We start from the raw sequence: 144179 nt of genomic DNA on the forward strand, positions 1-144179 counted from the left end.
CAGCAAGGCTTTTGACACTGTCTCCTGTGGATAAGCTCGGGAAGTGTGGGTTACATGGCTGGACCATGAGGTGGATTGAGAGCTGGCTGAATGGCAGAGCTCAGAGGGTTGTGATCAGCGATGCAGGGTCGGGCTGGAGCCCTGTAGCCAGGGTGTTTCCCGGGGGTCAGTGCTGGTCCAGTCTTGTTTGACTTATTTGTCAGTGACCTGGATGAAGGCACAGAGTGCACCCTCATCAACTTTGCTGATAGTACAGAACTGAGAGGAGCGGCTGATACCCCAGAAGGCTGCGCTGCCATTCAGCCAGACCTGGGCAGGCTGGAGAGTAAGGTCCTGAGTCAGTCATGGTGATCCTATCGGTGTTTTACTAGAAACGAAATGCTTCCCTGTGCTAAGGACAACCATGAGGCCGGTTTTTAACATGCCTTCATGCCCATTCTTCAGGATTACACTGACTTTTAGCAGTGTGTTGCTATTTTCCTTGGTGCTTTTAGGTTATACTCTTTGTAACTCATATTAATCCATTACAGCATTCCCATATTTGGTTTCACCATCTGTAAAATGAGGGAAATAGTACCTATTTTTCTATTTAAACATTTTGTTTCTAGTGTGTGGGATCAAGAAACAGTTATTTAATAGTAGCTGACTACTGTTTGCTTAAATTTATGAAACCACAAGGTGGCTAGGCACCTGAAACCAAAGCAGATTTTTCCTTAAGTATTAATTCCTCATACAGCTTTTTGTAGCAGCTTAAGCAGAATGCAGGCATTTCTCTGGCTCAAGGGTCTCTTGGGTTTTCTAAATCCTTGTCACTAGTATAGAAACCCCAATCAAATTAAAAAAAGAGATTAATCAGGCCAAGACTTCTCCCATTGTTTAGTGCTGTTTACTGTGAGTCTTCCCAAATATTGTATCTTGTAAAAAACCTGCAGAAACTTGCTTGCACCAGAAATGGGATGTCAAAATGTCATGTAGTGTCACAAGAAGAAGTCTTTCTTGGATGCATTTACCCTTGAAAAACATTAATTCTGATGTACAATTTTGCCCATGCCTGGTGTTTGGAGTGTTTACTGACAACCTGCCCTGTTGCTGAAGCCATAAGTTTTTTATTTCAAATTTATGAGTGTTACAGATTTCCAATGTGCACAATAATCATGGCTCGCCTCTTTTCTTCTCCTCCTGCAATTTTTTTGGAGTGGAAATGCAGTGATTTGGTTCTGCTGATTTATGTGCTACTTTGTTCTTTATCTGTTTGCACCTCACCAGTAAAATAACATCATGCTATCATTTCTAGGGTTCACAGGACCCTGTCAGCACTTAGCAGTCAAAGGTCAACCAGCTTCACAACTCATAGTTAAATAGGTTGAAAAATCTCACCTACAATTAATGGCCAATACATCAAATGAAGAAAAATGGTACTGGCATCACTAATAAAATGGCATTACCATACAGCAGGTTATTTTTGATATAGCACACTGGTGATATAGCTGTTGAGACATGACTGTCCCTGAGATGCCCAGTTCTAGGAGAGGACAATGAAACTTGTGTTCCTGATTGCCGCTGATTTATGTTTTGCTTTGTTCTTTATCTGTTTATAAGCATCCAGGAGAGCTGTCCACATGTTGCTATCTTTCTTTCATCTTCTGAGCTGTCTGTGACCAGTTCGTCTTTCCCTGACGCTATCTCTCTGCCCTGTAAGCCTTTCAGCATATGCTTCCTACACTCATTTGGAAATTCACAGAACCCTGGCAGCACTTCACAGCCAAGCAGCAGCAAACTTGCCTGAAAAAGTAAAAATAAATTAACCTGATATCCCTTAGCAAATTGTCTTATTTTTGTGTAATAGACCTAAATAGACATGACAAATATATTGCTGCATCAAAAACAATATTTAATTGGGATTTAATTTTCAAGTATTTGTGCCATTTCTATTTCAAAGTTTCATGGCTCCTACAAAGAGAAGTTGCTATGCTGAAAAAGTTATTTTGAATGTAAAATGATTTATGTGGAAGTATAGATATGTTATCCAGAGCACCTTTTCCTCTCATTCTGATCACTAAAGGAATGTTGAAGTTTTTAATCTAACCGGTACATATCTGTCAGTTTTTAATTTTTACTCCTGCCTTTCCATTCATCTGTCTTTTAATCTGGAAAATTTTGGGAAGGGAGAGACAGAGGAAAAGAGTGGAAAAGAAAGCAAAACATTACTCTAAATAATGAAATGTTTTAAAATTCTGAATTAGTATGTAACAAAAAAATAAAAAAGTATCAGAAAATAGAACATGGGAAAAAAGTCAGACATTTTCAATAAAAAGTACATTTTGATACAAGCATTTAAAACAGTCCAGGCTCTATTCAGCTGTCCTGAGAAATAATTTTAATATCCACTATTGACTGAGGCTCATCTCTTCCACACATAGGCATTTTTAAGCAAAGGCCTAGAGAACTGGCCTCAGGCTGTTGCTGAATAAGACAGGGAGGGAAAGGATCAGTGGGCTGAACAGAAGCCAGCCAGCTGACAGTTGACTAGCAGCTTTGAAGTGCTCTCTGAAATCAATAATCTTTGGATAACCAACAGTACGTGAACTTGGTGGATAACTCTGCGTGGCTGCAGTGCTGCTGGTAGCTGAAGGCTCTCCATGTAGACATCCTACAATAATATTCAGAGCATAGGTCACTAGGTCATGATAATTCACCATGAAAAGGGAATAGTACTTTTCATAAAGGAAAGAGAAATATTTGAAGAAGAGCTTTCCAACACTAAAATTTCTTGACAATCCAAGATTAAACATGGCAAAGCAAGCAGCTTTAGGTATTCTTTCTGACAAGTCTCTCCACTGATTAAAAACTACAGAATGAAAATCCCTCTCAAGTAACTCACAACTATAAAATCATACTTGATCCTTTAAAATGTCTTCATTACCAGAATAAGGCACTTGGTTCTGAATGACTTATTTATTCTGCATTTCCTCATCGCACACTGGACTACAATGACCTGTCTTGTAATTTCTGTTTTGATTGTGCTGACAGTTCTTCCCCACACTCTCCCATTTGTATGCCTACCAACCTGCAAACAGCAATATTTGAATTCTAAGGCTTTGGAATATTAAGGATATGCAAAAATGCAGTGAATCTGTCTCTTCGGATTTGCATGCATGGGTTGAGAAGGCCAATAAGCCAATAAGTCATTCTTTAAAACTCCCACAGTGTGGGAAATTCGTTGGTGACAAACGTCAGCATGATATTTGAGACACATTCAGACTCTGTTATGAAACTCCCATTCCTCTAAGAACTGTTTGAGACTTCTTAGCATTGCTAATGCTGTATAGCCTTCATTATCTGCCCAGCCGTTCCCTCTATGAAAATCCTTCTGTTGCTTCTGTCTTTCCTTACATAAAGTTAAATACAAATACTACAAAATAAAATAATCGCCAGTCAGACTGGCACAGCAGTTTATCTGTAAGAGACAGAGGTAGGTATTATAATAATTTAGTCTGTGATGTCCTTCACATTTCATTGCATTTACACACTCATTCTTGCATGACATTTTCAATGAATCAAGAGGGTTATTTTGCCAATTGGATTAGGCAATAGCTATGTACATATAAGGACTTATGGGGACCTATTTCAGCACTGTGAATTCCTATACAGGGTAAACCCAATGGTTTGACACTGCTATATTGGCCTTGATTTCAGCAACAAATGCTAAACAACTACTCAGTGTCATTAGCATTTCATATAGACACAGGCAATATTTGGGTTATCTGTGCTCACTCCTTCTTCTCATCTGAATGAGCAACCTATGTTTAAATTTTAATATTTGTTAACTGGCCTAGTCCTATAATTCTTGTCCTTATTGAAACCTATGCTTATATTTCCTTTGTGCAATGTGTCAGGATTTCAACTGGGGAATTTTGCACTGGTGCAACTGTGAATCTGATCATAACTTGTTGCAGCTGATAGCAATACACAATGTACATGAGACCTAAATAGACACGGGACTAAAAGAAGGCATGGAGTGTATTACATTGGAAATTCTGAGAACAGGTAATATCTATCTGGTGAGGCAGGTTAATACTACACTGACAGCAATTATGGAATCCTCATTATGAAAAAAAATCATTAATATCCCATAAAACTGTATTTCAATTACATTTAGAGTATGATCTTAAAGTAGGAAGTCTATGTTTAGTATCCATATTAATGAATATTTAGAGCTTGTTGCAGTGATTTGTTTATATCAAGAACTTTATTTGGCAGTAAAATCATAAAAAGTCACTTGATATTCTAGCAAAACAACTTTCTGTAGCCTAAATCTACTAACCAAGTAATAAAGCTGTGCCATGTGCTTTACATAACCGCCATGTAGGATGAATTTCAGTACTTACACTGATAGCTTGCAAACAATGTGTATAGCAGATTTGTTTGCATAACAGAATCATTAAACAATTCTCAACTTTGAGTGAATTTACATGAATCAATCTGTTCATAAACAAGATCGTAGCCTTTAGATAATTTTTTTGTTCTCAAACTGACCTCCTCCCTCTGCCCTGTTTATGCAGCTACCCCATTATACAACTATGTCATTAATTGGTGGCCAAGCACACATATGGTGTGCTTGGTTATGTGCTTGGTTCTCTGAAAAACAGAGGTCATTTTTGCTTGAATACTGTCAAAAATAGTAATTAAAAAATAATAGGAGAATTTTCCATAAAGTGGGAGGCAGAATCATTAAACCCAACATTCTGTATCTAGACAGCCCTCTAATGCTTGGTACAAAGGCTCCTCAGTTGCCTTTTGAACTGCAATCCTTAACCCCTTGGAGGCTCTGAATTTGAGAGAAACTCAAGATATGAAATCATATGCAGTTCAGAGTCCCATGCAATGCAGCTCAGAGGTCAGATAAGTGCTTATGTTTGCATGTGCATTTTCTGTTCTCTAGTTCTACCAAGTGAGCAGTGGCAAATGGCAATTTAAAAAGAAAATATACTTTTTCAAGGCAGTAAAATCAAATTACATGCATCATTAAAAAGCCGACAATTACTATTCCAGAAACACACTGGTCCTTTTCTGGATGTTTTATCCTTATTGTTTGCAGAAAAAGCAAAGAGCAACTCCAACTTATTAGCAACATCTCTGAGAAATACTTCTGTGACCTCTTGGTTCGTTCTAGTTTTATGATTTTCAGCATCCTAAGGCTAGTGATGGCAACACACTTTTTTTCTTATTGTTCTACAATGTTAAGCTGCAGATTACTTTTGGCCAAATGCACAGATGCAGTTTTCGTATAGTTCTAGATCTCCAGACCAGAAAAAGACGTTAGGCAAATCTGAGTTATGCCAGGCTTATGTGTGACAGTTAATACTTTTTAAAAAGACGCTGACTTCCTCAGTTTTCAGAAAAGAGGAAGGTCTTGATACAAATGTATACATCACCTTGATATGCAGAACTTGCACTGTAGAGCTATTACTCCTAAGCTATTAATCCTGTTGCTTATTGAGAAAAGACATCTCCTATGGGAAAGCTGTTTGCGACATTACTTTTATCAAGTTTTATCAATAAACTACATAGTTTCTTGATGGGCAATATATATTCCTGCTAGCTCAAGATCACTTGAAAAGAGTTAGAACAAGATCCATTATACAAGTAAGATGAAACAATCATGACTAAGTAATTTATGAAGAGTTTGAGGAAATTTGTGGGAAATGCTGTGTAGTTGCAATAGATGAAAGAGCAAGATCAACAAAACTTTAGTGAGTGCTGAGTCCCATGATACGGAAATTATGGTGTGCAGACTCATGAAGTGCTCATTGTGCAGTGTAAACTGAATATTGGCAGAGGAAATTAAAATTAGATGGGTACCTCAAAATCTGGTGATCAACAAGGGTTACAAACAAAGCTCTGATGGAATCACAAGTAAGATGGAACTTAAGTCAAGTACAATAAGCTGAGCAACTGTGACGTGCATTTGTCTCTCCAGACTATAGTTAAAGTAATATTTTTTTCTACTACAATCCCTTAGACTCATGTAAGAACTAAATCAATAATCTAATAAAAATTACAATTTTTTTTTAAATAAATGTTTTAATACACACTTTCTAGGCATAAGCATGTACTTTCATCACTACTTTTCAGTATTTTCTACCTGGAGGACTGCAGAAGATAAAGTGAACTTTCCTTAAATGAAAGCCTGTTCAGTGGCCTAGCAGGAGAACAGAAATATTTTGCTGCTTCCATGGAAGTGAAGTAGTCCAAACATGGGAAAGATCACAACAGATTGTTCTCTAGGGAAGAAAATTAAAATGATTTTATTTGCTTCTCTCTATTCAATTATAGAAAGCTAACATCTCTTGATGAATAAATACCAAATTTAATCAGAATATCTTAATTTCCAAGAAAAATCCCACCTGGGACCAGTTACATCATATATGCAACAAAGTCAACACTGATATTTTTAAAATCCATTTATTTCAAAACCAAAAGAATTAAGTGGCCAGCTTCACATTGTTACGTGAATAGAAAAGCTAGAAAATTATTCACATCATGAAAACTTCTGTTACAATTCCAAGCAGAAATGTTACATGTGGTTTGGGTATACAGTACCCATTTCAGCCATGAACAGTGAATACACAGCCTCATCTGTTACAAACTCGTTGTCAGCTCGTTGATGTCAGATCAGGAGTATTGTGGTTCATTTTGCCAAAAGAAATGTCAGCTGTTTGCTGAAGCAAGAAAGTTGATACAAATTATTTTGGTGACATTAACAGCAAGGCTGCAAGTGAGCATAGCTTCAGCATCATGCATTTTTGCAAAACATGGCTTCGGTCCACAATAGAACAATCAAGACTGAACTGGAGTATGATTTGACATGTACACAAGGACAAAACAGATGCCTAACAGCTTACACATGGTGCAGAATTCTTTCAAGAAAATCAAAGTGAGGGTGTTGTTTGCAACTTTTCAGATTTAGAAAGCTAGTGTTTTAAATGAATTAGAAAAAAAAATAGTGCTTTCAGAATACTTTGTGACTGTGATTTAATTTTCCACTTTAAAAAGAAGACAAGTGAAATAGGCACTTGTTCATTTGATAGTGTCACCACTCATGCTTTGAGAAGCAGGGAACTAAAACCCTGATAAATTCCACATAGTTTATTCCTATGTCCTCTCCCCTATAGTGAAAGATACTTATATCACCCTATAGCTGCCACATCTGAAAATGGTAATTTCAGTAATAAATTTATTTTTAGAAAGTATCATAGTGTTAAGATGTCACTTCTCTATTTGATAGCTGGCAAACACTGGTATAAAATGAGTTTAAGAGCTTACTTTCAGCCTCCTAAATGATGCCCACAAAGGGAACAAGAGCTGAACATAAATTTCCAGAATCCCAGTTCTGTTCACTCCACAAGACCAAAGCTACTCTCAAGTCCTTAGCCTTCATATTCTTTATTATTCAAAATTTTACTGACATGCAAAAATGTTTGCTGAGCTCCCCTGTCTAATTTTACACAGTCTGCATGAAGTATATGGTGTTCCAGATTTGTTGCAGCCGTCATTCCTCTCCTGTGTGGTAACTGTTGTGGTCCCCCAGCAACAGGACCATCTCCCACACCTACACAGCCCATTCTATGTCCATCCCTTTTGCATGAGACAAGAGTAATTTTTTCCAAGTCCAACCTTGATGACAGACACCATTTGAGTCCTGTGCACCATCAGCCTTCCTGTAATAAAAGGCACTTCTGTTTGTGCTTTTCCCAGGAGATACTAATTTCAAAGCTGTGTCACAAATGAGTGGCAGTAAGGTGACTGGTCATGTCAACTTCTGAAAATCACAGTGAAAAGACCATCAGGTACAACAGACACATGTGAAGTCAAAATAAACTTGGAACAAAGTCACACATTGGGATTGGATGCTCAAGAAGAGCAAATCAGGAATTATAACAGTGGATGAATAATGATTTTACTAACAGAAAACAGATTTACTAGGCCTAATTTCAGTTTGGCATTATTGAGCCACTGTTAATAGGGATAATCCCTTTTCCTAAACAATCTTTATACTACACCAACTAACAAATCACTTACTCATCAATACTGAAAGCATTATTTCCTTAGAAGTGATTTGTGTACATACATGGCACACACATTTTTGTTTGCTTAACTAAATCTCTGTGGCTTGAGAATTCCCGACATATGATTTACCTCTTCATTGATCATTGGTTTATTAAAATGTAGAGCTGTCTAAAGTGTGATTTATACAGAACAATCCTGGTATACCTTCTTTCTGGACACACCAGGGTAGGCCAAAATTAAATTTATTCTTACAGCCATGTGAGTGGCCTTTCCCAAGGCACACATCACACCGATGTATGTCAGAACAAACCGCAGGGAGGAGCTGATTTAGGACATATTCAGAGAATCAGTTCAGTTCTTGAACATCAGAATGGGGCTTGGGGCTTTATTTATAAGAAGTTAGAAGGTTTTTCATAAACCTAGCTACATAATCTTAATATCCTACACTATAGTTCCCAGAATGTGTGCAACTATGAATGAGATGGAAGGAGCTGGGTAGGCAAGGCAATAACTTTAGGCTAGGTGCATATTCCGGTTAAAACCTATGAATCATTTTTTAAGTAACTGCTATTGATACTATGTGTTATTTATCACTGACCCCTTTGAAACTGTCTCTCCAGAGAATTATGCCATGTTAAATTGTTTCCCTTTTTCAGATTCATCTAATAAGACATTAAAGGTATCTGGCTGGAAGCAAGAGCATGGAAAAGAGAATGGCACATATTTTCTGTTTCTTATTTAAACACCAAGGCTCTTTCTCATTTCAGTGCTTATAGGAAGCACAAAGCACACCTATCTTCCCTAATTTTGATAACAATTGAGCTCTTACAGACTATTTACCTTATAAATTCATGTTTCTACGCATGCCTGTGGGAAAAGTCCTAACTCCACCCTTCTGCGGGCAAGCTTTCTGGCATCTATATTATTATGTTATTCCTCTCAGGAAATTCTCATTTCATACTGCACAATCCATGAGAATGAAAGCACGCCAGTGCAAAACCAGGGAACACAGCATAAGCATTACCTTTACTCTCAATGGAGGTAAAGGAGGAGGAGCAAAACCCTGAGATACATCAGTCATCACTTTCTTGTTTACTGATGTATTTACTTCTTGTATATCTAGCTCATTTTTATGGACATTTGCTCAAATATCAGGCCTCACCACTTCCTCTACTCACCCACATTTAATTTTAAAGAAATGTTATTTCTTTTCCTAAATACTTTAATTTGAAATCTGTGGTTTAAATTAATAGACTTTAAGATTAGCAATCACTGGAACTTTTACTAATAGGGTGCTCTAGTCAAGTGAGAAATTTAACACATTTCTCAGTAAATATCCTAATCGTTAATTAATCTTATGGTTAAAAAAGCCCAAAACCTCTTGCTTGTTTCTAGTTTGAATCTGCTTTGTCTTGCTTTTATCTGGATCTTGTCAGATTTTATCAGATCCTCCTAGTTCTGTACAGTGTTCTTGTCACCACTACCTCTACCTGCCATTTTCCTCTCTTTCAGTCATAAAACACAGGTAACTACTGAATGAAGCTGGTAGCCATAACTATATGTGCCGGTGTGTGACCTGCTATTTTTAGATTTCTACATGTATGCATGAATTTGTGCGTGCCCATACACATAGACAGGGAAAACTACACTTATGTGCTCAAAAGTATCACTGAAGGGAAGAGGCTGACCTCATGGCAATGTCAGCAGATTCAGTGGTTAGGGAAAGAGGCACAAGACCAATGCATGTGGCCTCCAGGACTAAAAATGTACTAGGTGGGGATATTATTAAAACAAGTACCCTAATGATTGTAAAGTGAGTGACTACCTGAATATCACATTTTTTTCATTATATAGATATGGAATATGATATATTTCCTGGAGTCTCTTGGTCTGTTTAGTGCTGACACTTCTCTGTATGCATTGGTTTCACACCACTGGAGCTTTAGTTGTTTCGTTATTATGGAGAGGACATGAAGAAAGCTCAGTAACGTAAAAAATGCAGAACATATTGTCCTAAAATCTCCCTCATTATTAAAACTACAGAAATATAGGAAATCAGAGCCTCAAAACACAGCTGAAAGAATTGAGAGCTGAATTCAACCACCAGTGAATTGCACTCCCACACACGTACAGCCCCAGACAATAAGCTGATTCAAGACAATGAATGTACAAGAAAAAAAGTCACTATTCTCCCTTTTCTCTCTGCAATGCTAATTCTTTTCCTCAAACTGAATGCCTGAGAAACAGATCCACTGTTGAAATCCTTTCTTTCATAGTTGATAACATGAACTATACTATGATATCACTTTGACTTCATCTTGACTCTGAACATAAACTTTTTCCTAAGAAACATGTACATTATCAAAATTCATCTGCTGTGTGAATTAGTGTTTTGAATGTATCACCATATCAAGACGGAACCTGCTGAGATATGAGAAATACAACTTCCTGATGATACCGCTATCTTATATTAACGAATATATTAAAGATCTGTTATAAAGGATGGGTGTAGCAAGACGCTAGCATTTTTCATAAAAGGATACGAAAGTTTTTATAAAAAAAGCTTTATACAAGATATAAGAGTAAGCTATTAGTCTATTATTTTTAAAATCTTACATACATAACAACCGAGGCCAGGCAGTGCTATATTGTCAGCTACCAAAACCAGGTTTGCCATGCATTCTGATCTTTACCTAGCACCCTTTAGTGTGTGGTGTCCTACGTAACAGACAATTTAAGCTGTATGTATACCTGCCAGACTGATACCTCTAGCTTTTATCTTTGTTTCTAACTGACTAGGATTAATTTTTCTTCCTTCAACCTAAGAGTGTGCCCAAGACAACCATCAAGGTTCCTTCTTGAGGCAATGAGGATAGATGAGCACCCAAGAGGATGGATGGCTCATCTCCTCTCACCACATTAGGTGTGTAAAATATGTAGAACAGTTTGCCTTTGGAGATACTTATCTCTTCCCACTGACTAGAAAAGGAACTTTGCTTCTATGAAGCAGCTCTTTTATCTGACAGAAGTTAGATGAAAGGAATCTCAAACATACGGACCTAATTGGCCTCTCTCTGTGTATTATAATGTGTCACACTGGCCAGGTCTCAGTCGATGGCTCATTGTGTGAAGCTCACCATGAACACAGAGGCCTCTGTCCTGCAAAACTTGCATTAGGACATCCCATCATGTATGTGCAGTCTTGGTATACATAAAGTGATATAAGCCTAGCTAGGTAGAATCTTCCTATTTCCCCCTTTGGGATGCTTAATTTATTATTGGTTTTCTTGGCTTCCTGACATAAAGGGGACTCAAGGAAGATGGCAACACCTCTCAAGTAATTAAGCAAGGATTGGCTCCAATCTGGTGAAGTGACAGCCTATTCTTCACTTCAGTTTCTCAGTTTAGGCATAAAAAATGGGTACAATTTAACAGCAGGGAGGCAAACAGCCATAAATGAGAGAAGTGAAGGATAAATATGTAAGAATGTATGTATTTTACACATGCTTACATGCATGTTTACTTACTGGTTATTATTTTGAGATTTCTAATGGGAACAAATTCAGCAATTGCTCAAAGTAATAATGCAAGAGTATCATTTTAGCCTAGAAGCGAAGGATGCTACAGTTTTAGTGGAAATTTAATATTGGGTGAACAATAAAAACCCCAAATTAAAATCAGCTATAAATCAATGCATTGTCATGTTCACACCCACACCCACCCCCCAAGTCAAAGAACAGATTCACCATATGGTCTTTTTATAAATATTTCGGAAGTAAAGTGACTTCTGGAAGGGATTGGAGTCTGAGATATGCACAGTTATCAGCATTTTAGAAGATCCAATTTGAAACATCTGCTAACTCTTGAAAGAGTTATGTTGAAACAAAAACCAGTCCTTATTTAGGAGGACTGTTTGTTCAGAGTTTTATATTCTTCCTTCTTTTCTGCAAGGATAGCGGGAAGAGGAGAGAGCTGCACAAGCATTTTGTTTCCACCTTTTCCAGGTCCAAGATTTAAAGCTTTATGGTGAGGAAAATCAAGATGACAGATGCAAAGAGACAGTAAATTACTGACACACTCCTCTTCAATCATGCTTTGAAGTGCTAAAGAATTCAGACCAAATCTCAACCATGAAAGATTTGTAAGAGGCAAGCTGCAATTTAGTAGGCCAGTGGAATGTACCAGATATGTTTTTAAAGAATGTATTTTTTCAAATCTTGGGATCTGGGACAAGGCAAAAAATTTTGAAAACAGTAAGTGTTTTTGACCTGTGCAATGTTTATGTTCTTGGTTATACTGTTGTTACCAGTAAGTAGTTACAATCCCTATAACTTGCCCTTCTTCTAACCTTCCAGACAGATTATAAATATTTAACAGATCTTGCAAGTTGATTTACATAGTACTTACTGGGTAAATAATACCTCGCTTCTTAAAAATGTATGCACACATATAGTGCAGTGTAAATAATTAATCAAATATAATAACAGCAAAATAATAGCAGAGAAAATACCAGTTTTCAGAAGACATACAGTCATCTTTTGATAGACTTTTTTGAACACTTGTCTTTTCCTTTCTATCATTATTTCTTTATCTCTTCCCTCCTTTATCATTCCTCTAATGAGTTTATTACTGTTATCATCATAAAATAAATTTCAATCTGAATGATTTTTTTTTCTGAAGTGTTTTGCATACTATAGGTAGAAAGTAGAGCCATTCAGCATATTTGCTGATGTTTCATGTATAATTCTGAAATATTAATTCTAATATGGACTCAGATCTTGCAATAGGATCACAGGTGGAAGCAGCTTTTATCCTGTTTAGAGTGGCACTGAACTCAGTGTAGATCTTTGCTAGTTCGTGGGTCTGTACAATCTGATCTGGTTAGTGAAGCCTCCAGCAAATTCTCTAGCAGAGTGGTCTAGCTCCAAAGCAAACATGAAAATGCAAAATTAATTATTTACTTTGCCACACAATATTAACACATAAACAGATAGCTGGAAATATCTGGGGCAGTGCATGTCCCAAAAGCTGTCACATTCCTCTGCCTCCCAACTATCCATCTTTGAGTGCGATGCTTGTGAACTTCTTGTTTCAAAAGCTAGCAGGTGATGGTTGAGATCATCGTCTGATCTGAAAAGAATCACACACCTTTTGATAGGTAAGAGGAAAAAGGGTAGCCATGAAAGGAAGATAGCCAACAGAAAAGGGAGAGTCATTCTGACTCTGTCAGAGTTCCGACATGGCCAAAGCAATAGTCTGTGTAAAATACCTTTCTAACAACCTTCTAAGGGAATAGATGAGAGAGAGAACTGCGTTGATCAAATATGAAGAATGGACACAGTAGCAAGCAAGACAGTAGCAAGGGAGTCCAGAAACAGCTTTAGCTATGTGGCTGGATTAGAGTGGACAAATTTTGAAAATGTTATACAGCTGCTTCTGGAGAAGAAGACACACTTTTGTGTACCTTTGTACTCTCAAAGGGTTAATCTTTTCCACCTGTTGTTGACCACAGAGCAAGTTCTCCTGGCAGGTCTCCTACCAGGAGAATGTGGCCCCTGACCTTTGTAGGAGTGGGATGTTGCAGTAAAGGTGCTCCCTGACAACTTAAATACAAATTGAAAAGGGAACTGAATATAGCTCAGCCAATGAATATGACTTTCTCTGTATTTCAGCTTATAGTTTTTATGCTTGTTAGTAATTTTTTTACAGTTAGTTAATTCTTTTATTTTGCCCTTAGAAACTGATTTAGTCTCTTTCCTATGAAACTTGCTGATAACATGGATGAAGAAAAATATTTTTAAAATAGGATACTAACCTACACAACTTGATAGAAGCTACTAAAAGTTGATAATAACTTTTCTAAAGGAAATTTCCAGGAATGTGTAAAATTCAAGGATAGCTTCCTCCTTTGCCTCGTTCACATCAGGAAATTGACCCTCATCTAAGTCAGTTGCACAGACTCTTCTTGAGGAGGTGCTTCAATTCCTGTGCCGTTCTTGAGCAGATCTTATGCCACTTTGTTGTTTTCTTCTTTCATGAAAAATAATCAATACATCTTTTCTTTCTTTTTTTCTTTTCTTTTTTCTTTTTTTTTTTTTTTTTCCTCCTGGTGCAAAACAGAAGCAATTTGAGAAATCACATAAGATTTTCTTTGTGAGCTTGATACCTTCTTTCCCATCTGAGTATTATGTTATTCTTAGTAATGATCATGTGAAAGTCAAAACCTCAGTTACCTCATGTGGAAGGTGGCATCTTCAAGGCAAGACAGATCTATTTGTGATGGTATCATGATTCACTACTAACCTCCTATTTCTATTAATTTCCCTGCGTAATTGTTCTGAATAACGCATCTATCCCTTTAAGAATATCCTCTAACATTTGATGAAACTTTGCATTATTTTTATTATAACAGAGGAAACAGTGTTTGAACAACACTCAAAAGATGTGATTTGGATCCACAGTTTGCAGTCAGAGTTAAAACACCCTTTCCTTCAGGAGCTACTATGGCCACAGATGAACTCTCTACCACTCTCCTAGAAACATATATTCAATAACGGAACAGTGTGCTGGATCTGCCATAGACCCATAAAAATTCCAGACACAGAAAATTTTCTGTGGAATGGTGTCGGACAGCAGAGATCTTAGAGACTAGTGCGCTACTAGTAAATTATATCATGGCAGGTGACATTCCTAGGCAGAAACATTGAATCACCTGAACTAATAAATTGTTAAGAAAATCACCATTTTTATTCAGGTCAGTTGGAAATCTCTCAAAAAAACTTTGGGCATGGTTAAGGAGAGCTTGAGGACATTCGCAGAAGATGATAATGGCAGAGGCAAGTGCAATTCCTTGACAGCTGGGTTCAGAGTCAGAGGATAAACCCATCTACCCTTAATTTATGTGTAGGTGCAATCAGGAAGCACATCCCAGAAATGCATGGGGCTATTTCCAGGATTTCCTACACAGCACAGAAATCTCTGTCATATTTTCAAGCCTGCTTGAACATCTTAAAGGGTTTATTTCTTTGTTTTTTAAAGAAAATATAGTTTGGTATAATCACATGCCTCCTGGAGCTAATGAATTGGCATATATTTATAAACTCTGTACTTTATCCTCATCTTCTTGGCTAGACGTCTAGCTTTGTGTCCTAAAAAACCTCAGAGACAGCCATGCCCAAATTTTGTACTTACAATTTACCTCCATGACATGTCTCGCCATTTGGGTTTGAACTAATTATCTGTAGTATCAGCAGAAGGGAAGAAGAAAGTATGTTTACAGTTAACAATTAAAAGGGAGTGTTTCAAATGTCATTGCATTATGATGTCTAAGAGCAATACCTGTATTCCACTAGAAAGTGCTAAAGGCCAAGCCTAAATAATTTCATTGTATGGTTAGTGAATCTGAATTTTTCTGCTTGGAAGAAGGAAATCATATGGATACAGCCATAATCTGAAATCACACTGTTCGTATCTGGATTTATATCAAAACCCTTTGCTTATTTTTCATAATATTTTCCTCTACATTGTTGCTATATAAAAGATCTAAACAAACAATAATGAAACTAAGCAATAGTTGTAACTATCTATGTACACAGTACTGTAATATGAACAAAGTGATGACAGCTGGAAAAATGCTTTCCCATCATTTTGTTTTTCATTTCTAGTAACATGGCACTTCTGCTCTTTAAAAAGAAGCATAGAAATCTGGCACAGACAGCTATTGTCCTGGATGCCTGCTTTCTAACCAATGGTTTAAAGTATACATATTAGGTTTTTTCTGTTTTAATGAAAGATTTTCCCAAACACTACTAATTTCATATGCTTTAGTTATGGTTTTGTAAAACACATCATTGCAAATGACTATAGAAACATAGTGTTAAAAGCCTCAGCAAAGACACTCCATTTAGTCCTCAAAGACTTGAGATTCAAAAAGTTGCATACTGACATCTCAGAGAATAATGCTTAAGGCCCCTAAACACACTGGTTTTGTATTGTTTTCACACCTGTAATTTCTAACATGTTAGAAAAGTATTATCAAATGAGAGATGTTCATCTTCTGTATAGCCTGAACTGAGCTCTTCTGAGCAGCACAAGCTTCATCCCTATGTTTCCTGCGTGAAATCCTAGCATTTCTGAACGCAGCTTTTAGTCAAGAATTTTGTCCTTGTTTTCAACAGAGCTTGAGCTTGAATCACCCATTTTTTACTCCCTGTAAAAAAGAAAGAAAAGTAAAAGAATATGATGAGGAAGAGAAAATTAGCTTTCTTAGCAAGGCAAAAGAAATTCTCTTCCCACGCAGGAGAGGGTTATTGCAGGGTAGGGAAGAAAGCCAGCGTGGAAGGTAGCAGTGTGGTTTTGAAAGATCTCCCATAAGAATGGTAATGTAGCCCTGCACTGAATTTTGTGATATTTCAGATGAACCATGCTGCAGCTCCCAATGGGAAGGACTGAAATTACAAGGTCACACTGCAAAGCTAAGCCATGAAAAATGGCGCCAAACTTCATTGCTCCCGGCCAATCTTTAGAAATCAGAAAGGAAGCAGAATTGTGCCTGATGTTCCAAAGATCATGATCTGGATCAATACCTGAATGAATTTATAACACAGTAAAATATTCTCAGTGAGCTGCTTTAATTCAGCTAGTTCATTCCACTTGATTACTGGAGTTTCAAAAAAGTAAAGACAATTTACAATCAGGAGAGCACAGACAATTCAATAAAAAAAGGCATATAAATTTAGCCCTGGTAAATAAATAAAAACTGGGCTTTCAGTCACTAATCAGTTTAGCTGCACTTTTCTAACTCATTTGGCTGGATCAGCTCTACAGAATTACCAAACAAAGACAGAGAGAGGAAAATATTATTTCATAGAGTGCCTTGTGATGTACCTAATAAACCTAGTACTGGAGCTTGACTGCTCACTGATAACAACAGACCATGTCTTCGATGTCATGACCCCTGGTGGGATAAGGGGCATGAGTCTCAAAGGGTTAATCTTTTCCACCTGTTGTTGACCACAGAGCAAGTTCTCCTGGCAGGTCTCCTACCAGGAGAATGTGGCCCCTGACCTTTGTGGGAGTGGGATGATGCAGTAAAGGCGCTCCCTAACAAGCACTGCAATCTGGCACACTTGCCCCAACTGTCTGGTGGTCGAACCCAGTAGCAAAGCGAGCTGTGAATAACCAGCAAAATGTGTATTTGAAAGGCAGGGGTAAAGATGGGGTACAACCCTCCAAAAATATCAGTCAACTCTCTGTCAGGGTTAATATAAGCTGCATATGCTATGTTGCTAGTTTGGACTTTTCCTTATAAAAATACTAGAATTAACTCTACTGAAACAGCAAAAATAATTAGCAGAAAAGTCAAAACTATTGAAATTGAGACACAATTTCAACCGAAACCAAGGAGTTAAAAGCCAAAGCTGTTGCTCTCCTGTTCTGATCTATTAGTTACCAGCACATATAAAAAGCTAAGGTAAAAGAACATTTCATCCAGTTAACCTCTACAAATATAGATAACATGGTTGGAAGATTCAAGATATCTTCATGAAACCCAAACTTTTTCTTCTTTTGTGACTAGTTTGGTATCTGAGTCATACCCATCGGGGAAGGAGGTTTCTGAGATATTAGAAGTATTTTATCCATAGAGTAATTGATGCAGGAGCCTTTCTGACATCTGCTAAGTTTTTCTACTGATGCCCTGTGCTGCTTTGCTACCTAACTATGTTGCCTCTTTGAGCTTTTCTGTACCTGTGAAGCAGCCTTTGTCAAGTTTTCTTGTGGATCACAAGATATATCAGCAGAAAAAAATATCTGTAGAGGTTCTTCACCGAGCTGCCTACCTAGAGAAAGGTTGGACTGGTAATTAGGGCACAAGCCTAGGACTTCATAGGTTTTCCAGGCACTGCTGTGCCCCATAGTTTGCAAGTGACCTTGAATAAAACCCTCTAACTACACCTTTAAAAGTACTTCAGTGTTTTAATGCCTCCTCTTATCCTGTCACGTGGTAGAAGACTCAGCCCTGAGGCAGAGCAGTATGTATATGAATTCTGATACTAATGCCAAGACAGTTGGGGAATTAAGGGAGGTATTATCCTGCATTATGAAGTTGTGAAATGCACAGGAAAGGGTGTGCATTCTGGTGTCTAAAAAAACCTGTCTGATCAGATACAGGCCACCGTCTCTAGGGTGAGAGGGGTCCAGCTGTTGCAACCTGGCCCATGAATCTGCCTTCAGAGGCAGCTGCTTGATTCCTGCATGGAGAAAACAACAGTAGTATCACAGAACAATACATTCCCCGGGCAAGCTAGGTCTGAGCTGACAATATTTGAATCACATTTAAAAGACTGAATTTAGTTTTAAAAAACACATATTTGAAGGTGAATACTCTCACTACAGATCTTCAAACTTACTGTAGTAAGGGTTAGAATGTCCATCTGTTGCTTCTCACCGTACTGATCAAGCCATGGTTGGAAGCTTAGAAGCTGGCTTCCTCTGCAGCCTAAGTGTAGGAAGACACTTGAATTCACTGAATGCTATAGCCCAGTCTATATTACCCTTCTGACAGAGGCAAAAAGAGGGGAGAAACAAATAGAATTCGTAACCCACACACTTGTTTATCTACCCTGCATTTTTCTCCCTTGGTAGTTTTTATGCATAAATGGGACACCCTCAAATTGCTATAGGAAACCCCAAATCACTGAGGGAATTTAGAAAGGAAGATGCAGATGAAGGAAGATCTAGAAAGGAAGACGATGAACCAGTGGAGTTTTGTCATTCACTGCCCACTTGGTGTCCTTATGCTATACTTTGCTTTCTTGCATGCACAGAACTGCTTTGATACTGGCAGCTCAGCTGCACGTGCAGGCAGCCCAGGTCTCCCTCAGTGGAGTTTTGCCAGGGAACTTGATGGAAGCAAGATCAGGATCAGAGAAGGAAAAATGTGGGCATTGAGATTCAAGTGAGGAAATTAACCGATAACATTCAATTAGTATGTTAATATGGCAAAATTTGTTTGTCAAAGTATGGTTTGTTCACAATAGCATTCTGTGATTCCTGTTCTTCATCTGGCCTTTCAAAGAGACAGTTAGATGTATTTCCTTTTGTGTTTTGTTGGGCTTTAATATCTGAGGCTGACTCAAATTCCAAAGCTGACCAATCAGAAGTGACACGTTAGAAATAAGGTCTTGGAGAATATTATTTACCATTTATTTTATGAAAGGATTATGAGAAGTTCAGTCCGCATTCCTTTAGAAACCTTCGAAGTATTTCTGGCTGCAGAGAGCATTTTACATCGGTTGAGTGCCCTGTAAAACCTGCCTGTGTGCGTTTTCTTGGAGAGATCAAGTGACCATGTTTTGCACATATCTGAGGTTCCAAGAAACACAGAAAGCTTTATTTTTGGTAACAGGTTGAGCTTTTCTTCTTTAGGTTGGTGATCAACTGTGTCAACCTCTCTGTGAGCGGAGCTGGTGTTAAATACGAGACTGGTCACCTATAAGTTATCTGGAGCCCCAGGAGACCTCCTGAAAGGCACGTGAAGAAGCTATTGGGTCTTATGTCATCCTGTGTGACTTCTGGGCATTCATCACCAATGCAAGTGGGTTAAGGCTGTGGTTTCCTTAAACTCACTTCGGAAAAAATATTGGAGGCTGTATGGGAGAACTAGAGAGAGAGCAGAGGGCAGAATAATGTGGAAGGGATTTGTTTCATTTCTGTTAAAGCCTGAATATTCTGCAGGGTACCTATTCTGCGGAGAAGACTAGAATATTGAAGTGCATTGGTGGATGTAGGGAGAAAGAAGTCAGTATTTCCAATCATAAATGTTGGGGATTTTGCCATGATGTTGTAATCTAACAGAAAACATTAAAATGACAGAGGGACAGAGAAGTTTGCTTCTTCTATAAAAGACAAATGGTATCTTATTTACCTTTAAATATGCTAAGATTTTCAACCCTTCACATTCAGATATATGTGTTAATACATTTAAGCCTGCAAATCTACACCACAGCTTTCTTACTCATGCTATAACCATTCCAGAAAAAAATAACTGGACCATTGAATGCAATTGCAGAGATTTCCCAGCTAGAATTAGTGCATGCTGGGAAAGAAAGTATTAGGTATAGTCACCAGCTCAAATTTAAAACCAGTGTAGCCATGTACCTGCAACAGCTCCCAGCTTTAGCTGTCTTTAAATATAAACATTTCCTGCTTCCACATATGAGGTGTTTCATAGTAGGATGGATGGCTTTGTGCTTTATGAATCACAATTTGGGGGTTGTCTGTATGGAGACTTTTCAGGTAACCCCTGAACCCATAGTCGATTTATATCTACCAAAAGCTCTAAAGTAGCTGCCCACAACAATTTTTAACACAATGTTAATTAGAGTAATTCTAAACCAAGTTTCTGTGACAGTATTTAAACCTCACCATAGCATATGGTAATCAAGGGCTCCCAACACATACTATAGACAGTATCCAGCTCTCACAAAGATAGGGCATTTGATTCAGGAAAACAAGGCCTTTCTGCATTATTTGCACAATGTAAATTTCAGGAATGGCTCTGAAATATAGAAATTTGTTGGTGTTAAAAAAAAAAAAAGGAAGAATGTTTCTATATCTCTCCAAAACCTTTTAAAATTTTACATTCAAAGGAGAAAAAATATTCTATTATGCCTTAGAAAATGAAGCCTTTATTCCAAACAATATTTGGAATATTTATTTATAATGGATACTTTCTCACACATACACACTAAATCCCTACGTTCCAGCTCAGGTTTCTGGAAAATGCTTGTTAGCCTGGGGTGGGGAAGTGTGAAATCAGGACACTCATGATAGCAAATACAAGACATGGATTAGTTACTAGCCTCACACTCAGATTTGCAGATAATTAGCAGTTTGGTATGAAAGGATTAAACTTCCCTCTGGAGGTTTCTAGATTATATAGATTTATGACATATGGATCTCCATTCAGTCCAATGGCTTTGAAATGTTCTGTGTGCAGAAAGTATGCATGTGAGATGAAAAAGCAAAGTGTTAAGTAAAATAATCTTGGTTTCATGTTAAAAATCTGGCAAACAGGAAAATATGTATTTTACTATTATTTTATTATATAAAGCTTCCAGATTGCCTTATAATATTAATACATTCTGAGCCTTTCCTTTAAAAAAAATCTAAGCAACTAATTTTAATTGAAAATAATTTGATCTCATGTCAGCCTTCTGACATATCCTAATTCCACATATTTTTTTATATTATTGCAGAGAATAAATAGGATTCACTGCAACTCTCTACAGTAGCGTACCTCTTCTTTTATTTACCTGACAATAAGACTTTATGCAAAGCATTATATATATTCTTGTTGCTGATAGGAAGCATTTTATTGTTACCACTATTGTTATTGCATTATTCAGATAATGTTGTGTGAGCTATATCCAATAAAGTTATGCATACAAAAAGCTAGTTCTGAAACTGTGCTATAATTACACCATTTTTATGACCTTCCAGTTCTATGTCCAGCTAGAAGTAATTTTGTTCCCCACCAACCCAGTTCAGAGCCGCTTCAAGACTACTGATTTCAGGTATGCTTTGAGGTATGCTGCAGCTTGTAGGCTACTGGGTTTGTTCCCTCTTTTCTGCAATCAGCAGCCAATATTCATGCAGGGTGACAAAGATACAAGATGAATCTTTCATCTTTTTAATCTTGTCTTCTGTTTTCTTGCCTTATAGAACTGGATGAGAACATATCAACAAATGCTTGTATAATTTTTCTGTACTGAATTATCAATTAATCTCATAAAAACAGAGCGTATCTAGACACTGTCACCTTGTCTCCTCAGTCTCTGTTAGCACAGACTGTACTTCTAAGGGAAAGACACATCAAAAGCTTACATAAAAAGAGTGCTTCAAAACACCATGAACAATAAAGAGCTGTAACATATTTTATTGTGGAGAATACAACAATGTGGGCTGTGTCATATGTCCAGGAGTTTTATACTGTGAATGGCCTGGTGGTTCACCTGAGGAAATCTGTTACCTCTCAAAATCATAGGTAAACTGGATGACTTTTTCATTGCCTGACATAATGAGTCAGTCCCTTATCTTGCTTGATGTCTCAACAACTGTTGCAATGCTAAGAAATGACAAAAATAGAGCAAGATTGTTATTAATAACAAGAAAGATTGAAATATTAAATATTAAGACAAAGTTGGACACTGATGTAAAGTGGTCTGGTAGGGCAGGAAGAAGTAAGCAGCTGGGTAGTCTCATGGCGTATCATTGGGAGTGTACAAACACTGCACCATGGTGCTCATGGAATGGGCATGGATGCTTTACATGCCTACCATCCAGTAGTAAAAACACTTATGAAATCTAGTTACAGACAAGTTTCCCCATTGTGGTCAACTGTTCTTGATTTTCTTAATCTAACATCACAGAATAGTATTTTCTCCATTCACTACTTAAATCCTTTCAGCCCCTTGGCTGAGCCACATCCCAGTGATAGCCACCGCGTCCAGCTTATTCACCAGTTGTTCTGTCCAACTGTTACCAATGTTTTGTTATCACAGATAGATATGGACTATTTTAGCAGAGTGACAAGGCTGCAGCAAGACTGTTACAACATCCTGTTCCAGGGGTGAGATTTCAAAAAACTGGGAAATTAAAATTTCAGGTAAAGAACTGAAAATAAATGGGTAATAGGTATACAGTGGGAAAAGCTACTGTGCTATTTGATGGGAATTGTAACTTGAATATCTCATTCCCTTAATCTCCAAAATGAGGGCCACATTCAAAGCATGATCTTTATCAACATCAGTACAACCAGGTTTGGTGAGAAATCTAGGGTATTTATTGTTACTACTTTTATCCAAACTATGGCTCATTACTACTCCCAATACCTCAGAAAGTTTTTGGTTAAGAAAAGCTTATTTTCAGAGCAGCTTTTACTCTGGTGGTGTGTCCATATAACCAAAGAGATGTCCTCCCTCTCTGCAGTGTTGATCTTCATGGTATGCCTGATATATGAGTGTCACTGACAAAGTGAAAAGTCTATGGAGAACATCCACAAAAGGGCTGACTTTCTGCCTGTGAAAGATGAGATCACAGACTTCAACAGCTTTAAGGAGTATATTATTTTTTTCTGTAGTTTTTCACCAATGTCTGCATGAAGGCTATGAAGAATACTACAAATGAAGCCGATTTGGGAACTGAAATCTGTTGAAAATTTGGTGAGGTAGAAAAAGAAATGCTCCTCATCTGGGCTGAAAGATAATGAAATAGTATTAGTGTTGGTATGGCTGCAGAAGAGGAAGCATATATTGACCATATGCTTGGTAAAACCAAAACAAACAAACAAAAACCCTAAAGTAAATATAAATCCAAAGCCTTACAAATTAATAAATTAACTGGAGGAACTTTTTGATATTTATGGTAAGAATATTTCTTTCTGGTAAGTCAGAATACTTTTCAGCTACAGAATGACCAACATTGCAGGGTCTACATGAAAATAAGCTAACATATATCTGGGATTTTTTGCAACAAATCTGTAGGTAGTTCAATGAAATGAAGACAGACTTTGTCAATACAGTGTAAACTTGTGCTTCTTAGGTATGAAGTTTGGTATGAACTACCTGTGGCAGTTCAAAGCTTTCCAAACAGAAGAAACTAGGTCCTATCAACTTCTATCAGTTTCTCATAGTATGATAGATTTTACAAGTGTTATCTACTAAATCTGATTCTACATCCAGCTATTCAATATTTATTAAAGCTGCAGGCTGATCCTATCATCTCCCTTGTTTGGGTGAGTAATCTTAATTCCTCTTTTTATTGATATCTTGTAAATAGGATTTGTAAAATAAACCCCAGAGCTTGGGAAGAAGACTGATAGTATGATTGCCTAGAAAGGAAGAACCGAAAACATTACCAAAACTAGACCTGTGTGTCTTTCTGCTTTCTTTGCAATGGGTAATGAAGATGTAAATATGTTCTTTTCTTGAGGGATTATTTGTTTGCCTCACAATGTGCGGAGCACAAGCTTATAGAAAATTCTTGGAAAATCAGAGACAGACAGAACAGACAACAGAACCAAAGCAGTTCTTGCACATATTTCAGTCTAGCATCCACCAAATGTTTTTCATAATGTCTTACTACTGGCTACTGTACTACATCCCAGGTGGTCATCCATCTTCGTATTACATTCCTAAAGTGGAGACAGACCAGGATCTCATTATAGATTAGGGAAGATAAGGGTTTAAAGGAGAAGATAACTTTAATAAAATCCATTCTTTAAAGATTTTCCTGCTCATGGATAAGTTCAGTGAAGACAAAAGTAGATTGATTATATTTGAAGTATGACACAAGAATATTTAAGAATTCTAAATAGAAAAAAAAAAAAGGTAAATTTTGATACCTTAAGCAAATTCCATACCTATTAGATACCTAATAGCCTAGGTACTTATTTCATACCTACAGATCAGTTTTCAAAAATGTGGTAGACATAGTCTATTCGAAAGTTCTCTACCATGTGGGACTTATATCTAAGATCCCACACCTCCAAAGCTGTCTGTTTGCTATGCATTGGAAACGGAAGGAGTTTAGCATGTCAGTCTTGCTTAAATTTAGAAGTATCTCAAATCATCCTCCTAAATCCAGTTTTCAATATCTCTGTTCTTTTATTCCCTGTCAAAAATAAATCTAATACTATCCCTATCTTCTATCCACATACAAATCTTCAAAGGAGGACTTTTTTTTTTCTTCTCCCAGCTCATCTGGGACCTCTAGATATGATCAAAACATTAGTATCATCGGCTAAGCTTTTAACAGCTTCCCTATACCCCTGTAAAATCATTCCCTTCATTTCCTAATAATTCCTTTTGTATAAATAGTTAAGATGTATAAATAGTTAAGATGTATAAATAGTTAAGAGAGTTTAATCATTTAAGCAACCTGATACTACTCTGCAGTATAGGGTATTTAAACAAAGTTTTTCAGAAAAAGAAAAAGAAGAAAACCTCAGGTCTATCACTCTTTTTTTAATGTTGATTTTCTGTTCAAACAGGAGGAGAAGGAAACTGACCACTTTGCATGTATTCCCATCTACAAAGTGCTATGTAAAAACATCACTGTCCTGTAAACAAGGTAAATGAAATATATTAACAATGTAATTGAGACAAAATAATAGTGTACAACAGTTTTCTAATTAATGAAACATGAAACTCTAGAGCATTAGCAGCTGATCCAATTACAAAATATTAGCTGCTTTGGAAGGGAGCCATGAACAGCAAGGTCACGGTACAAACCTCCTTGCAGATGTTAGATTGGTTGACACCTGCAAATCATTTGGAAGTAAGTATTTATTTAAATATCTTATTGTGCTACCAGTTTTTCTGTTTTCCTTCATGCTAAAGCTTTGCTCCCATGGGACCAAAAGAACAAGAAGAAAGTCAGTGCAATTTTTTTGCTTTTGTACAATTATGTACAGGTATAATTAGTATAATCACATTACAATTTATTTTCATTTTCTTCTCTGGCCTTAGCAGACAAGTCAATAAACAACTCCCAAAATACTAGCAATGGGTTTATCCCCAGCCTTATTCTCACTTCTTCAGCAAAAGAACTTCCTCTAGAGTCTATCAAATTTCAAGTTTATATTACAGCATGGGGTGTAAAATACTGATAAGCCCTTGAAAAAAATTTTATTTGTCTATGTTCATGCCAACCTCCTATCTATATATTCATCTATATGTTTATGTAATTTCAGAAACTTTCCTCCTTGGAGGCAGGAACCATGAATGGAACCACAGATGAGAAGGTGTCTTCAGAAAAATAGCATCACAGGAGCCCTCAGAGTTTCATGATTCCTAGGTAGGAATTATCACCCATTGTTCAAAACATCAAAATGTTCAGGAGCATATTTGTAGGATTAATTCACTTGTCAGCAGAATGGCTGGAGATGGACAGACAGAAGATGCTCCCAGAAAACTAAGAAATAGTAATTCTTGGTGCCCACACAAACACATTTTAAAGGATCCTGGTTTTATGGGAGGGCGATACATCATTTAGGGTTCCGGAGGCACTAAAATCTGCAAATAAATCTTGAAATTATTAGTTAAACAAAATTGTCAGTTGAACAGTTGACTACTTTCTGTCCATGGATTCCAGAGGCTTCTGTAACTGTAAATGAACATAATTTCCAATAGTCTTACAATATTCATACTAAATATTAATTCCTGACTATTGTAAAGGCGATGCTTCAGAAACAATACCTGCACAGGAACATAGATTTTCACAACTTAGGTTTGAACAACCGTATCTGGAAGCTGACATGAGAAAAAACCCTAAGAAATGCCGGTGGGGCAAAGTTAGTGAGGGCAGGCGGATAGTGGATAGTTAGTGGATAGTGGGTAGATAGCACCGCAGTGCTAGGACCAGCTAGGTAAGGTGATATATGACTCCAGAGCTATACATTTTCCTGTAAGCAGGATACTGTATAGCACAGAGGATGGAGGAGGAGACAGAAATTTATGGGGAGCAAGAAAAGAGTCAGAGGTGCGGAATGTCTGGGCAGTTTAAAGAAGTACACAAGGCTGATATAGCAGACATACTAATACTAACAGCATACTAGCTAATAATGAGTCTGGTATCACATATGTCTGGGATTGTACTAGCGTGATACTGGTCCACTGCTGACCTCCAGAGTATCTAATTAGATCTTCCTACACCAGACCATGCGCCTGACATTATAGGTCATTAATATTAATAGGTGTTGAAGTCTCAAAAGACAATTATATGTAATGAATAGTGAAGAGTGTTAGAATACCTAATCAGCTCAAATGACGTTTCAGTTCTTTTGCAGTTGGCATTAGAGGATTTTCAAGTTTGATTCACAACAGGAGTTGAGTGTTTTCTACATCACTGAGACCATCAGTCTTCTTCAACTCATGCCAGAAATGCTTGTAACGTTTGAAACACATGTGGTCAGACATGCATATAGCCACTGAGGTCCTAAATTAACTCATCAACTTGTCATCTGAACCTATGTCTCCACTCCAAAGGGGCACTCAGGGCAGTCCTGAAGGAACTTTCCCAGGTCCTCCCCAAAACCAGCCAGGATTTGTCAAGAACTGTCTGAGTCTGCATGCTCCTTTTCCCTAAATCATCCTAGCGTATGCTGTCTGGTAGGAAGCTAAAGACCAAGTTTTGAATCACCACTCTGCCTGATTTGAATGGAGATTTTAGGAGGAAAGTGTGCTAGTCATCAGACCAAGGATATTTAGGGCAGTATTTACAATACAAAAGGATCTCTGAACTAACACCTGTCGCTCTGCCAGCACTGAGTGCAGGGTTAGCAGGCCAGGTCTTGGCCTTTCAGGCTGAACAAGCACACCAGGTCAATGCTACAAGCAGGATTACTCTCTGAAGGGTTTGTAGCCTGATCTGGCACTGCTCTGACGCTATTCCAGCACCGATCCTGAGTCTATCGCATTTGCTTCCAGCTCTGTGCTGTGCTTGCTTGTGCTTTGTTGCCATGCCCAAACTTTAAGTTTGCCTTACTTAAGTTCTTCTATTTGGGCACTTATGACAGACTTTGGTGCAAGGATTTAAACTTGGTTTTCCCACCTTCTATTTTATGTCTTACTGACTGAAAGATAAAATTAGCATGTCTTTTTTTCCCCAAGTAAATAATTACATGTACCAATCAGTCTCCTCTTTGTGGCCATAATGTTAAGTTTCCCAGCCCATCAGCAGGAAATCTGTTTGAAGACAAAATAAGCACGACCCCACAATACTTGCTGCCATCAGCCTACTTTCCTTTCACTGTGCCAGCTGTATCACTCCGAAGTGTCATTATATACACAAAGGGAAGCAAAAGCAAGCCTGGCAGTCAGTTTAGCTAACCAGCTCCAAAGAAGAATCGATAGGTCACTGCAGTCAGCTGCTAAGGCACTGACACAAAATGTTATTAATCCAAGTGCCCTAAGGTGAGTAATGACAGTGGCTACTGTACATGGATTTATTTATCCTGTATGGATAAATAAATAGCAATAAATGTAAATTAAAACACTTCAAATTAACAAAGAAATACTATACTATTTACTATACTATACTATATATACTATGTTACTATACTATTTACTAATACTAATACTGTTGGTAGTCATGAGTGTGTTGGATCTGGGCTATAATTTTACTTTTCCAGAATTTACATAGAAGTTGATAACTTGCGTACAGACAGACAATGCCCAAATGTAAAAGGCTTAACTTTCAATCTGTGCTGAGCTTATCTGATATGATATCATCTTTCCCTAGTTAAAATATTGTGTGCTAACATTTGCAAATTTTGAAATGTGTGTTACCATGACTGCAGCAAACATTCTATTTTTAGATTCTGTTAATCTCTCATCTTGAAATATAGAAAGGCAACTAATAACAGCAGTCAGTATCCTCCTCTCTTGCAGAAATTCAGCTATATTATTAAAGAATCAAGGTCCACTCAGATGCACAAAAGTGGGTTTAGACACTTCTTGATGAAATTTTATGCCAAGGAAAACCTTTTAACATTAAACTAATTTTCTGCACTATTTACTAACAAGATGCAGATCTTAGAATTAAAATTAATAGGTGCTATTAACATTCAATTTGTAAGTATCTTATAATGCAATTATAGATGTTCTAATCTGTTACCTAGGCAATAAAACAGGATTTAACTAAATATACTAAAAATCTATATTTAATAAAAATATCAAGATTTTTATATTTCTCTCTACATTAAACATACAGACAAGAATGCCCACATACACATAAACGCTGCACCACAGAAACTACTGCAAACATGATTAACTTCATCAAAATGAAGAAAAACATAGAATCACAGAATGTTCAGGGTTGGGAGGGACCTCTGGAGATCATCTAGTCCAACCCCCTGCTACAAGCATGTTCTCCTAGAGCAGGCTGCAGAGTCATGTTCACATGGGTTTTATCTCTAGAGTAGGAGACTCCACAACCTCTCTGGGAAGCCTGTTCCAGTGCTCTGTCACCCTCAAAGTAAACAAGTTTTTCCTCATATTCAGGTAGTACTTTCTGTGTTTCAGTTTGTGTCTGTTGCCCCTTGTCCTGTCATTTGGCAGTTCTGGGGTATCAGCTGCTCCTTCCAGCTTTGTATCATCAGCAAACGTGCTAAGGGTACACTCTGTCCCTGCATCCAGGTAATTGAAAAATAAATTGAACAGAACTGGACGAGGGCTGACCCCTGGGGAAGATCACAAGCTACAGGCCTCCAACTAGACCCTGTGCCATTGATCACAACCCTCTAAGCTCTGCCATTCAGCCAGTTCGCAGTCCACCTCCCTGTCCACTCATCCAACCCACACTGCCTGAGCTTACCTATGGCGATGTTATGAGAGACAATGTCAAAAGCCTTGGTGAGGTCAAGGTAGACAACATCCACTGCTTTCTCCTCATCTACCCAGCCAGTCATTCCATCATAGAGGGCTACTAGTTTGGTCAAGTTTCCTCTTGATGAATCCATGGTGACTATCCCAATAACCTTCTTTTTCCTCCACATGCTTAGAGATAGCCTCCAGGATAATCTGTTCCATCACCTTTCCAGGGATGGAGGTGAGACTGACCAGCCTGTAGTTTCCTGGGTCCTCCTTCTTGCCCTTTTTGAAGACTGGAGTGATGCTGGCTTTCCTCTAGTCCTCAGGCACCTCTCCTGTTCTCCATGACCTTGCAAAGAGCATGGAGAGTAGCTTAGCACTAACATCTGCTAGCTTCCTCAGCACTCAGGGGTACATCCCATTGGGTCCAATGGATTTGTGTCAAGTGTGCTTAACTGATCTTCAACCTGATCCTCCTCGACCAACGGAAGTCTTCCTTTCTCCAGACTTCCTCTCTTGCCTCCAGGGTCTGGGATTCCTGAGGGCTGGCCTTTGGCAATGAAGACTGAAGCAAAGAAGGCATTCAGTAACTGCACTTTCCCTGTGTCCTTCATCACCAGGGCACCCACCTCATTCAGCAGCAGGCTCACATTTTCCCTAGTCATCCTTTTCTTGCTGATGTACTTGAAGAAGCCCTCTTGTTGTGCTTGATACCCCTCACCAGATGTAATTCTAAACACACCTTACCCTTGCTCATCACTTCCCTGCATGTTCTGAAAACGTCCCTATATTGCTCCCAAGTGGCCTGTCCCTTTTTTCACATCCCATAAACTTCCTTCTTCACTTTGAGTTTTGCCAGAAGCTCCTTGCTCATCCATGCAGGTCTCCTGTCCCCTTTGTTGGATTTCTTACTCATGGGGATGCACCGATCTAGAGCTTGGAGGAAATGATGCTTGAATATTAGCCGCCTTTCTTGGAGATTCCTCCACGCAGGTCCTTGAAGAGGCCAAAGTTTGCTCTCCTGAAGTCCAGGCTTGCAATCCTACTTATTGCCCTGCTTCCTCCATGCAGGACCCTGAACTCCACCACCTCATGGTCACTGCAGCCAAGGCTGCCCCCAGCCTTCACATTCTCAGCCAACCTTTCTTTCTTTGTTAGTAAGGTCCAGCAGTGCACCTCGCCTTCTTGGCTTCTCCACCACCTGTGTCAAAACGTTATCATGAATGCTCTGCAGGAACCTCTGGACTGTGTGTGCCTACCTGTGTGGTCCTCCCAGCACGTATCGGGGAGGTTGAGGTCCCCCATGAGAACCAGGGCCTGTGACCATGAGGCTCCCTCCAGCTCTCTATGGAAGGGCTTGTCAACTTCCTCTGCCTGGTCAGGTGGCCTGTAGCAAACACCCACAACTGTCAAATGTTCAGAAAGAGATTTCTATCCACTGAAATATCCCACTGTGATCCCTAGTAATCTCAAACACAGCACTTCAGAAAACACAGCAAAAAATGCATAGAATTGATGTGGAAGCAGTTATTTATGTATTTGAAATGTAGGCAATGACTGTGATATAATTCAAACTTATTTCCATTATAGGTCCATTATGTCATACTAAAGTCAGTCGGACAGTGTGCTCAGGGTTTCATTTACCATTTTGATAGAAGTCCAAAACTTTATCCTGTGAGAATCTCAGACAACATCAAAACAACCACATAATTTATATACTGAATGCAGTTTGGATTTTCCATTGTCCTCTGGTAAAAAGTCAGTTCACAGAGAGCAATGAGGATTTCACTATCACTGCGTTTGTGATGGTGAAACATCATCTTTAGAAAATGTCATATATTCCTTGTGCTGAGTCAGGAAATGACAGATACAGAGTTTCTCTGTACAGATAATTTTCTTCTGATTTGTGTAAACTTACACATATAAACAAATGCCTCCTTCCAGGTGAACCTATACTAACATTTTAGTTTGAATAAGGAGTGTACATTTGACATGAATCCCTTGGTTGTCCTCTTGTACATTACTCAAGCTCACTTCATGGAGCAGTTTCAGAGCACCTGAACGGGGATTATTCCAACTGAAACTGAAACAGAAGATGCACTACAGAAGTACAGTTCCCCTTAGTAATGAACATTAGGTCTACAGGACCAGACTAGAGGTAATCCAACCTACTCTTCTTGGTAATGTGTACACTGGGACCTTGGCATAAACCATTTTGCTATAAAAGATTCCTCCTCTTGGTATAAAATATTTGATAGGGTAGATGCATCCTGTAAGTATAGGACTACATGCATGCACATGTTTACAGAGTGAAACACACAGGAAAAACACACACAAAATTATTTTGTCTTGCTATTCAAGTGGAAAATGAACTATAACAAAGTGTAGAATTATTTCCCTGGGACATCTCAGTCTCTCTACTTCAGGGATGATGATTATGATATAGACTTGAATTATATCTTTACATTCTTTTTCCATGGGACATCTACCTCATTACACCTGATAGATGATGATCAATTGCAGATGAAATCTACTCAATATTTCATTTTATTTGCTGTCTGCAGTGTATGTATGTACATTTATTTTATTTACAGTACATTATTCAAATACTGCTCTGAAGACAGATACATTATCTATTAGACTTTCTTAAAACAGTCATCTCCATAGGTTACATTTATCCTAGTAAATAAAATGGGCCATGGCCTGTTTTATGACACTGAGAGCAAGCAGAATGGGACAGCTTGCATCCAGGTAGCTAAACTTTCTGTTTATCTGTGGAACAGGATCACCTCATCCATACCATCTCTTGGAAACAGTTCCTTGCCTGCACTATCTTGCAACTACATGCAAACTTCACTATCCTGCAAGCATCTCCTGGGCGCTTGTGACAAGAGATCTATGTGTCTCAGACCAAAGTATGAAAAGAAGCATGCTAACAATGAAATGAGAGGATTGGTGGTGTGTTAACATGCAAGTCTGTGTCCCAATCTTGCTTAATTTGCTTGTATAAATAGAGACACGGTTACTGCACAGACTCTGGTTTGTGTTCCCAGTTCCCAGTGAGCTGAAGGAGGGCTCATACTGATTTTACTGATGTGAGCATTAGACATGGAAATGTGAATGTCTACATTTTCCAGTAACTTGGGATTCCAAGTCCAATATATCAAGTATCAGAGTTTTCAGAAGTTTTTCAAAAAAGCTTAAGAAATGATTGTATTGCATCAGACTAAAAATCCCTTTGGTGTAATAGCTTGTTCAATGTAATAATTTATACAATGGACATTTGGAGAAAGATTACAAAAAAGAAGGTAAATACAGAGCAAATACTCCAAAGGGGAAAACAATATTTGAAATCTAGGTGCACTCTCAGGTTCAGTTTGTGATACAGCAGTATTTTTTCTTTATTCTTTTTCTCCCATTACCTACTCTGTCTTTGACATCACAGACAGTTTACACTGAAGACATCTTCCAGATTTCTTCCTAAGTAGCGATAATTAGTTTAGAATAGTTTATTTTATGTGTGTAATTTGAATATATGTTCTGGGTTTTCTTCTATTTGCATCACTTCACATCCACTGACATAGAATTTCACCAGTGGTTTTGTTGCCTTATCATTCTGTGTTACCTCTGCAACTTTTTGCCAGTAGTTTCAGTTTAGGCCATCTTGTATTATTTTGCATCAACACTTGTTTTATATACTCAGAACACAGTAACTTGAGCAGCAGCTGTGAGCACTCAGCAGTTTCTGCAAACAAGGCATAAAAGACTAAAAATGTATATTCTAAAAGTCAAGGCTGTGTAATAAATGAGCAAAAAGTAAAAGTTCAGTTTAGGTGACTTGCTATCCAAACTGTGGCAGGAATAAAAATTGGTAGGCATTCTTCAAGTAAAACAGTTCTATTGAAAATTACTATTTTGTTCAGATATTTTTGGTTCAGTGGACCTAGAGAACAGGTCTGAGAAAATCCCACCCATGTTCCTGACATCTAGAGAAGCTGGATGTTCTGGGTTTTTTCTGGGATAGAGTTAATTTTCTTCACAGTAGCTCGTACAAGGCTGTGTTTTGGACGTGTGCTGAAAAGAGTGTTGATGATACAGAGATGTTTTCATTATTGCTGAGCAGTGGTTGTAAAGGGTCAAAGCCTTTTCTGCTTCTCATCCCATGCCACCGGTGAGGAGGCGGGGGGTGCACAAGAAGTTGGGAGGGGACACAGCTGGGACAGCTGACCCCAACGGACCAAAGGGATATTCTATATGATAGGACCATATCCTTACCATATGACCACTGGAGCACCTCTCCTATGAAGACAGGCTAAGAGAGTTGGGGTTGTTCAGTCTGGAGAAGAAAAGACTCCAGGGAGACCTTATAGGAGCCTTCCAGTACCTACAAGGGGGCCTACAAGAAAGCTGTAGAGCAACTTGTTACATGGGCAGGTAGTGATAGGACAATGGGGAATGGCTTTAAACTAAAAGAGGGTACATTTAGATGACATATAAGGAAGAAATTTTTCACCATGGAAGAGGTGGCCCAAGAATTTCTGGATGCCCCGTTCCTGGAAGTGTTCAAGGCCAGGTTGGATGGGGCTTTGAGCAACCTGGTCTCGTGGAAGGTGTTCCTGCCCATGGCAGGGTGGTTGGAACTAGATGATCTTTATGGTCCCTTCTGACCCAAATTATTCTATGACTCTATGACATGCTCAGCATCTAAACCTGGGGGAAGAAGGAGGCAGGAGGACATTTGGAGTTATCACATTTGTCTTCCCAAGTAACCATTATGAGTGATGAAGCCCTGCTGTCCTGGAGATGGCTGAACACCTGCCTGCCGATGGGAAATGGTGACTGAATTCCTTCTTTTGTCTTGCTTGCATGTGTGGCTTTTGCTTTATGGATTAAACTGTCTTTATCTCAACCCACAAGTTTTCTCCCTTATACTCTTCTGATTCTCTCACCCGTCCTGAAGTGGGGCGAGTGAGTGAGCGGCTGTATGGTGCTTAGTTGCTGGCTGGGTTAAACCATGACACTAGAATATTGGTTTGTTCTAAAACCATGCAAACCTATCAGCGCAGGAACAAAACTTCTCCAAGCTCTAATTCCAATAAGCTCTCCCTCACCTCAACATGTAGTTCTTGGATATGTGATTTTATAGTGATCACAGCTGCATTCTAGCACAATCCCTGAAATACCGACCAACTAGCACACTAACCACACAACTCTGTGCATCTCAGAAGAGAAAGTCTAATCAGTAAGTAAAAACAGAGAAGGAATGAGTAACTATTTGCAATCTACACTAATCTGTAGATTAATTCTTCCTGCAGGAAAGTTATGGAAGCTCCTGACGCAGCTGACATTGTTGACAACACAAATTTCCACTGTTCATTCATGTATTATGACAAAGATTGTATCTTCTGTCTCACCTTACAAAGGAGCTGCTCAAAAAACCCAACACAGCCCATGCCAAGACCATTTACTTCCCATTTCTGTGCCACATGAAGCAGTGACGCAGGAGTTTTCCTCTCTTTTTCCACAGACATTTATGATACAAATATCTGCAGGAGTACTTTGTGAGTGACACTGCATGGAACCTGCAAGAGCTGCCATAGGAGAGAAGGCATGAATCCTTTCTCTAATTTGCCCAAGTCCTCCGTGAAACTAATAGAGACATAAAACAAGAGAACATTCTAACAAATTTCCCAAGAGCTTAAGAAAGTAATGCTAATGGCAAAAATGCCAAAGTTATAAACACCTATTAATTTGTCTAAGCACTAGTGGGGTCTAAATACAGAGGAAGAAACACAGTATAATCAGACATCAGAGTTTCACAAAGGTCCTCATTCAAAATTCCTGATGGGATACCAGCAAGGAGGGAATCTGGTTTAATAAAAATTTTGTAGACTGTTGGAGGCCAAAGTGGTAATTTTTTTTTCTTTAATTGAAGAAATCAAATACTTGGAGAATTCAGAAATAATGCTAAATCTCTAAACTTTATATATAAGATTTCTTGTCCTGTACATTTCCAAAGTATACAAGGAATAAGTGCCACTATTCTCAGTTAAATAAAGATCAGGTGTGGGTTTCCATGTGGCTAAATCACTAAGTGCAATACCAAGCAGAGCAGACATGCCTTCTCCAGGAAATATCACACAAGGAAAAGAGGAGCAGACTTCCTCTGAAGTGCAGTATTTCAGGGAAATTTCTTCTTTACATTCCTAAAACATAGCCTTTTTTATTGGGACTTTGTCCCATGCATACCGTCAAATATGAAACTTATAGATAACTGAACTATGGATACTTCCACTGTCTTTTTGTTGTAGCTCTAAGTTATATTAAAACAATTCCATGTGTTGCTTCATGATACTTTGGATCAGAGCTCCCAGTTTGTTTCTCATGGGGAACAGCATGGCCTTGTTCTATTCACATTGCACATCAGGTTGCTCAGGGGATGCCAGTCCTCCTGCAAATCTTATCTAGCTTGGTTCTTCTGATACAGGTAACTCACCCGCACCATATCAAGATTATGGGCTCCCAAACACTTATTTCAGCAACCTTCGTTTGCTGCAATTCCCTCAGTATTCACTCTGATCCTGTTGGCTAGATATGCTCCAAAACGCTGGTACTACCTGATAGAGAGGGACTGGAGAAAGAGATTTAGCAGTGGTTTCATGAACCATCAGCAAGAGAAGCATGTAGACTCAGTATCCAGCACTGGAACACCACTACAACAACTGTATGATGGCTAAATGCTTAGGAATTATTCATGTTGACTCATTAGTTACCATGACATAACTGCCTGCAGCACCTGGAGAGCTGGCTGAGAAAGCAAAGGCTGTAACCAAACGCTCATTATAGTCCACGGGGTATGTTTGGACTAGCAATAGTAGGCTCACCTTTTCATGCACAAAGTGAGTATTGTGTAATAACTTGAATCTTTCTGTAAAAGAATTAACAATCTCTTTTAAGATCAGCATCATAGTTCTCCAGGAGCTGCAAAGATGCGGGGGGATGTTTAGCAGCCTTAGCTTATACCAATTAATGACCATCCAGCTGGCATTAGAAAGGCTTCACAATCATAACCTCCAAGGAGTTTCTTCCTCAGGAAAAATGGCTGTCATTATCTATACTTAACTACCATTCTGGATTTGTCTTCAGACTGGTCAGTATCCTAACACACACAGCCACACCAAAACTACATGGATTACATCTCAGTTACATGGATCCAATCTGGCAGTTCAGCCCATACTTGAGAGATGCCTTTTCAAGGACTGGGACCAATACAGCAAGAGACAGGCTGGTTCATGGTAAACCTAAGTCAACTGCACTAAAAGCAAAGTCCAAGTGCCCTGGCCTGCCAGCTGACCACCTCAAACATACCTTGGTCCTATAAATATGGTTATTGATGTATGCTTTATAATGCATACGTACTGGTAAATCAAGGACTTCTTGGGCATAAGTGCAAGTGCTGAACTGTGATCATTTGAACTATTGAAATGTTTGAATGATCACTTGCAAGGTTTTGACCCAAATCAGCACTCGTGTGTATTTCGTAGAGTTGGTACACATGAGTTAGCACAGGTGAGGGATCAATCCCAACAGATGGTTGGGATATAGCCCCCTGGTTTCAAAGGCCAAGAGAGCTAATTTATATGGATGTTGCCAGACTGTAGCTGTTGGTCAGAGGTCCATAGAATGGGCCTGGTAATTATAATTTATTAATGTGAATGTAGTCCATGGTCTCTGGAGTCATGCAGCACTGTGGAGAGTGTGGAAAACCAAATGTTTTCTTGTCCTACAAAATGCTGTCATTTGAAGTCAGAGCTGAGAGGGACAAGGAAGGAGAGAAATGAAGAACATAAGAGGAAGAGAGAACAGTGGAGCTGTAATGTAGTGCAGGGAATGGTTTATGGTCACACAGCCTGAGGAATGTTTGTACTTTCACACTTTAGCAGACTTTCCCCTGCTTGCATACCTCACTGTTTTTACTTATGATTTCCTGCAACAAAGTGTGCTCCAGGCAGGGGCACCTAGCCAAAATGCTCACTGAGCTCTGCTCCCGTCACTTGTGGTTGTGGGGGGCCTTCACAGGGACTCTTAACAGCATTTGTGGATATATAAGAAGGCCTTCAGAAAACAATGAAAGTAGACCATTTCTCTCATACCTACATGCCTGGTCTCCTTCAGGATCCTCAGGTTGCAGTCACAGTGGGAAAGACCTGAATTTGTGAAAAAGCAGTAAGTACGGCAATGTTCCCAGTGCTGGAGTTTGGTATGAAGGTGTGGGTATGCAGCTGGGCTTACTTGGGTGCACACAGTCAGGGGTTTTCACCCAGCTTCATGGTAGCTAGCACAGTGAAGCCCTAATTTTGCCCTCAAGAGTACAGCTAGCAATGGTGATAGACGATGAATTTAGCCTCACAGTTTCTCCTAATGGTAATAGTGTCTGGATTTCCTGGTACCTTTCCCAAGCTCATGTTACTTTGATCAATGTTGTAAGGGGATCATCAGGGCACAGGGGACAGTTCCAGCAGTAAGAAATGCCTTGTCAAGGAAGATGTGAATCTTCCAGAAGTATCTAATGCTGGTCAGACATAAAGGAGACAAAGAAGTGAAGAGTTGTAATGCTTCATTCCCAGACACTACACTTCTCAAGGTTTCTGACAGTGAACATCAGAGAACATTATATCATGATGTAAAGAAGGTACAGACTCCCACAAACTTTTGCCATAGTTTTTTTAATGTCATATATATTCTGCAGCCAAGCAAACAGATAGATTTGGCACTAAAATGGTAGCCATAGACAAAATCCAGGACTGCTTTTGTACTATATGTCCTTTCCTTTTATACAGAGTAACGGTTACAAACCAATAAGACAAAGAATTGATGTGATTACCACTGTAATGATACATTTCAGTGTCTGCATTTCCCTCACCCTGTCTCTCTGGGATTGTCTTGACTGGTAAGCACTGCTATTTATTATAAATCACCGAGGGAGATTTCAGTTCCTGCTGTCTTTCTCACTATGACTACCTACCTGAATAACTTATTTTCTTCCAGACAATTGTTCAGTTTATAGTGACCGATTTTGATGTAAAAAAGCTGTACAGTTTTTCCAACATACGTATTGGGCTTTGCAACTAAGCACTTACTAAAAAATTCTGAGTGTGAAATGTTGCTTTTCTGCCTGACATCCTGTAACATATTTTGGTCTAAGCATAATTACTAATTACTCCATAGAACCAAATGAAAGTGTAGTAACTGAGGGATTTCATTTGGCTGTTTTATGTTAGACATCTAATTTATGTACCTCTGGGTGTAATTTCAGGAGATTCTCGTTTTGGAAGCAAAGACAGCTTAAAAAGCTGTGCTGCACTCCATCACCTCCTCAGCTGTGGTGACCTAACACTTTGTGAAACCATGGTGTAAAATAGATCACAGGGCATTCTGTTAAAAAAGGGGGAGTAGTTATATTCAGCCTGGATAATTTCACCTGTTCAATTGCTGCATGACTTCATAAATCAAAGCAGTAAATGTTGGCTCAGCTAGTGCAGGATTATGGCATGAAGGTTAGGAACTTCTTGATCCAGGCTTTCCCCTAAACTTGCGTTTTGTAAAGTAGCCTCATTCCCTTGAATTCCCACATTTTTCACTGGACCATGATGAATACTATTGGAGGATTCCAAACACAAGTCAAATTTGGCTGCTTTCTGAAGGAAGCTATTTCAGTTCACTGGTGTTTTAGGAAGCCTAGCAAAAAAAGAGGTACTATCAAGTCACTTGGCTGGAGCATCTATAATACACCTGAATATTAGGTCTGTAGTGAATACTTTTAAAGCAGATGCATACATTCGTCTTGCAGTCATAGAGAAAGCCAAACAATAGCTACTATCTGTATCTAGGGAGACAAGGTCTTGTGAGGGCTGCAGAGACATGTGTCTCTCTCCAAGAGTTGGTCAGAGAAAAAGATACATTTCCCTAAGTTAATCTTTAAGCACCTAAAATTTACATATGAATTAAAGTCTATATGTTGCCATTATGATCTTGCTTCATCATCTAAATTAGGTGCTGTCAGTATGAGTATCTCCTATGAACGCTGCTGAGGACATTAACTGGGAATAAAAAAAGCAGTGTCCTGAAACCAGTTATGCTAATTTTTTGTCAGCCAAGTAACACCACTGCTCTGGGAATCTTTAGTTTATTTTGCTGCAGCTTTCAGTTCACTTTTTCCCCAAAGGGATGGTGTAAAGGGATTTAGTGTGGCAGAATGCCTGGGCCCGGAGAGCTGTCTGTACAGTCGATGTGACAGCCATGCTGTGTAAAAGAAAGGTCTGATCATTTTTCCTCTGGTCATCTGAAACATTCACTGAAAATACAGAGAAAAGACTGTAGAATTAAACCATAATCAGTTCATGAAATGGAACTAATAAGAACATTAGCATAACATATTTTTAAGCAGTCTAAATATTTTTTTCTCAAGTGGAACGTGCTGTTGAACCTATGTGCAAAACACCCCCATCATCTCTGTACAGTCTTTCAGAGAAATCTATGAAATGCAATAGAGCTCTTTTTGGGCATTTTCACTGTCAGGGAAGAATGCAGGAAGGGTGGAACAACAGCTCTCTGATGGAGTAATTTTAGATTTTATTGTAATGCCTGCCAGTGAATATTCCACATGCAGAGATTACTAAAGCAAACTGTGAAAGGCCACAGCCTGCCCTGTAACCCTAAAAGGATGTTGAGCTTGGCTGTCTTCCAGGGCAGCAGGATGTGTGGCCTGGATTAGAACAGGAATATTCCTAACGTTCATTGCTTTTTCATGATGTCATGCTTGCTAGCTATTGCAAGTCCTTTATACTTTCCACTGTAAAAGCTCTTCCAATACTACCAAAACTTCCTGATGAGAAAACATTTCAAAATAAAGCTGTAAACACCATATCCATGCAATGATAAAAGTACAGAGCTGCTAAAATACATAGTTTATGGAAACAGTAACTCAACCTTGATGATTGTACTGTTATTACAAGTGTATGTCAAATACTGTAAAATGAAGTCAACAATACATGTTAAGTGGTTATTTTAATGTTCCTGGTTTTATCAACAGAAAACTTTACTTTTGAAAGGTCTTGCTGTGCTTTACTGTACACTGTATCTGAGCATGCAACACAAGGCTGAAAAAACCTGACCATTTTATTTAATATTGCAATAATTTTTTTCAGCGAGAATGTAATCATTAGATTACAAAATGAAACATGAATATTCACATTAATATGATCATAAAAAGCATGCTAGCTACCTCTTAACATGATATATGAATACTGGAAATCAACACAATTGTTAATTGTGTTATTAATTATAATTGTGTTGATTATTTAGAAATTGCTTTTAGCTAATTACAACCATGAATTCCACGAGAGAAAAAAGTGGAGGTGAAAACACCAAAATACTCTTATTTTGGTTATAAGAATTTCTAACAATGTTCCTACTGGTCCCATCAAAACTAGTTTTGAGTCAAAATTACTCACTGTCTCACAGTAAATGGAAACAGATTTAAAATTATTACCTTTGAAAGGTTGTTTTATCTTCCACTGATGGGGCATCCACAGCTTCTCTGGGCAACCTGTGCCAGTGCCTCACCACCCTCACAGTAAAGAATTTCTTCCTTACGTCCAATCTAAACCTGCCCTCTTTCAGCTTAAAGCCATTCCCCCTTGTCCTGTCAGTACCTGCCCTTGTAAGAAGTCCCTCTCCAGCTTTCTTGTAGGCCCCCTTTAGGTATTGGAAGGCTGCTATAAGAAGCCTTTTCTTCTCCAGACTGAACAACCCCAACTCTCTCAGCCTGTCTTCATAAGCGAGGTGCTCCAGCCCTCTGATGATCTTCATGGCCCTCCTCTGGCCTCATTCCAACAGGTCCATGTCCTTCTTATGTTGGAGGCCCCAGAGCTGAATATGGTACTCCAGGTGGGGTCTTATGAAAGCAGAGCAGATGGGAAGAATCACCTCCCTTGACCTGCTGGTCACGCTTCTTTTGATGTGGCCTGGGATCTGGTTGGCTTTCTGGGCTGCAAGCACACATTGGCTGGCTATGTTGAGCTAGTCAGTCAAGGAAAGTTAGTATCCCACTCTGCCTGCTAATGCTGAGGCTGCACTTGGAATGCTGTGCTTGGTTTCAGGGCACCTAGTTCAAAAATGCTGTTGAGAAAAGACATGGACCAACAGATAGCTACCTATATGGTAGCGGGCCTGTGAGCAAACCTTGAATAATCTTGGCTCCTCAAGTCTGCCAAAAGTGGAAGCTGAGGGAATCTAGCCCAAGCCTGCAATCTGGAGCTGCAAATGTGATGAGCCCAAACTTTTCTTAGTAGCATGCTGCCTTGTATCAGAAAATGTGCGGCCAGCAGGACTAGGGAAGGGATTGTCCCCCTGTACTCGGCACTGGTGAGGCTGCATGTTGAATCCTGTGTTCAGTTTTGGGCCTCTTGCTACAAGACAGACATTGAGGTGCTGAAGCGTGTCCAAAGAAGAGCAATGAAGCTGGTGAAGGGTTTGGAGCACTTGTTCTGTGAGGAGTGGCTGAGGGAAATGGGGTGGTTTAGCCTGGAGAAAAGGAAGCTCAGGGGAGACCTTGTCACTCTCTACAACTACCTGAAAGGAGGTTGTAGCCAGGTGGGCATCGGTCTCTTCTCCCAAGGAGCAAACAATAGGACAAGAGGAAATGGCATCAAATTGCATGGGGGGAAGTTTAGGTTGGATCTTAGGAAACATTTCTTCCCTGAAAGTGTTGTCAAGCATTGGAACAGGCTGCCCGGGGAAGCGGTTGTGTCACCATCCCTGGAGGTATTTAAAGGACATGTAGCTTGTTGCACTTAGGGACATGGTTTAGTGGTGGACTTGGCAGTGCTACTTTAACAGTTGGGCTCAATGATCTTAAAGGTCTTTTCCAACCTAAACGATTCTATGACTCTGATTCAATGGTAAAAGAAGACACAAGGTACACATGCAGCAGTTTGGGAGGGTCAGGCTGTGCATTAGGAAAACTTACTCACTTCAAGAGTATGGCAGCAAGGGAACAGGTTATCAAGAGAGGTAGTTTCTCTGCTTTTAGAGTTCAGGACTCAGCTGGACAAATCCAAGGCCAGCCTTACTCAGCATGGTTATTAGTTCTTCTGTGAGAGAAAGAAAGGAAGGCTGGAGCAGACCTCCAGCTGCCACTCCTAACCAACTTGTCAGCAGTTCTGTGAATTGCATACAGGGTCAGATCTGCAGTCCTTAATGCCATCTCCTTGGGCAGTATCCAGTAACAGGTGTTTTGGAGGACAACATAGAAAACCCTGGTACAGATAATTATGGAACTGTTTGCTTCAAGCTAAAAGTTTGTTGTAAGCATAATTAATTTCTAATAATTTATTGTATATGTGGTTTGTAACAGGAATGTTAAGAAGTTGAAAACGTTTTTAGCAGCCTCCTTTCATTTTAAACACATAAGCATTTCAGACCGAAGGTTTCCAGGAAAAAAGTCTTTAAATCTGAAATCCTGGTTTTAAACTCCCCACTAGGAATTAAAGTTCTGATTCAGCTGATTCACGTTAAAGAAAAAACAAAGGCTTCCATTACAATCCAGCCCTTAAGGAGCAGTTAGTAGCAATTAGAAAATTATTGCCACACCACAATCTTGGGAGTATGCTCTGAAGGAAAAGCTTTTGACAGAAGACCACCATTCCTGTGATCTTGCTGCCAAAAGCGGTAAGCAATACTTTCTTATTCACATGGGAGAAAATATTTCTGGCCCATGAATGGTAAGCTTTTGTACTTAAAGTCAAATACCTGCCTATCGGTCTAGCCAGATATTTAAAAATTTGTTCACATAATACCACTCTGGAAGACAATAGCTTCAGGAAAGATATCGTAACTAATAAAACTTTCCTCTGTTTCTATTTATCGTTGCTCATGGAGATTTAGGAAACGGTTTAGTAAATATCACAGCCAAATTCTGTCACAGCTTCTAGGTTTATGCAATTCTAAAAACTGTAGATGAAAGTAGACTTGGCCACTGAAAGGGTTAACGTAGTCACATGTTCCTAATTGTATCTCAGAGAAACTCAGAAAAAAACCCTGATTATTCACACTTTAATATCCCAGAGACAGAAATCTCTCAATTTGGTTCATGATCATCTAATTTTTCTTATTTAAAAACCTTTCTGGAAGACCAATACAGTTTTTTAAAAAAAGATTTGTGATCATGTAGTAGCAACTGCAAATATATTAAATGTCCAGACATTTAAATAGACTGGAGACCCTTTAAAAATATTATCTTTTTTTTTTTGGGGGGGGTGGGGGTGGGGTGGTGGTTGGTTTTTATTTTCTTTTTCTTTTTCTTTTTTTTTTTGATGGGGAAACAAAGCACGTGTGATCTACCAAAGTCTAACAGGAAATGAGTAAACACTTCTGGAACAGAGCAGAAAAATGCTTTTTCACACAAAGTCCTGGGTTCTTCCATCCCCCTTAACTTGTGTATCTGGAAGGATATCTGCATTTAAAATGCTGCTCAAAAAGTAAATATGACTGCACTGTTATAAATTTGTTCTACATTGTATTTTATCCTATTCACAAGTTGCTCAAGGTCTCACAGCTCAGATTTATAGGGGAACTTTTGACAAGAACATTGACACTAATGTTACAGACAGTAAAGCTGAATGTCAAAAGTTTCTTTCCAAAATAGCATTTTGACATATTTTCAGCTAAAAGAAATAGCTGTATTTCTCTTGAGCTGAACAGCTGTTTATGAGAAATAGTATGACCAATGTTGTCAGTATATTGATGCAATCAACTTACATATGCTTACACCAGGTAACTCCTGCTTTATGAGCTCATTTTACGAAAAAAAAAAAAAATCAACTTTGCTAAAGTGGAATTATATTTTTGGGCAAAACCAAGCATCCTTCTACAGAATATTCCCAGTAAAACATTCAGTAAGTGCATCACATCCAGTTGCTTAGTAAGATAGAAGACATTATGGAAGCAAATTTCAACCTTTAGTGCAAGATTTGGCTGCTTTCAGCAATTGTATTTTGAATGGAGAAAGCAGGGCAGAGCAACTGAGAAATGAGAAATGTATTTTACAGTGAAGTCAAAAAACCCTCAAGGAAGCCCTTCTGTACTTCAAGTAATAAATACATATAAAGTTTCAATTAAAAAAATTGTGTTGGTAAAAGGAGCTGGCACACATGACAAGAAAAATTGGTATTTATACGTGTTGTGTTGTTTTCTGGCTATTTACAGGGTCAGTAGGATGTACTGTCACACAATTCTATCTAGCGTCCATTCAAAAGAGAAAAATAAATGCTGCAAATGGAAGTGGAGTCCTATCTCTACAGGCTTTTGCCTCTGTAATCCCAAGGACAAACATTCATTAAGGTATTCTTCTCTCTTCTTGTTCTCATTACAAAACCACTAACGATTGAGCAGTGGTGTCTGTTTCCAGAGCTAGAATGGCTCAAGATTGGAGTAGAAAGGATGCAAGATATAATTTTTAAATATTAGCAGACCTGCCTAGTTAGGGCAGTGTCTGTGTTATGTCTGGCACTAATACAAGCTATTAATCATTCACCTTCATAATCACCAAATTCACGCCCTTCGCTTCCTCTCTGCACCTCTAATGGACTCTTTTTCAATTATGGATCTTCTGTTTATCCACAGAACACTGCAGCAGTCGTGAGTATGGCCAAATAGGCTTTGAATTTAAATGCATAAGCTTCTTAAGCAAAATAAACTTTAATTCAGATATATACGTTTATATCAGGAAACAGCCTCGACTACAATTGGAATTAGTGTAGGCCAGGCAGCTGATTTTATGGATACCTAACAGTGTGAGAACAGCAAAAATGTGCTCCAGACTCAGAGGCATCTTAAACCTTTCTGTATCATTTCTTGTGCACCAAACCCCAGAAGCACTGCTGTATGTAAGAGCTTGCTTTAGGCGGTTGCGCAGTCTGTACAGCTGATATTGCTATAGATTAATGCAGAACAGTTTCTTCCTTGTCATTTGTTCCTCACCTCTGCCCTTCTGCTCTCTCTTCATTCCAGCCTGGGCATCTGGTGCACAAGTCAATGAATGCTGTGCTGCTCTGTATCAGCCTCCTGTAGCCTGTGGCATTCATGGAGTTTTATGCACATCTGGGTATGTACTGCTGTACTTTGCACATTTGCATCTTCCTGTTCTCTGTCATCTGTGTTTTTGTATGGGTAGATGGGAGGTACAAGCCTTGCATTTGGAAATCAGAAGTTTGTACTGTCGTTCCAGTAACAGTAACGTAGCCAGCTTCTCCATGGTGACACTCTGATATTGGATCTAAATATCTGTCCTGCCTCATTTCCATCTGCCATCATGGAATTAAATTATTCAGTCAGGTCTCAGTACCCAGCATCAGTCTTGAGAAAACAGTGGGAAAATAGTATTGAAGGAAGAAACGGGTACAACTTTCTACAGACATCCCCTTCCAGGAGTCGCTTTCTGTGTACAGCTTCTACAGAGCTGTTCAGCCCCTGCCATCAGGGGGGTACTGCTCACCTGGGATAGGTGTTCATGACAGAAGAATCCAGTTTTGCCAAAGATTCTGAGAAGTATTACTCTGCTTTGAGGCCTCACAATCATTATCCATCACAGTCTGGATGTGGACACTAGTGTCTGGATTCAGATCATGAAGCAACTTTTGTTTTGCAATTAAGCAGTAGTTTGGGGGAGTATATAGTATGGGGGGGGGGGGGGGGGAGGGGGAGGTGGGGTGAAGCAGAAACCTTTAAACATAGCCTGGCAATGAACCTATGACCTACAAGAATGTGTAGTCCATTAGCAATCAGTGACCCATCAAGTTCTCTGCTTTACAGTCCTCATTATTTCACAGTTGACTGAACTCATGCAACATGACATTTATTTATTATGGAAATCTCATTGATTGCCTTACACAAGCCTTACGCAATTTTTTTTTTTACCTGTTCTGACATTTGAAGTCTTTCTTTGGACACAGTACCTACCCAAGAAGATTCACTTCAAAGGAAAAATGGGCTACACAGGGTTCTGTTCCATGCCTGTGTGTTCTCCAGCTCCAACTTCTTCCTGAATGTAAAGATTAACCTTAAAGCAGCATCATAGCTCCTTACCCTCTTCCCTCCCTGAAAAGGAAACTGTCACTTCCAACTATTTCAGAATGTTAATTCTGTAAAACAGCCATGCTACAACACTGCAACAATGCGCAGTTTATTCTGGGTGGCTTTGGAATTGCCTCTGACTCCTGCTCATTTCCCAATAATTACTGATAATTACACCACTCTGAACAAAATGAAACACAACAGACTCTTTCAAAGCTGTAGAAACAAAGTTTGTCCAGAAACTGACCTTCCCGTTTGGAGGTGAGAGGAAGTGTGCATGGAATTATATAGGCATGATGAGTTGCTTTCTAACTCATTTTGATAGAAATCAACAAGCATAAGCAGGAGGAAAACCAAGGCAGTAGCTTTAAGGAGCCCCAGGCAGAAAGCTACGTGCAGGCTTAGGTTTATTCAGTGGCTTTAGGAGCTGTCAATGTTCTGTCTCGCCTGTTATCTTAATATACTGCAACAATGGCAATGATAAACAACATACATTTAATATAAACCCTTCTTTGCTTGTTTATAGAAAGAGTTTCTTTGGTCAGCATATAAACGTCTTTGAGGTCTTTTTAAGGCTCACTGCCAGAGGAAAAAAAGGCTGCTGGAGGAGCTGAAGAAGACCTGCCAAGTCTCACTTATACAGCAAAACAGTTTTTATGGCATTTCTCCTTTTTCTGCAGACTGGTTTTACAGCATGTTTCAGCAAGACGTTCAAAATCGCACCCGTCCTAAGTTTCAATCATCTGCATTTAAATCGCCCTGGCAGAAGCAAGGGCCTTGTAACTGCTTTTGAACTGCAGTGTAAGAGTTTTGGCAGAAAGCGGCCTTGGACTTGTGATGCTGCGTTCACATCCATATAAGAGCTGAGGCACAAAACAGCCTTGGAGCTATGATGCTGCATTCATTGCAGGGCACGCGTGCAGGCTTCAGTAGGCCTTGGAGCTGTGACATTTGGGTGGGCTCTCTGACACTTTTCAGTGCAAGAAGTGACGGACAGAGGGGCCTTGGATTTCAGACAGTAGACATCAAGCAGTGTTTATGTGCTTCGTTCACATGCACAAGTATTCTGTGAGCCACTGGGGTCCCGCAGTTCCCTTGAACATTTAAAAAGCAAAACTAAATCCCTTTTCATATGAAGGCTGTGTGGCAGACTTTGAGATATTGCTATAGCACCTTTAAAGGCAATAGAAAGCAACCAGCTGAATTCCTCAGCTTTTCAAAAATAGCTCCACAGCTGGTTAGATTCATTTGTTTTCCTTTTGGCATTCCTTTCCTGGATTCAGTAAGCATGATCAACTACTATCTGCTGGAAGCACTATAGAAACAGATCTATTATTATTATCATTATTATTATTATTTATCATTCGTAAGTATGGACAATGAGCTGCATTGCAGTTTGTCATACAGAGAGCAGATGGTTTATTATGAGGTTAATGTTCTGGAGCTCCAGAGAGACTGCATCTGATTTGCCAACCCCATCACTCCCACAAATGCTATGGAATAGTTGATGAATACTGGATTCAGCATTGTCAATACTTACAATTTTATTTTGTCCCACAGTGGCCAAGCAATATTTTAATACTTCTGTGGAAACTGTGCTGCCCCTCAGACAGAAGACATGGGCTTGATGCAGAAATGATTGAATGGAGATCTGTGGTTTATCTTCTGCAGGAGCTCAGAGAGGATGACTGTGATAGATTTCTGTGGTTCTCAATGCATGACCATGACTTTGGTGTTTTTCTAAGAATTCTAAAAACCTAAGAATGTAGATTTTTTAATAAAGCTATGTGTAGCTCTTCTGGTTGTAGGTCAAATGTAGAAATAAGAACCTTAGAGCCACCAAAGGACCAATGTAGAAATAAGAACCTTAGAGCCACCAAAGGACCCTCACAGACCTGTGAAATCCTCCCCCCTCTTCCCAACACATACACACACGAAGTTACTTTTAATGTAATTACTGTAAATCTAAAAAAACCTATAAACCACATAGCTGTGTAGAAGTTAACTCCATTTAAGCCAAAATAATTCCATGTTTGTGAAACAAGTATAGTAGCAACTTGATTCTACCTAAGAGAGTCAAACGTAATAATGAAAAGAGAAATTCTGTCAATTAGGAGGCAGTAACTTTCAGCAGGATCCAGTTAGTGTGCCAGCCTAGTAGCTTTTAACTCAAATTTCACATTTAATCAGTGGTGGAAGACTAAAGGAGCCTGTACTTTGTGCTGACATATGGTGCTTAGTCATCCACTGTAGAAAGGAGAGAATAGCCGACACGAATCACATTTGATCTGTCAGTACTGTCCACCAGAAAGAACATTTAAACCATAGAAATTAACCATAGCAAAAAAGAAGCAACGAAGTCTTCTCCACAAGGCACCAAAGTACACATGGCATGGATTCCCAAATATTACTTGTGATCCAAGACCTGGACTTCTCCTACCTAACCTCAGTAGGCTTATGCTCCTTTTTGAGTCAACAGCTAGAAATCAGCGTCTCAATCTATCAGGCATTTGGACTGAATTTTGCAGTGGCATATTTTTCCCTGTTAAACGGTAGCTAGACTGTATGAATGTCTAATGTACCATACTAAGTCAGTATGGTACAAAATCTGAAGTTAGCTGACAAATCCTCTGATAGCACTAGCCCCTGTTTTAGGTGACATCTGACACTTTCAGAGAAGAACTGGAAAGCAATAACAACGGCAGAAATGGGCTCATGCATTGCACTGCAGTGCAAGGCTGGCCCTCTGAACCTGGCTACGGTCCCTGTGAAAAGTTCATGGAAACTTGAGCTGCTGGAGACAGTTGTGACAAGATGTATTGGGAGATCAGAGTAACAGAATGAAGTGATGCAGGGTTAGACTGCAGGCTGCTTGGTAGGTCTCTGTTACTTTATTGCAGCATTCTTTTCTTGTTTCTCATTTATTCTGTCAGTGTTTTGGCATTAAGAAACTTACCTGAAAGAGAAATTGTTTGGGTAGTTGCATTCAAGGTGTTCTGAAAACAAGGTGAAACAGGTGAACAGTGTATAAAGAAATGTCTGTGCTTGAAAATTGAAAATATTGAAAAACACACAGTTATGTGTAGAATATTAGCCATAATTTAATGGAAAAGGAACAATTTTGATATTCTTGTGAAAAAAACCTGCCATGCTGTGGTTTTATGCTAGAATTTTAAAGAATTTCAGAAAAACTTGTTTGTTTTAATAGGAAAAGCTTATTTTCAGTCTTTAACAATTTCCATTTTTCTCAAGACCAAGTTGTTACTCACAATGAAGGCTTGATGGAAATACTGAAAATATAGACAACTTACTATCTTATCTAAGATTGGCTTTCACTTCAGAGGGCCGAAAGAAGAGGACAAAGACCTCTCATTTTCAAGGTTGTCAGAAAAGAAGGCCTAATCCACATGAAAGAAAGATACAAGAAGTTAACCTGCTTAGGCGAGACAGCAGAGAGCTGGAGGGATATTTTTGATGGCTTTGCATATGGCAACAATGAAGAAGCAACCACAGGAAAATATTATCTTGCATGTATCAGTGATATGGCTATGGATGAGTTTTTAACAATGCTGTGCCTCTCCATCATGAAATGACTCCTGGTTTTCGTTGCTTGTAGCAGCTACACAGAAACAGGGCACTAAGCTGTACTAATAGCAATACAAATATTGTATACCATAATAATGTAAACTAAGGCAAAGAGTACAGTGCATTTAATTTCTTAGAGAGGAAGAAGTAAGCCATGTTTCCCAGGAGGAGTTTGGTACTGAGGAGGTACAACTCTACAAAAGAGAAAGAGGCAGGAACTGAAGTCACCCTGATGAAACAGACACAGCATCGACACTGAGACCCAGTGCACAGGGGCTGAAGGGAAATGCGTGAAGTCACTGGGTGCCAGTGATGAGGCAGATAGGCAGGGTGTTTCTGGAGTATGGGGGAGTGTGAGCACTGGGAACCATGTAACAGGGAAACATGCATACATGTGAAAAAGGAATAGGAAATAGGATGTTTTGAAGGAAACAGGAAGGAAATTGAGAGGCAGAGAAACAAGAGAAGGGGAAGAAAGGAAGAAAGATGGGGGAAGACAAGAAATTAGGAAACAGCGTTATTAACTATTATGAGACTTTTTTTTTGGCAGCTAAGAAAATGTTGATTTTTTTTCTTGTTCTTATAGTTCCATTTAAGTCACTGCTAAAGTTACCACAGGAATGTAAAAATGGGAGTTTCCCAAGACAGTCTTTGTATTAATTAATAATTAAATTTGAGAAACCACTGTGAAACTCTTGCATTGAATATTCTGAGGGTTTGTGAAGTAATTTTAGATAAATGAGGTAGGATTATTCTTGTTTCATACCAATGCATTATTTCCTTGTAATTACCATTACTGTACACATACAGACCCATAGCTTTATGATACTGTCAGATATTCCAGGTGAATAGATAGGATGCAAGTTTGGGTTTATTTTTCTTAACAGAATTTGTCACCAAAGACTTCTTTAAAAAATTAGACTGAGACCAAAATAATTCACTGTTTAACTGGCAGTAGTTTAAAATGTCAAAAAAACCCTAATAACTTTTTAAAAGGGATCTAAGGCAAGATGTTTTGTCTGTCATATATACACACACAGAGCAGAGATGTTGCCCTATTCCTGGGGCACAATATCCAGCCCATCAGTGCTGTGCAGAGTGACTCACAGAGCATGTGGTCCTCCGGCTGAAATGCAATCGCTCCGATGTTGTATCTACTTCACAGTTCTTCTGCCTCCTCCAGGGTGTGTGTATATGTGTATACAAAAACCACACCAGGACAAAATATCATACGATCATATTGAATCACTCCTGCTCTTTTCTCACACAGTTGAACATCCTGACACATTGTAAACTCAGCTGAATGGGCACCAGGCCACAGCAATCTGCTTCTGCAGCACTGACATTTCGCGAAGAACTCCCTAACCGTCGCAGCCGAGACTGGAAAAGGGTTATTAGGCTGTTTCCTGGGTGTTTTTATTTTTATGATCACTTAGGATAACTCAACTTGCTATTCTTATAAGCTCTGAAACAAGAAAAAGGAGTCATACTGACTTCATACATACTTCAGGCTTAAAAGCTTTAGTCTTATGAGTTAGGAGCTTACCGCACGTATTTACCCATAAAAAGTTTATGAATTAATGTGATGATGAAACACATGTGTATGGGACACATTTGCTCGCAGTAGTACTACTATCATCCTGTTGTTGCTAAGACACGGCGCAGGACAAAATTTTTTCCCCCTAGTGTGAACTGGTTTGCAAAACTCATGCGAAAGATGAGTGAAACCTTTATGCACCATAAATACTCTTCCTGTTTCTTGGTAATAATGCATCACAAAAATAGTTATGACTTAGCCATCTCAGCTTCCCTCCAGTTTTACAATCTTTCTTTTAACCATTAAGTGTTAATGCAGCTTCAAAGATGGAACCTAGAGCAACTGAACTCAGCTTTGTGCATTCAGGTCTATATTTCAATTGGTGATGAGCCTCAAGCAGTTCAGGTTTCTGTTTAGGACACAGAACTAGAAGAAACCTTGTGGTGAATCTCCACCATCGCAGGCAAACATGTTAACAGACTATTCATAAATACTTTACTTCTTCATTTTGAATAAAATTTAGAAATTGCCTCCCACTATTCCACTCTGAAAGGCTCCCTAGAACCTCATTCCTCTGTTCACTCTTCAGTTTTCTCCTTTTACCCTGCCTAAATATACTTTGTGACAAGTCATGCTCACTTCTTGTAGAATCAGTTAACCCTTGGCTTTGTACTTTTTCTTTCTTCACACTGTTTAACCTACCGAAGTATAAAAACCTAGAAGCATCACACTGGTCCAAAGAAAAAGATACAGACAACATCTTCCTTTTAACAAGATGAAAAGATGCAGAGAGAGAGAGAGGGTATGTAGGGAGGGAATATAAGATGTAATATTGGCTGATCTTGCTTTTCAAATATTTCTCAGTATCTAGCAACCAGAATTTTGAGTTGGAAGCAGCATACAGACTGCTGGGATTAGTAACCCCCTGCTATGAATCTGTTCAGTCCTTTGTGAATCCAGAGATAATTTTAGCTTCCACAGCATCCTGTAGTGATGAATTCCACAAAGTAACGAAGTACAGTAATGAAAGTACTTCTTTTGTTTGTTTTAAAGGTCCCAGACACCCCTAGTTCTTCTCTTAAAAATAACAGTGCACAATCATTCCCTAGAAACCTTTTCAATATATTTTCCAATTCGATAGATCCCAATCAAATACATAGACCCCAATCTATAGACAGCTGGACAAACCCCATTTTGAAGTGTTTCTTATCAGAGCTGATTGGTTCTTGTTTTCCCTTATATAGATGCCACAGTAAGTTACATTCTCACATTTACATGACCAGAAGGGCATGTCCCACTCAGGTGCACCTGTGCCACACCTACAGACCTGTCACAATCCAGTTTGATGGTACCTTTCACATAGACTAGTTGACAAATTACCCACCCAGGGTGCAAACAAACTGAGTATGGGGCACTGCAGTCTTGAGGACAGAGTTTATGCTTTAGGTTCATGCATCAACCACTAGATGATGCCATATCCTGGGCACAAACACACATCAGTCCTCTCATCCTTCTTCAACTCCCTTTGTATAGTAGACATGTATGCAAGAATCTTGGGTTGAATAGAGCAAGAAAGAAGGAAAATAGCTAGTGCTATGTAAAGGTAGAAGACTTGGGATTCCCAGTGTCCCTTTGATGCTTTCAGTCTTCCTTCGTTTTTGAAAATAAATACAAAGCCTTCACTGATTTCTTTAAAATAGGCTTTCTATCTCCTGAGTCATCATCTTCTGCTTTTGCTCCCTATCAAACATGAGAGATTAGTGCTTTCTGGATTAAATCATATCAGTGCCTTACACAAGGATATTATGGCTTCCTTATCTGTACTGGAAGTATCCACTCTGCTACAAGCAGGACAATCCATGTAGCCTGATCATCTGCATTACTATACCTTTATATCAATCAATCACCTTGGACTAAAAACTGAGGGGAAAAAAATCTGTATATGAATTTGAACCTTGTTTCTTTCTCCATTTAATGCAAAGTTTACTTCTTTCTGTTCATATGGCTGAGAAGCTTTGTATTATTTGTTTTAACTTCCTTTGCAATGACAAGCTGAATTAGACTTCTGGCAAGAGTTTTGGACTTTATTCTTAAATTTCCTGTCCTCCAAGATGTAGCTTTCAGAATTTTTCCACTCCTTATAGAGTCGTCTTATTCCTAAAGTACTTCTCATGTGATTATTCATTCAATTATAAATGGAGCCTTCCCTGTTAGTTTTTAGTCTTATTTAAAATTCCTTCTATCCTGAAAAATTCCTGATAGTTAAGACCAATCTGACTGAAAGAAATCTCAGTCAGCTTCACATTTAAGTTCCTACTTTATGCACACCCGTTGACTTCACTAGTTAGGTCTCTTAATTTCTCATATTTGTCCTCTCAGATAGGAACCTTGAGCTATTTTCTATTTATTTCTCAATGTATTTTAATTGGAATAATCTTGGTGTCACTTAGTTCAAGTTATTTTCTGTGGCCAGGTCTTCTATAACATCCTTGGTTTACCAAAGTGGATTCAAAAATAGATTTTTCCCTATACAGTCATGAGCCAGTAAGATGTAAAACTGTCTACTAATACGTCCAGGAATAACTGTGTTCTACCAAGATTAGTTACTCAAGTTTTTGAGTTAGTTGAATTGTTGAGAAATTACTCATTTGTTAGTCATTTTATAACTGGGAAGTTTTCCCACAATGACACAATTCCCAGTAGTATTAATCACTGTAACAATTTCAAGACATTTCTATATCCATATCCAATTCTGATCCTGGAATCTACAGCAGGTTCTAGAGAACCTGTTTTAGAGAAACTTTAAGCAATTTTGATCCAAATTGAATGTCTGTGAGTCCTTTTTTAGCTATACTGCTTCACTGAGATAGTATGCCAATCCACTCCTTTCAACTTTATTTCTGGCCTATCTGAAGAAATTATATTTTTTAGTGCACTTGAGTATATTTAATGTTGATATTTCACAATGTTTTTGAAATCCTTGCAATAATTATTTTATTATCCAGACATCACCATCTTATTACCCAGACCTCTTGCTTCAATAGGGGAATATTTCAGTTCTTTCTAGATTTCATTTTCCTTACTGAGTCTTAAACTGACTGTGGACTATCAGACTGCAGTTCCCAGAAGCAATACTTTCTTTGCACTTCCAAATAATGTTCTGCTGATCTAGCATGCTTTTGCTCATCATTAATATTTTTTTCATTGCTTGGTCAATGAGATGATGCCTGTTGCCCATCTCCAAGACTATCCTCCTGTGTCCCAAACACACAGTACAGATGAAAGGCCAACAGAAATAAATCTATCTTCGGAAACTCAGAGCAGCTTGGACTGTTGAGGGGAGAAGCAGGCTGGCTGAAAGGGGGAGGATGTGAAAAGCCTTTGGAGGAGAAAGAAAGCACTGGAACAGCCTTAGTGGTACAGAAAGGACGTGAGAAGGGCAAAATGAACCATGGATCAGGAGGTGAGTGAGAAGTGTGGCACTAAGAGATAAAAAGACTGAGTAGAGGGGGAAAAAACAGGACTTAAAAGAAATGCTAGGGAGAATATGACTGGAATTATGAGGAGAGAAGATAAGTAGCTTAGGACTGGTGTAAATACAGTTTGAAGGAAATGAAAAGGCACTGAAGCAATGGGACTAAGCAGAAACTTTGGATTCCTATGCTTCTGCATTCCTCTGCTGTGAGCAAATACCTTTAAAACTCACTGAAGAAGAGTGCTCTCCACTGGCTGGCCCACATGCAGAATGACAACCTGCCAGCTGATGAACCATGCCACATCCAAGTGTTTCCAAGGACTGAAAGATTGCCACTATTCTATATAGATTCTGCGCAGTCCTGCAGCGAGAGCTTATTCTGTCATTTTCAGCTTCTTTCTTTCCAACATATATACGCATAAAGGTGCATATACATATTCATTTCCTGGTTCTGGGTAAAATTACAAGTCATTTCTTTGATAAATAAAACAAGATTTTTTTTACTTCAGGAGGAAAAAAATACATTATTTTACAGTGATATTTATCAACTATAATATTGATAATATTTAATTAATCTCTAATGCAGGTGCAGCATACACTTCTACCAGAGTTTAGCAGAAGTGATATAGATTTAAGTCAGCATGCCCTTTGTGTTGCATGTCTTACTTTCAAAATACTAATTTTAACTGAACATTAATGATGGTAATTCCTATGACTAGTTACGGCAAATGTATTTACAAGGATAAATAAATCGTTCTTATCTCCCCTACAGGTCTGTCTAACTTTGCCATTTATGAATACCAGAAAATCCATCATATTAAAAATGCTGATATCATCAGTTTCCATGGGTAAAACAATCAGGAATGAACAAACTCTACACAGAGGTGATTGAATGTCATTTTTACTCAGAATCATTCCCTTCTGTATTACAGTCCTGAGGTAAGATTATGTGTAAAGTTAAAATGCCAGATATTTTTTTTTCTTTAAGACTTTCCTTTACATTTAAAATTTAATTTTCAGAAAAGTAAAAAGAATTAACAATATTAAATGTTAAAATTATTTTTAAATAAATTGGGATAATATTCAATTTATCTAATGATAACTGCCTAAATGCAAGTTGTATAGTCTCAGCTAGTTATCTTGGCTCCCTTAAGCTGTAGGCACTTCTAGAAAAAATTCATTCCTGCTAAGAAAAACATTAACACAACATGACTGAAACTTTCTGGAGATGTTAATTTCTGGCTGCTCAGTGTAGGGGGATCCCAAGTGATCAGGATTAGATCACATCTGTATCTTTCAGAGGTAAAAAGTAATTCAACAGTTTCTCCTTTTGTGTCCCTATATATACATACACAAAATCGGTATTTTTGTATCATAAATTATGTTTTCAGACTGTTATCCACAGTCACCTGTCACAAGCTACTGATTAGAATCATATATATGTTAGCATTATAATTAATTCCCTTATTTTTCAGTTAAAGCATAATTGTATCAGTCTCACAGAGTCAAAAGGACTGAAACTCCAAAATGAAATATATTCTTCTGGTGATAAATACAAATGTCTTTCTGTCATGAGGAAACACTTGTGTAACAGCCATTGTTTTCTCCATAAAGTGCAATACACGTATCTATTTTTTTCATTTTGATTCATCAGAAACTTATGGCAGTGAGCAACTTGACCAAACAGTGATGACTGGTGGGGAGTGTGTGTGCTAAGGAACTGTGTTGTATTACAGAGAGTTTGCAAAAAAAATCCTTTTGTTCAGGTAGTTACAGCCTCTATGTTTTTAACAGTTTACTATTCAATTTCTTCAAACAAACAAGATTTTTTAATATATTTTTCTATTCTTTCATGTCCTTCTTCCTTTTTATGCCTTGCATCATCATCTGCTGCTTTCTAATTGCTAGGGAAGGCAGACAAGATGCCCCATTGGGAACAGATGGCTTTCTGGAAATCTACCAACAAGGACTACTCCTGGAATAGATTTCATCTGCAGGCCCCACACAGAGGTAATATATGATACCTACAAATAGATAGTGCTCCAAACGCTTTGGAAGGAAAAAAAAAATATCCTGCTGGAGTTCTTAAGCCTGTTATGACCACAACTTGCCAACAGAAAGGCAGGCATAAAAATGAATCCTATATATAGAATTCAATTTTTGAAGTTAATTTTCTTTACTTCCATATCAGTCCCTATGATAGGGACAGCTATGCTTAAAAGGCGTTGTTTCTAAAGGGCTGTGTTTTACTTCTCAATGGTGTATTTAATACAAAATTTGAAATCAGCTACAATGTTATCCTACTTTACAAAAAATGTGTGAGATGTATAACATATCAAAAGAATGTTAAAGTCTTCACAGAAGTAATAATATAGGAACAAATATACTGTATTATAGTAAGTGTGAAGGATTGTCTTTGTCAATGTTATGTCTTTCTTTTCTGTGTTCTGTACCTTTACGTTCTTTTATCATAGACAGGAGAGGTACTATTTGTAACATTTTATAAAATACATTTTTGTTTTGTTTTCATTTTCGTCAATCTGAAAAAAAATTGATGATAACTGTATTGTATACGTCTGTTCTGTGTGTCTGGAAAATATTATTCTGAGGTTATGGATAGGGCTATAAAACTGAGAGATCAGAGATATACTGTTTATGGTAAAAAATACAAACTACAAATAGTAAAGTGACAACAGTACTCTGCATCTTCAGGATTCTAACATCAGTCTTGAAATAATGTGTGCTTTACTTATTGTTTCTGTTCACAAAGCAAAATGAATATTAGGGAACTTCATTTTTCATTATTTATGAAACAAACAACAAAACAAGTTCTGGGTTTTTTGCTATGGGTAAGTTAGTGAAAAGGAATCCTAAAAATCCAGATACTAGAATGCAAGGACAGAAAGAAAATATCCATGTTACTAATTTTATTATAGTTTTTAACAATTCAGACACGTTGGTGTTTTGAGGAGGAAAAGTGGCTTGACTGCTACAAATGTTACACAGTTACAAATGGTATGACTGCTTTTGGAAACTTGGTAAGGCTTCTTTATGATAAAAAGATAAACAGTATGGAACACTTGGAAACAAAATCACAAATTAGATGCATGTTAACAATACAAGAAAAACAAACAAACAAACAAACCAAACAAACAAACCCAATACAAAACAGGAAGTTACAATCTTTTGACAGAGGTAGAAAAAGTGGTACTTGCTTTCCTGAAGAGTATTCAGGAGAAATGGCATACATGGAATAGTAAGAACTAGGCAGAGTGTTTATATTCTCCGTACAATATAAACTAGAAACAGCTATTTAGACTATAAAAGGGAGTAACTATAGAAATCTCATGTGGGGGAAGCAATATTCTTGAATTTTTGAGGCAATCTTTGGATGTTACCTACCCACTCTTTGATTCAAGCTCATTTTATTTTTGAGATAAGAAGCTGTCAATGAAGAGGGAAGATGCTAAGCTCTGCATGTAAGCCACATGCACAAAACCATGCCATGACTGGTGTTCTGGATACAGTACTGTGGCAGATCTTCAGGTGCAAACAAGCTCTTGGCACAGCTGTGATGGTTTGTTTTAACTTGCGTCAGTTGCTAACAGCCTGAAGGAGCTGTTAAGGTGGTCAAGACAAGGCAGGACTTCCTTGTCCACAGCCTCTTTTCCTTGGCTGGGCGTAATGGCCATGGGTGAATTTTCCTGTGTCATGATGCAAACTGCAGGGGAGCAGTGGACTCACAGTGACCCAATCAATACAGACTATTGCGAATTAGCCAAGTCCCAGGTACTGGGTATGAAATTTGTTTTCTTTGCCCGGGTGAATGCTTTCTTCTACCCTGAAAGAGCTGTACAGTGCAGTAATAGTGCTTCTGTCCTGCTCCAAGACTTGACATGACCACCACAGCTTGGTCACATGAACTTCTGGAGCAGGAGGAAAGCAGCAGCAAAGTATCCAAAAGGATGTGACAAACAATGAGCACACTTCCTGTAAGCAGACTTGCATCAAGCACTTTCCCTCATCATGTAGCTGGAATACTCTGCCTTGGACCACATGCTATGGCATATCTGTGTATGCCTATCACACAAAACAGTTCATCATGCAGCTGGAGGCTCATCATCTTTCTAAGACCTGATGCATGTCTTGCATACCAGGGTTTTGGAAGTTTAAAAGGACTTATAATATCTTGTCTCTGTTAAAATTGTTTAAGTAAACAGAAAAGCATGTCAGCAAGGATTTATCTGACAAAATGTACTTGCCTGCAGTGCATCTCATCCTTATGTAGACAACTAGCAGAGATCAGATGAATTGCACTCTAAGAGTCTCAAATGACTAGAAATAACACTCATTAACTTCAATCTGTCTCCAAGATGTACCATGGTATTATCATGGTTATTTACCTTCTTGTACCACATACATTGTGTCATCTCACTTATCCTACGTGTGTACAAGTAGAGTCTTTACAATCTTAGAATAAGTTAATGGACACTACAGTGCATAATTGAGAAGAAAATAAAGGAATTCCCAGTTCGATCTGGTCACTGTGAGACATATAGAGCCATTACAGATCACCAGCAGCTTTTGCTGCTGCAGAAATGAGGGAAAGGCTTGAAGGAAGATGCTGAAGTGTTTTTGCAAACATGCTGAGGTGGGGGGTGTAGGCATGACTTTTCCATTGATGCCAATGTGAGAAAAAATCTTTCTGTAAGTGTGGTTCCTTTTCTATGTGCCTCAGAGGAGTGTGCAGACTGCACTAACAATTTGACTAAAAGATCTGAAATTCTCTTACGAATGTTTTCGTGACAAAAATAATCATAGATTAGAAACTAAAGAAGTATATCGTAAGCAGCAGAGGTATAATTTCCTGTGGATCATTGTATTAGTTTGTCTCATAAAACCACCACCGAAGATATCAGAGATAACCCATTAAGAGAAACGCTGTCCACCTTCTCAGAGAGTTCTTCTGCTGTCTTCTCCAATGATGATAAGGTCTGGAGGTGGAAAGTACAAATAATTTTCCAGATAGATTTCTCCACAAAAGCTGTATCAGCTGATGCTTTTCTCAGAGAAAAGCTCACTTGATCAGTCATGACTTTTGGCTCTGTTGACCCTGGTTATGTTTCAGTCACCCGTCTAGAGGTACAAAGCTCTTCCTAGCAATTCATTTCTCCAACAAGATTATAATCTTGAAACTGAAGCAAGCTATGTTGCTGTATTTCCCAGTCTCTTAATCTCCATCAGGAAAAGTAGATTGATACTGTTCTGTTTCCTTTTATTATAGCTTTTGACATTAGAGGAAGCGGAATCTTTGCTCTTAACTCTTGGCCGGCAATCATAGCTTTTGAGGGGGTGGGGTGGGGGGAACATAACTTTGAATACAGTAATTAAAATTCAGTGCAACTATTAAAGTTAATGTGCATTAATTTGGGCATGTTAAACTACTAAGTGTATGAGGGATATACTTTTATAATTGGCAATAACAAGGACATCATCTTTAGCAGTGTCACAGATGCAGTTAAGCAGAAACTGTGATCTAAATAACTCATTAATAAACAAGGTTATGTAGTAATTTTGTTAGTGGCAGGGAATCCTGCAGGATGTGTGTATATATATATATATCCTGCAGATAATGCAGGATATCCGATCTTTTCCAAAGGTTTTACACTTCCAATCTAAGTTACAAATTCTAATTTCTAACAACTCAGAGTTGCTAGTTCTGACACCAAGCAGCTGGCTGTTAAGGAAGAGCAAGAAACATAAGTGATCAGAAGATCTTAAAGGTTTTCCTCTGCTTCAGCTTTTGTGGGTCATAAAATTTAAGTTCTAGCACAAAAATGGAATTTCTATAATTTTGACATCTCAACTCAGATTTGCCTAAATATTAGTCTGCGTTCACATTAGTTAGATTAACTTCTATAGTTTTGACATCTCAGCTCAGAGTTGCCTAAAATATTAGTCTGAGTTCACGCTGGTTAGATTCAAGAACAGGTTTTGTTTTCTAATAGCACATTGTTCAAGCTTTGAAATGCATGCATTTAATCTGGAGCATTTCTTTATATTCTTCTGTATTCACTATGGAAAATACCTGATGTATTACAATTGCTGGAATAACATTCCAGCATACACATATAGCCATTTAGAGCAATTGAAACATTTTAGTGGCCACTGTAAGGCATTGTAACAGAAAAACAAATGCAGTGTCTAATTAATCCCTCATCATTGATGGAATAATTAACAGCTAAGTCAACAGAAAAAAGTCAAGCTTCCTGAAACCCAGTTACCTTCATTTACATGGTAGATTTCATCTATTCTTCATCTATTATAGTAGATAATTATTGAAAGTTACTGCCTTCAGCTTTAAAGGGATACTGTCATTTGAAAAAACTTCCTCTGAGTGCTACTATGTAAAATTTAGGCATAAGCATGAAGTTAATTGAACATGTGTTCTGTAACCAAACTGGTATAATAGTTCAGTACCTTTTATGAAAGAAACAAGTAATGCAAATTGCTTTTGTTTTCCACAGAATCATTAAAATTAGGATAAACATGATCTATTAGCTTAACAAGTCTGGTAAGATTATTCCAACAATTATTTTCAAGTATGGGTTTAAATGAACCAAGTGAAACCAGATTGTCCTCCACATACCTTACAGATGTACAGCGTGCTTCCAGCAATTCACACAGGCAATGGCCTATTTCTTGATTCCCAGTGAATCATTGTAGTCTCCTCTGTCATGGAAGTATTTTTCTTCACGGTTTTCCATATCAGATCATAGATGGAAATCTGGTCACACAAAGGTAGAATACATTCATATCAGTATGTCTGACCCAGATGTTATCTACACACCACAACATATGACTGACCGTGTGTCTCACATGACTCAAAATTTCTTGTATTTCTTGTTTATTAATTCTGTTAAATGAAGTGATACTCTATCACATGATGAGAGGCAGGAAGTATCATTTACTTGAATTACTCTGTAAGAATCTATCATAAAAGTGCAGCACTGCAAGGTTACCTTGTCACTTTATAACCAATTAACCTTTTCTATCAGAATAGTCTTTTTCAAAATTCATCCAAGATTTGCCTTTTTTTCTATTTCCACTATGAATGTTATTCTCTTTGGATATTCTTAGTATTTAGCATTCTCTTTAGTGTCTACTCTTCAAATATGTATGGAGAGCTAGCAAATACCATTTTAGTTATTCTGTAACAACAGCTATATTCCACTTGCAAGAGCTTTCCATCTGAAATAACACTTTCATCTGCACAGCTCTTTCTACTTTTCCTCTTTGATCTTGCTTTGTTTGTTTACAGCTTTCTCATATTTTAAGCCAATATTATACACTTCTTACTGTTCTACAGAAAAAAAATGATCTCCAATTTCTATTACCCATTATTTAAGTCATGCTTAGTTATTTTGCTGCAAGATGTATTAACATAAATATCCCAATTTCATTTTCCAACTTACAGACCTACAGGTCTAGAAAGCAGCCATATAAATAGCGAAACTAACTTTAAATAGAAAGACAGCTGAATAAAAGAGAAAGTTTTCACCTAAAGGTTTTATGTTACATCATTCTTAAAAGGAGTTATTCCTATATATGCTTGTCAAATTCAGAAAGTATTCAAGAAATTTAAGCCTGGGATAAAATCCCATGTGTAGCCTTTTTGTTCTATTAGTAGTCTACAACAAGTTAATATAAGTTGCAACCAAAAAAAAAAAAAAAAAAATTAGGTTAACTGCTTGAATTTCTAAATGTTCTGAAGGAAGATGATTTTTAGAATTTACAAACAAATTCATTGTTATGGCAAAGGACAGTTGAAATTAGCATATATTGTGTTTCTAATACAATATCCACACAACTCTCCATCTCAATCCAGTGTTAAATGGTTATTTAAAGTAGCTGAAAAAATGCAATGTTTCCATAAATCTTCTCTCTGCAGTAATCTATAGACCACACTCTTCTGTTATTTTGGGTTTCAATTTTTCCCCTAAGATTTCAAATAAAAACACCATTCATGAATCCCAAATTTTGAAAGAAGTTACCACCATTTGTCAAGTATAATTTTAAAATAATATGAAGAAAAAATGTATTACAATAATTTTTGAAATGTAAATATGTTCTTAATAACAAAAGATGAAGTTTTAATAGATATGAAATAGTTTTGATCAGTCTTTTGTAAGCAGGTACATTGTAACTTCATTTGCACTTCATAGTCACTGTCAACAAGAACACATTAGCAGTCTTTAATCTACAGGAAGTTAAACAAGGTTAGATGAATGAAACAATATTATTCATGAAAATGTATTATCTATTTATTTATTTACAAACATCATTTATTCTTTTATAAACAATATGAATGTTTCAAACATTCAGTTAGGATCCTGAAATGGAGTAAACTAATCTTCTCTGAAAAGAGAATGTTCCAAAATGAAATTAGAGCTGTGAACTCTTTGAACACAAAGTAGAAAAAAGTTCACTTCTAAAAGGGAAAAGATTTTATTGCAGTTAAGTTGAAAGTTTTTATCCTTCTTTTCTGTATCTAAATATAATCAGTTCTTATTGTCTGAGAAATATTTTTTTTTCTCTGCTTTTATGTCTATGATTAAAGGCTTGGTCAAAAAAAAGCATAAAATTATTAAAGAATATATAAAAAAGAAGAATTTATAAAATGTTGATACTACCCAAACAAGTGGGTGTTGTTCTGAAATTGTAATCAATTTAAAACTTTTGGGGGGTTTTTAAGAATAAAATAAAAACAACTTTGTGCCCAAATCCCAAAAGACAAAAATCAAACCAAACCAACACCAATCAAAAATACCCAGAAATGCTACATTCTGCTCCATTCTTTGATACCTTATTTCAGGAGTCCCTGTTATTAAAAGTATGGGATGGGAGAGGTATTTACAGCTGCAAAGTTCCTAGCAAACACTGAAAAATGAAAGTGTGGCTGGCTAGCAGGCTTCAAGTATCTGGAGACTTAAGGTTGTGCAATGATGTCTCAGCAATGCCTCAACACCTGGGATTGAGCTCAGCATAATTTACAATTTCTTATTCTCTGTGTCTCATTAGAACTAGAGAGAATCTCTATTTGACTCACCTGGATCTGAAAGCAAATCAATTAGCATTTGTAAAGTACTATGAGAACGTCAGCAAATAAATTCCACAGAAAATAAAATACCCATGTTAAAATTGTCAAACATTTCATGTATCTGGAAGTCTTTCTAGAAGTTCGTTAAATAAGTTGAAAGGAAGAAGCTATATGGTAAAAATGTACAATCAAAATAAACAGACAGTTTTTGTTATACAGCATTATATAATTTTGGTTTACAGACATACTTTGTCGCAGCTGATAATAAGCTATGCAGTGTGAATGTAAATGAAGTGCTAAATGATGAATTACACTGTTCTGATTACACATCAGAAGCAACATCCTTTATCTAGGCTGTTAGTGCCAAGAATATTACTTAGTACAACAGGAAGGGTTGAAGGGAAATGTGGAAAAATGCAGTGTAAGTACAGCATTATTCAATAGCAAATGCGATGTGTAGACAGGGTATTCTTTTGTATTAGAAACACATATTTGCATCAGAGTACACATTTGCATTATTCTCTAGGTTCTTTTAAGATTTTTTTGAGAAAATGTTTGATGAAAGATTGTTTGATTTATTCCATGTTTTCCTTTCAATCATCAATAAAGAACTTTAACCCATGTGGAAAGAAGAGGTAACCAATACCATAGCCTTAAACTAAGTGCTTGGATCCTGATCTAGTTAAACACTTAAGCATATGTTTAGCTTTAAATATGTATGCCCCATTTTGAGAGTATGTGTGCTTAAAGTTAAGCAAATATCCACATGCTTTGTTTATCAAAGCTGAACTGAGACGCATTCAGGCATAATACATACGTAATACTTAGACTTCTAAAACACTTAGCATAGTCCTAACCATTCTTAGTCTAATTACCAGCAAAAGAGTAGAATCATAGAATTGTTTAGGTTGGAAAAGACCTTTAAGATCATTGAGCCCAACTGTTAAAGTAGCACTGCCAAGTCCACCACTAAACCATGTCCCTAAGTGCAACAAGCTACATGTCCTTTAAATACCTCCAGGGATGGTGACACAACCGCTTCCCCGGGCAGCCTGTTCCAATGCTTGACAACACTTTCAGGGAAGAAATGTTTCCTAAGATCCAACCTAAACTTCCCCCCATGCAATTTGATGCCATTTCCTCTTGTCCTATTGTTTGCTCCTTGGGAGAAGAGACCGATGCCCACCTGGCTACAACCTCCTTTCAGGTAGTTGTAGAGAGTGACAAGGTCTCCCCTGAGCTTCCTTTTCTCCAGGCTAAACCACCCCATTTCCCTCAGCCACTCCTCACAGAACAAGTGCTCCAAACCCTTCACCAGCTTCATTGCTCTTCTTTGGACACGCTTCAGCACCTCAATGTCTGTCTTGTAGCAAGAGGCCCAAAACTGAACACAGGATTCAACATGCAGCCTCACCAGTGCCGAGTACAGGGGGACAATCCCTTCCCTAGTCCTGCTGGCCGCACATTTTCTGATACAAGCCAGGATGATGTTGGCCTTCTTGGGCACCTGGGCACACTGACAGCTCATATTCAGTCGGCTGTCAAACAACACCCCCAGGTCCTTCTCTGCCAGGCAGCTTCCCAGCTGCTCTTCCCCAAGCCTGTAGCACTGCATGGGGTTGTTGTGACCCAAGTGAAGGACCTGGCACTGAGCTTGATTGAATCTCATATCACTGGCCTTAGCCCATCAGTCCAGCCTGTCCAGATCCCTCTGCAGAGCCTTCCTACTCCCAAGCAGATCAACACACCCCTCAGCTTGGTGTTGTCTGCAAATTTGCTGAGAGTGCACTCAATCCCCTTGTCCAGTTCATCGATAAAGATGTCAAACAGGACTGGCCCCAGTACTAAGCCCTGGGGAACACCACTTGTGCCTGGCCACCAACTGTATTTAATGCATTCACTACCACTCTTTGTGGCCAGCCATCCAGCCAGTCTTTTTACCCAGCAAAGAACATTCTTAATTAACTGACTTTGTGTATGTCCTCTGTTTCCAGCGTGTCCCACATTATCAATCTGCCTCTTAATCAGCTCTTCATTCATTATAAGTGTATATAACATTGCATGAATCATAAACAAACTGTTCTGCTTTCCTTTCCTAAATCAGCAAAAGTGTATTTCCAAGGCCAGATGTTCTACACAAATGCCTGCTCTTAGTCTCTAGTTTTCCTAAAGCAGAGGGCCATACTTATGCACTTCTTCCAAGCCTGGATTCTCTTTCTTTAAGTATTGTCACATGCTGATCACTATGATACCTACAGAAAGTCCTTAAAGATCTATTTCTATCGATCTTCTCTATTTATTTAACTTTCACTGAAAGAAGACACCATGTATCATATCTTCAATAATTTCCACTGTTTCAAGGAAAATATTCTGCATTGTATAACACATTTTGAATCTTCCTCATATGAAGAGGATATTTTGACTGCTTATGCATTTTTGAGCCAGATAAACTGTCCTAACTAAGAAACCACCCCTCCTTACATGAAAGAGTCAATGGACTGAAGTGTCACTCCTGCTTGCTCAAATTCCCATTGTGCTTTCCCCTGGGATAATAACACTGTCCAGAAAACATGCATTTACCCCATGGCTTGTTCTTTGTCACTACCAGTGGGGAGCAGCCATTACAACAATGAGACACTGGGAGAAAAAGTGTCACAGAGGTCAGATATGCCAGCTAAACTATGACTATCTGTCCAGATTTTCAAAGGTCTTGACTTGGTGCTACCACTTTGAAAATAAAATTTAAAATACAACACAAAGCAAAACATAATCTAGCTTTAGTATCAGCACTGGCTCCATCAAGCTAACAGGTGGATCATGGAGTAAAAAAATTGTTTAGTCACACAAGCCACCAGGTATTAAAGGAAACACAGAAAAAGAGCAGATCTGAAGCACTAAGTGCCTTTGTTACATTGCTGCATTTGAGAGTAGACTGCTTTTTAAACCATCTTGTTGCTTTTGCTTTCCTTTCATCTGCAGCCCAACAGCCCAGCATTTTGAGGAACTCAAACTGGGAATGCGGCCAACTGCTACAAAGGTTGTTACATGGTTTCCGAATTATGTTCTTGGGTAAGACAGATGTTGTTTAAAATACTGCATGCAAAATACTAAAATAAGAATGACCAGTAAAGCAAGTAACTATAACAGCACATTCTCCAGAATAGATTTAATCCATCATGTATATTTGGCAGCTGGTCTCTAAGTGTTACACTAAATGAGAAAAGACGAAAAAAGAAAAAGGTAAAAGAAAAATGGAACAATTTAAAAAGAATCTGGACCTCCTAAAAGCCAAGATGAGAAGTGCATTTCCTCAAGAAAATGCCAGAAACTAGTCTTCTTACTGTCCTATACTTTACCAGTTGCTCATTATTTAATTATAGCAATTTCATGGCATCTATTGTTACATTTCTTTACAGGCAGAAAGAGAACAGAAAGTCTTTATCTGAAATTGATTTTTTTATTATTTTAAAATTAAATTGAGAGAATCACAAACCAAGAAAGAACAAAACTAAAGACTTGAAATGTTTAATGTACCATGAGCTGGATGAAAACAGAAAATAATTAATTTCTTATTAAACTAGCTTTTTACAAATGTGAAAAATATACCTAGCTGCTCCTTCTTCAACTGAAGCAATTGTACAGTGTCATACTTGCCTTAAGGAGGCTACTCCAAAATTTTCCTTCCTATAGCCAATGCTCTACCTCAAGCTTTATGAAGATGATCATATCTGGAGGAAGCACTGTAAGGATTATGTCCTCTGAGCTTCAATAGTTTGTCCCGAGATCTAGGAATCAAAGATTTGTGCAGCTTTTCACTGACAAGAATTTAATTGTTGAAGTTATTCTAGAGAGGCATTATGTTAGACTGGCAGGGACAATTAGACTCAAAATACTTGTATATAATGTTTGTGCTATAAACATGTATACATAACTTGCATGCAAACCTAGTATCCTATGAAGAAAAGGCAAAGCCTGAGAAATGACCAAATATGTTTCATCAGAATTGTGCCTGGCTAAACATGGTCAACATACCTTTTATGCATCTAAGAATTTAGCTAACACCCAGATAACCTGCTTGCATTTCATATCATGCTTCCATCCCCTCGGATAAAACAGGAAAGACAGTGGAGAAACAGGGGCATGAGTACTGAGATTGAGTGATTTTTCAAATTCCAGTCTGCAAATCCGTGGGTTACTACGAAAAAGAAACTCACTGTCCATAGCCTCCATCTAGGTCTGAAGTTCGTGCAAAAAGCAGGCTAGTTACAGAAAGAGAAGGAGTTTTGCAGAAAGCTTCCCCTCATAATACTTTCCCATGTAAATAACCTGCCCTGCTGATAACCTGCAGATCTTTTTACAGAAAGCTTGCAGGTTACAAGCAGGGAAACACAGTACTACTGAGTCATACTCCCAACCCCCACCTATCCTTAAATCTCTAACAGCTAATAAAAAAAAGGAAATTGCTACAATGAAAAACAAAAGCCTTCTTTCTCAAAGAAAATCATGTTCCCATAGAAAATAAAAATACTGGAGACTTCCTAGTGACATCTAGGCTGCAGTACAGGTATATGCCATGTTACCACCTGAGGTTTGGTGGCTCAGGCCAAGACTCTCGATGTCTCTCCTTCAACAGAATTGCTTTGGATTTAACTGAGACAGACAAGATGTCCATCCAGACCTGGATGCCGGGCATTATTCCCGTGTCCAGTTCAGACATAGTGTTGAGAATCTGCTAAATATTCTTCTATTACTTTAGATTTTATCTGCAAAGTGTCAAGAGTTGATATGACTGGATATATATACCTCCTTTGTCATCAGAGACAGATATGCCATATTAGGTTTATATAGCCATTAAAGCATTTATTGGAATAGAAAAAAAAAAAGGGGGGGGGGCTTTTCTTCCCATATGTACACTTGCTGACATTTGTCTTGCTGCCAACAAGGAACAATATAGGAAGATTACCTTGATATGGGCAATATTATAGACAGACCCTGAAGGTCTTGATAAGAATTTGTCTCCCTTGAAGGTAGTGACAACTCAGGTTTTTTCCTTCTTCTCTTCCTTCTTCAGAATGTTTTGGCAAGATGCACATTCCCTGCTGTATCTTATGCTGTTATCTCTTTTCCCTTGAACTGACATGCCAAACAGGCCATTGTAGTTCTGATGTACTATACTTTTCTGTAAGCTTTGGTTAGTGTGCCTCATGAAGGGACAATGAAATTACTTCTTCCTGTTCACTATTCTTCTGCAAAGAGTTTATCAACTCAATAATTATGTTCTTTTTTCACTCTAATATTGTCTCTGCTCAACCTTGTCTTCCTTGCACACAATGTACTCTGCAATGCTGATTTCTAAACTCAACCTGGAAAAATTATAACGCAAAAAGATGATGAACAGCCTCGGGAAAAGGGAACAATTTCAGTCGGTCTCTACAGGTTAGACAGTATGTTTCCAAAATACTTTATTTCAAGTTTGCAAGGGCAGGAGGAGGTCTTCACACCACTTCAGTTGTATAGATAAAAAACAGAAAGATTTTTGTAACTCCAGAATCAAGCCCCGATGTTCCCAGAATATTTTGTACATTACTAAACTGTGCACATGTGAAGAGGCCTTGCAGAGATTGCCTAACTTTGTTTGTAGAATCAGTCCTTAAGAAAGATGTGGTAAATTGAGACAGAAGTAAGAGTCAGAATCACAAAATAGTTGAGGTCAGAAGGGACCTCAACCGGGTTGACCTGCAGCTCTTCAGAGAAGGACCTGGAAGTTCTGGTGGACAGCAAGTTGCCCATGAGCCAGCAGTGTGCCCTGGTGGCCGAGAAGGTCAGTGGGACCCTGGGGTGCATTAGGAGGATTGTGGCCAGCAGGACGAGGAAGGTTATCTTCCCCCTTTATTTTGCCCTGGTGTGGCCAAAATATGTGAGAACTGGAGTTCTGTGTCCAGTGCTGGGCTCCCCAGTTCAAGAGAGACGGAACTACTGGAGAGGGTCCAGCAGGGAGGGCTATGAAGAAGATTAGGTGACTGGAGCATCTCCCTGATGAGGAAAAGCTGAGAGAGGTGGGCCTGTGTAGCCTGGAAAAGAGAAGACTGACTACAGATGTCTGAAGGGCGAGTGCCTAGAGGATGGTGCCAGGCTTTTTTCAGTGGTGCCCAGTGACAGGACAAGGGGCAACAGGCACAAAGTACAACACAGAAATTTCCATCTGAATATGAGGAAGGAAGAACTTATTTCTTTTGAGGGTGACAGAGCACCAGCACAGGCTGCCCAGGGAGGCTGTAGAGTCTCCTTCTCTGGAGACATTCAAAACCTGCCTGGATGTGATCCTGCACAACCTGCTTTAGATGAATCTGCTTTAGCAAAAGGTTGGACTAGATGATGTCCAGAGGTCCCTTCCAACCTTGACCATTCTGTGATTCTGTGACTTCTGGATGTTGTCCAGTCTGATCCCCATGTTCAAAGCCAGGTGACCTAGAGCAGGTTACCCAAGACCATGTATGGTCAGGTTTTTGATATCTCCACGGATTAAGACTCCACTACTTTGCTGAGCCATCTGTTAGTAGTGTCTGACCACCCTTATAGGATTTTTTTTTCTTGTGTTTAAATAGAATTTGGTGTATTTCAATTATCTCAAAGCCTGGCTCCATCTTCTTTACACCTCCCATCAGGCAGTTACACACAGTCGTAAGATCCCCTTGAGTCTTCTCTTCTCCATTCTGAACAGTCCCGGCTCTGTCAGCCTCTCCTCATATGAAAGACACTCCAGTCCATCACCTTTGCGATCCTGCTCTGAACTTGCTCTAGTAAGTCCATGTCTGCCTTGTCCTGGGGAGCCCAGAATTGCAGCAGTCCAGATCTGTCTCACCAGTGCAGAGCATAGGGGGAAGATTACCTGCCTGACATGCTTCCCTCATGCAGCCCAGGGCGCTGTCAGCAGCCCAGATTGCTGCAAGAGCATATTGTTGGCTCACACTCATTTTCTTGTCCACCAGGACCTCAAGGTCCTTCTCTGCAAACTTGCTTTCCAGTTGGACAGCCCCCAGCCTAACCTGGTACATAGAGTGATTCCTCCCCAGATACAGGACTTTGCGTTTCCCTTTGTTGAACTTCATGAGATTCCTGTCAGAGCGTTTCTCAAGCCTGTCAATGCTGCCTTAATGGCAGCACACCCATTTGAATGTATCAAGCATTCCTCCCAGTTTTACATCATCTGCAAACTTGCTGATGATGCACTCTGCCCCATCATCCAGGTCATTAATGAAGATGTTAAACATATTGGCCCCACTATCATCCCCCAGGGCACACCACTGTTGACTGGCCTCCAGCTGGGTGTTGTGCCACTGATCACAGCTTTTGAGCCTGGCATGTCAGACAGTTTTCAGTCTGCCTCACTGTCCTCTTACCTAGTCCTTCTTTATTAGTTTGTTTATGAGGCTCTTCTGAAAGACAGAAGTCTTACTGAAGTTAAGGTGAGCAATTTCCACTGCTCTCTCCTCATTTTCTAAGCCAGTTATCTCATTGTAGAAAGCTATTGGATTAGTTAGATATGCAAATTTAGTTAAGGGGTCATGCAGCCATTTGTATGTGTGTGTGTATATATGTTTATATATGTGCATATTTAAAATATATATTGAGTCATAAAAAGGTACAGAAAATAGTAAAAACACAAGGTAACAGTATTTATCTCATTTGAAACATCACTTTATGTGGACTGTCCTGATAGGAAGGATAAGGACAGGATACTCAGAATATCTTCTCCTTTTCCTAGGCTAGATGTGATAGGCAGTCACCGTTCCAAGCACAAGCTGCCAATGGGATGATTTCCATAAAGTCACAGCTATGATGTAGCAAGAATATTATAATGATTCTGAGCACTGGCACAGAGCAAAATGTCTCTGAATCCAAGCATCATCATCTTCTCACTTCTTCAAAAAAGCACAGCTGATGTTATATCATGGGCTTTCCCCTAGAAGCAGAGACAACAGTCCTCACGTGGTTTCTCCCATGGAAGGGCACCTCACTTTCCCAGCAACAGGCAGCCTTATAGCTCCAGTGCAGCTGGTTTGGTCTTGTTATTTGTAGGTGGAACTAAACAACTGGATTCTAACTCAAATCCCTCTGTTCTCAAGGAAATGATGTTGTGGTCATAAGAAGATTTACAAATGTAGAAGACACTTTTTAAGAAAATTAATTTAATATCAAAATACGGTAAAAAGAGAGAAAGAAGGGCTTTAGATAGCTAAATCATCTCTACTTAAAACCCTTCCAAACTGAGTCAGTTGGAACCTTAGAGCTTGAAATAAATATGCCTGTACATAGTTTCAAACACCACCATTTTTAGTTCAACAGAGTAATTTCTGGAAGTCTCTCTAACATGCTCATAATTTAAAACATATCTACTTATATGTGTTTTATAAAAGTAGAAGATTAAAAGGAAAGGGTTAAGTAAAGAGTATTGTGTGCCACAAGCAAATGCAGAATAAAGGGGGGAAGTGTGGAAGGAGGTGCAGAAAGACAAGTCTGTGTCTGTCAAAACATGAGAATCAGAAATGATTAGAGTCCAAATTACAAGTCTGTCTGTCATGAAGCATGATAGATTTAAAATACAGGAGAAGGCAAATGACAGTTAAAGAACAAGCTCGAAAAACTTTTGCCAAAAAAGAAAAAGCACAGAAAAGTAGCCTGACACAGCCAATCAAATTAAGAGAGCTCTTCTCGATGGAAAGTTTCTTATTGTAAAAGAAGGTAAAGAACAGTCTAGAGGAGAAATAGACAATTGAACTTAATGAACACTCTGAACATCACTGTTTACAGTGTGAATCCATGGCCAACTAGATTGGGAAGAAGTTCAGAAATTATCTCAAATATTCTGTCCACCTGGACAGAAATTTGTTTGATACAACATAGTCCACCCATGTCTGTGAAGGACAGACTTCTTCTGCTAATTCTCCTGAATAAATCATAATTAGCGAACATTCTTTCAATGAAGTGACACATGGGATACATATTTTAAAAGATGGGACACCTTAGAAGTTAATTTTCAGTGTGACTGGAAAGGACTCTCTTTTCATATCTGTATTTTCTATATGGACAGCTTTATAAAACATTCAGCTTGTCTTCCATCCAGGTTTCAGGCTATGATGTAAAGTAGTATTGGCTTTACAAAATAAGTTTGTGGAACAAATACCAGAAAAATGAGGCTGAATGTCAAAACTCCATTTCCAATTTAGACTTGCCAAACTGTCAGAATATTTGTTATTTTTCTTAAAACTCCAGCTGATAAAATCAAAAGAAAGTAGAAGAATTTAAATCTTTTTTTTTTTTAAAAAAAAGATGTTTCAGACAACTTAGAGGGTGAATAGCCTGAAACTGTGAAATAAGCAATGCAAATTACCTAGAAACCAGAAACGAAAAAGAAAAAAGGCAATATTCATTAAAAACCAAAATAGAACAACCCCCAAAAAGACCAAACAAAATCCACCTTGAATGATTATTAGGGCAAATCCATTATTTTCTGACCCTTGCTTATCAAGTCGGCACCACTTCACATTTGGGGCACTTCGGTAATCTGGGGGAGATCAGATAGAAATTATTGTTTTGAATTTTAAAGAATTATGAGGTAGCTCATAAATCTGAATTTCCGTCCCAGTTCAGATTCTCAGTTTGGAGGTTTCCAGATCCAAGATTTTGCTTTGCACTCACCACTAAATTGTGTTGATGTATAAATAAGACTGAGTGGGAGAGTGGGGGGATAAGGAAGCAAACTCAATGCTATCAGTGTGTAGAATTTTTCTAGCAGCCATTTCATTCAGCAGTCAACAACTATCTTTTGTCCATATAGATTGCTGAGAAGAGGTAACAAAGTTACTCGTCAGGGAACATGATAAACCAGCTTTTAGGTAATGTGTCTAAGTGTACTTTTCTTGCCCCCCCCTCCCCCTGACTGTGACTGGATGTCTGACTCTAATCCCAAAGGATGTGTTTCCATTCTACCTAAACCACCTAAAGTGCTGAATATCCTTCAGAGACAGAGTTTCCAGCATTCATATCAGCTTATTGAGTCTTATCTATGCTTACAGTTGACAAATCAGTAGATGATGATATTTGCTGAGGTTATATCATCCAGTAAGCAGTAACTTTCAAATTTGCCCTCAGCTGAATGAAGCTGAATAAGCCAGGCTGCTTTTGCACTTAAGGAAAACTAGAACAATTTAAGAGATGCTCTATTTATGTTGATTGGTAATGTCCTTCCACTGCCCCTGACACTAGTCCTTCTGTAAAGCACTGGAAGAGCTAGCATCTGTAGCAGATGTCTTTTAACATTATACCAGTAGTTATCGTATATTCACACACAGTATAAAATGAAACAATTGTGCCTAGAATGGCTTCAACTTGCCAATCTCTAACACCTTGCACATAAGGAAATCCTTTAACAATGGAATGAAGTCCAAACTAAACAGAGCAGGATTGTTTTGAAGGATGGCTCATTTCCTACTTCTGGCTCTTTACTGTTGATTATTTAAGCACTCATTTCACTTTATAAATGGAAACTGAATCATAGTTTACCACTGGAAAATTATTGGAAATCAGAGTCCAGTCGAGTCACAGACATGGCTGTTTCCTCTCTGGACAGGAAGGCTAAGCTCAAATGGTCCTTTCGGGAGCTCTGAGTGATAAAAAGCCTGTTTCTAGCCTCTTTCAAAAAGATCTGTGTAGTGTTTTCATATTTCACTTAGGGGAAAAAAGAAGTCAGGATGTCCCTCTCCAAACATGGATGTTAGAGCAGGAAAAAGGAAAGGTAAATATACATTTTCTACTTGTCTAGACAGCGTAAAGTCTGTTTGCTAACCTGGAATGAGACAGACCCTTTAGCTTCTTACTTCCCTCTTTAAACTTATTTGTCTTTATTTATTTTCATTTATATATAAAAGATGACTGGAAAAGGCAGGTCCATGGTTGTAGGCACTTGTGGCAGTATTTTTGTAAAAAATTATTATAATACACAATTCCTTTCAGCTCATCTAAAAATGCTAAGAATTTCCAGATAGAAGCTAAACAACAAAAAAGACCCCACCCTTTCCCTCTAACACTAGCCTCTGTCCTTCTCTAAGAGCTGGAGAAAGTAGATGGATTTCAGTGTTTGTCTTAAAAATCGAGTGCAGGATATTTGTGATAAATTCTAAAGTCCAGTGACTGTAGAGGGAAATTTTAAGAGTCATTTAAAGTTAGTAGTCTCAGTGAGTCAAAGCAGAGGCAGAAGAGTTAGATTCAGGAAGCCTAGGGAAGACTAGCTGCTGATGGGTTGGACAAGGCAGATACCAGCCATTTCACAAGTACCGCAGGGCCATAGCTCAGACTATTCAAACCACAGCCATGTATCATACATGCGGAGAAGTTGTTTTCTGTCAGGAAGCACCTGATCAAATACCCACTTCTGTGCCCTAGATGTCTACTGCTTTCTAGACTCCTTCATTATTAGCGGAGAAAGACACTTCTTATAGCACAATTCAATTCCCCTCCAATTAGATGTCCCTAACATGTCAGCTGAAGCACGTTTTAAAAATACTTCTTTTCTTTTTTTTTCTATACAAGGGACACAGGTTGACTAGCTTAGACATAAACATCCATACTGAAGAATTGAAATCTTTGACTACTTTAATGGCAAATAATTGTCACAGCACTCCAGACACCTTTTCACAACTACTGAATAGGGTGCAGTGCTCACTCACATCTTTTTCTTCAAAGTTACTTTCCAGTCAACTGGTTCCCAGCCTGCACTGCTGCATGGGGTTACTCTATCCCAAATGCAGGACTTTGCAGTTACCTTGGTTGAACTTCACAAGATTTGTGTCATTCCACTTCTCCAGCTTCTGGGGTCCCACCAAATTGTATCTCTACTCTGCAGAATATTGACTGTTCCTCCCACATCACTGATCTCACTAAGGGCACACTCCTTCCCATCACCCAGGTCCCTAATGAAGATGTTTAAAAGTGTTGTTCTCAGTATTGACCCCTGAGGAAACTGGCTGCCACTTGGACTTCATAGCTCTCATCAATATCCCTTGAGACTGGTCATCCAGGTAATTTTCTATGTACTCACAAGTCCAAACACCCTGATTGTATCTTACACTCATAGCCATGGAAAATACCTGTTTCTCTCCCCTCATCTACAGAGCCATCTGTCTCATTAGAGAAGCCAATTAAACTGGTCAGGCATGATTTGTAAATCTATGCCCGCTCTTCCCAGGTTTCTCGTCCTTCCTGTGCCTGGACATGGCTCTCAGGAGGATATATTTCATGACGTTTCATCACCCGCCCCTGCCCAACTCCAGCCCTGGGCACTGGGCACCTCACTGGTAACGAGGGTGGACTGGGATGTGGGGCCACCTGTGGGTCTGGCTCTTCAGGGCCCCGGCCGGGCTGTGGAGGGCTGGAGATCAGCCCTGCTGCGGCACTGCTGGGGCAGGGGCTGACATGGGGTTCTGGGCTGTCGGCAGGTGTAGTGAACCCTGGGGTGGCTGGTGAGGGATAGCAAGGGATAGCGGTGCCCTCAGGGCCTTGACAAAAGGAAGGGTGAGAGTTGCCTGCACAGGCTCCAAGATCCAGAGGTAAAATCATGACCAGGAAAGGAAATCCCAGCTGTATAAAACAATAGAAAGGGAGAGAATAAGAATCAACATTTTGAGTGCTTGTCAGGAGCGAAGGTTTGGGTATATTTTGCAGATCAAAGTAATTTCTGTAGTAAGCCACCACTGCGGAGGACTTGGCCACCCACCTGGTCCTGCTGCAGCTGATCCCTCCAAAGCTTGGACGGACAGGCCAGAGAGTCATGGAGAGGTGCTTCTCACCTGCCCCCCAGGCAGCCGCCCACGTCGCCATCGCGCCTTCCACACATGCATGCACCTCAGGAGGGAAAGCAGCAGCAGTGGATTAATTCCTTGTTTTGCTCTGCTGGCATTCACAGCTTTTGCTCTACCTGTTAAACTGTCTTTATCTCAACCCATGACTTTTCTCCCTTTTACCCTTCCAGTTCTCGCCCTCATCCCACTGGTGGGGGAGTGATCAGGTGGCTGCGTGGGACTGAGCCCACACTGGGGTTAAACCACCACAGTTACTAATATCCTGTATTTCTATACCTTCAGCACAGTGCTCAGAGATCTGAAGTGACATGGGATACTTGTTATAACATGTGCAGAAGCACTTTTATCATCTCCTCCCTCCACACCTCCACTTTAGGAATTTTGTCAAATATCAAGGGGATTAGTTTCAAACGTCAAAAGCAGATGTGAGGTTATGAGCAAAGCTTTTTTTTTTTTTTTTTTAAAAAAAGGAATATATAAACCTGCATTTCAGACACCTTAGATAAAGAAATGTGAATTGATTCAAACGAACCCAGTTTTGCAAAGCTATTTAATATTCTAGACTGCTGGTCTGCAGGCGTCCAAATGGAATGCTAATTATCCACTTTCTTCCTCAGCTAAAAGCTTCACAGAGGCTGACAGAAGGAAAGGCACTAGACTGTTGAACAACAATACCATGCTTTCAGTGGGAAAGACAACTATAAAATGTTTCCTGCAGCCTAATTCTTCTAGCATCAGCTGATCCTTTACTAGTCCCTACTTGACACCAATTAATCTCTCCTCTATAGTTTACTATTCCCTGGGGCCTTAGCTGATATTCCTATACTTATGTTATGTTTAAAATGGAGGTTGGGAAGAACACATTGAGTCTTGAACACAGCAGAGTAATACATTTAAATTCCACCTAATCTGATGAGATGTCTTTCATTGTCCAGTAAATGTATTTCCAAGATTGCTAGTTCATTGCAATGCCTCCATCATCTCTTCCTTAAAACAAGTGATGTCCCAACTAAAAAGCAGAGGGAAGTTCACCTCTTACTGTCTGTCCATCAAGCCAAAGAGACTTCAAAGTAATACTATGAATAATTTTAATGTGCCTCCCCATCTTAGTGCCTCTAAAATTAATTACTCGTTGAGGCACACAGCATAGTTCTGTTCTTCATCACATCACTGAGGATTGCCTCAAAATGAGGAAGAACATTTAGGCCGGATTTTGGGAAGGCCAGAATATTTAAGCAAGGTTTGTCAAGAGAGGTAATATCACTTGAAACATTCGGAAAAGAGTCAAAGTTTGGACTTTTCATACTTGTTATGTACATACACAAAAGGTTTTCTTATTCTGTAGCAAAACATGCTAAATCTTCTGACAATTTTACTTCATTTTACTTGGACCATGGTATACAAGAGAGGTTTATTGTTGCTGAACAGCAATCAATATCAATATCCTGCAAGAACATTTATTTTTTATATACTAATGTCCCGTGATAACATACAAGTTAGCATACATAACATAACCTATTTGTAATGATTTTTTTTTCTATAAAATGCAGTGTTCTTTTTGACATTCAGTACAGATTAGGCTTTAAATTCACATTCCAACTTTTTGTTACTAAACTTCTTATTTGATGCTTTTGGAGATCAGTCTATAAGTAAACTAAGCAGAAGTTAATAGCTCAAAACTCTCACTGGAAAAGCAAGTTATCATAGTTCACCCTTTAGGTGATACTTATATGAAGTGGACTGCAAGCTAGTACATGAACCTACTGTCAGTGTTTCCTCTGTCTGGAAACATAAACATTTATTTGAACTGAACCCTGTTATGTCAGTGTCACTGCTAAGTACTGAGGCTGTGGCTTCAAGAGTTGCAGTAAACAAGAGGTTCAGGCTTCTGTCTTGCTTCCACCTCTTCTGGCTGGTCCTGGCCACACACTCCCATTTGGTGCCGGTTTTGAGCTGTGGCAAGTCACCAACCTACAAAAAACCCCAAACAACCTACTGAAAAAAAACGCACCACTACAAACCAACCAGAAATAGATGGATAATTTTCCATTGAACTATGAAATAGAACTGTTTATGGAAGAGTTCAAAAAGTGTCTTGGCCAATACAAAGAAAAGCATATAGAGTTATGATTCCTGGAGTTGGGAAGAAGGGAGGGAAATATCTGAGAGGGAGAAGTGAATGAGAGCCTTGCAGGCCACACAAGTGTTCATGAAAACACAGGGTGAGGTTGCACAGGGAACAGTGGTTCTTCCCAGGAGTTCAATTAGGCCATTCTATAAAGTCCAGTGTCTCTCTTTATGCTTTATTTATGTTTTCTTCTAAATTTGCATCTCTTCTGAAAATGCTGAGCCTGGGAGAAAGGGTTTGGAGTGATAGTGGCAGGAACCAGAGCACACCCTCCTCATCTCCCCCATTCTCACAGTGGCACAGCTCATTTTAATCTGGAACATTTTTCTGCTTGAGTGTCTTCGCTCTTCTCTTCTGAATTGCTCTGATCTTTCTAGTTCTATCAACTGCCTTGGTTCCCAAGTACAACAGGAATGTCCACTGCTCAAAGTTTTGAAATAATCTTCACCATACGCAGTCTACAATGGAACGTATGCTTCCATAGGAATGTTCCTACCAGTGTGCCCACTTTCTTCCAGGTCTTTACACTTTCAGTCCCAAGTGTTTTTTCCTCATTTGCACTGATTTAGCTTTGCTGATTCTGAAAAATAAAAATATTTTTTACACTTCATTTTTATGTGCTCAGTATGGAGAACTGGAGCAACAGCTGAGAAACTGTGTTTTGTTTCCTGGCCAATATGGCACATGTAGAACTTGTGGAGCAGTAGCTGAAAGGCTGTGTTTTTAGTTTTGGGACCAATTTGACATCTTTTAGCAATTTTTTTGGGCAGCAATTCAGAAGACTCTGATTTTTCCCCCACCCCAGACATCAATCTGGTATCTTTCTATCTAAGTTTTTTGACACCTTTTGTCTGTGGAAATCAATAAACAAAGTCTGAAAATAATTTTCTCTGCAAAAATAAACTGTTATGGAGATTTCTGATATCATTTTTGGCCAATGTATGACTTTTAAATCCAGGCTTTTCATCTTCTCTTGCCTATGTTATGTTAAATTTATTATACTTTATTTTAAAATTTGATTCCTTTTTCTTTTGAAATATGAATCTTAGAATGGATCTGTTCCAGACACATTTTTAAGTGAATAATTACCAAAATTTTATTACAGAATTTCAGGAGTGATTGCTGAGGCTGTTGGGAATTTTTGCTGTAAGGCCTCAGATATTTTTATATGCCTGATGCCTTTAATGCAGTTTTTTATAAATCTGTTTTTCATGAAAGGTGCTAAACAACAACCTTGTAACTGGAGTTCACTCTGCATCTAAAGCTAGTGCCTCTCATGATAATCCTCTACACATTTTTTGTCTCCCAGCCACATTTAGGAGATTTGAGTATATTGTAGTTTCCATATCTAAAAGCCTTTGTCCAGCAAAGAATCTAATCCTAGGCTAAGATATACAACACAGACTTCCACTTATTAGGGACAGGGCTGACAATAACTTTAATTTTATGTGGACATCAGACAGTGCTTTATATCATAGTAATAACACCTCATTTTATTTGATGTAGTCTAGACTAAAGCATAAATGAGAAGATGGCAGTGTGCACATATGATTTGAAATATTTAAACACATTAAGAACTATGGGACTCCTATAAGGAGACAGATTATCTTACACTGAACTACTCAGTAGTTTCTTTGATATGCTGAGGTTTGGGGGAGTGTATTGCTGAACTAGGTACATAACTTGCCTTGCCTGGTTGTAGTATTTCCCATGTCCCAGTACCGTCATTTCTATGTGCTTGCAATATATGCAAAGAGAAAAAGTGACATTAACAATTCTGTTTGACTGCATTGGTTTCATCTGCGCTACCGTTCTGCAGATAAAATATTAAATTATTTCCAATATTTTTTTATTTCACTTAAATTTGATGTTTCTGCAGAATGTTGGCATACTCAACAAACATAAATCCAAGGAAGCTTAAAAACTAGGGATTGATATTATACATGTGATGGAGTCAAAGGGGGATTGTGATATCTTCTTCTGGGGGACAACAGTATTTATAAAATATTTATATTTAAGCACCCAATGTTGAAAAATTCAGAAAACAATTTAAATTCAATCATGGATGGTAAAAAGAAAGCCTGCTACTGAAGTTCCACGTTTGCCCCCTTGCCAAATCAGGAATATTTACTATGATATTTTCATTCAGTCTTATACTTCTTGTGTCCAAAATAATGAAGCGTACCACTTGTTGGATGCCATTATTCCATATTCCTCTCCTGTAAAGTTGCACATTAGACAAAGTCAGACCTCTTTTGTTGCACATGTCAGAACAGGACTATTCCCACCAGTGAATATTTAATTCTCTGTCAGTCAATGAAGGAAAATGCGTGGGCCTGAATCCTTTTATTTAGTTTGAATAAAAGTGGTGGCATGCATTTTAAGCAAAAGTGGAGGCAGGCACAGATCTAGATAGGAGTGACATAGAGGAGAGAGAAGAGGGAGCAACTGCCCATCTGCAGTGGCCACTACCATGTCACTTGGACCTGAGGACAAACAACAAACCAACTGCTCTAGGAGGAGGTGCTGCAAGCTCCCAAGTTCCTCATCATCTCACTCTTTATTCAGTTCAGTCTAACTAGACTCCTTTTTCCTCATCTGACAGTTTTTAAGAGTTAGATGTGTTCTAGTGGTTGATAGCTGTTGACTTTGCCCCTGCAGCTGACCGGTTTTAATCATAATCAGTCGACTCTAGCCTTTTGGACTTTTATTAGAAGAAATGAGGGATCATTGCTTTGCATACAGGAAATTCTGTTCTTTTTTTTTTTTTTTTTTTTTAATGTTTGTGCAAGCAACTCTTGCCCTTGTGCAAAAGGCTGCAATAAAGCCTATATACCGTTTACTCATAATTATATCCTGTTTGGAGGATATACATTGGATGGCCCACTTCATCATAACAAGAAAATATTTAAGTTCTGACTCCTCAAATAAATCTTTGTATCTGCTCCACTACATGGAATGTCATGCAGCAGTTCTTAGGGGCAGCTGTAACATGTGCTGACATATCAGCTACATTTTAAAAAATCTTTACACAATAGCAGATGTTATTTTGTTCCTGAATTGTTGAAATTACTTATGGAGAGTCACAGCTCTCACCACAGAGAAAGTTTCTTTCTCACCCCTGTTGAAAGTCTGAAAATCTCAAAATGAAATCTCTGTTAGATTTGAAAGTTGTCCTCGCAAGTATCTTTTAGCTACATTTCCCCACTAAGCAGTGTCAGAGCATAGGCACAGGCACTGGGACTCAGTCATCTGTACTATCTTTATTGCTAGAATAGTCCCTCACATAGTTTTGGTCAGCTGGAACTCTTCCAAATGATTCCCAGACACAGTTTGGGGTTACCACATGGTAAGGATCACTCCTGATAAGTGTTTTCGATGAAGCTTCCCTACTCTAAAAGCAGAGAGAGTTCAACACTATGCACACGACCAGAATATGCCAGCTGGCCTCAGCCCAGAGAATGGTCCTTAGAGCTCTTTAGTTGACCGCTTTTAGTAGATGTAGTTTCTGGGTCTCATATCTATGGATATATGTATATATCAAATAAAGGGCCATTGTTGTAAAATGGCTGCAAGACCTGGTGAAAAGACTATAACTTTTCAATGAAGAAAGTGCTAAAGCATTACAATGAAGTACTTAATGCAGACTACCAAAAGTGTATTTTGGACTAGCTTTCAGTTATCAACATGTCCTATTCGGCGTTGCTGTTCTCTGTTCTGTTTAATTGAATAGCCTAATTTAAAAAGTGACAAAAATAAAATTAAATCCAGAATGGCCACTTTGTTGGCAAACTGAATTTATTTTAATATATCACCTTTGTTAAAGTAGAGTTTAACTTTCATTTTGAAAAACAGGGTCAAATATGTCTTCCTGGAGAAAAAGACCATTCCACCAGGTCTAATAAATGACACTACATACTGCAGGAAGAGGTTAGATCCTATATTCATTGTTAGCCTACTGTGACTATACAAAACACTTTATAAGATGTAAAAGTGTAACTTCCTTAGTCCAAGGCTGCACAGAAGTGTCTTTAAAAAGTACAACCATAATATGAGTCTCTTAATGTGGCATCCTTTATACATTTTAGATACTTCATAATGTGGAATGAAATATAAGGCATATCTACATATGATGTTGAATTTTGGCCTTATGAAACAATACCGCTTGAGAATGTGACAAATGCATGATGCAGAAAAGAAAAAAAAAAAAAAAAGATCAAACTCTCAATGTAGTATAGTTCTACTCTATAGAAGAAGAAACAGGGCATATGCAGCCCACAGTCTTTTTCCCCTCTGAGTTAAACTGAGCCTGAATTTTCTATCAGGGTTGAACAAATGTTGGTGTTTCTGGTATGTTTCCTGAGCAAACTCTTGTGAAGCAGTAAATGCTAAGGAAGCCCAGGGTTCATTGTATCTCTGACGATGTTTAAGTTTTCCATGCTCACTCTGAGGTAGCTATCAAGATCTATTTTCAAGTTAAATTATTTAATTTTCTTCTCTAAATTTGTTTTCCAGGCAAAATACACTAGCTGCTTTGAAAGGGGGGGCAGGGGTGGGGCGTGGGGGGTGGGCCTTATTTTTTCTTGCCAGAGACCTTTCACTTCAATAGATTAGCCACTGACATCTCCGGTTAACCTATCTCAGCATAGTTCCTGATACTACGGGATTTGCAGGAAGCGAAATGAGCATTGTGACGGTTTCAGGTCAAATACTAATCTACCTGACAGTAGCATGTCTGGAGAGTTTCATCTTCAACATTCCAGTGATGCCTAAATCCTTCTTCCCACCAGCTGGGATGGCACTGATTCCCAAATTAGAAGAGAGTATAGAATTTAAAATTTGCATTTAAAAGTCTGTTTGAAGAAGGGGTTTTATTTGCTTCTTGTAACTTTGTATACTTATTAGTGAGCAAGGGCTGGAAACTGTTATTTTCTTTTTAAATGTTTCTTAGGTTTTGGTTTTTTTTTTTTCCTGCTTCAAAGCAAAAGCCGGGTCGCAGATGCAAAATTCTAAAGTCAGGAAAAGATCATCTCTCTGTTCAGTGGCCGGGAATGGGTAACACTCATTTAATCTATGTACATGGCATTTTTCTATACTGGTATAAAAGAAAGCAACAGTAGTTATACTGTTCCAAAAAGCAGTTCCTCTTTAACAAAAAATGAGGCAGAATATTATGCTGTTTCATAACAGGTGCACAGTGTCAAACAGGTAAAATATTTCTGCCATTAAAAGCTTCCCATGCAAAGACCACTTTAAGACCTTTACCCACTTTACTTCTGGAAAATTCAAGGGAAGAGAAATAAAAATTATAATAAAAAATTTATTCATCGCTTCAGCACAAAAAGATAGGTATGATTAGCTCACAAAGCTGAAAAATGTTATGAGAAGTGGAAAAGACCATTTTCCTAGAACACAGAAATCCAGAACAGATGGACCACTAGTGAATACAGTATCAGCCATTTCAATAATGGTTGAAAAATGGATCAGCTACCAACTAGTTCCTGCAAGTATCATGGAACATATTGTATACGACTCCCATGCTCCATACACACAGGTATATGTGCAGTCTTGTGTATATCTCTTTCAGTCTGTTTTCTGTATTGTCTTGTCATCCTGTAAGAACATTGCAAAAATTTATCTCCAGAACGTCAGCCAGATCAAGTTCTAAAAACTGTGAAATCAGTATCTAAGAAGGTCTTAGCTTAATTTGATATATTTTTAAAATCCAATTTGCAATTATTTATTATCAAATTCATTCTACAACCTTTGAAAAACCACAGCTTTATTGTATACAAATCCTTAATTGTTATTCATAATTCCCAAAGTTCCTCTCATTTACTTGTAACTACATGGTACAACCTGATAATAAATTACTTGATAATTATCACGTAACATGCTATTATCAACAGAATAGCTAATCTGATCTGCTGCACCCATTTTATGTTAATGTAAATCTGTCAGTTTCAGGAGATTTACAAAATTCATTTATGAGTGAGGGTCTGTCTTCATCTCTTTCATCTTCATTGATTTGTAAATATCAGCTAATACTCTTGTTTTATATACTTACAGATATAAAACTATATATTATTAATATGTTAGTTGAATATATTCAACTAACTCAGTTGAGTTGTGTGCAAGGTCAGGCTATTCTACCTTTAAACCAAGGATAGAATTAATTGTGGAAATAACTATGTAGTCCATGATGACCTTGAATTTCTCCAGGATTTTTTTTGTAATCTTTGTCTCCAATAGCACCATTAACCAGTATTATAAAACTATATTTAAAGAATTGTTCTGGATTAATTTAGGAGACCATTCAGATTAGCTGACTGAGATATCCTAGACATGTACAGTAAGAGTTATTTCCACTAGCTTTAAACATAAAACAGAGACATCTACACCTGATCTAGTTATTATCTTTGAGCTTGTAATTGGAGGGATGTAAGTGTATGACTCATCTGGTCTATTTTAAAGTCTCATTTACACTGAGATTAAACACAGTGAGTGTGCCAATTTCATCCCAGTGACTATGAAGGGAGTAAAGATGACTAGCTGAGACATAAATGTCTACATCCTAGATAACTAAAACTAGCTGCTACATCTCCCACACCAGATCTCAAACAATTACCCTTGTACTCAGGCAACAAAACCCCCCAAGTTTTCAGAATCTGTCTAAAATGAGGAAACAAACCTTTTGTACTGTGTAATACTTGAAATTATAATGGGTGAACGGAACACAGACATTGTTAGAAGAATTGAAGGTGAATAAAGCTGGACTGGCCAGAAAAGAAAGAAGTACTGGATAAAACTTTTGGGATGAAATGATTTGAAACATAGTTTCTCAGGGTTCCATTCTGTGGCTAATTTTATTTATTCTATATAGAAATAGTTTCTGTGAAACCCACAGATTTTTGTATGATGTGGTTCTTTAAGACACAACAAGGAGAAAATCTGTGTCACATGGGTCAGCTCAGTTACCAAAAGAACCTCCAACACTGAGGGCATGTTGATTGCTTGGATTACCTCAGGCATATGAGCAAGGGCCATCACTTCATGTCCATCCATCACCTCTGAAATTTCTGTCAGTCACCTCGGAAGGCCCAGAGAAGAACAAGAGGTGGGATATAATTTTATCATCAAAAGCTATGTTTTAAAAAGGCTTCTTCTATAAAATAAGTTTTCAATAACTTTAAATAGCAGAAGGCAAAAAAGACCTGAATATCCTTATTCAATCAAGTAGTGTCATGTGACTATAAGCAGGCAAAAATAATCCTAGTGCGCTTCAGGCGAAGTGATAGAAATAGAGATGTGTTGATGCCATTATATAAGGTGCTAGAAAATTCTCCTGTGAAATACTGGATCCAGTCCATGTTCAAGAACTGTGAATTTAAACTAGATCAAACTCAGAAAATAACCTTTATACAGATCTGTAAAATAAAATTGGAGACAATATATACAAAAAATAATAAATATCTGTAAGCACATATGGTGAAAACCATCAAGGAAAAAAAAAAAGAGTTATTAAGCTAAAGGATACTATTGGCACAGTAATAAAAAGGTGCAAAATGGTCATTAATATTTTTAAACTGGAAGCTAGAAGATTTCGAATATCAGGAACAGCTTTCAAGTAGAACCGTGAGTGAGGAATCTTAGCCCATTTGATAATGAGTCTTGCAGCATTTATAAACAGGTTTCAGTTGCCTATAACAACAGGGAACAGGGCTTTATGACCCACTAACTTTTCCCAGCCTTATGCCCAAAGACACAGAAGGCATGGGTAAAAGGCATGCTGCCCGTTCATGTTCATTTCAGAACAATGCTTGTTCATTTCAGAAAACTGTTATAAGTATGAACACTGGTAATATGTTTACTTTCATTATATTAAATGCATGTGCTCATTGGTCACTGTTATTCCGAAAGTCTGTTAATATACTTTAACATAATTTTTCATTTGTAACATTCCATTGTAACAGTAAAAGTACATTTATAGTTGGGCTATAGTGGGCTTGGATGTTGAGTGCAGCTTCTTCATATTTACATTTCAGCATAATAAAAAAGAGAAGGGAGAGATGCTTAGGTTGGTTTTGTTTGCTTTTTGTCTTGGCCCATATTTCTATTTATTGAAACAGTTTTATTCACTGGATGACAGTGTTCCATCTTTGTTTCTGAGAAAAGTAGTACTCAATCTCTTTAAAGTTGAATATGCTATGTTTCAAGTTTTAAACATCTGCAGTATGTCATGTAATTGATTTTATGTGTTTTGTTTAAGATAATTTTTGTCAACATTGTTTTGCTTATTTAAGTTTAATGAAGATCAAAGTTACTTTTTATAAAAATTAATGAACTCAGGAAACCCATGTCAGTCATTTATTACCGTAGAAACCATTTTAAGAGTGTCTTTTAACAAACAGTCACTTTAATAAAACATAAGTAAAGGTTCTTTCATTGCTACTGTCAGATAGTATGCTTTGCAGGTCTGGTCACAGGTGTTAAGAGTAATAGCCATGAAGTGCTATTAACAACTTCAATAGCAATGAAGATAATATAATAGTATCGATAAAAATAGTAATTAGTCATATGTATTAGAACAGCCTCATTGGTATCACTGCCTCCTACACCGATTTTCTCTTTTTTTTCTTTTCTTTTGTTGTAAGATTCTCCATTTCAGTCTATACATACAGTTGGCTTTAGGTCACAGAACCTAAATGGTGAACAAGCTGAAATCAGTGAAAGGGATACGAATTTCACTTATATTCATCTCACTGAGGACAAGGTGCTGAAAAAATGACATTGTTTCAGTAGTAATCTAGAAGACTGGGCTAGCAGTGGAGTTGGTGGATGGCACTAAAATTAGGATTTTAGTAAGCAGTGGTGCTTACTGCTGCATTTGAGCAGGAAAGCAGCACATATGACATCTGCTTTCTCAGATAACTCCTATCGTTCTTTCTCTGAAAGAATAAAGTGCACTGGAGACTTAAAAGCTGTGGAAAAGGCAAAAAGATATTATGTCACTTGGCACAAATCCCAGATTAAGTCAACCACTGCCCCTAGAAGAGAACTCTGAATTCCCAGCTTTCAAAGTGCCATGCCACTGGGAAGCATCATGTCTTCAAAGTTTGTTTAAAGCAAAGTAAGCAAGACAAAGAATCCAGGATTCCAGATTCCAGAAAGAAAAGCTTTACTTTGTCTTGTTAACCTGAGAAAGTGTGCTGCATTTTTTGTGTATTTCAGATATAATTCTAGTTCTTATGCATTGAATGTTACAATACTTTACTGATGATTGATTTTTACTGAAGCAAAAAGTGCTCACTTTTGGAAAAGGGTGAGTACTTTCTCATTACAGGATATCAAATTACTTTTACCAGTGTGTTGAAGTGTACATAAAAGCTGCAAGCAATCATGAAGAGCGTGTACAGGTGTGTACTACTCAAACAGGTATGCCCATAAGAAAGGTTGCCATATACTAGCCGACATCCAGCTGGTGATTACTGCATCTTTTGCAGAAGTTCTTACCCTCACATTAATTTGCTTGCAGGGTTGTTCACACAAGCACTTTGTATCTTCTAAAGTAAGGGGTGGTGAGCTGAAATATTTCGGATTATCCACCCATCCACATATGAGCAGCAACTGTATCCAGATCAGAAAGAAATAACTTGGTTGTCGTCTCCAAGGGATACATCTAAACAATGCAGTGTCACAGAGTATAATTCTTCACCAAATATGAATTAAAAATTTAGAAATTACAGATAGGAGAAGGCCTGCAGGAGACTTTAACAGGCCATCTCTTCCCTTCCTATGCACAAAGATAAGATAAAATATTTCTGTGTCATTCCTGAAAGGTTCTTGTCCAACTTGTTTTTTAATAACCTCCAGTGATGGAAACTTCACAACCTGTCCAGGCAATACATTCCAGTTTTATACTAACCTTTCCATTAGGAGGTTTTCCCTGTCACCTGATCTAATCTCCCTTGTGCAAATTAGAAATCCTTGTTGTAATCACAATACATTATTCAGTTGGTCCACACCCCTCTTGGACTGTACACAAAATCAGACATTAATACTCCAGCTGACACCTTACTAGTGCCAAATACAGCAAATATTTCAGCCAAATTAGAGATAACACTCTTATTTTATTTTTTCAGAAAATCTTAAAATCCTTGACCAGCTTGAGAGCCACAGTAACTCTCAGATCTTTTTGTTTAGCCAGACATTTTTCAGTTTGTATTTGCAGAGAAGAATTTTGTGTGTCCTTGTAGAACTGCATCTTTTTTCTCTATATAGATTTTAAAAGGCCCTGAGCTGCTTGATCGAGTGTTATAGTTAGCTCTGCAATAAGCCAGAGGCTGGACAGTCACCTTCTTAAACTCTTTTCAACTTGAATAATTTTATGATTCCCCTATTTTCTGAGATAATTTTAAACTTAAATTTTCTTCTACAGTGTACTTAAAGCTTTCTCAGTTTGTGTCATTTACAACTTTAATAAAATTACGTTATTCTTTCCTTCTAATTATCACCAAAAGTTCACATGGTTTCTAATCCAGGACAGACCCTTTAGTCCCAAACTGAATACATTCTTCTCTTCCAGACTGGATATGACCACTGCTAAAATACTCAAGTATGGTAACTGCCATGTAATAGTAGCTTCATCACTTTCCCCATTCATCACGAGTCAGACATAAGACTGAAACCCTCCCAATGACACTATACATTCAGCAGTGGCTTCATCTTCAGGATACATCTGTGCTTTCCCCAGACTTTTACCCTCTCCCAGAAGGTCTAACCAAAATATCATTTGAGTTCAGCGCTTTCACCCTCCTTCCCAGAAGCAGATGATGACAACTCATCTATTCAGTATTATTTCTGGCACTATCATAAGTTCCTAATGGATGAGTAGCAGCATGAAGGAGTAGCCACTGGGCAGATGAGTCTCAGCAAGCTTTCCATACCATCTTAGACTTAGAGTACTGGCAGGGTATATACCGCATGGGATGTCAAATCCAGTAAACACATAGATCACTTCAGCTCTTTCAGGACCCAATTATAAATCATTCCATCTTTCATTTCCTCTTTGGACTTCTGCACTGCATCTCATGGCCTCTTGCTCCTTTGCTACTGGAATTATTATTCACTCCCTCTCAAGACAGCATGCTGGTATCAGATTGCAAGAGGACACTGCATGGAGGTAGACCCTCTGCCTTAAATAGACACCATCAGGCTCTAAAGAGCAACCAGCTGTAGTCAGCTTCAAAAACTCCTTTCCTTTTTTCTTTTCCATCCCCTATAGCTTCCCAGGGAACCATGTTTCTTCTAATTAGATCTGGCAGCCAGTGAATGTATTATATCCATCCAGACTGGTATACTGCACATCCTGGTCCCTAAATCTCATTACAGAATCAATGAATGGAGTTTTACAAACAGTGGCCTGTTTTTTGTTTTTATTTTTCACGACTCAGCTGCTATGCATTCATGCAAGATCACCATTTTCTAGGTTTCATGCCAAAATGATGGCACTGGTCCTCAAGGTGGATCAGTTCTTTGCTCCATGTATCCCGGCAGCAGAATTATAGGAAGTGATTTCAGAGAAAAAAGAAATCTCTGGTTTGGCTGGGAGATGAAGAGTTGAGAATTTGTCACAAAACATTACTTCTTAACAGATTTTACTTGACACTTGAAAAAATTCTTCATTAATGAATTTTCCCTCACCCAAAAGTCCATTTCTCCAGTTTGAACATGGTGTCTAAAATCTTTAGTAATTATTACACTATTTATATTTGTTTAAGTGCCAAAGTAATGGAAAACAACTCAGCTATATGGATGCATAGATATACAGTTGGTATAAAACAAAAATAAATATCATGTGAGGAAAATAGATGGAGAGGAAAAAAACTTTAAAGCTTTGTTACTGTGAGTAAGTCCAGTCCAAAGCTCTCTCAGACAAAATGAGAGAAGGAACAATAGTTTTTAACTGTGCCAGTGTCGCTTTGTAGCTACTGCTCAGGTGATGTACTAGGTATGTGTAATACTGGACTGAGAGGAGATGTACTAAAGGCATCTCACAGAATCCAACAGCTGAATGGGCACCTACTTGTACATGTAATTTCTTTTCTAGAGGAACTGATGGCTGGTTCAGGAAGCATGCAGCATTCAGGGAATGCTGATAATTTCTGTTTCTGCCATCAAAAAAAGACAAAACATCTCTGTGACAGATGTCTAAGATACTAAAAAGGAAAACCTACTTCCACTCTTATAGCACTCTCGTTAGCTATCTTGATATGAAAAAAGCCACATGATGGTACGGCTAGTGTTATCTTCTTTCCATCATCTGAAATGACTTTACATATGACATGAGATTGTCTCCATTGAAATTTGCTTAAGAAGTCAAAAGCAGGAAGAATTATTCAAAGATTATATTCTTCAAAATGTGAAGATCAATATCTTTTTGGGCCCACATAATTACCTGTTATTTCCTCACAGTATGATTTGGGACATTTTGAGCCAAGTGTCCTCAAGAAAATTTGCAAAAGCTACTGTAAAACTTGATAATATTCAACTATGTGGGCATGGAGAACAATGTGTTTATTTGTTATGAGAAAATAAAATTTAAAAAATAATATTTTTTAAAAAAAGAATACTGTTGGCATTAGAAGGTCTTTAATTCCTGTTTTTCCTCTCTCCCTTCCTAAATCCTGGGATTAGCCAAACCTGTGTGTGTTTTTATCTAAACTGAGTGACCACATTGTAAACCTAACCTCGTCAACATGCTGTAAATGGTTTGAATTAATTAATTTCCTCTGGAAATCTGTTGTATCCTGTATCCTGCTTTAACCCCCTATGAAGAAGGCCCAACGTGGAAGTATCAGTTAGCACCATAAGCACAGCTCAGTGACAACTTTGTTGTTCATGAAAAATGGTTACTGTTCCATGCGGAAGCCTATTGATGTTAATATGTCCAATGTTCTTGTGGGCTAACATCTGGTCTGTGTTAGATGTTAATTGTAATTCTCAGTCAGTATTTTTGGACACAGCTACTGTTTGCAATTTCTTGATATTACCTGGGTGTTCTGCAAAGCTTTGTTTTGATGTATATAAAGTACATTTATTTTGCAATAATTCATTAGTATCACTTCCACTTATTTCATCATGTTGGTAGGGTTTGTAAAGGCACACATAATTAATACCTACTTTCTTGCTTAAGCCCTGTTTGATTCTCTTAAGCGTTCCCAGTTGAAGCCCACCATCACTATTTATATGTATGTTCAATGCCAATATCTGCCAAGATGTGGTAAAAGGAGTACATAAAAAGAAGACTTCCCCAGTCCCCCCAAAATTCTGAAAGTAAGCCTTAGTGGTCCACATCAGAGGAGCGCGGGGATTGGAAAGAGCAGAAATATCCACATTGTTGAAGTTTATAAATACTTGCCTGTAACGCCTGTATTTGGAAGGTAGTTCTGCTGACGGCTGATTGTTGCTAATTCTCCTGTCTTCTTCCTGCCCTGATAGATTTTGAATGTAAAATAAATAAGTTTTCTATTTATTAGATAGTAAGGAAGGAGCTGCCATCTACCAGACATTTGTAGATAAAACCATACTGGAATCCATGCTGGTGATATTATAAATGATAAAAATTTAATAAGAAAGTTCCAATATTTCAAGCAATAGTGAATTTAATTTATAAACCAGAACTGAACTGCTTAAGTGAAAAGAGGCCAGAGTGGAGAGTCTGTTAGAGCAAATGGGACAATTTGATAAACAGAGCAATGGGGGAAGACAGAACCCAGGTTAGGAGCAATTAGGCTAGAATAATTTTCCATCTGGACAATTGGAATTGAGTGGACAAAGAAGACATAGGAAGGCAAAAGACCTTATGAAGCCAGACAAAAGAAGGCAGAAAATGGGAGCAAGATTCAAGGAGTGGTGGGTGAGACAGAGAAAATTAAGACCAAACAAGGAGCTATAAAAGCAGTTAGATGAAGGGTAACATCTCAGTTAGACTTGGAGTGGAGAGGAGAAAGGAATAGGACCTGGCTTGAATCCCAGGCAGGGCTGGGAACTAGGTGAGAGATGGCTTGCAGCTGAGTTGAGCTTAGGTGGAGAGTTCATTAACAGAAAGCAAGAATGGGTGTATGCTGACCCTATGAGAAAGGCTGGACTGAAGGGATTCAAGAAAGGTACACTAAGGAGAGGGAATTCATGCTGATAGTTCAGATATAAAGATGGGACTGGTACTAAGAACATGGTGCCACTGAGGAGAGAGTAAAGGTGGGGAGAAAAAAAATTGAATGCCTCACTAAAAAGCCTTAATTACATACTTACTAATTTTAGAGGGCATTACTTTGCTTCTTTAGCATTTTAATGTGGGGGTGAAGTGTGCACTGTAAATGTAGTTCATTAGAATGAGGACTGTGGTTTGCAATACATTGTTAAGCAATGAGGAGATCTTAAACATCCTCTTTTATAAAGAATCCTTGGTTGCTATGGAGGCAGTTTCAAAAGACCTTTGTTAGAATATGTATTTTCTGCTAATAAAAAAAAGAGGTCACACATTTTTGGCTCAAAGATGATAACCCAGTAAGAAAAAAAAAAAATCACTGAAGGGGTGGAGAATTAGAAAGTCAGGCAAAAGCATGCTGCCCATAGGGAAAAGACAGTCTGTAACTAAGGAAAGAGGAGACAGGTAGGAAACAAAGAGTCTACATTTTATGAATAGTTTCCACTTTTTGCTGGTTATCTATTTGCAGAATTAGAACAAACTACATGGGGAAGGGAAGTGCACACCTGCTCTTGCAGCTAGAAAACCTGACTTATACAAGCAAACACAAACTGAAAGCTTCAGAATAATCCACCTATCTGTTCCAGTAGGCATCTTTCTTACACTGCTCAGAAAGATGTCTGAACAGTTTTCAAGCAAAGAGAAACAGGTGGTTCACTCAAGGTCTTTCTCTTTCCTCACTCCCCAGTAGCAAGGGACTCTGTTTAACATTAGTCTGATTCAAGGACTTGTGGCTTAAAGGAAAGGAGAGAGGAAAGTGTGGGATTGCTTTTTAATTTTTTCCTTAATGTGTTAGAAACCCCTAGTCATGGGATCACCAGTGAAAAATCTGCCTCAGCAGTTTTACACTGGATAAACTCCATTGCTTCTGAGGAGCGCTGCTATCACAGAAGGCCCTGCATAGTTGGCAGGAGCTGGAGAATCTATTGCTGAAGACCAGCTATGCTGGAACAGGGACAGTCTAGGCATATTCTCCAAGCCAGCTAAGGCCAACTTAAACCCACCGTACTTCTGTTAGTGCTACAGCCCCATTGTGTGTTTGCATCTGAGGCTCGGGAGGAGGGGCACGTACTGCTGCGAATGGGGCCCATGTGGGTGGACTGGGACTGGAGAGCATATGTGAAAAGCAGATGTGGTGTGTGTTCCTGAGCAGAGCTGAGTGTGACAGCAGGGGCTTGGGAAAGAAGTCTCTGTAATGACTGTGTTAAGATATTTTAATGAAGAAGTTACCTAGTGTAAATAAATCCATATGTTTTGTAATCCATAGTCCCATTCTGCTTCAGCATCTGGCAGTGTGGGGATTTAGCAGTGATAGAATTAATGGTATAGCTTCCTATTATATTTAATGGGGGGTGGAAAACAATTAATGACTTATTTTAAATGACAGTTTCAAGAATAGTCTTGATTAAGGAAGGCTCACAATTAAAGGAGATTATGCCTGCTGAAAGCCAGAAAGAATTACGCTAACCAACAAGAACAACACAGGCACAAGCAGTTTGTCATTATGTATGTGTTACAACTAGGAAGGCTCAAAACTTGTTATAGAAATGATTTGGGGGGAAAGGGAAATATTTTGACAAGATCTTGTTTTCTATGTAAAAGCTACCCATTTTATCTAACTTTTATTTAACTTTTGCCAGTCTTCTCCTGACCCCTTAATTCCCTTTTGCACAACCAAAAAGTGACATTGTAAAAAAAAGTAAGGGATGAATGTGGAACAGGTGGTGTTTCTTTACTAGAAAATACTGATGAAAAGGGTTTCTAATTTGCTTGCTTTAGGAGTGATTTTTTTCAGGAGAAATAAACAACCCTCTATATCTTCAGCCGTTATGAATGTACTGAGTCAAGTAGCTTGTATACAGACTTCTTGTCTACCTCTAGTTCTCACCCCATAAAATAGTGAACTTTTATTTCAAGAAAACAAGGCACAGTTTCTAGGTGAGCACTGTCAATCTATTGCTTCGTTTTTTAAAGTATATCATTCTTTAAAACACAGACTGAAGAGACCACAGGGGAGAAACTGGCTATTACTCTGTTTTCATCATTAGGAGCCTGACCATTAATATTCAGATACACTCTTTCCCCCCGACTTTTTTCTCACTTTGGAATTGCATTCACTAGTATTTATCATTTTCTTAATGTTGACTATGTCTTAGATTATGTGGAATGCCACTGAGAATGTTTGAAAGCATGCAAGTTCATAACAGTAATGGTAGTTGCAGTAGTATTTTAGTGTACTCAAGAAATCTTGCGACCTTTCTTCAGAAGGGATGGTACACTGCCGAAGGGATTTAAATAATGTTGTCCACAAAGCTGTTTATCATTTCTGTAGCTGTCTGAATGTTCTTGCTGATAAAAGCATTCTGTAATTTTCAGTCAGTTTGTTCCCAATCTCACAGATCTCTCACTTTCCTAAAGGGGAAAAACTACCTACAAATTTAATAAAAAATAAAAATGTGAAATGTGAATATTTGTAGGTTGGTAATCATCACTATAACAACAGTGTGTTCTGGGGAATTACAGTCACCAGAGGGACACAAAGCTGTTCAGCTATTTCCTACTGGTTTTGTCCCTTCAGGAAAAGGAGTGTCAGGACTTTCCTCTCCCCACTGGCTGGTTTGTAGGAGGGTGGGGTTAGGGAAATGATAAAAGGGAGTGAAAAGTTACCTTGTTTTTACAGTTTTGCTGCCAGTAGGTAGCCCTGGGGGAGACAGGCGTATTAGTAGTTAGAGCTTTCGCCTTGTAAGAGATCCCCGGATTTAAAGAAAAGCACTTATGCCTCACTCAGCCGGGTACCCCAGAGGCTTTGGTGGATACAAAACAAATGTGCTGCATGCTGCTATGAATCTTTGCATTCATGCCAGTTTGAATTTCCCCAGCAAAAAAAAAATGCAGTCCTGTGAGATTCCTAAAAAAAATAATGATTCCTGCTCCGCTGTACAAGATGAGGGATGGAGGACTGGGCTCTCCTCCTCTCCCTGCCCGAGGGCGGCCAGTGGAGGCAGTGGGATGGTGGTGCCAGCTTGGGGCAGCTCTCCCACGCTCGGTGTGAACTGGAGGGCCCAAGGGCGCTCAGGAGCAGCTGCCAGATGGATCAGAGCTGTGTAGGCTCCTTAATGGCCACCACCCCACTGGGAGATAAGTGTGGCAGAACACCACCATATGCCTCCCTGCCCCGACAAATCCCCTTCACTCCCCTGACACATGTACAACCCCTTTTCCCAAGCAACCCACGGGGCAAGAAAGCATCTGCCTTTGGGTTGGCTCCCCTAATGAGACCTGGGCTATCTGGTTTTTGCTGTATGCACAGGAGTCTGAAAACAGATTGGCTTGCTGTCACTTTATTTATACTCTCCTATTTCCATACTTCTGGCCTCTGCTGATCACCTGATTTGGCTTCAGAGATAGTGATGAGGGGTGTAAGGACATATTCACTGTCTCCCAAGATGCAGAAGATCAGACAGAGCTAGGCAGGTTGCTCTGGTGTCCCTGGAGCATTGCATTCTCTCCAGTGGTTAAGTTGTACAGGAAAATTTGTGTAACTTGCTTACATACTCAGATCACCAGATTTGGCCGGGTATTTGATTCCTTGGGTGATAATTAGAAAGGACAGCTGTGTGCTTGTTTATCCCTTCTCTGCAGGTCATGATTTCCTACCTAGGATCATCTAAAGGGTTTAATGAGTCCCAGCACCTTCTCAGTAAGTGGCAGTTTCCACTCAGTCTCCGCTTTCTGTGCCATTTTGTCATTGCAGCTTTTGCTCTCATACTGCAGATTTTTGGCATCTACAATAGGGTGCTGGCAAGGGGTTTGCAGAGGCATACAGAATAAGCCATCTCATGCATGGTTTCTTGTAGTTGTTAAGGTCTGGACTTGCTGACATAGATGATCTCTCCAGTCCTAGTGCAATAAAAGTAGAAAAACAGGGCCAAAACCTGAAATATTAGTGTTACTATTTAAGTTGTGGTACAGTAGCAGAATTATGCTATACAGAGAAACAACAAACTATACATTTGTTAATAGCTTTTAAGACACCTGCCCCTCAAACAGGATTCATCTCACCTGTGACCTCAGTTGCCCTGAAGTCATGATTGTCTTGTTCATCACTGATGACAGACAAAGCAAAAAGTGGCCATGATCTTAGTTTAGTTGTTTCAGTAAGGTGCTTGCATCCACATCTTTCTGCGTGCTAGTTCTGCCAGGCTTCTAATGAAGAGCCTTTCCCTCCAAGGAAGGTAACAAATGCACCGATGCCACGTCTATCCCTCCTAGGCAGAACTAAGCTATGTTCATCAAACACAGTTGCTGGAGTAATACTAAAATTTCAGTTTCTTTTTATGTGAACAGATTTGTCTAAAAAGAACAAAAAGACGCTTTCTACTGCTTCTTTATCTTGCTGCTGTAGGAAAAAGGAGACATGTCAAATTTGCTCTTTCTGTGCTGCTGATGCTTCTGCACAAATATATTTTCCTATAACGTTTTTACTGTTATGCCCCAGGGAGGAGCATTAGCGGAATCCAAATATTTACATGTTTATTAACCCCTGCACATGTATTTTCCATTAGCATTGATGGAATTCAAATGTGTGTGTAGGGAAAGGAAAGCAAACAGTTAATGAACTAAGTGAGAGAAAGGGAAACACAGGGCCTCCAGAAAACAAATTAGCTGCAGAAGGGAGGAAAATTATTTTCCTGAATTAATTATACATAATAGCAATGGAAAAGACCTGATGAACTTGGATCATCTCTCTGCCCTCTGCAGGAAAGGGTTTGTATCCATGTTTGCCTCTCATTCTTTGTACATCTACTCTTGGAGACCTTTAGTGACAGTGAATCAAATGCCTTCAGAGCCTTATCATTGCCAACTAATTACCATGACTGTCAAGAAATGTTTTCCTGGTGTGCAGCTTTACCAGAAAGAGATCTGCTTCCTCAGAATACGAAGAAAAACTTCTTTCCTTTGAGGGTGACAGAGCGCCAGCACAGGCTGCCCAGAGGGGCTGTGGAGTCTCCTGCTCTGCAGACATTCAAAACCCGCCTGGATGTGACTGTGCAATCTGCTGTAGCTGAGCCTGCTTTAGCAGGAGTGTGGATAAGATGATCTCCAGAGGTCATTTCCAACCTTGACCGTTCTGTGATTCTGTGAATTAATTAATCTGTCTGGTGACAGGGCTTTCCACAAAAGTGGAGGTGGAGAAGGTACGCATATCACTACATCCACCTTTGGGAAAGGTTGTTTCTTCTAGACAGACTTCTTTCTTTGCTTTGGAAGTGGTTGGTCAGGAACATAATCTGAGATGTGGTAAAAGCCAAGACAAGTTTCTCATACTGTAAATTTAGCTGAGCTCATACTACCTTGGAATTTTACTGCAGTGCCCAAGCAGACTGTTTCTCTCTTTTCGTTCAACTAACAGTAAAAATGTTAGGGGAACTTCCATGAAATAGCTAACTGACTGACTTCTGGAATAGTTGCTGACGTATATACTCAGAGGAGTAACAGCTTTGATGTCAGGTTAGGAATAGAACAGTGTGTTTATCTGTCTAAGCTCAGAAGGACAGGGAAAGCTGAGGGAGAGCCTTGGTGGATTAATACCATTAGGAATATTCATGGTGTGATAGCGACACTTTCATTAAAGGGTGAAAAGTGATGCTTTACTTTGGAAATCTAATTTTCCCAGATATTTTAACAGCTATATCTCTGGGATGATCATTATCCGTTATTCACTTTGTAAATTCATTATTATTTTTCCACAACGGAACCTACTGAGGTTTCCATATTAAATATCTAAATTGTTCTTGGAGGAATGAAGTCCAATACAGTCATTCAGAACAAATAAGAACTGATAATTAAAAATAAATACTTCAGTAATTACAGGGTAGTTCAATTAAAGTAACAAAGAGAACCAATTGTGATTGATCCATTCAAAGTCATAGTTTATTGTTACAAATTGGATTTGAATTCTGTCTAGTCGGGAACAGGCAAATGATCTCAAGGTTGCAAGCACCAGATAAAGAATCTGAATGATGAATTACTTGCATTCAACCTTTGCTTATTTTCAAGGGAGAATTGATGTTAGTGGACCAACTTTGCACCAGTGATTCCACTAAGATTTCAACAGCTTTTTTCTGGGATGGTTTTTTTTTTATTATTGTTGTTATTTGCAGTAGGTAATTTTATTGCCGAACAGTTAGACTCTATGCATAAATAAATGCAGTGAAGCAAGCAAAAATCTTACAAAGATGGAAACATGAGAAGGGAAAGAAATAAAAAGCCCCTGCTATTTCTATAGTTAGAAAATAGTTACAAGGAAGACTGATGGACATACACTGCTGTCAGAATTACAAAGCCTGGAGTACGGCAAAGCCCAGAGTACTGATTATCTCATTAATGATCCAACAGCTTCATAGAGCTTTTGTTCATAGATGATTTAATGTACTTCTTTCTACAGCTAAAATGTAATTCAAATAAAAGAAACTTAGAATGATATAAAGTAGATATTGCCTCATCTAATTTGTTATATTAAGGACACAGGACTAGATCCCTTCTTTGTATGATGACTGAGAGGAGTCACACACCTCATAAACCTCACACACTGAGAAAGAAGCTACTTAGAAATCTCAGTATCTGAAATTCCAACCTGCTTTGAGCTTTTTAGGCCAACTCCTAGAAACCTCTTGATGTATCTGAAACCAAAGACCAGGATTCTCTCTGGAGAAATACCAGATACCATCTAAGTAGCGGATCAGAGCTATAGCTTACCCTTTAAAACAGGACCAGAAGAGGTGTTGCTACTCAGTTTTTCTGTAACAAAAAGGTGATTATAGTATTCAGACAAGAGGAAGCACAAGGGCCAGATTCTGTTCTTCTTAGTCTGAGACGTTTTGAATTTACTGTTTCCACCTCAGTAGGCAGTTTGCTCCTGCAAAGGAACATTATTCTAACTCTTTACTTGGTAGAAACAATATTCTGCAATTTTCTCAGTGAAGATAGGGCATTGTCTAGGAAAGAAGGTAAGTTTAGCAGGTTTTTTTCCCCTTAGCAAAGTAAAAAAAGATCTGGAAATGAACATATGCAACAACATTGCTATGACATGATGTCAGAAAAAAAGAAAATATGTTAAAAAAATCCCAGTGTGAGGTATCACTTTCTCTCCCGCAAAGAACTTTCATTGTCTTCTGCTTATTAGGAGTAACTAACTGCCCTGTATAGTAATGCAGGAGGATAAAGTTCAATATGTTTGCCTGCTTCCTCATCTTTGTGAGATCATTACTACTAGCCTTTCAAAAATAATTACTGAAAATCAATTGTCCATAACTGAATTGGGAGAATGTACATGTAAAGGTATTTTGGGAAATGTAATAATTTGTGAGTTTAGCGTTATCGTAGCGTTCATGTTTGTCCAGTCAATAAAAGTTGAGGGTTTTTATACTACATCTTTACCTGCTAGTCTTTCTTTTTTAAGTCCATTTCTTCTTTCCTCAGAAAGGAAGCATGAGATAAAGTGATCAAACACAATTTTCAGATGCAGTTTTTGCAGGATGATTTGTCAGGTGCAATGAATGGAATATTTCATTTCATTAAGTGAATGGAATCTTAGTTGATACTTGAGAACAATTCCTTTGACAAGAAGAGGCTTTCACAAATTTCTCCTACCCTTGTCCTGAGCATTATTCAGTTTAGTGATACTAAATACCAGAATATAAACTAAGCTGTGTTTTCAGCTAGGTCTGAGGGAGTAATAATTTCTGTAAGAGTTACGTACTTTGTTAGATGTGTTTCAAAACAGAAACACAAAGGAAGCAACAGCTAATAGGGGAAAGTGTAGAAAATGTTAGACTGCTGTCTTCTCTGCCTCCACCCTCCCACCACGCTTCAGAGTCCATCTGAATGATTTCAAATATACTATCGTCTTGTCTTCGCTGTATACAACATGATAACTCACATATTTCATATCGTCTTTGTTTTTCAGATTTTTTCCCCCTTAATGGAGTTGTTTTATAGGTCTATATCTCTAGTAGTGTGAAGGAAAATTCTCATTATTTTAAAATTAATTTTCTTCTCACAATACAGCTGACATTGCCAAGTTATTTTAAACGAAAGAAATTAAAAATGCAAGACTTCAGAAGATGCCAAGAGATCATGTAGTCCATTCTGTTTTCTAGGAAGCATAAGAATATGTACACAATGATTAAAATGATTTAAAAACGTTGCTGATCATCCCAAAATCTTCCCCATAGCAGAAGTCAACTTTATGGGCATGTTGCTTCTACTAATTTCTTAGTGTCAGGAACTGAGTTAGCCATCTGTCCCTTTCTCTGGGGTCACTGCCATCCTTGGCAGGATTTCAAAACTCTTGCCAAGGTTTTTCTTATTCCTTCCCTCACTGCTTCCTCTTCAGACTCGAGGATGTAATTTGTGTAGGCCCGGAGGAGCTCTGTCCACTTAAAACAGCTATAATTGCCTTTCAATATTTTGCTCCTTTTGCCCTCAGGAAATGTCCTGTGGTTGTCTTTAGAACAGGAAAGGTCTCACAGCAAGGTGACCTGCTGATGACAGTTCTCATTTTCAGTCTTGCCCTCTCATCCTTTGTTCGCACACACTCCATCCTATTTTAAGCAGGATTTCCGCAAAGCTCTCTTCCTAGCTTTCTTCCTTACCTGTCTCCCTCTTTCATCTGTCTCTGTGTTCCATAAAGGATGTTTCAGGTGTTTAGTGGGAATACTTCTCTTTGTTGACAGCTTGTTTTGTCCTTTTTCACTGTGTCATCACAGTAACAGGACAGGTGGATGGGGGGTGGCAGTAGCATTGCTCAGCTTGCTAAGCACTGCTTTCCTTATGTCATTAAGACTATTATCTACATTAGTTCTTTACTGGTAGAGAAAACAGGAAAAATATTTTCAAAAATATGAATGTGTACTTGTATACCTAAATCCTGTTGACTATCCTTTTTTGCCCTCCATTGTCTTTTGTTTCTGTTTTTAACATTAGGTTGATCTAGACAGAACTGATTTTAATAATCTTAATTTTTATGTAAATGGAAATCTGTAACATTTTTTTTAATTAAAACAAGTAAACATGTGGCTAAAACAAGCTGCTATGATATATGAAATTAATGCTACTGCTCTACAGTATGAGACACCTTAAAGACCACTGACGTTAGGTCCTCAAGCCTATAGTATTATTTCCATTTCTCATTAACAGCTGCAGTGTAGAAATACCTGGTGAATCAATACAAAAAGCCAGCATAGTCTCCTCTTTACTATCTGTTTCTTCTTCAGGCACTTCTCACATACAATAATCCTGCCAAAATGCAGTGGGATGTAGAACTCCAAAAGCCTCAAGTTATCAAAAGGTCTTTTTCACCTGAGAATCTAGTTCAGTAGGAAGAAGTTCATCTGCCACCGCAACACCATCACCACCTGCAGTACTGTGCTGCAGCTACTCAGACTTACATATTGTTATAGGGCAGAGTGAGAAGAACTTTTTAACCAACTGCACTTAGAGACATTTTAGAAAGCTAGGACATATTTGCCTCATCTCAAACTTTACATGTTCATTACCAATAAAATGCTCAGGGTTAATTAATGATGAGACTCAGAGTTTTCATCATGTTGGTTGCACCATCAGCTGTCAATTAGCCCTATATGAATTATTTTTTGCTCAGTAAATTCTGTTATTCTTACATTGGGTGAAGATGCAAAGAACATACCCACTTCTGGTGCTCTCTGCATATCTATACAATCCTAGATACCTTCATGTTCAAATGTTTCATACACGGTATATAATTATCCCAATTTTACTGAGGAAGAAGAGATATTCAGAGATACACTCAAGCCGCACAGAATGTCAGTCAAAACCTAAAAGCTTAACTAAACTTTCCACAGTCCATAATCTGCCTTATCATAACATCTGTTGTAGCTACAGATACAAAAGTACAGAGAAGCTGCTATTATCACATACCTCTGTGTAGGTAGGAAGCGAGTTTTTTATTGGTAAGTTAAACCAATGAAGCACTTCATGGACTATTCATGCTATTCAAGTTCGCTCACCCTGCCCCAGAAATCTCAGGTTTTAATCAACTAGCTCACATAGCTCAATTTTTCTGACTGTGTAGTCTGTGTAGTCCTACGTGTATTAATACTGGATCCAAGTCCTTCCAAATCACCTGCAGTACAAATTCAGCTTGAATCGTGCGTCATCACAGAATCACCTCCCTGCTGAATTAGCCAGCATATATGATACGATGTTTATATTGATTTTATGTTAGGTATATGAAAACAGGTGATAGCTATCATGGCTGAAGTAAGGGGCAAGTGTAGATTGTACTTGACATGGGATTGATTCTACTGGAACAGTATACACACACACACAAAATTGTTCGGTTCAACACTTGTAGAGATTCTATTTCAAGTATTTCATATAGCTACAGCAGTCGCAAATCATGTCCCTTTTTCTCTTCCTCCTCTTCTCTTCTGAATTATGTCACAAATTTGGGCCCACTGAAGTTTGGCTGCCTACACAAACATTTAAGAGATGCTTGGCTCTATCCAATGTCCTTTTATGCTTCATATCACTACCTACTGCCATTGCAGTTGAACCTCTTTTACTTAAAAATCAGTAGAGTCCTTATCAGACCCATGTCATTCCCTGGCACTCTGCTTTTTGGAACTGATCTCATACTTGGGGTCATTTGGGGCACTTTCTCCCTTGGTTTCAAGGCTTCCTGACAGTGTACACAAAATGGACATTTTGACTGCAGAAATGAGGACAAGGTGCTTTGGAGGGGAAGGAGCTGGGCCAGGCCAGAAAGCTGGGAAGAACCCAGGCAATTTAAGCTTCCTACTCCCACAGCTTCTCTCTTGTTGCTGCAAAAACATGATCCCTTGCTTGGTGAGAGCACGGAAAGAGCAGAAGGCTGTGCAGGTAGGAGGCAGACTGGCTATTCAAGCAATACACTGCCTGTCCTCATCTGCCATCTCAGGCAGTCTGTCACTGTAGGCTACTGTTTACTTTGCCTGTGACTAAATAAGCTGTCGGTTGGGCTCAAACTATTATTCTTTCCAAATGGAAAGGCTCTGTGAAAATTACCACCTCCCTCACAAAGTTGCAGGTTTCACTGCTGAATGTTTCCTATAAGTACTTCTAAACCGCTCTTAGGCATTTTAAAGACCTGTGGCATCGTATGAATACCTGAACAGGGTGGGTACAGCCCCGTGGCTGAGGATTGTTGAATCTAAAATAGGGAGAGCTTTTTAACGCAAATAATGGTAAAGTCTTACAAAATGCTTATGCAACCTTATTTTATTTGACTTTTACTGTCTTTTCACACAAATACCCTGGTTTGAATGGTTGGTTAATCATTACTGCTATAGTTCAGGAAAACTGCCACTTCAGGATAAAAAATATATTTGCAGCTCTTCTCTCTGAACACAGTGATATTCCACAGCATGCTAATACATGTACAAGAATTACACTGAAGCTATAAGCCCTGTTGCCAGGATACTTTTGCAAGACAGTTTTCTTTGACTGTCAGTTGAAAATGGTGTGAAATAGCTGTTATTTGAAGTATTTCAAACTACTGCTCACCCATAATGCTTTAAGTAGCACAATAGCTAGAAAGCATAAAGCGGAACATCAAAATCTATATGAACAATGCTTACTATTAATATTATACCCACAGGATGATTTCAAAACTCTCAGTGAGCTGAGAGCGGTATGACCCCCTGAAGTACAGTCCCTTTCAAAATTCCCATGCACTACTTCTGTCTCCCACCATCTGCTTTATAGGACTGCACTTTCATATAAAACAGAGTTTGAGACTTGTAAGATTACAAAGAAGAAATAGGACTCAGCTACAAGATCCATTATGTACCCATTATGTAAGGCAGGACTAGATTTTGCAAACCAGCTTTCCTCAAAAATCCATTTTTGAACAGAATTTCAAAATTTCTCAAGCATGCTTTGCACTAAGCTCTTCGGTGTGCTGACTGGAGTCACAGTGTTCAAGATCTCAAAAACTGTTTTATCATCATGAACCTCTGCTGCTATCTGATATTGTAAGTGTACTGGGTCTGACTGAGCCTCGCAGCCACCCTCACAGTGCTGTGCTTGCTCTGGCAGCTAGAAAGGTGGGGATAACACACTGGTGTTCGGCTGTTGCTGAGCAGCGCTCGCACAGCATCAAGGCTGTCTCTCCAACCTTCCCCCCACCTCACCAGTGGGCTGGGGGTGGGCAAGGTCTTGGTAGCGAACAGAGCCAGGGCAGCTGACCCAAAGTGACCAGTGGGATACTCCGTACCATATGGTGTCTGCTCAGATATAAAAGCTGGGGGAGTGTGGAGGGTTGGGAGGGTTGGTAGCATTCATTCCTTACAATGTTTGTCTTCTGGAGCAACTGCTGTGCGTACTGAAGCCCTGCTTCCCGGGATGTGACCAAACATCACCTGCTGATGGAAGGAGAGAATAACATCTTTTGTTTTCCTTCATTTCCATGACTTTTGCTATTGCTTCATTAAACTGCCTTTATCTTGACCCAAAAGAGGTCTTTTCTATCTTATTTCCTCCCCCACCCTGTTCTGCTGAGGAGGGGAGTGATAGGGTGGCTTGGTAGGCACCTGGCATCCAGCCAAGGTCAACCCACCAGACTTTTTTGGCACCCAACGTGGGCCTAAAGTACCAAGACAGAAATTAGACTTATATCACATAGAGCACAAAGTGCTCTGTGGAAGGGAGATCTATGGGGAAAGGCAGGAGATGGGCTGAATGCCTGATACTGAACATTGCTCTCCGGTGAATTGAGATACACAAATCCCACGGTAACTTGGCTGACAACAGTTGCAAGGTCTGAGATTTAGACAACAACAAAACCCAAGAGGATATAATTTCTCTGGCTAATTTATCTTCAGCACATAAGAGAGCAGTCCCTGCTGCATCAATCCCTCCCTAGTCACAGTCCTTTCTACCCTTACTGCAAGAACCTGAAAGGCTTGGATTATGACAGGAGAAACTGTTGGTTAAGGAGAGCATTTGGTGTTGTGTAACAGCTCAAACTGCTTTACACAGCTCTTAAACATAGCTACAAATGTGCTGTGTGAGCTACTACTGTCATTATCTGCAAAATCACATTTTAGGAGTCTAGCTCACCAAAAAGGTGTGTGGAATCTTTTTCATCCTCCTTGGTGGCCCCAAAAGTAAAGAGGATCAAAATTATGCACCTTTACCTTTTGTCTGGTAATTAAATTCCCATTCTGCTGGCATAAGCCAAGAGATCACAATTCAGTCTGCTGACATGGTGTAAAAGTGAATTGGAAAACTCTGTGTAAACAAGTTATCCTTGTGTATAATAGAAAATCTGGGGAGCTTGTGCACACAAGACAACTGTGTGAGCATTAATCCTCAAAATGATGACAAAAGGAAAAAAATTAAAGCAAAAGGTAAACACTGGATTAAATGGATTTTTTTAGTATTTATAACAGGATACAGAGTATAAGGATATGAATTATTGAAGTAACCCCAACACTGCCGACATTGCAATGATAGTTTTTCATGTGGATTCTCATCCCCAAGGGCCCTAAGGACTGGTGGATATTCAGTAGCTCTCAGTAGTTTTTCCTTAGTTGAAAAACACACTATGAAAGATAGGTCCTGCCTGCCTCTGTGCTGTTTCAGTTTTGAGCGTATAGGCTGAACCTCTTTTTCCTCTGAGACCTTGGTGACTTTCTGCCAGCAGTGAATGACCCTTACTTGTGCCAAAACATAGAGAATGTCAGGACTGGAGGAGGCAAAATCCAGCGAGATTATGTAAAGTATATCTGATTAACTGGAAAGATGATGCCATCCCTCTGTTCTGGATAGGGGTGGCCCTTGACATTGCAAGCAATTGGCAAAATTACCAAAGACACTGAGTTAAATTCCAGTTCATGAGCCCTTTTCTGTACAATATTCACTCCGCCTCTACTGGGATTTTGTATAAGGTAATGTAAAGAGATGAGTGCACATTGGTTTTGGAAGACACCAGACATTCATTGTTGCACTGATTTTCCTTTATTTCTTTCCAGATGAACCAATCCTAGGGATATAACTGCAACAAATTGATAAGACCAAGGAACTTCTTGGTAAAATGAAGCTTTGGCAGTGGGTTGGACTAGATGATCTCCAGAGGTCCCTTCCAACCCCAACCCTTCTGTGATTCTGTGATAAGGGAATGTGCATGTTTACACTTCATTTAGTGAGGACTTCATTCTATCAGTCAGTCTGTACAACACAGTGACAGTGAAAAATCTCCACTGCAAGTCAGCATACAGTTGCCATTTTTATTTAAGATGAGATCATAATCTTGGTTGCAAACTTATTTGTAGAAAAATAGAGCATTCCTGAATCCTTGAATACAACAGGAACAATTAGCATTATAAAATTTAATCATTCAAAAAACCACAATTGCTTTCTTGATAGTCATGCTCCCTTCTGCCTGCTTTTCCCCAAGAAAAAACCTATTTAATGCTTGGATCCCTCATAGTCCTAGGTTCACTGTCATCTTCTCCTGCGGCACATGGCTCTGGTCACATCCTCTGTCACATGTGGTCATGCACAACTCCACCAATGCATGTCCAGGCCAGTGAAGCAATCAAGGTCAGCTCTTCTGTCCTCAGTTTTTTCCCAATCACAACTTCCCTTACAGTCTAATGCATATTTAATTGTTCTACGATTTATTCCCACCTAATGTGGTAAGCACACCCATTAACTCCAAAGATTTCTGTGATTGCCTATAGATCGTGAACACACTTTTAGGATGCTGTCAAAATATTTCAGCATCAGACTGTCATTGCAGACAGGATGGCTGGCATTTTGAAGTCATCTTTCATCTTTTTTTTTTTCTCTATGCCCATTGTACTTCCTTTCAAACTTGGTCTTTACAGTGTGTGTTTCTAATATTGTTTAAGGTTGTGATCTGTAGTGCAATGCTGAACTGGGGGCCAGTCACCAGTGGTGAGCCCCAAGGGACAATGCTGGGGTCAATATTGTTTAATATCCTCGTTATTGACTTGGAGTTTTGGGACAGAGTTTTCAGATTATACAGAACTGGGACAAGTGGCTGATAACACCATGTGTATCCCAGCAGGCTGGAGAAATGGGCAAACAGGAATATAATGAAGGTCAACAAAGGGAAGTCCTGAGTCCTCTACCTGGGGAAGGATAATCGCATTCACCAAACTGGGGGCTGACTGGATGGAAAGCAAGTTTGCAGAGAAGGACCTGCGGCTCCTGGTGGACAGTAAGTTGGACATGAGCCAGCAATGTGCCCTTGCAGCAAAGAAGCCCAAGAGCATCCTGGGCTGCATGAGGAAAAGCATCAGCAGCAGGTTGAAGGAAGTAATCCTTCCCCTCTGCTCCACGCTGGTGAGACGCATCTGGAACGCTGAGTCCAGTTCAGAGCTTCCCAATGCAAAAGAGACATGAACATAATGGAGAGACTCCAGTGAAGGGCCACTAAGATGATTAAGGGACTGGAGCATCTCTCCTATGAGTAAAGTCTGAGAGAGCTAGGACTGTTGAGCCTGGAGAAGAGAAAGCTCAGGGGGGATCTCATTGAGGTGTATGAATACTTGATGGGGGTAGTAAGAAGAAGGAGCCAAACTCTTCTGAGAGGTGCTCAGTGAAAGGACAAGCAACAGTGGGCACAAACTGTGTTATTTATGTTTAAACATGAGAAAAAACATTTTTACTATGCCGGTGGTCAAACACTGGAACAGCTTGTTGAAAGAGGTTATGAAATCTCAGTTCTTGGAGCTATTCAGGAGCCAACTGGACAGGGCTCTCAGCAAACTGCTCTAATTGACCTTGTTTTGAGCAGAGAGCTTGACCTTGATCTCCAGAAGTCTCTCCTAATTTCAATTCTTTTCAATGTCCTCCTACACTACCTATTGTGATGTTTACTACCAGAGGCTTCAGCTGATTTCCAGTTTTTCACTTTACCATTTTCAGTCACAGTTACCATTCAGTGCACCACAGATGCACTCCATACATAGTATGGTGCAGTTCAGGATTACACTTATAAAGCAGTGTACCAATGCAGAACATAAAGTCGCATCATTTTTAATGTCTTGTTTTAATAGAACCATGGAAGGAGAATTTATAAGTAAAAAAATTTACAGAGAAAAGAAAATTGTTTTATTGAAACAAGTAACTAACTATGGAAGCTGAAATCCAGAAGATTATTTAATATCCAAGCTCCTTCTTACCTTTTCTCCATCTTTTCAGCCTGACAGTCCTTATAAAAGGACAGTGATCTCTAACAAAAAAAAAAAAAAAAAGGCTGCTGGTAATTGTTCACTAGTGTCCAGAGTTTCCATCCATTTAGCAGCAACATGCTTTCCAGGCAATTTATTTATTATATCATGGTTCTTCAATGAAACAGCTTCAACATGTTCAGAGCAACATAGCTTCAAGGCCTTAATCATGAACTGAGAGCTGCAGCAAGCTGTGGAGTTAGAGCCACTCCTACAAACACCGGTAAGCCAAAATATCAGAGGATCTAGATTTTGTTAAAGTGTTCTTAACCCATAAATTCACAAGTCTGGTTGGCTGGAGGATAATATCCATGTAAGCTATTAGATAGTAACTAAATACTTTTTTTTTCCCCCCCCTCACAGAAATAGTAATTGGCTGACCACTTTAAAGAATTCTTCCCATGCATATCCAGCCACTTATCCCCACATGCCTACAGCTCAAATAAACTGTCTGGTTGCACTTCAGTGGAGGTTTCTGTTTGCTTAGGTGGAAGGAAGAATAGCAGCTATTTCTCCATTTGTTTTTCTTGCAAAGCAAGACCAGCAGTTTCTGACTGCAACACTGTGCCTTGTAAAGCAAGATCAACAATCCTATTATTTAACTGAAGTTCATAAAAATCACAGGATTCTGGAAAATCCCAGAATTCCTCAGCCAGTAAGAAAATATCTTTATTTTAAGTATATAATAAATTGAATGACATGAAATTCTGATTCAAAAAGATCATGTGATTACATGGAAATCTCTAATCCTTTCTCCATAAAGATATTAGCAAAACAAATCATGTTTGACTAATCTTTAACACATGCCAGTGCTTGAAGAGTTAATTAGCAAACATAGTGCAAGGAAGAATGTTACATGGATTTAATACCACTTGGGGGGACTAACAGAGAAAATAAAACTATTCTGTCTGTTTAAGCAGACTGCATGCAACACAGGCAGAGCTCATATGGATTATTCAAACCCCATCAAAAATCACATTTAATACGCATACGCAAGTAATTTTTTAGGAAATAACAGTGCTGTGTTCTCTAACATATATATATTTCTGTCTTCTAAGGGTTTCTGCTTCTAATAACATCAAGTTGTTTGGTTTCAGCATAACTCTTTTCTGTAATTATCCAAAATGTCCAGGTGTTTATAATAACTATAAGAAGTTCGATGCAGGGTGAAGACAAATTGGTCAGGGAAACTGTTTATTTTATACTTTTAAAGTCCTTTCCCATCTGAGTCTCACACTTCTTGTTTTTTTATCTTTACCCCTCCACCTCTCCCTCCAACCTGTATGTGCTTCTTTCATGCCTCTACCATCATCTTAACTTTCACATCTACTGTCATTATCCATTGATCAGAGAATCTACACTTTAAGTCTCAAGGTATCACATAGCAGGGTTTTTTGATATTTTAAAGCTGTTGTTTTTTTCCTTTTCTTTCAAAATATGAAATAAACCACAGCTTTACTGAAAAACTGACCCTTTTTCTTAAATGTGTGCCTTTTTCATAATTTTTTCTTCTTAAAAGGAAGCAAAATGTTTGATTGACCAGGGTATAAAACCATAACCACAGGATTTTCATTGAAAAGGCATAGAATCATAGAATTGTTTAGGTTGGAAAAGACCCTTAAGATCATCGAGTCCAACCATTAACCCAGCACTGCCAAGTTCACCACTAAACCATGTCCCTGAGCAGCACATCTACACAACTTTTAAATACCTCCAGGGATGGTGGCTCAACCACTTCCCTGGGCAGCTGTTCCAATGCTTGACCACCCTTTCAGGGAAAAAACGTTTTCTAAGATCCAGTCTAAACCTCCCCTGGCACAACTTGAGGGCATTTCCTCTTGTCCTTAAATCTTTCAGAAGTCATTCTATAAATACCTTCAAAACTTGCTATTTCTTCTCAAATTAAGAAATTAAAACCACTAAATGTATGTTTTTGAAGAAAAAAAATCTTAACCTATCTCAACCAGTTCTAGTCTGTCATTCATATTGTGAAGTGGTCAAAATTGCTCATAATTAGTAGCAATATTTAAAAGAAGAAATTAAACCTAAATTTGGAAATTTTCTCCTTTAGAAGGCTATTCTAGAAGAAGAGGGAGAGAATTAGATAGACAAAAGCTAAAAAAAAAAATGACAGTGAGTGGTTAACATGCAGTAACAAAATGGAAAATAAAAAGATACAAATGCCATTTTGTAATTTTTTTTCACTTTACTTTGATTCAACTGTGTTACTGCAGTCACGACACCTGGTAATTTCCAAAATTGAGTACCACTTCTCCTTCCACTGTGTCAGAAGCCGGCATCTGGAAAATACTTTCCTTCCTGACTTTGAAGAGGTTGGAATGGAAGGAAGCCTCATTTTTAATAACCTTTACTTTTGAAAGATTTAGTTCAGTCTTTACTTGAAGGAGGCAATTCATGTTCAGTTTTAGTAATTCTATCAGTGATCCTGTCCTGTTAGATTGAAAATTCATAAACTACTCTCACAGAAGATCCTGATTGAATGTTCTAGGCAACCCCACAGCTTCCCAGATTTTTTTTCATTACTTTTTTACACTTAGGTTGGTATTTTCAGAAGCTATGACATGGTCTGGTTTTGCTCCTGTTAAGACTTCACCTATGCAAAATATCACTTCAGATTCTTTGTGTTCAAATCTAAAGGAAGTGGCAAATTGCTTGGCATGCACAATGGATGTAGAAAGCATGGCAGAAATTAAAAGGAATTTCAGTTTCCACTTCCACCAGATTGTGAGCTGTCTCATGAAAATTTTCCAAGCTTTTCATATTCATGTCAAAAGAATATCTTTTGTTCTGACTTTTGGGGTGCATATAGTAAACTTATTGTTGGCCCCTTACTATTCATTTTCTCATGCTGTCTTCATCCATTTCACCCTTGAATATACTCTTTGTGAATGACCTTTCATGTCTTGTTTCAGGAATATTAGACACTCTTCCTTCACAAAATTCTTAAATGATGGAATATTAAAACATTTAGATAAAAGTTCCTGTATGTTCTGAGTATGCAATCAAGGAAATAGCAGGCAAAAAATTAAGTCAATCAACTCTATAAAGCTCAAGAAAATTAACATTTCTATAAATAATCTTCATGGAAAGCTTAGGATTCATTTTCAACATCATAGTCAATTTATTCAAGGAAAGAGTAATGTCAGGTAAGTGCCTCCAAAATATCTTCAGAACATCACCTGTGTTATAAATGCTATTATAGAAATCAAATAGGTGTTTCAATGGAGCATGCATCTGGCCATAACATGAAATTTAAACAAATTCCAGTAGTACTGCTACCAAATAATTCACTCCAATGATGGGAGGAAATGACTCATAATCAAAGAGGGATCTGCCGGTAAAAATTCTTCAGATCCTGTTTCTGATACTGATATTCTGTGTCATCTTCTGGAAAGTCACTGAACTAGTTTTATTAATGATAAAGCAGAGATTATGATAGTTGCTTCACAGGGGAGTTGTGAGGGTGCTTATGAAGTGCCTTGTACCTGCAGGAAGAAAGTCTCTGCACAAGTAGAAAGTATCAAAAACTTCTTACTGTTTCTATTCTAAATAACCCATCTACTTGCTTATTTCTATAGGACAGATAATTACCCATTGCTCCTTTATGGGATATAGAGTAGTTGCTCTCTTAAACGACAGTAAAATGTAAATCTTAAAGTTATTTTGAAGTGTATCAATATGAAAACGGGGGGTGGGGGGGGGGGTGGGGGGTGGGGAGTAGCCTGCCCCCACCATCAAAGTATATCCTTTGCACATTCCTGGCACTACATCAAGGTTAAGTTAAAAGCAGCACTTGAAGGCAGTTGCATGTGGTAGATTGTACAACAAGGCTCATTAGCCAATGGTGAGTCTTACGTAAAGGCCTTTAATGTGGTACAATGGCATTTTTCAGCCTCTTTTAAAAGGGAAAAAGTTAATAATGTGAAAGTTTTATTACTTTTCTTCTTTTAAAGAAGTGCCTTTTTGTAGTGAAACATTGTAGCTAGTTATAGCAAAAGCTCAGGGAATTTCCTTCACTCTGGGAATGACTGTAATTATACAAGGGGAAGGGACCACAGCAGTAAACTGGCAACATACCAAGGTCTTAACCCCTGAGACAGGAGGTGAAGAAATAGGTGTTAGCAGTCTTACACAAGTCCTTAAAGCATAAACATATGGTAAATCCATTACCTAAACTACAAAGAATGGAACCTTGCTAATAAACCTATTTACTAGGTTAAATAAATACTGAAAGTGTTTAAAAAAGGCGAGCTGTGCGACTTTTTAAAATCAAACATTTTTCACTTGTCAGAATTTGTTGTTGGGAATCTGTGAAACATGATGGCCCTTCCAACCCCGTGAACACACACAGTCATGTTCTCCCCCCTCACCCCCAGCTCAGTGCTCACCACCACCACACAAAACCAACGGCATTTATTTGTGAACTGCCTGTGCCACTGTCTGCACCGACACTGCCCTCCACCACCCGACTCGGCTGCTGGCACTCACCATGAAAAATAAAATGTAGGTGGGATTCCAGCACATTTATCACCTTGTTGTCCAGCCCTGCACTCTGTGGCATGCTTCATTTTATCCAGCATAAATAAGGTCTAATTTCAGAAGCAATAATATTCAGTAGGAAAAAAATACAAATCTTCTAGTGTCTTTAGAAGTGGCATACTGCCAGTAGCCTTAGCAGCAGTTCCAGTGAATATTTTTGCACCACCCTTATTACAAAAATGTTATAAAACAGATAATAAAGGGCACCAAAGCTTAGGAGAACTGTGTTTCACAGAAGTAATACTAAACTGACAATTGCTTTGTCAAATAATTGCCCTTCTGCAAGATGCAGAATGGGATATCTGGCAATACATTTTAAAGCTGCTCATAGCGGTTTCATGGATTTGTAGCAAAGAGGTGGCACAGATCTAAAGCCAGCTGAAGTCAGCGGGCTGATTCCCTGCTTAAATCCCTGCCCTTTGAAACAAAGTGGTGTGGATATATATTTGAGATGGCAGTGTGGCAGTTTTATAATCAGGTGTCTCCTCGCTGGGGTGGCTGCTCAGTGCCCTCCCTCTCGCCTGCAGAATTCCCATGAATTTGCCTCTAATTTACCAGCCTGTGGAAGATACTCCTTTCCTGCTGCCAGCGAGTGGCATGCTTGTGATCCAATTTGTGTTGCATCAGGTTTAAATAAAGTATTATGCAGGAAAAAAAAAAAAAAAAAAAAGAAAAACATTTTTAGCTGTCACGTGCTTATGGAAATTCAGTGATATGTGGTCATTAGCTTGACTGAAATCTCTCTAAATGTATACCCAAACACATGCCACTTGTTCTCAAGCAGTGTTTATGGTTAAGGAAGCAAGGTGGGAGATCTATTACTTTTGCCCATACTCCACATCAAACTGCCGTCTGTAAATACACAGTCAAACATTAATGATGACCCTCATCTGCTTCAGGTTCATTAGTGGAGATTCTTGTGCCTACACGGAATGCCACTGACATCTAGTATGGAGCCCTGTTGCTAGCAGAGTGGAGAACATCAGATTTAAAAGCACTAATGTATTATAATTTAAAAACATGTTATTGCAGAAGATAGGTAACAAGCTGCAATTTAAAGAAAGTGCTTCAAATTATGTAATTATGATGGTTTTGTCTGAAAAAAAGAAAAAGGTCAGTATAAAGTTGCAGTTGTAATCATTAGTTACGTGGTTTTAAAGACTGACAATATATAAATAGTTGCCCTGTGGTAATTTTACATTAGGATTAATCTATTGTTTAACAAATGCCAAGGGAAAATTATTTGGTTTTGCAATAAAAAATATATCAAGGCACACAATCTATGTAGATTATAAGGGTCATTTTTTAAACAGTGCCATTACTTGTGATGAATTCTTATCCAGCTGCTGATGTGCCTTTCTGTATTAACTGACGGCATCAGTATTGCACTGCACCCAAACAGAAACAGGTAAATAGAGAAATCAAGTGAATGTTTTAACTAATGACACTCCAGAACCATTTAAATATTTTACACATATGCGTACACCAGGAGCATGACAGACACCAGATGATAGTGGACAAGATATTCATTTGCATTTTACAGTTATTTCAATACTACAGAACAGAATAACACATTTAGAGAAAACTTCGGAGCCATTCAAAGAAGATGTCTCAGAAAGCTCTTCATTGATTTTGCCTCCAATTTTATTTTTTGGCAACATTTGCCACCTTTCTAGCCATCATGATTCTTGATGCACACAAAAAGACCCTGGAACTGGATACAGAACAAGCCAGAGCTGTGAAGGGTGATCAGTGAGTATCAGGAGTTTAAAAGATACAGATGGCATCAAAGCTTCTAAACTAAAAAGGTATTCTGCATATTTTTCATATAGTTTTCATAATAGTTGCAAATGTAATGATGTGGATCGTGCTAATACCTGGCTGGGAGCACAACACAGCCTTTACTGTTTTCAAATGATCCCGAGCATACATGTAGCATCTGAGGGTGTTGATGGAGAGAAAAGGGCATACAATGCCTTCTTTTTATCACCTCTCCCTCCAAATGCGCACGGGGTGATAGCAGTCATTTGCTCAGTCGTCCTTTGCTCAGTAGTCATTTGAAGTTGTCACTTCAACTAGGCACAAAAGGGTGGGAACCCACTGGCCAAACATAGACATTTTCACCTGAGCTAGTCAGGTAATAAAATAGGGTGTGATTCACCCAGAGATTAGAAAGTGATGCTGGCTGGAAATGCCTGTGTCTGTGGACCATAAAAAGAGTCATTGTGGGTAGCGCAGAGGTAACCATCTGTATCATGAACTTCTAAAGGTGTCATGAATCTTGCCTGGAGCGTGGAACAGCAGACTGTGTTTCCATGAAGTCTCATGAGAGCCTGGCGGGTAAGAGTAATGAATCTCCGCTCTTCTCCCTCCCTCCCTCTCCCACAGACAATGCTTACAGCAAGCTGATGCAGCAGAATCCCCTGATTATCTCAAGCCATGGAAACAACCAGCAGAAGTAGCCCTGCTGCCTTCACACAGGGCTAGGGCTAGCAGCCCAGGAAAGCCCTGCTGGGACAAACAGCTGAGCAAAACATGGACATGCTAGTGCATTTAGTTTGGGAGTTGTCTGTAGATTATTACAACCATGCCTGAAACCACTGGTAGTATCTCTACAAGCTAAATATCCCATACAGAACTGTTAGGAAGGTCTTGTGATTAGGCACAGAAGCTGGAGCCAGATGTACCCTACAGCCACTCTCTTTCAGGTGCAGACTGTGAAACCTGAAAACAGCAGTTTAGATGAGTGATCCACAAAATCCCCACATAACCACTTAATTCCACAGGAACTTGCAAGGTACCTTAGCTGTCTATATTTTCCACATTAAGCAAGCATTGGACAAAAGCAGGAATACTAAGGGAATGACTGGAACCCCAAAACTTTCTTAATCTTTCTTCCCTCAGCAAAGTAACCTAATCATTTGCTTGCAGCGCTAACCCACCTCTTGCATCTCCGCAGTTCCTTAAGATGTAAAGAGCCAGTCATCTCAGATACTCAGCAAGCTCTGTAGTCACTAAGCTCTTGTGTGGAAGCCATGCAGCTATGCTTCCCCTGGCTGTGCCCTAAAATATGTATAGAATATCTGCCTGCACTCTAAGAGATGTCTTATCTTAAGACTTACTTTGTTTTTTTCCAAATTTAACCTTCGGAGACATCCAAGTCACGGCTGCAGGTACTACCTAAGCCCAAGATGAAACACCAAACTTCACAGGCATCCCTCTTTTTTACATTTCTTGGATGCCTTCAGTTGTCAATAATTCCACTCCCAGCAGAACAGCTATTTCACAAGACTCTGTCCAGTTTGATGTGCTGGATGTTCAAACTGATCTTTTTCCTCCTGTTCACTGTACTTCGAACTATGATGTCTAAGTCAGGTTAGCAAATTGTACCCCTGCAGCGAGCACCAAGACATGAGGAGGCGCAGCAACAGGCAGTGGCATGCCTATGGGGTTTTGAAGGAATATTCTTAGGTTGATCACTCACTATCTCTTTTCTTTCTCAAAAGCAAAGGTTATTTTCCTTCACAAGACAACTGTGAGGCAAACTAACAGCAATAAACCTAATGCTCCCACAGACAGGGCTTTGGGGAACCCAAGTGGGTTGAGCAAATTCCTTTTCTTTTCACAGGGCCTGGCTGTGATGTGTCCCAGCCAACGCTCCAGTCTGCAGCAGGTTTGCACACTCATTCCACTGGGATGGGGGCTCCCAGCAGCACAGGGGGCTGCAGGAAAACCTCTTTCTTGATAGATATTATGCACAGCACTTCTGAGGTACTAAGCTACTCGAGTGTCCAGATGTAGATACTCAACTATTCTTGGTGTCTTGACAAAAGAGTGACTGGAGGCAAACATCACGTGCAACAGTCTAAATGAGTTTGAGGTTAACCTTAAACTATGCCTTGCAGTAGGTATTTGTTTATTTTCTTTTCAGATTGTTTTCACAAGCACTTTCTATTTGGGTACCAGAGCCTCTTTTTTTTCCAGTTTCTCTACAAAAGCTCAAAGCTCTCATTTCTTGGAATGTCATGGTTCACAAATCGCTAGTGTCATCAGCCATTGCTGTGTGTAATTTTCTGGGAAAAAAAATATGGTTTTCTAGAATAAACACTTATGAAAGGATTATTTGTTTAAACAGTTCACATTTTTCAGAAGGAATTATGATACTCATAAATTCAAATATAGTTGTTTGTATGTTCTGAACAGTATATTGGCCTTTTCTCAAGGCACCTGTGCTGCTATATGTAATCATTTGCAGCGATACACAGCAGGTGCTAGTGAAGGAGAAATGTTACTTTACTGTGAACTGAAGCAAAATAGCATAAGCAGAAGATCAAATTGTATGTTAGATATTTCTGGTAGGTTTTAGGTTTTTAGGATTGCTTTTGTTTTCTGCAGTTACATCAGTTGATGTCTGATTACAAAGTAAATCCACACTCAATTTTCTTCCTTGTTTAACTCTCTTAACTCTGTTAGGGACAGTGAAGTTAATGCAGAGAATGTATTTATCTGAGCATTCTTATTATTCTGGTACAGATGCCTTAGGTGAAAAAAAATAATACATATAAACCACGAAGTCAGCTGAGGGAAAAGCAACCCTATTAGTACACATTTTAAACATTTAAAAAAAAAAAAAAGAAGAAGAAGAGCAGCAACTACGAGGTCTTTCTTGCTGCATTCCTTGCAAATACAAAACTCTTGCTGTTTTTGCTGGGTGTTTCAGATGTGTGAGGAATGTCCGACTGGATTCTTAAAATCAAAATTATAATCATGTCTTCAAATGCCATTTTAAAACAGGAAACCACACTGCATCAGTTGCAGGCGGTTAGAGGCACAGTCAATCTAAGGACATACAAGTTTTCCAGTGTAGGTGTTGGTTTTTAATGGGCAAACTTTACTGTTCAATTACATTATTACACAAGAGTGGCAAGCAGATTTAGCTGTTACTTTTCAAAACAAATGTACGTCTGCATTTTACACCTTAGTCTGTTCACGTGCTTGATTAGGCATGTTCAAAAATAGTTCCCTTCACCTTCCTTACCAGTGCTTTGAGTTCAGAGACAGCATCTGGCTCCTAGCACAGGTTGCTGAAATGAAACTGAGATGCAAAATTCAAGCAAAGATTCTGTAACACAGAAAATTCAGAGGAGCTGAGATCAGGAGTTTGGCTTTTAGGGTCATGGTTCCATTTTCTTACTCAAACACTGTACCAGACTGCTTAGTAATTCAGGCAGAAGAGTCTCTTGAGAATTATTTTGATTTTCTTTTATTTTACAGCCTTTCTGAGTATTTGCTGAAAACCACATTATGCTTCTAGGAGGAAATGAGTAGATGCTGTAGCAGGAACCAGTCTTAAGCTTTTAATTGGTATGAAAGAGCCACTAATAATGTGCACCACTCAACATAGTTTTCTAAGAAGAATGAAAGCCATCGCATCTTTGTTACCTTTTTACAAATTATCATCAATTAAAATAGCACTGATCAGACTTCCAGAGAAATTGCTGACTCCCAGATGAGAAGTTTATGTTGCAACTCTACCCGTTTCAGCTCTCCATTTATGGACACAGCATAAATTGCTCCTAAACATCCAGACTGATGGATTTGGCAACCAATTCTTTGGTGCCTCCATACTTCATTCAAACTAGAGATTTGGAAGAATCCACTTTCAGAGGTGCTGAACAGCTGCTGTCCCTACTCATACTAGTTTATTCAAGAAAGCCTTTTTGGATTCAATCAACAATGAGTGGTTTGTTCCCTTTCCTCAGGTGCAGCTCATGAGTGTGTCCATCTTCTACTTATGACCTGAAGAGCAGCGTATCATCCCTGCCTAACAGCCATGATTCTCCTTGACTTTTAGCATGAATGCTTCTCTTGCTGTTTCAGCGTGCTAAAACCAAGTTCAAGAACTGAATGTAATAAGATTAAGGCTGTAAAATAAATAGTACACTGCAGTTTTGTGACACAAAGCATTATTGCAAATATAATTTCCAGCAAGACATGGAATTTGATATTGCAAATGAATGTACAGTAAGATCTTTGTGCAAATTAGGACCTGTGTGCATTCTTTATAAAATGCCAGCAATTAAAATGAAAAGGCCACATGCATAGCAGCTTGATGGGTTTTTTTTCCTAGCAAGCCAGATTAAAAGGAGTAGAATATATTTGGCAAAGAAAATCTAACCAGCTTTAGGAGATTGTATAATCCAATTTCCAACAGATGATTTGTGATTGTTTTCTTGGCATTCCGTAAAATACATAAATGCCTTCCAGTGTAGGCTGAGTAAAGAGGGAAAGTAACATATATTACAGCAATACATGAAAAGCTACAAGATACTTTACAAAGCGACAAACCTCAGAACTACTCTATTATTACTGCGGCTAAACTTCCACACACTCCAGGATGAAGCTTTGACTCAGGATCACAGGATTTGACTCTAGAAAGAGATGGTAGGATTAGGATTTGCTATTGCACTGCTGTTAATTCAGTGGAAGGTTTCTCTTCCATCTGAAAGGTGTGCTGTAAAGTTCACATTTCTAAGTCCTTTTCCAATAAAAGCCCTGTAGAACTTCTGCCCTTGTAACAAGGAATGTTAAATCTGCTGGCGAGAAAAACCTACCACCTACTGTTACAGAAGAAAAGTGTGAGGGAGGGAATCTGGGGTGGCTGATGAAGAGAAGATAGGTGGACAGAGTTGATGTTCAGTGTCCTATTGCCACTGTCAGAAGCAGAGTATGAGGTCATGTTGGCCATTAGTCTGAACAGCATGAGATTTCTTAAATTCCTATGGAATATTTCAGATGTGATTGGTACATAGCAAGAGGGCTTAGCACAGGGACCATGTCAAGGATGAATGTGCAAAATTTAATATGCTATAGTACAAAGACAATTTGTTATTTCAAGCTTTGTATGGATCAATCTGTGCCTACAAAAACATACAGACTTTACAAAACAAGAATGCTGTATTTGAGATATGGAAGATTACTCTGCTGGACCACCTTCAATTTAAAACAGAGGTGAATTTTTGCTATTTCAGTCAGCTGAATGGATTATTTCATCACTCTTCTACCACAAGTCCCCGACTTCAGAAAATCCCAAGAATCCAGGAAAAACCAACGGCAAGAGCTCCTTTAGCCCTACATGCAGCAATTGCAAAGGAAACCAGAACTTTCCTCACCAGTCCCAGTTCCTTGACTATACCCTGACATTTCAACAAGCTCATAGTTGACTCACAGGCCCAACATGTCATCTCAGACTTAAGCCACAGCTCCTGGAAAGAACTGACGTTTCCCCTCAGCCAAGAAAAATTAACAAAATTGAAAAACTTTATCCTAAGGAGTAATTCAGAGCCACTAGATTATGATTTCAGTGGTTCCCTCACAGAGCTTGAAGCCATTATTTGAACAAAAGTCACAGAAGTCTTGAAAGCTCCTAAGCACTCTGATACAAGCCCTGACTGTGTCTGGTAGCAAACCAACCAGCCCCACAGTTTCTGAGGTCCCACTGTCTTCTCAAATTAATGCATTATCTGACTCAGAAGACACCTACATGTGTCTGAGCCAACAGACAAAAGCAGTTTATGTCCTTGTTTCCACTACCCCCTATTTTGACATGGTCATTAAGAAGACAGCAGCATTCATGTTCCTTCTCTGATGAACAGCCTTCTGCTGCCTGGGGTCGTGGGTGAGCCGTAGGGACCTTTCTCACAGGCTCAGTACTACATTTCAACATCGTCACATATTTTGTTCTGATAGTGCAGAAATAAATGAAGTCCCACTGCATCGGATGCAATGAAATCCTAAGAAATCACGGAGACACAGAGTTCTGGGGCAGCAGGGCTATTATTGTTCACTAGCAGTGCCTGAGATGATACAAAGTACCGGGACAGAAGCACCTTACACCTACATGCAATGTAGATTCCTTTATCATTTCTTGATAGCCTGTCTTAATTTTCTCATTGCAGATATCCCTATATCTGAAATTAATTGTTAGCAGCAACTGACATTTGCCTTAGTTTTTTTCTCCATTTGATCTCTGCTACTGGCATAGGGTAAAAAGTAGACAAAAGGAGGGCATTATAGGAACACCATTATGTGCAAAGGGTGAGATATTCTATATTTTATAGGTGATATGCATTCCAAGTATTAGATTTACATGGGACAGGACAGAATACAGATGTATATCTCTTACACTGACATGTGTTGGAGCCATCCACATACAGCCATATTCACAACAAAGTACATATCCTAATTGTACAATTACTTGTTCTTTCCATATCTATAAATTCCAAGAAATACATTGGAATTATATATTTAATATATTATATATATTCTGTATTTCAGAAATCTTTCCTACTAAAGTGAGTACACTACTAATCTGTAAAAGTAGTAGAAAAATTGAACATTTCTAAACAAGTATAAAAATTAATCAGTAACAGAGGTTAATGTCTGAGCATTTACATTCAGCTAAGCTAACATAATAAAATGTTCCTATTCTGGTATCTAGACCCAACCATGAATAATAGGTTTTAGCCAGTCCTTACCAGTTTTAGTCAGTGCTTAAAGTTTTAGTCTGTCTTTTTTGTAATAAATAGCTATCAAATATTTCTCTGTGATGCCTCGTTTTAGTTGTATTTATTAATTGTTTAGATAATTGCAATTGTAAATGGAATGCTTCACTGATTCTGTAATTAGGGAGTCTGAATTTGAAATAATTTATTAGGTCTTAATTTATGTGCTGTGAAATCTGTTAGATCATTTGCTAGGCAGTATGTTGTCTAGAATAAAGGCATTTCTACAAAGGGATTTTAGGGTGAGGGTCACCAGCATAATCAGAAACATACTCAGTCTGGCCTCCAGCTAAAGATTATATGCTTTTAAGTGTATTTCTGTTTTGCAAAATAGCCTTTTGAAGACAGCCATTTCAACAAAATTCCTTTTTTCTATATAAAAAGAGAAAAAGCAATTATTTTGCACTGTTGTTTGACTTACCACCATCACCCCCCTTTCCCCTGGATACAGATGACCCAGCTGATCAAGTGTGAGAAGTACATGGCCCTCCAGACTGATTTGTCTGAACCTCTGGAATGAAATCTTCAAAGTTAGATGCAGAAGTTGGCATTAAGACTAAGCAGGGATTTGATTAAAGATTTAGATTTACCCACAGAATAAATTGAGCCAAACCAATTCTTGTCTCATACAAAGGCACAATTATGTTTTCCATGGCATAGGGAAGGAAGTGACATTGGTTGGATTTCAGTTGTAATTTATTATATTCATCCATATGCTTATTATAACACAGAGGATTTGTCAGTGTGTCCATTATAAAAACAGAACTGGGGCTTTTTTGTTGCTAAGCTCAGCTGTTACAAGTAATATTTTGTTGAAGTCTCAAAACTTGTCTGCTTGTACATACCGCTCTGAAATCTTATACTTCAAATGTCTTTAGAAATTTGCAAGGGGTGGTGGGGTGGTGGGTGGTGGGTGTGTTAGGGAAAAAAGGTGGGTCTGCTGAATATATTGCTTTGGGTAGGATTTGTCTGACCAAATATATAAACCTCTATATTAATATGGACGTCTGTAGATGTCTATATTGTACTTATATAGATGTCAGTTTTTTAGTTAATCACATGCTCTACACAACCAAAGGAAAAAAAAGAGTTGTGATTCATTTTAATCCAAAGACATCAGCTAAAGAGTGTGATAAATCATGCCATAGGCACATGTAAGATTATCTGTAAAAAGCAAATTAAAGGTGGCCAAGTTGTAGTCATCTATAGTGAAGTGAAATTAATTTCATCTCCACCAGTATAGTAGGCTGGCATGACCTAAGTTTAATGCTTTGAAAATACTTATTTTATCCTAATAATTACCTATTTGGGATTTTTTTCCCCATTGTTAATGCCTTTTATTTTACTAGTCAAGGAACTTTCTCTCTATTAACCTCATATACAAACATTCTCTCTCTGGACAAAGATGGAATTTAACATATTTGGATCTATGACCATGGTCTTGAAATGTGCATATTCAGCTTTATCGTCTTCAGTATAAATAATAAACTTAAAATACAGAGCAGGGGCAATAGTCTGAGCCTTTCACATTTTTTTTTCCTTTCTAAAACTAGCCCTTCACGTACTTACACTCATGACCCACTCAACCTTCCTTTACTCTATTAACATGTATTCAGGGGAAACTCCTAATGGACAACTATCCATGAATATCAATGCTTCAATAAGAAGCAGCGATCAGCAGATTGTTCTCTGTAAGGAGCCTTTTCCCTGAGCATGGAGAAAGCTAAAAATAATTGGAGTGGAACATTACGAAAAGAAAGAAAACGTGTGTAATAGTAACACAGTAGGGTAAAAAAGCAGAGGGAAAGACACAAATAATAAACATGTGAAGAATAATTTTAAGTGGGAAACAAAGAATATATAAAAACATTTAATTGAATTTTATTTGTGCAGTCATTTAAAATTTCCCTTGAATGCAATTGGTTATATTAATAGGTCCTACTGAAGCCAGCAAGATAATAATGAAGAGCAGAATTTCTCTCTCAAATCATATGAGACTGTTTTGGTCTTAGTGCAATCTGCAAGCAGTGAACTTTTCTTCTGTAGGAGCTCTAAGATTAGTTCCTTAAAGGATATCTGAGAAGGTAAGAACATGAGAGACATTAGTAACTGTTCTTCATGTCACCCAAAAGTCTACCTTATTAGAAGAAAAAAAAAAAAAAAAAAAAGAAAACCAGAAAAAACATGAATTGTGGGTAGCAGTTGCCAGAAGTGTCCCTGTGGAGCTTGAGGTTCACAGGTGAATTTTATTGCATAATTGCGTAAGCCATTCCTTAAAGAATCATGACTTATTCTTCTTTTGCCATTAGGTCACTTTTAACATTATCTTCCTTAAGAACATCTAAGCAAAGCTACCAGCACAACACTAAAAGTTGAAGCAACAGTATGGATTCCCTCAGGGCCAACAAGATGTTCACCAGAAGTCAGAAATCGTGATTATTTCTTTTACATGCTTTCTTTTATTCCCTACCAGACTTGCTGCTTTCTACCCTGTTACTATATTACCTGGATTCCCAGGAGTTTTCTAACTCTCAGCCAGTAATCCTTGCTGAGGAGGAGGAGGAGGGAGTGTTACAAGCCTGTGAGAATCTTTGCAGTTTGTTGCCACTGAGTGAATTGGAACAATTTAGCTTTGAGGAAGTGATTTATACACACACATCCATCACACAGAACCTGCTCTGCTCTGTTAACTCTCTGTTTGATCTCTGGAGGGTTGAGTAGATTAGGGAGGGTCTTCACACGGAGGTTTCATTAACAGCCGATCCGTTAACCTGGCATGACTCCTGCTTGTGCATTTGGATACTTTAAAGTGGAAAGAAAAGGAAAAAAACCCCTGTTAATTGGTATCATTATTTCCCAGTTCAGGAAACACCAATCATGCTGTTAGAGAGAATTTGCTTCTTATTTCCTTGATCTTTTTTTTTTTTTTTTTTTTTTTTTTAGCCAGTGTAGAAAACAGTATTGAGTGTTACAATTGAAGCCATTCAAAAATGCTGATCACAGTATGTGAATTCTGGCAGCATAAAGTACATCAGTAATCAAAACGAACATTAAATATCCAACCGTAAGCCATGAAAACTTGGATATTAACATCCAGTTTAATGAGATAAGGAATGCAGGCCAAGCAGTTGTACTTTTCAAATATAACAGATCAATGGGCCTCTGCTTAGTATTACCTGCTCAGAGGCAGGGGGAGGAATCTGATCACGTCCAATGCTTGATACTATTATAAAACAAAGTCAGAATCATAGAACAATATGACTATTATTGTTACCAACTTGAAATTTTGAGACTAGCAGCATACAGTTTTGGAAATGAATAATCAGAATTGCAGTGGTGGGTCCATGCGAGCACAGCACACTGTGTCTCTGTGGTCTACAGAACAGGGATATACTACTAAGGAAAGGATTAAGTTCAGTATTTCATGATATCCTTAGAAACTAAATGGCTGGTTTCAAACCAGAGAAGTGCTCACCATAGTTCCATGGTTAATAAAATGACGAAAGCACATGAAAATTGCTAGTTTCTCACTGGACTCAAGAACTTGGGAAAAAAAATAGATAAGTATTGGGGGAAATACATGGAAATAGTTAACAGAGGAACTGTGTGGGTTTATTAGTAGTAACTATGACAACAAGATGGAAAAATTAGGTAATGGTTATTAATATTTATTTAGATAACAGAACACAAAGGTCCTGATGCTACCTTCTATACAAGCTGTCAATCTTTGAATGTTTAAATATTTATCTGTTATTACTGAATAGCAATAGCCTACTGTATCTCAAACTCTGTCCAATCCATACCCCATACCCCACCCCCAGGTATCTAGAAAAACAGACATGCTCTGTAACATGCCCTGATACTTAAATGATAGCACACTATTCAGTACAAAGGTTTGGAAGTTTACTCTCTTTCATATTAAGGTTACAATTCAAGCCTTACTGGCATTTGCAAATGTGGTGATACACAAGAGAGACAGACTGCTGGAGGGGAAGACTAGATGTAGAGCTTCATGCACAAAAAGTAGCAACCTTAACTGTATACAGAATTTTACTGGTAGTCAGATGCTTTTCCTGCTGAATCGTTCCCTGTATTTCCTTTACCTTTTGTTACCTTTCTCTTTTAAGCCTTTGCAAGAAACATACAACAGTCCTATCATTAGCTTCCCAAAATGAGTACTCTCCTTTCCATGATAGCAAGAATATGAGCACAGCTACTGCCTTGTATGATGAAACTAGAGAATCATGTACTTCAATAGAAAACAAAAGTTTGTATCCATCACAATGCTTTCGTTATTGTTAACCATCAAATCCCTGTGTGCATGTTTATTACCCATATACAGACATCCTATACATCCATATACTCTTTATGATACTTTGAATTTTCCTTTTATTTTCCATGGTGATAAATTCCACAATGTCAGCAGCAACAGCTAGAATGCCCGGCTGCCATTAACACTGCTAATGTGCCACCACTGATCCTCTGATTTTTATCTGTCTTACATATTACCTGTTTTCTTCTAGTTACATCAAAACTCTTTGTACTTGGGGCTGACTCTGTTCTAGACGAGCACATTATCCAGGACAAGAAGCTTTGTCTGTTGGTAGGACACAGAATGACAAGATGTAAGTTCTTTTAATTTTCAGTGAAAATAATTTTATTCCTGTGTTAGAAGACATGGAAAGAAAAAGGTTGCAATCTCCGATTTCTATATTTAACTTACACACCTTTTGCAGATTTGTGTAGATTAAAAGGCATGCAAGCACTGGGAGTTTAAAATCTTAAAAAGTGATCGTAACAGTTTCATAAAAGGAGTGTATTTTCTCTCATAGGGTCTTTCTCTGACTTCATGAAAAACACTGTCTAAGCAATATTTGTTTGTTTGTTTCCTGTATTAAAATTGTGCTTTCTATAATGACTATCATGAAAAGAAGCTATGTAAGTATCATGTCTTTGGAGATTTTATTGCTAGAGTAACAAATGCCTCGTCTGAACTCTCCTAGCTTTAGCAGACTTTGGTTCTAGCCCCTTAGAAAACAGAAAGTATGTTGTCATGACATAATGGGGATTGTTTTCATTATGAAGTTACCAAAGTCAGATACCCTATGGTATGTATTTCTGGTAAAACCTGAACCTTGCGTTACCTTGTTAAAACCTCACATTTTATAGTGGTTTATACAAGATTACTATTAGATGTTGAGCAATAGGATGTTGGCTTCTTAGGTTTACCTTTAACTGAATGTGACTCCACAGTCTCAACAAAGAGAGACAGGGAAAAGACTGAAAAAAGCTGTTAATCCAGCTGGGCAGATGTAGCCAAAGAGAAAATTACCGCAACAAACAGAAAAAGGATGCGCATAATCTTCTGTCTGAAGCTAGGTGCACTCAGCACAGGCTTTTCCTTTTGAACTCAAAATAGATAGCATCCATTTTGTATAAAAGATAATCTAGGACTTTGCTTTTCTTATTTTGTTTGCTTTCACCTTCATCCACAGCCACCTCACACTGTGTTGAAGCAGGGATTGATGCAGAGATGGAAATGATCAAGCGAAGCAGCAAACACTGCAGCCAATTTCAAAAGCATTCCTTTTCCAGGCCATCAGCCACAGCGGCAGCACGAGAAGCCTTCCCTGATTTTACCACTACTGAGCAGCAGCTTGATAGTGTTTATGCATTGCAGGACCCCACTGGCAAGGAGACCTGCAGCTCTGGTGCACCAGAAATGACATGAAGAGAAATGGCTACGGTTGACAATGGAGCTGTTCAGAGCACTGAGGCCGCGAGCCCATGCGGCATCCCCTCTGTCACGTTTATTGCTCATTACTCAGTTTTAAAGAGGTTCTTTTATCCTGGAGAATTTGACTGAAATATTTGCTTTTCTGATATTTTATTTCTCTTAGTCAACAAATGAACATCAAGTTTGACAGACGTCAACAGGCCTAAGAGTTCCAGGGTTACATTTATCTTAAAACAGTGCTACAAGGCTTCTACAATGCTTCAGTGCAGGCTGTCAAACGTGTTTGTGTGTCGTGTCCCACCCCCCACCCCACCCCACGTACACTGACTAAACCTCTTGTGTCATTGGGCTCTTTGTGCCCCCTTTTCAGCTCTGTTAGGGATCCCTTATCTTACACTTTGCATGTTATCTGATGCTGAAACCATGCAGAGACTTAAGCCTTATTTGTGGCATCCAGGTGAGCCTATAACACTGTAAATACAATGTTTACATCAAAACTTCATCCTTTTTCACTCTTGCCCTCTGACACTGCGGCTCTAGAGCTCAGCCTGGGATGTTACAGTGATTTCCATGACAAATGGTTGTCAAACACAGGAGCAGGGTTTTGCTTGATCCTGTAAGGAAACAAGACTGGGAATCAGAAAACCCTTACCAAAAGATTAAGAAAGATCCCCAACAGAAAAAAAGTTAGTAACAGTGGTGAAAAGGCAGAAACATTTCCCAGCTATTTCCAAAATACATTAATGAAAAAAATTCTCCTAGCATGTTCAGTTGATGATGAAAAAATACTATTTTAACAGTAGCTCAGAAAAATATAACAATAGCGCCTAAAAGCAGACATTTAAGTATAAATAACTTATATTTAAAGGTTTCAGAGACCGCTTGTAAAGGAACTGTTTGGGCCATCACATTTTCAATACAGTTTTCAGTTGTGGAACCCTAGAGACATTACAGAGAGCTGAATGTTGTGCCAATATTTTAAAAGGGCAAATAAGAGGACCCAGGTAATTATAGGCCTGTCACACTGACATTGATCCTAAGCAAAATAGCTGTCTGATACAGAACTCGATTAATAAATTAAAGGAGGGCAATATAATTAATGCCAATCAACAAGGATTTGCTTCAAGCTAAACTAGTATCTTTTATGATGAAATTACCAGTTTGGATAAAAAGGCAATAATGGAGAATTCATATATTTATACCTCTTTAAGGCAGCGATTTGGCACTCCGACTGATTTATTTATGAACTAAGAAACTCTGGTGACACAAATACAGCATAGCATATATCAGTGAAACTATGCGACTGTTCGGTCTCTGAACATAACTGCAAATGGACATGCATCACTGAGAACATAGGGTATTTTTTGGGTCCCTACAAGTAATTTTTATCAAAAATCTGAAAAAACTACTTTCTCTTTAAATATATACCCGATTCACATATGTATATAAACCCATCAGTCACTAACTCATGAAGAGAATGACGAAGTGGTAGAAACCACCTCATAACCTAACCGTAAACAAGTACTTTGATCCTACACATAGTCACATACATGTTAGTACCTCTAAGAATAATCACTACTTCTAGGCTACAACCTAAAACAGTCTCTGGAAGAAAAAAGGAGGGGGGAGACAGGGGAGAGCAAGAGAGAAGTGTCAGTGACTTCTCAGCTGAGCTCCAGTTTCCATCATGATTCCCTACTTCAAAGGGCAAATACAATCACTGGGTAAAGAAAGAGTATGTTCAAATAGGAAGGGAGGTTGCATTAACTCTGTGCTTGGAAATAGTGCTGCTCAATTTGGGGTACTGCCCAGTGCTGGTACCCAGAGATAGAGAACCATCCTGGGAAATTAGCTTGAGTAGAAGTCACAAGAATGATGTGAGGAATAGAAAATTTAGATCTTTTTGAGGTAGTTGAGAGCTCAGTTAAATAATTTATGGCAAAGACAGACAATCATACCATATTCTTTCCTTCTTGAAGTCCCTTATTATTAAAGGAACTTATTTTTTTATCAATTATTACTCCCTCATTTTTTAAGGAACAAAACTGAACAACAGAGGGCTTTCTAGTCCAGATGAAGATTTAACAGGCTCCCATTTCTATGACCTTAAGCTGGAAATGTTAGACTAGAATTACCTAAACTCCCCCAAAATAGAGTAATGTTGTTTGCAGTGTTCTTCCTTTCCTCTCTGGCCTCTCCCCCAGATCAACGAATCTTGAACTCTGTTCTGCACTGTTGTGCTGGAAGGTGAACATGTTCTCATGCAAAACTAGCCTAAAGCTGATTAGGTGGTGTCGTCTTTTGGGATAGAGTTAAGGATTTTAAGCCTTCTATATGGAAGGGAGGATGCGCTTTTCATTCGCCTGTACCTCGGCTAACGCTCTAAACACTCATCTGCAGGGCAAAAGCCATCGCTGGTGATGCCACTTTTTGAAGAGAAAGCAAAGTATATTACTACATGTGATGTGGAACATAGTTCTCAGAGAAGAGCTGATAAGGATATTCTTGAAGAGCATCTACAAGCAATTTAGACAGAGAAAGGAGAAATATTTTGTTTCTGGCTCTTGAATATGCACTGGATAGTCTCCAGCTTATCCACTGGTCCTATAGATCCACTTTCAGTTGTTTTCTGGAAGACGACTTCAAGCTTCTTAGAGACCTTGCAATTTGGTAAGGAAAGTATTTGCAGAGATGAGACAACCTTGGACTTTACATCTGAAAAATATTTTTCAGGACATCAGGAACTTAAAAAGTAAATGGCACTTCACTGCTGTCCTGGATCTAGCCCAGAATCTCGTATGCTCTGTCATGGGTGTAATTCTTACCTTGTAGTTAATTCAGAACTGTACTTGGAAGCAAAGAAAATAAATAAAATTAACCCATGTCTTTTTAACAGAGGTTTGAACATTGCCTTCTCCAATAGGCATACAATTAAAAAAAAATATGCAGCACATAGTAAAATAAATGCACATTAACACCAAGTTCTATACTTTTGCCTTATTTTATAAATATACTTATATCCCATAGGCAGCTTCCTGTAACTATCAAAATGAAAATTTTAAATATCTATTTTCACTTTTCTGTTAAGAAGAAATCAAACTTCACAAATGGAACTTATATAGGGTTCTTCCTAGGTCAACACAAGCTTAGAAAAGGCAGCAGAGCCAGTAGCACTCAACAGTGGTCTTGAAAATCTTGAAGAATACCACAAAGACCTGAATTTCCTACCTGAGCTTTAAGTTTCTTTGCTTTCACATTTTAGTCCAACCTTTAACTTTATTTAGATGTGGTTTTTTATTTCATATATAAAATATTTAAGTTTTAATATATACAGCATCATTATCCTACATTGTGAGAAGCATAAGAGCATATGAAAGTAATAGCTTCTTTGACGTACAAAAGGAATAACACCTATAAATTGAATTTTTCTGTATTCTATGAACTCACATTTCATATAGAGACCAAATATAGATAGGGAAAATCCCTCATTGAGTTTGAACTTTGTAGGAGCTTAACATAGAAACATGATGGATGTATGGTCCTAGTATCACCTTTGCAAATTAAATTTCAGGATGGAGATCATTGAAGAGTATTGCTTGCAGGAGTGATTTTCCTTTTTTTAATGCTAGAATTTAGTTTTTTAATTCTGAGTTTGGCCTTTTCTGTTTCAAAAAGCTGCAGTGTATGTTACAAAATAAAGCTTTCTAGATAGCCGTTTAGCAACACAGAAAACATTTTAAGTTAAATAATGTCCACATTTTGTTATCAGTATATTAGTATCTTCTAGACTTCTGCAACTTAAGCCTTCCACTAAAACACACTCCTAAAGGCAAAAACATTTAAAATTAATTGTCATTACCATCTTTAAAAGCATCACCTGTATTGGTAGAAAAAAGACCACCACAAACCACCTGTACTACACAGTCCTTTTGGGGTACCTCCATGAAACTAGTACCACCTATCTACAAGGGGCAAAGGTACACAAAGACTTTTTAAAAGTGGTCACCCAGACCACGTCCCACTCTTTGAAATAGATTTTTGAATACTTATTTCAGAGTTTTTCTCCAGTGCTTATGTAGAAATGCAGCTGCATGCCGACAGTCATGTTGCTTTACTGCTCTCTTTCAGCAAGTCAGCAGGAGTAGGGTTTTGTTTGGCTACAGTTCCTTAAATAAGGAATCATTTAGCTCAAATAAAATGGCAGCAAGGTAATAAGGCCAACCAAACTGTTCAAAGACAATTTTTGAAATTTGCCATTTTGAAAACATTTGCAAATATATATTGGTATAATTAAAAGTCAAATCCAGTGCAACAGCAGAAAATGGTGCCTAGAGAAGAGCGGTGGCTATAATTCTTCATAGGGCTCCCTCTCATGAATAAGCTGCAGTGCCATTCCCAGCTGACAGATGGCCGCAGCCAAGCACATAATCTATCTGGGAGTCAGTGACAATAAAAACATGCTACATCCTCCTACTCCTTATGAGGACATAACAATGAGCACTTAGTTAATAAAAAAATCACCATTCCTTCAACTTCACCCCACCTGCCTAGGAAATTTTTTTTGTCCAGCATGAAGCACGATGAATCTGGTTTGGATCCATCCAGGCTGATCTCCTGTTCCTAATCTGTCAGTTTGGATACACCACAAAACACCACTTGCTCACTCTGCCCTCAGATATTTCTTTTGAACCAGAGATCAAGGAAAAAGGGAAAGCTGGAGGACTTTTTACAAAGGGCAGGTACTGATAGGACAAGGGGGAATGGCTCTAAACTGAAAGAGGGTAGATACAAGGAAGAAATTCTTCACTGCAAGGGTGGTGCGGCACTGGCACAGTTTGCCCAGAGCAGCTGTGGATGCCCCATCCCTGGCAGTGTTCAAGGCCAGGCTGGATGGGGCTTTGAGCAACCTGGTCGAGTGGAAGGTGTCCCTGCCCATGGCAGAGGGGGTAGAACTAGGTGATCTTCAACATCCTTTCCAACCCAAACCGTTCTATGAATCCATGATTCTGTGAAAGTATGGAAAACAGTAAGTGTCAGTAATAATATTTACTAGAACAGTAGTACCATCAAAAACATGAGTCTAAAGCAATCAGGTTCTGAATGCAGTTGCCTGCAGCTTCTTGTTTTGATCTCTGCTTCAGCACTTGACCTGTTAATGAACTTCAGTTCACGGCTAAAGCACCTTATGAATCAAAAGTTGTTCTCAAAAATTTTATTTGGAGTTTGACCTTGAAAATATTCTTTTCCGTGGTACTTACACATGCACCTCATGACACCTGCATGTTATAATTAAGCCCTGGTCAAAGAAGAAAGGAACAGGGGGTAAAAAAAAAAATCTAAAAATTTACCAACAGCAGTCATCCATTAAAAAAAATAAATCATAAGATTTCAAAAAAAAATTAAGGTGTGAAAATCTTTCAAAATAACATCTCATACTACTTGTGTTTACTACCAAACTTAGGAACACAAGTGATTTGGAGAAGAAAATAATAAATGAATAAATAAGTAGATCAACCTCACAACCTTTCTCTAGACCTTTACAATGTACAGATTGTGCAAATCTGACCTTTGCCAGAAGAGAAAACATACATCACAATACAGTCCTTGGCTGCGTGGCAGACCACTCCTCAGCACAAGAGAGAATTTAGCAAGTCTTCCAAACACAGTGCAACTTCCACTGGCTGCAGCCACACACAGCCAGCTAACCCCGCAATTTAGCTATTCCCATAAGTTCTTGTCAGTGTGCACAAGTAGTGTTATCAACTGTAATTGACTACAGGACTAAAATTATGCTGGTAAATTTAGCAATGATTATACATCTTTGCCACCATTCAAGGAATTACCTCTCAGGGCACAAAAATCTCTTTACACTCACTTCCAACAAATTCAAAGTTCAGTGTGTTTGCTCAGCTACACAGTTCATTTGACCATAACGATCTCATTTGTTAGGTGAAGCACTCCATGAAAAGCTATCTTGATCTACTCCTTGGTTTCTCAAAGAAACCAGTGTAGCTAAAGGACAGTTTGTTTGCCACTAAAACTTCTCTCTCCTTTGGACAGAACAGAAATTTCTCTCACACAATATAATTTCTACTAGCATAGGAAACTGATTTTGTGGTGGATAGAGTGGCTGCTCAGAGAAACCCAGGATCACCTTAAATTCCTTCCTTTCTTCATTATGCTCACTACTTGTCTACCTCAACCACCCTGCTTGTTCCTTTAAAATAATGTTTTTGAGCCTAAAAGCTCATATAATTCCCTCCTGGGAGAGACAGCAAGGAAAATGAGCCATTTCTGACCAGTGTCAGAAGGTATTACTTTGCTGTAGTAAAGCGCTACCACAGTGGCAATACAAAAGTTTTAGAATAAAGTAAATAGACTGTCCATGTGATTCCCCAATTTCTCTGCTCCCATCAAATCCAGAATTATTTGCATCTGCTGCTCTTAAATCCCCCCCTCATTATTAGGTCTCACATTAGCAAGTTTCCTTGGAGGAATGCTGTCCTTAGTGCCCAGGCATCTTCCCTCCTCTGCATACACCCCTTGCGCCACAGGAAGGGGAGAGCAAAGCACAGCACCTGCCATGCACGGGTGAGCCAACAGCACGGCCCGTTATCCAAAGGGAATGTTGAAATAGCAGAACTCCATAGGCTAACATTAGAGGAAAAGGGAGTGCTTACATATACCACAGGGACTGCATAAACAGCACTCCAGGGAAAAAAACTATTTCACATCATGGCACTAGACTGAGCTGTAGCTGGGCTACCCTGGCCCACTGTTGTCCTGTCCTCCCCCCACCCCAGGATTTTTTCTCCCCTTAAAGGAGCAGACTAATTACTAAAACTGAAGCAAATTTGTGATACTGGTTCCACAAAATAATACATAAATAATACCTTTTGCTACAAAAACTTTGCAGAATAAATCCTTTTAAAGTCTACCTGGCAAACAAAACACGAGTGCTTGCTGCCGATAGAACAAGAAGCTTCTCACTACACAGGTAAGATAAGCAAGGAGCACGTGTAATACTGGAAATTGCTTTTCGTAGCAGCAGCACCTTTGGAAATAAACTCTTTCTTTTAGTTTCTTGTTCTGCATCAAACACTAGTTGGGAGTGCTGCAGCTGCTGTCTTAGGAAACAACCACCTCTGCAAGACCTAATTTCTCAGTGAAGGTTAATTAGTTTAATGCAGGAAATAGTCCAGAAGTTGGGGATTTCTTCTTCTTTAAATAAATGAGTTAGACACTTGAGTTTGGTAAATATGGCCTGAGAAAGCATGGCTTTTGGATGTAATGCTCTGAACAACCGAGCATCACTATATAAAAGGAGAGAGAATAACATCCCACAAGTTCTACCTGAGTTTGCAATTCATTAAGCTTCTTACTAAGTACTTACAAGAATTGGAATGGCCTCAGTTGGGGGGTGGAATTGCTTCCTGCTTGCTTTTGTTACACCGTATTTTGTTCAGTACAAACTTAATCTGAACCAGAACATAGCTGAGGTTGGGATTTGTGAATGAGCTGCACAGACTGACATCTTACTGAGATACAGATGCTTCAGTGAGAGGATTTTTCCTTATGGCATATCAAACCACATTAGTTTGCTCTAGACAATAGCAGAGTGCAGGACAGAGAATTTGCACTTGTTGCATACTGATTTGCATAGTCAAGATTACTAGATACATTTAAGATTGTAAGGCACTGATCTCTGAAGCTCATAACCTTAAAACCACATCTCGTTTGGGCATCACAAATTTAATTACCCCAAATCATGTCACTTATGGAAACATTCAGGAGATTATTTCCAAACTAGCAGTTTAGGTCTCAGACAGGATTTGATTTGCATTCCTTCTTTAATTTTAGGGAGCTCACATTTTTTTTCTCCATCTTACCCCAACACATTTTCTCCCCAGCCCCTGGTTCATTTCCAAGAGCTGCAAACTGACAATCACAATGCAAACAGTTCTGTTGGTAGAGAAGTTAACTCATTTTTCATCAGTAGGGTAACAGGAGAGGCAACTGGATACATGCATGGTCTGACAAGTAGAAAGGTCACTTTATTGGATGTCTTCTCAGACAAAAAAAACCCACAAAAACCACCAACCAACAACTTTTAAGGGAGTATTATGTAGGTTTGATGAAAACATTTCATATACAGACCTGTATTTCTGCTTGTTTCAGTAGCCTGTGTAGTGTTTACTTGGACAGTTTCCCAGGGATTTCCTGCTTTATTAAGGAGACTGCATCCTGGAGCATAGCATTTACATAAGTTACCTACACAATTAAATGAGGTAAATAAAATACATGGAGGAAGCCTCTGATACCACTGGCATTATACTGGAAAGAGACAAGTTCAATATGGAAAGGTTAACAACAAAACTTTTTCTTCATTTTTGCTATAAAGACTGTTTTTAAGCCATCAGAAGAAGTTGTTTGTATGTACGGACATACCAGAAAAGTTAAAGCTTAGTAAGAAAATACAGAAAGATTAGGTGTATTTACCATGTACTAAGAATTAACTGTGTTTTAAAGACTTGGACTAAATGAAGTCACTTAGTATAAAAGCACCATCTGGCAACAATGGCTGCTGGCAAAACTGCTAACCAGAGTTTGGGCTGCTGACAAAACTTCAGATGACTTCAGACCATTAATTTTTTTTTACTGAATTTAAAGTTCTGTTCTCATTGGTTTAGGACATTAAAAATACCACCAAAGATTAGTGCTTCCAGGTAAATAGACTTTTTTGCAAAGCTTACTACTTTTTAACCATTTCGGCCAAACCCTGTTTAAAATTCTCATTATAAAGAGTGAAGAGCAATTGAAGAATTTCTTCAAAAAAGGTTAAACCTCAATAAAAAAAGAACCAAACCATGCTCAAACCCATTATGGCATTTGGTACAGAGCTGCTTAAAGCGTAGTTAAATACTACTGTATGCTAATAAATTCTCTGCTTCCTATTTTGAAGCACTTAATTTAAAGATACCACTATTGTTCAGAGAAACTAAATTCTGTAACCAAAAAAGTATCAAAATTACAATAGAACATGTTGCTTAAAGCCTAAATAACAGATAGCCATACATAATACTGATAATACACCAGATATATTCAAATTGCTTTTGTTATTGTGACTAATTTCTATGTTTTGTTATCATTTCTGTTATTTTTCATAACTCATACAAGTCAATTGAACTAATTCCAACACAGTCATAGCTCTGGTTAAAAGGATGCTAGTTCTCAAAAACAGATCTATAGAAGGATGGCATAATTGATACACAAAACTCAATGGTTGATTTGGATGGTATCACGGCAATTGGCAAATTGAAGAAAATCACCGCTGGACAATTCTGCAACATTTCAGTGCTTTCAAAAGACAGCAAAGAAAGCAAGACTGCAGCAGCAACAGTTTATTAAATAGGAGTACTATGACATTTCCATATGTGTTACAATTTTTAAATTAACCTTATATACATAGGATGGTTCAAGTCATCTAAACACAAGCTCTTGATTCTGCAGGCTACCTGAATTTTCTGTACAGCACTGGCAAGCGCAATGTGGCACCTACAGGCAGGAGACCTGCGTCTTTTTCGAGTGGCAGCATGCCCTGTCACCCATGATGCTATTCAGCTCAGCGTTAACTAGAAACAACTGAATTCCAGCAACCTGTTCTCCATGTATCAGCTGTTTGTCCTTTTAATTTTTCTGCCAAATCAGAAAATCCCTTTGGGACAAGAGGAATATTCTTCTCCACGCCTTAGACACTCCAGTAAGCAGCAGTGCTCAACTGACAGACACAGGATACGCTTCATGAATGTACTTTTTATGTTCTCCAATAGTAACAAACATGAAAGGCTATGTGCGGAGTATCATGAAAAAGCCTTTAATATATCATTGCTGCAAAGAAATTATTGAAGTTCTTGACAGTTTCAGCTGACATTCAGCAGATTACTGCATCCCTTTACCTCAGTTTATCTGTGGATCCACCCACATTAGTAAGAAACTAAGAACCAGCACTGCAGGATGCAAAGTGTTTTTTGAAAATATCTTAAGTGATTAAGAGCTTGCTCATCATTCACAGAATGGGTTAGTATCTGCAACTATTAGCAGCTCTGCAAAGTAGCAGCTTTGCTTTCAAGCAATTTGTCAAAGAACTATTCTTAAGAGGATTCCTCACACAAGCCATAGGTTTCCCCTCCCTCACCCTTTGCATATCTTCATTTTCTCTCTTGGCAAGCATTGCTGTAATTGCAATTATAAAGGGTTTAAGTGTCCCTAGCTTTTATACTTTTCCTTATCTCCGAAAGGTGCAAGGCAGAAGGGTACACACTCCTTGGGAAAGATCACCCTTTGAACTCACCATCCCATTTTTCCCCTTTCTTACATTTATCTAATCTACTTGAGATGCAGTTATTTTGCTAACTAGCTTAAGCAGGAGCCCAGCTTATTACATTACACGGATATTCACATATGGTAGTGACCACAGGCCAATTACCTCTTCAAATAGACCAGGCACATTTATTTGTATGTGTGATTCCATAAACATGAGAAGACTGGAGCGTAAGTTTGTCTTGCCAGCAGCAATTTTGCCTGCTTTCACAGTAGCAAAACAGAACCATACTTAAACCGTAAGAGACCAGTGAACTCCTGCCTTTGGAGTATACTAAAAGGGGGCCCCAGCTCAGCAGTTTGGACACTGAGTGGCAAACACCATCTGTATCCTTTTCCCTTCCATAAAAGGAACCTTTATAGAAGTGTAAAGGAAAACAAAGACAGATTACTACCAGTAGTTATAAATACTCAAATGAATAGTTAATCATCCAATAAGTATGCGAATTCTCTCAAGACATTGTACTAAAGCAACTTAGTTGAAAATACAAAACTATTGAACAAGGGTGCTCCAATAAGCAAACTCAAGCAGCTGAACAAAAATCTTCCCCTGCCCTAGCTATGCTGCTATTATTAAAATATAACTTAGGGAAAAGAGTTTAAAACAGGAGTTCTTATTTTCTTAATATTCCTTAAGATCTTCTTGAACTTCCCATATTTCCCCTTTTGGTCAAAGTGCAGCAAGCATGCCATGCCTATATGACATTTGCTTACAGAGATCTGTAGCCAGCGAATTGCAACAAACACTGCCGAGGGCACTTATTTATGAATGCTTTCCCCCGCCCCCCCCACTGTTTTCAGTTAGCCAGCCCTAGAAATCAACACCGAGAAGAAAAATAAACACAGTTTTGACATGTACAGTAGCAAGAATTAGCGCTGTATCCAGACAAGGAACAAGCCATTTAAAACAGAAGTTAGTGGATTAACCATCCTAACAGCTTAAACTGCGTGTTTATTCAAGCTTCGGCAAGAAGTCAGCCAGTGAAGCAAGGGCCCTTCATTGTGAGTTTGTACTCCACACAAACAGTTCTAACAGCGCTAAGTTCTTTTTTGTTTAGGAGTTTGTTTGTTTCTAAGGAGAGGAAAAAAATTAGGGAAAATATAATTGACCCAGTTGGAAGCCGTAAGGCTGCTACCCCAACGGCCTTTCCAGCCACATGTGAAACATCAGCACCACCACGAGGCAGGCAATGGTTAGTCAGCTAACAGAGAATAGCAAAACGCAACATCCACCCCCCCAGTCACATCCATGTCGTATACGTATATATAAATGCAGGCTGTTCTGTGTATGTATGTATAGAGACACAACTGCATACTTCATTTCAACGAGAAATTTTGTTTTGCATATCATTTGGAACATTCCCAATGACAAGATCACAACACCCGATCCTCAGAAATTCTACTCTTATGCATCTGTTGACTTTAAATTCCAGTGTGAAATCTTGACTGTGGATGTGAAAGCAAATCAGTGTTTGGTTCAAGAAAGGCAGATAAAACTTAATTGGAATCATGCCTATCTAGTTACATACAGCTTACCACTAGCTATTACTAGCTGTAAAGGCATGTGTGTTCTGAAATGAAAATAGTAGGAGACAGTGAACATCCAGGGACAATTTTCAGGGCTTAATTTGGTATAATTCCTTTTACTTTAAGGGGTTTCCTTTGTGTTTTTTTTTTTTTCCCAAATAACCTTACTGACTTTCTGAAGAAATGTGATGCTTTCCAGAAAGCTGCTCTCTCTAGCAGTAACTGACAGTAATATATAAAGACCCCAGACCAAATCCCTAAAACCAGTCACAAGCAGTTTATGTGCCATCTCACCTAAATATTTTCCTTAGATTACTCATTAGGGCTGATGGGATTTTCTGTTGTTTAGCACAAGACAGTTAAGCTCTTGACATCTGAGTCAACTCGGAGTTTCTCAGCCATAAACTTTCCCCCTGTACCTCCCTCATGTTGCAGCATTTGAAGGCACATCAGCCAAACCCTCCTCAAAACAAGTATACATCAGGCTGTTTTAGTAATTTCAGCTCCTACAACACCAAGGAAATACAAATTTTAAGTAGCAGCATGCTTAAGCTTATATCCCTAAAGCAACTTTTGTCTGCAGGAGTAAAGCCCTGATAAATAGTCTTTATTTGCTATCACTCACTGAAGTTTGGATGCCCAATAGCTAATCTTGAAAGGTATCATGACTTTGAACATGTGGCAGATTTAGAATCAAACTGTTACCAGCATTTATCTTTTTGTTAGTGTAACATTTATTCTATCTACCCACCATTGTCCCCCAGATTTAAAAATGATTCCCACTTAAATGTATAATATTTCCACTTTAAACTGATGAAACTGTTTTTACTCTCAGCTTCAATTTACAAACATGCATGATCTGTTTTCCCTGTACCCAAACCAATTTTAAGGCACTGAAATAAGTTATTGCCAAAAAAGAAGGACTTACCATCAATAGATTTCATTACTCATCTTGACAAGAGGAGACCAATAAAACAAATAGTAGAACTTCTCTTTCCAAGTTCTAATGAAAGGCATCCCACATGGCCTACCCTCCACACCATTTTAAAAGTATACAAAAGGTGTTAAAAGGAAGGATTCTATCATTACCAGTTCAGGATCAGGTAACACTGCACAGTCACAGTAAGTTTAATATTCACATTTGTTTAACTCTGAGAAATCCATGTATTTTATTATAATAGCTAGGAATCTCAGTCTATCCTCTCCAGGTAACTACAAAAAAGGTTTTTTTGCTCAGTTTGAGTTTAATCTGGTTTTCAGTGTCCTCTGCAAGAGGACTGAACGCCTGGTGACTGGAAGTCTTCATGAGCAACACAAAAGGTTACTTTCTGGGTTGTCACGCATTCCCAGTGATCTTTGATATTTTTAGGTGACAATCTGCAGGCAAAGTCATTGAAATAGATCTAAGTATCATTAGAGGAGTCACTCAAGGAAAAAAAAAGGAAGCTAAAAAAAATTCCGATCAGACTAAAGTAGATTCATCTGAACAAATTCAACCTGCCTGAAAGGTGCACAAGAGGCATACTTCAACCTATACTGCATGAAAAAGCTTTTCCCAAAGATTTATGAACTGCTTCAATACTAGCATGTTACTTTCCTATAAACTCAGAGTATTGTAGAATTCTTGCCACAAGAGCAATTTTAGAAATTTAAGACATCAACTTTGAAGAGTCTAGTATTATGGAATCAAAACAGTTATCAACTTGATTTAAGTTTTTAGGACAACCAAAAGCAGATACTTCAGGAAGTTTTTTTCTTCTTCAGTATCTTAAATATAAATAGCTGTCTGAATATGGATGCATCTTTAGAAAGCCCAGCATCAAAAGTTTCAGTACACAGCTAATTAAATCATTTTAACATATATTCTACAAAGAATCACACTCTCCTTCCAGATTTGCTTAACTTATATTTTCAATGACTCAAAAAGCTATGCAAAGAACAATTCCGCAAATTAATCCTCAAAGCAAGGCAAAAGAAAAGCAAAAGAAACCATTTCATCTTTGACTTGTTGTATTTTATCAATTCAACAGCTACCAGTTAATCTTCAACACACTCTTCATCATGCAAGAAGTACATTTAGTTTTAATCCTTTTTAAACTACTGCTACTCAGAGGCAGTATGGGATTTTTGTATTTGCAGGGCAGAGCATTTATTAACTCAAGCCTTGTCTCAATTGTGGCACAATCAGAATGTTCTGAACAGCTGGTTAGGAAGATAGCCAAGATGCAAGAAAGATGTCTGCGCTTCCTTTTCAAGGGCAGCCAACTCTTGTACTGTAGGAGCCAGAATATCCACATGGCCCTTATACAGTCCACCTGCCAAAAGAGACCCAATCTAAATGATGTATTCAAAGCCATTTTTCAGCAGAAATAATAATGCTCAACCAGTCATTCAGAAAGTTAAAGTAACTTCATTAACCTGTTAAACACAAAGCACAAACAAAAAAACCCCACAGGCATACATGCCCTTTGGTTGCTTGCAACCCATGGACTTCATGTAACATAGGCAGAAGACAGCAAAGAACTATCAGGTTTTTTTAATCTATCATTCTGTAGTTACACAGCAGACAACCAAGAAACTGAGTGTTGCATAACAAGGTAACTCAAGGGTAGTTCAATACTTACCACCCAGAGCTCTCTTCTGCCCATATGTAACCTTCCCATCAAAATCATCTACCGGTACTTTTATGTCTGGTTCAACTTGGGCAATAGTGCAGTTTAAGTGTTCTTCAATCTCTCCCAGCAACTTAAGAAAAACACCAAAAAACAAAGTCACAAAGTACTCCTATGGTCCAAGACTTCAGTCAGACTAGTGTTCCGAATAGTCACATTCAAGTAGTTTCAACAGGAGTTGTACACACAACAACTCTGTCACAGACACCATAGACTAACATTTTTTTCCTCAAATGGACTATACAAGTTCATTTCCAATTTCAGTATGTTTTTACCCTACCTAGAAACCTTTATTTTACATACTATCCTACTTATGTAAGTGGGGCTACTTTATTTTGAAGAGCTCACAGTCCAAGCTTATTTTGCCATGGATGACCTATCATTCGCCCCTCTAACGTAGAAAGAAGGGAAGCACTGTGAATTTAACAAGCGTTCATACCTGACATACAAATCCCAATAAAAATGTGCTTGTGACACACTATTTCCAGGTTAGAGGAACAACAGTTTTAAGTTATAGTTTTGCAACAAACCACCTAAACAAAAATGTGTAACTTACATCCTGTAACTCTTAAAAGCATTTGATTATAATATTATAGAGAAGCTGACAGTGATAGAATTGACTGGAAGTATTAAAATAAGCTTTCATAATCAAAGATATAAGTATCACTTTCTAATTTCTTCTTCAAATGGAATCAGGAGGTTTTGTATTTCAATTATGCTGCTAAAACAAGAACTATATCCCAGTCTTCTAGAGGAATTGGAATATTCTGGTTAAGCAAAACATTTACCTGCATCTCATTGTACCATATGGTACAACCTCCTTCTTCCTTCAGTCTAGTATTGTAACACCCTTTTCCACGACTACTGCATACATGATACCAAACCTAAAAATAAAGGAAAACAACTTCTAAGCTTTTTGAAATAG

At 38.5% G+C, this 144179-nt stretch overlaps 1 protein-coding gene across 1 annotated transcript in view; it reads right to left on the reverse strand.

Annotated features, from left to right (window-relative positions):
• Positions 1-142468: 142468 nt before the first annotated feature.
• Positions 142469-144179, reverse strand: part of DDX1 (DEAD-box helicase 1) — a 20400-nt gene continuing 18689 nt past the window's right edge. Inside the window, exons 24-26 of the mRNA XM_037391498.1 lie at positions 144043-144138; positions 143207-143327; positions 142469-142897 (exon numbers count right to left, since the gene is read on the reverse strand). Coding sequence (XP_037247395.1) covers positions 142767-142897; positions 143207-143327; positions 144043-144138 — 348 coding nt within the window. The 3' untranslated portion in view covers positions 142469-142766. The remainder of the gene's footprint in view (positions 142898-143206; positions 143328-144042; positions 144139-144179) is intronic.

This window comes from Falco rusticolus, chromosome 6 (assembly GCF_015220075.1).
Source record: "Falco rusticolus isolate bFalRus1 chromosome 6, bFalRus1.pri, whole genome shotgun sequence".
NCBI lineage: Eukaryota > Metazoa > Chordata > Aves > Falconiformes > Falconidae > Falco > Falco rusticolus.